This window comes from Periplaneta americana, chromosome 12 (assembly GCF_040183065.1).
Source record: "Periplaneta americana isolate PAMFEO1 chromosome 12, P.americana_PAMFEO1_priV1, whole genome shotgun sequence".
Lineage (NCBI taxonomy): Eukaryota > Metazoa > Arthropoda > Insecta > Blattodea > Blattidae > Periplaneta > Periplaneta americana.
Window position 1 is genome coordinate 22768394 of NC_091128.1, and position 144179 is coordinate 22912572.

A 144179-nucleotide genomic window follows, 5' to 3' on the forward strand; every position below is an offset into this window, starting at 1 on the left:
TATTTTTCTTTGCATCTTCCTCTGGCATGTTTGTATACTTGAGCGTTGTCTCTCGGACAAAGTCGAAGTTTGGCAGCCGTATAGCAAAACTGGGATTACAAATGTCTCTAGTGCCTCGAACTTGAGATTGCGGTTGATTGTCTTGTCCGTCCATATGAACTTCAGGCTCCAGAACGCCTTCCATGCCGATGAAATTCTTCTGTCGATCTCTTTGTGGTTTCTTTGTGAGAAGGTAACTATTTGACCCAAATACACATATTCAGAGACATATTGCAATTCTGTTTCGCCTACTCTGATTGGGATCTCCTGTGCGTTTTTCATCACTTTGGTTTTCGTGTTGTTCATGGTCAGTCCAATGTAAGTACTTTTGATATTCAGTTCCTCAATCATGTTTTGCAGTTCTGCTCCTGAGTCAGCGAATAAGACGATGACTTCTGCGAATCTCAGGTTAGATAGATGGATTTATTGAGCAATATTACACATACAGATGTAATATATTAACAGAATTTTCTCTTAAATCCCATGCATGGGTCTTCTAACCATACGTGCTGCGTAAAACAAGTCCTCAAAAAAAGTTTAGTTCCTTACTTTAAAGACGTTCAAAGTGTCCCCTCTTAGTAACACGGCATGCGTCAAGCCTATAGTCAAGTTTCATGTAGGTATGAGGATTTTCTCACCTCCAGATTCTGACCTTATGTCTGTTCACCTTACCAGAAAGATGAAAAGTGGCTTAGTCGGAAAACACCACGGAACGAATATATTTTTCATCGTCTTCAATTAAAGTCTGCATACTTATGCACAAATTTCTTTGTAGCACTTAGTCCTCTGGTTTTAGGGCTTGCAGCAACTGTAGTTGGTACGGATGAAATCGCAATCGCTTGCGAAGAAACTTTCCTTAAAATCGGTGTACCATTTATGGATTGTAGGCGCACTAGGTGGATCTGCACAAAACTTTGTTCGGTAATGCCGTTGCACATTAATAACCGACTGGTTCATATGAAAATCTAGCTTTTTTTATCCTCTACAGCAGCCATTTCTTCTCAACAAAGAACAAATTAGTTTATATGCGCTACTATGAACTAGGTAAACAATGCTGCCACAACTAAACTTTTTTGAGTTTCTCTTTCTATTGGTGCTATTTTCATGCACTTCAGATTTACAGAACGTAAATTACATGTGTTCGAAACCGGAAAGGTCATTTAGGGTCTAAAGGAAATAAAGAAACGTGTTAATCTTTTATTCAATTTGCAAGACAATCCTCCATTTTATTGGAAACCTGCAAAGGCTTGAATCATTCCTTATCAGCAGTTAATAGGATTCGAGACAACATAAGAATGAAGTGAAGTTACAGTGCAAAGGAGTACAGATGGAATGAGGTGGCGCTTGAGTTTTGTTTACCTGTGCGTTGGTGTACAATCCGGTTCGCGATCAGAGGTGCAGTGTTCTTCCGTCTCTCCCTACGAAACTAATTCAGGCCATCATAGTGCATTTTCAATTCATAGTGAACAGTTTTTCGAATCTGCAACTATGTACAGTCACGGAAGAAAAATCTGGCCGATGAGCAGCAAAACTCATAATGTTACTTATGCCGGTTTTGTTGTGATTATCACAGTACAGAGTGTCTAAGAGGGATAGTGTTTACTTCCTTCGAAGTTCCTGGGCTAGGAAGGAGAGGCTTTCGGACTGTTTCTGTTCACAGTGTCTGATAGGGACACTGTTACGCTACGAGAGACTGACTTTCGGAATGGTTTTGTTTAAAGTCTACAATATAGGCCTATTGTATTTGTATAATGGCAACGTTTGTTGTGTTTTAGTCCACATATAGAAAGTTGTTTTGCTATTGCGGATATGAAGAATGTTGTTAATGTAATTTTCATCCCCTATGTTCGTCTGTCTTCACTCTACAGGCATACTACGTTTATGATTTATGACCACTGTATAGCCTACTTCGTGTTTTTTCTAGAGTCCTAGACATGTGACCCTGTCCATCTTTACCAACAGATTTTGTCTATAAATAGCCACAACCACTTCGAAAATCATCATTACTATTTCAGTTCGATAGCTATGGACGTCAAACCCAAAGTAATTGCATTGATCGAGGAAGGCGGATTTAGCGCGGCGCAAGCTGGAGAACGCTATGGAGTTGCACTAGAACAGCGTCCAGGAGGTGAGCGCAGTAACAAGAACGAAGATACGTAACTCGTAAACCTTGTAGCGGAAGACCCAAGGCATCAACATCACAACAAGATCTTATGTTAATAGAACGTTCGAGGCACTTTCCATTTCACACTTCTAAAATGCTTGTTGCCGACATGGCTTTTCCTGCTGCCAACAGAACGGCTCGTAGAAGCCTCAATAGTGCCAATATTGTGCCGAGAAGAGTGGCGGTAAAGTTCTGACTGAAGACCATCGAATTGATCGTGTCGCATTTTGCCAAATGCATTACAACTATCCATGGCAAGAGGTCATCTTTTCGAATGAGAAAGTGTTTATGAACCACAGCACAGGGCCAGTGTAAGTATATCGACCGAAACAATCCAAGAGATTTGACCCTGAATATGTGGTCCAGAGGCAACGCATTGGTCGTTTGTCCATGTCGGTGTGGGGATGGATTTCTGGTTGTGGTGGCGGCGCGCTATGGAGGATTCATGGGCATATGAATGGGCATCAGCACACCGATTTACTGGAAAATGTGATGCTACCTAGTGTGCGTGTGTTTGTGCCCGAAAACAAAATAAAATTCCAACACGACTTTTCTTCTGTACACACATGTGTTGCCGTGCAGCGGTGGTTCAACATTCACAGGGATGATGTCGTAGAGGTTCCATGGGTGCCAAAAAGTCCTGACTTAAATCCCATAGAAAATGTGGGGCGGAAGTGCAACGTGGTGTTAATGAACAACTACAGGGTCGGCGTCCTAGGAATGCAGACGAATTGTGGAATCTCGTTTCAGATGCTTGGGATGATGTTGCATTGTCAGATAGATATATCCATAACCTTGTTAATTCTGTAAGTAGAAGAATGGATACAGTGAACAATGCCAATGGTTTCTGGACAGATTATTAAGTCCAGAAGGAAACTATTGTATATCACTAGAGCTACATAGGAAGAAGAACATTTTAATTTGTGTAAAAAGAACATTCAATATTAATTATTTTACTTCAGGAATGTATATTTTCCCTTATTTTCAGAACTAAAGTAAATACTGTAGGTTTAAAAATAGAATAAATAAATAAGTTATAGTAAACCGCTTATATAATCAAATGTTTCCTTAAATCGCACAAAAATTATTTCTAATTAACAAATCTATTTATGTTCCTCTTTCGTCACTATTATTAATTGTTTGCCTAAATTAATTTATATATATATATATATATATTTACTTAAATTTATTTTAATGTTCACTTATACCATTTGTATTGGATTACCTCAATCAATTTATATTTATTCTACTTTATCTGACTGTTCACTTCTCTATCGTCTTAAAACGAAGTTCCTGTGTATTGTATCTTTCTCAATTTTGTTTACTCTTTGTCATAGTGGCAGACTGTTTTGCCAGGAAGATATTAAAATAAGAATAAACCATAAATAAACGTAGTATGTCTATAGCAGCTGTGCCCGATACTAAAGTTTCAACCTTAAAATTTAAAAAAATATTTGAACAGACCTGTATTATTAATTAATATAAATTACAGTAATCACTAATTAGCAAGACATTTATGTAAATAATTTATTATTGGACGATGTCTGTGGCCCTCCAATAATATATATATATTTTTAATATTGGCCCGCAGTATTCATAAGGTTGAGCACCCCTGGTCTACAGACTAAAGAGAGACGAACAGAGGAGATGATAATGAAATCAGTAACATTCCTCATACCCGCAATGGTAAAAACAATGAAATAACAAATTTCTGTAGAATATAATATAACATAAATATTTATTTGTTATTCAGTCTAAATGACTTATCAGTGTTTTAAAGAAGATCAATAAAATTTATAAAATATATATTCATTGAAGTTGAGGTTAAAATAATGCTAACGTTTTGCGCCTATTGGCATCTTCAGGCACTTGAGCCAACAATATCATGTGATAGCCTACATTAATTCACAGTAAAAGGCATGGCTGTTGAATATATACATTAATCAATCTTGAAACTAACATATTAAAATCATTTGTGCAAATTAAATGATAAACTATAGTTGGAGTTAATTATTGTTTTGATATGTGTGATAGTTGAATTAATTATCCTCATCTCTTCTTAAATTTACGACAATAATTAAAACAACTATAGGACACAAAGATTAAATTCTAGATTTAAAATGGATTCAAATTAAATAAAATATTACCTTGTAATAAAAATTTATTACTTCTATAATGTCTTATTAATGTATATATTTGGTCGTATATTTTTACCAATTACTGGTTTGTGCCGTTGTTATTGATGTAATTATAGTATCACAATGATAGAATCTTATGGTTCTTATTGATTCCAATATTAAACTTCATATTGAGCGGACGTCGAAATAATTTCAGATGGTTCAAACGTAGAATACAGGTATGACTTTCAACAGGAATTTGAGCTGTTCATGATGCAATTCGTTCTATAATATATACGTATTGTACGTAACTAATATAAAATATTGCTCAAATGCCTAAAGATGTTAATAGGCGAAAACGTTAGCATTATTTTAACCTTTAACTTCAATGAATATTTATATTTATAAATTTTATTGACCTTTTTTTAAAACACTGACAAGTCATTTAGACTGAATAACAAATAAATACTTATGTTATATTGTATTGTATATTGACTTATCTGAAAATTACTACTTCAATGCTTACTAAGAAAATTTTTGTAGGCCTATGTCGACAAGAACACAAGAGTTTCAACCTTAAGGAATGTGAACAGAAACAGTCCGAAAGCCTCTCCTTCCGAGACCAGCAACGTCAGGGGGAGTAAACAGTATCCCTCTTAGATACTCTGTACTGTGATAATTACAACAAAACCGGCGTAAGTAACATTACTAGTTTTGCTGCTCATCGGCCAGATTTTTCTTCCGTGACTGTACTACATGGTTGTTCAATGTAACGCTAACGACTTCAGTGTCGCCGAGAGACATGAAAACTTGTGAGGTATGTATCCTACCTCATTTTCCACCGTCACTAGATTGTACTATTAAAAATAGAATATAATGCAGCATATTGACGTCGTTGTTTACATTCACGGTGTGTCTGTCTACTACGTTCAAGGAACTCTATATGCAAGTTGTGCGTTCATTGGTTGCTAAAGTATCCGGCATCTAAGCCTGCTTATCAGTTTGCTTAATGATAAGAGTAAAAATCGGAATTGTACGGATAATAGTTGTTTAATAAAACAGTGTTAACATTTACGGGAAATTGACATTTTATTATTATTTTTGGACTAGTATGTTATTAGAATTTTTTATGCTCTATCCAAAGAATAAACTGTCAAAATCTGTGTAGTTACATAAAACACTTCCACCCTGCATATAGAGTGAACCGTAAATAATATCATTAATTTCAGAGAGATATTCTTTAACATATTTGAAACAAAGGTAGAGTCTGTGTGATGTATCTTGTCTCACTGTGAAAAGAGAGAGAAAGGAGATATCTCTTACTTCGTCTGTATTGTTATGGCTATGGGGGAATGGAGCGATGCCGTCCATCCATCCAGTGGCGGAAGGGACCAGTTGATACATTTTGTAGCGCAAAATAAAATTACAAAATATCTCTCTTTGTACTGTGTAGTTCCGTCACTGAGCTTGTCTTTCAAGAAATTGAGTTCCGGTAGCCTGTACAATAACAAGGTTTTGAAAGGAACAATGAAAATTTACAACCTTCCTATAATCTCCACCCTCATTTGAAGGGACTTGGTTTTTTACCAGGGATAGTACAATTTTGCTCATTTTTGCTTCCTTTTGGAGATAAAACTAGTTTTATATAAAACACTTATTAGCGTGTTTTGGGAAAGCAATTGATTTAATTCCCAATATTCTAAGTCAATTTAAGAGATCACTGTATTATTATAATTATGATTTAAAGGATTTTAGTTTTGTGCTTTAGATATGCAGAAATTTGATCCGAACAAATGTAACTTTTCGTTCTGCAAAGGAATTTTACAATGTAACATTTGTTCGGATCGAATTTCGGAACATTTAAAGAACAATTAAAATCCTTTCAATCATTTATTATCTTGATACACTACTCTCTTTTATTGACTGAGAATACTGGAAATTAAATCAATAGCTTTCCCAGAATATACAATGAAATATGTCAGGGAAAAGAATTTTTTATCTCGAGAACGAAGCAAGAACAAGCAAAATTGTAATAAGCTATTTGTTTTAAAATATCTCAAAGAATAACCGCCTGAAATTAATGGTATTACTTACGGTTCACTCTGGTTATTATACATATAAGTACAGACAAGTGAGTTTAGTGAAAGGGTATGCTATTATGGATTGCAGGATAGGTAAGACAGTAGTTCGATAGGTAGCTAGATGTATTTTCTTATATGGTTCTTAAAATCGTGTAAATTGGGGGATGTATGGATGGATGGTTTGATTGGCAGGTGGATAAATGTGTAACTTTAGTGTATGTGGTCCTCAATGACTGAGATGCTTGTCATTTGGTATGACTCAGCGAAGCAGCGATTTGATTAGGCAACGCTAGATAGTCATGGCGCGAAATTGTTCTCAATCTCATCTTCGTGACCATACTTCATCGAATCAACTAGAGTTATCTGAACTGTTACTTGATGTTATCTAGTTGAATGAAACACTTTTTATTGTTGCTTAATCCGTGTAATTTGAATTGGAGCTGTGTATAGAATTACATACTGCCCCTTTCCTCCCCCGCTCTGCAATGAGAAGTCAACGCCCAAGCCCGCTTGGCTGGGTGAGTTGATGCAGAAAACTGCGTAACGCTTGATGGAAGTCCCTGAATCACGCAATTAAGGTTATTTCTACTTTCCTTATCTTAATCTTTGTCTTTTGTTGTAAAATACAAGAAGCGAGGTGTCTGCAAAGGAATAGAAACGTGAAGTAATTTGCTAGATAAGGAACGTGTCATTGATACCCCTCTGCAAATCTAGAAATTAATGTTGCCTTGGCAGGGTATTAGGCCATAGAGAGTCTGCGGGGGGTTTTAACTCCGTCACATTTTTATCTCCACGGGTGTCTACCAGGCCATGTCAGTCGCCATAGAGATCAAATATGTAGGAAATTACCTAAAAGAATATAATGGCAGACTATGTGGTTACAGTTATGTTGACATAAACTGAAATATGTGTGAGCTAGTGCTTGTTTTGCCAGCTACCAGACCTGGAGTTTTTATGTTCAACCCAATTGTGGAAGTTAGAAGTTTTTTTATATTGTTTTAGTAGCTTCACAACCTGTTCCAACCGCTTAACTTTAATTATCTTCTTCTAAGTCTTTAGGACTTCTTCTTCTTCTTCTTCTTCTTCTTCTTCTTCTTCTTCTTCTTCTCTAAAACACTGTGTCGTAAATAAATGTAATTAAATGAAAAAACGAATAAATAAATAAATAAATTAATTAATTAATTAATTAATTAAGAAGTGAATTAATAAAAAAGAAATTAATGAATAAAAATAATTAATAAAGAGAGCAGTGGGTTAATAAAGAAATACATGAATTAATAAAGGAAGAAATGTATCATTAAAGAGAGAAATTAAGTAATAAAGAGAGAAATTGATTAACAAAAATAATTAAAAAAGAAGAAATGAATTAATAAAGAGAGAAATTGATTACTAAAGAAACGAATTAATAAGGAAAAAATGATTTAATAAATAAAGAAATGAATTAATACCTAGAATTTATAAAGTTAGAATTTATAAAACAGTTATATTACCGGTTGTTCTGTATGGTTGTGAAACTTGGACTCTCACTCTGAGAGAGGAACATAGGTTAAGGGTGTTTGAGAATAAGGTGCTTAGGAAAATATTTGGGGCTAAGCGGGATGAAGTTACAGGAGAATGGAGAAAGTTACACAACACAGAACTGCACGCATTGTATTCTTTACCTGACATAATTAGGAACTTAAAATCCAGACGTTTGAGATGGGCAGGGCATGTAGCACGTATGGGCGAATCCAGAAATGCATATAGTGTGTTAGTTGGGAGACCGGAGGGAAAAAGACCTTTAGGGAGGCCGAGACGTAGATGGGAGGATAATATTAAAATGGATTTGAGGGAAGTGGGGTATGATAATAGAGACTGGATTAATCTTGCACAGAATAGGGACCGCTGGCGGGCTTATGTGAGGGCGGCAATGAACCTTCGGGTTCCTTAAAAGCCATTTGTAAGTAAGTAAGTATTAATGCCTAAACAAATGAATTTATAAAGAAAGATATGAATTTATAAAGAAGGAAGTGAATTAATAAAGGAAGAAGTAATTTAATAAAGAAAGTAATGAATAAATAAATTTATTTATAATTACTTCCCATAAAGACCCAAGGCCGGCAAACCCAGGTTTGGCCACTTAAACTGCATAAAACATATTTTACATAATTTACGCATAAAGAAACTCATTTTACACGATTTCCTACGAGGCGTAATAAAGTATTTTAATGGAATTGAATTAATAAGTTTCATGCTCTAGTATTTCCTTGAAGGCCTTGTGTTGATGTGTTTCTAATTATCGAGCCACAAAATGTACATTTTGATCAGTTTTACAGTATTTTCATTCTTCACATACAAAAGTATTTCTGCGTAGGGCAGTTTGTCTTTAAGGACCGTATTCATAGACATTCTTAGCGCGGGCTTCCGGTGGATGATCAGCGTTTTTCGTATTCATAAACCAGTGTTAGCGATAGGATATGATTTGAATTCTGTACAGGTAACCAGTGGATAGCCGGAGCTACTTTAGCACGCTCGTAGCGCGTCTGCGAAATGTCTATGAATAGGACCCTAAATGCTATTTTTAATACAGGATCTTACTAATCGAAATCATTGATTATTAACTCTTACTGAACACTTCGGAAATATGCTGTGAACTGATGTTAATTATGTCATTCCAACCTTCTAAAATTTCTAGACTATCAGATGACAATATGATTACGAACAATCTAGGAGAGTGTAGTTAAGTCTAAAGTGCCACCTCTGGAAAAGGATCAACAGTGTGTTCTGAAAAGAACAATAAATTTCTTGTTTTTTCTTTTAATATTGGCTTCTGTGAACAGGACTTCTTCCCTTATCGGATAAAGGAATGTAGATACCATAATGATTCGGCAAAAATAAAAACAGAAAAGATGCAGGAGGGAACCGTGGAAAAAACATGACAAAATGCGCATGATAAAAATGGTTCGGTAGCCTTTAATGATTAGTAAACACTGGGATCTTTATCATTGCGGCGAATAGCTAAGGAACACGAGGAAAACACTGTGTGGTGTCGGTATATTGCTTCAAATATGAAGAGTTCGAATGAATGACCGCAAGTAATGCATGCTTGTAGCCTGAAAACTCGAGTAACAATGTAACACTTTGTTTAATTGATTGCAGCAAGTTATATTTTGAATATACTAAATTGTTTGCACTAATTACATAAATTACGCAGCTTTATGCGTATTTTACGCGTCGTCTAGAAATTGTTTTTACGCGTAAATTCCCAGCCACGGAAAAACCGTTTGGTGACCTCAGTGCATATGCTTCACTAGAGATGAAAGAGCGTCCAACCATTGTTATGATAACGTGTGCTTAGGCCTGTGACCCCCTTCCGCAGCCGTTATAGCAGACTTTTGAAACCGGATTTCCCTGCTCCTGTAGATCCACAAATTCATAAGGTGGGCACCGGTCCCACCATCACCATCATCATTATTTTCATCTTCACTTCATGGTTAGAGCTTAAGGCAGTTTCCACATCACAAACTTTTTGACCACGCTATTTCCTGCCTATTGCGATGTGCAGGATAATTACGTATTTAGATCTTTGCAGTAACTCTGGAACGAAAGAATGAAGCTGTAACCTAAAGGTGTGTCCACACTTAGGCCGCTGTGCCATTTGGCATTGCCTCATGGCAAAAACCAATCGGCAAAAGCCAGAACCCAACTGTCTGTCCACAATGATGTCGAAAAGGCAAACAAAATGTGCGAGAAAAAGTGTTGTTTTGCTGCTGCTGCTGCTGCTGCTGCCGCTGCTGCTTTTGTGATAATAGTTGCAAAAACACCTCGCAACAGAAGATTTCTGGGTAAGTGTTACAGCTGGAATACAGATGCAATAATAATTCCAGAATTTTTTTCGATGTCAAGTACTGACTTTGAATCGTTTTTTAATCTAACTGGACCAAAATTTAATACAATCGATAATAATTACTGAAAAGCTGTTCTTACAAGAAAACATTTTTCTTATGGTTTTTTGCATTATTATTTATTTATTTATTTAACCTAGTAGAGATAAGGCCATCAGGCATATAAGACACTCGGGATTTTGTTAATATTCGTCTTGATGCCACGTCAAACCATATTTCAAGTATTCATCACTATATTTAGGAAACGCAGTACGTTTTTTGTGAACCCTGAAGGGAATTTTCGCTCACATTATTTGAATTAGTAGGGTGACTGCACCATTAGTCAGCCTGTTAACAGTACTGTAATACACTAGAGTAGTTTCTGATAAGAAAACCATTTAACATTATTTCCTTTATTAATCACCATTACAAACAAATAGTCTAGTTTTGAAATTTCACATAACATAACATTATAACTACACTTTTTGGATTAAAAATAATACATTTTTCCTAGTAGTAACAAATTCTCCAGTATTTGGCCACAAAAATCCAGTGTCCAGCCAGTTTGAAAACAGTACTCAGCCTCTAAACCAAATTTAGGTTAAATTCAATTTTACTGTTACAATATGATAAAATAAGCATTATACATGTTCTTTCATTATACAGTATTACAAAAAAAATTAGAAGAAATTACAGAAAGCATTTCTGAGGTAGACACTTTGAAACAATATTCCTTTAAAAAAAAAAAACAGCAAAATTGACAGTGAAGTTCTTTACCCGCTGCAATATCATATGGCAATGCATTAAGTTCAGTACATTTGAGATGAAACCAGTTGAACAATTATCACACCCAATATTTTTCAAATCTTCATCTTCAACGTCACTAATAAGTTCATCATTACAAGCAGCACACAGTTGTCTTAAATGAGCCGTTCAGAGCAGAAGTGGTGTAAGTCAAAATTGGATGATGAGGTTTAAAGTAAAACTTGTGTAAAATACAGCGCAAAGTATCACTTAATATTCAGTTTAGTTGAACTATTAGTAGTCAATGGATAGCACGAAGGAGTTATTAATTGCTACTTTGCTCTGTGTTTTACAGAATTTTTACTTTAAACCTCATTACCCAATTTTGACTTACGCCACTTCTGCTCTGAACAGCTCAAATAATTGTCCTCTTCCTGAATTCATCATCTGGATCAGCATTTGCATCTGAGATGAATGTAGATTTCCTTTTTTTGTCTTTGCTATTTTTCATAAGAGATTTTCGATTCTCCCTCTCCTCTTTTCTCTGCTGTTATCATTTTGTTTCCTCGATTATGGTCAAGTTCTTTTTATGGAAGAACTCACGCCATGCTGCTGATGAAATAGTACTTGGAACTCTCTCTTTAACAGGTCGTTGCTTTTTTGTATTTGATAAGGGACCTGGCCAGAACAGATTCCCTTCAAAATTTTGTCCCTCTTGGAATGTTCCTTACCAATGTTTAAATTATTTTGCCGAATCTCAAGCAAAGTTTCCACTAACGTCCTCTCTTCATATTGTTCAATCGGTCGTTTCACACTTTTAGTCGAAAACTTTTTTATTTTTAGGCCTATCGTAAAATGTATATTTAGGGAGCAAGTTGTAGGTAACTTCTCTTGAGTTCTACACTATTATTACTACATTACGGTATTTTATTTAGATTTTAATATTTGAGATGGTGGCTGATTTTAGGTTAATCAAGATACCAATGGTCAGCCTCTATCTGTCTTACTAGGCTGACTACTGGGTTTTATGTATTTAAACCAAAATATCATGGTCTGACATTAAAGGCCAGGCTTTAAGCTTGAAGATGACAGAAAATGGTCTTTAAACTCAGTGTGAGCCATAGTTCCAGTAGTCAGCCGCCTAGGCTGACTACTGGCTTCTCTATCTTACTGAAGTCTCTTATAGTCAGCTCCATTGAAATACTTAACTTAACACTTTTAAAACACAAATTCAGTGCTCATTTAACTATTCTAGAATATTTCAAGTCACTCAATCATTGTTTTAAGTGGCTATGGCTTATAATAACGAAATACTGACCTTGCAAATATGACACTGCACGTTGTTCAACGCACAAGAATATCACACAACAAAATGGTGCTCTCCACAACATGTTTAGAGGCTAACTATTGCTTTATATTTCTCACATTAGAGGTTACTAGAGGTTCGAGGGCAGGACAAAGAATGGCAGAGTACTGGTGATCCAACAGAATATGTACATACATATTCTTTGATGTACTTATTTTTTTCATAATTATGCCAAAATGGCTGACTAATGGGAGGTGGCTGATAACAGAGTGAACTACCCTACAACTGTCATCAAACTCAGAACTTGTTTCAGATTGTCTTTTCCGAGTTAAAAATTTGTCCATTATAAAATCTAAATAAAACACTTTTGATATAAAATAGTCGCACTATCACCTGCTCACAATATAGGGATTCTGAAACTGACCAATATGTTCTGACGACTCTAAACTCAAACTTAATATTATCTTATACACCATGTAAGATATGATTCCTTCCTTAAATACTTTATTTATAATCACTTATAATGTTTGCAATGTATGTTGACAACAATGTATATAATTTGGAAGGGATTATCTAATTGCCAAGGCTGTTTGAGTGCTCGTATTACATTTTTTTCACAAAATCACTGAATTATATGTATTGGTTTTCAGTAATAAAGTATCATAGTGTTTTTATTTTTTTTTCATATAGCACATTATGCCTCTCTTATTACTAATACTGAACAGGAAATCGAGGCCTCTGGATCGATAATGGGTACACAGTGACTGCCTCTTAACTCAATATTCACTTACACATTTAATAACACTTAAAGGCTAAAACGAAAACAGACTGATCTTAACCAAAATATAAAACTGGTAACATTAATATACTAGATCCTAGTACAAAGCCCTATTACAATTACCACATACAATAAATTACCACGTCTCAATAAATACTCTTACTACAATAAATATATACTTAACAATAGTTCCTAAAACCATTACAATATTAAGAATAATCCCCAAGTAACTGATCCCATAATACCATAAACCAAGAGTGCGGAGTAAAACCTAGCAAGCCAGAAGCCATTTCACAACGAAAGACTCGCTAAAAATAGCCGAGAATCGAATATCCTGTAATGAAAACCAACAGATAAAGTTCCTACCATATCAGGTATGCACACGCACACGTAACACTCTAATACTGGGATATCATTTTATTTTTACTAAAATTTTTAATATTAACCTGGCTATACCTTTGCATTAACAGTTGAGAACCGGAAACACCGTTTCCTACCCCTTCCACGACTGGAGTTCGATGATATTGGCCTAAAATACAAACAAATCACTTTACTAGGTATAGGAGGGAGGAAAAGTAGTTCATCCATTTACGTAAACTAGGAAATATCGCAATTTTGAGTTTTATAATTTTTATTAGGTTTTTGTTTAATCAAAATACAGTACGGTACAGTATTAACAATAAGTGTTTTTACTTACGAACTGAGTTATACAAGCGAACATATTCATTATGCAGTGTATATTATACTGTCTACAGCACATTAGCGTGCAATATAGAGAATGAAGTTAAATTGTAAAATAATCGTATTATGGATATTTAAACACATTTTTAAAAATGGTAGGCGTTCATTTCGATACAGGCTTCAGTTCTTTTGTGCATATTATCGCACTATAGACTAGTGCATCTTATTGCAATTACCAGTTTCGTCCTTGGTACTAGTAACTCATGTTGAAATAATTCTGTACCTAATCTATAAAAGAGTACTTTGCGTACTGTAAATTCAATCTTCACTTCTGCCCGACCTGCACAGATAAAATTACTCAGACATGCTAGCTACTGTCCGTCCAATAGGTTATGTCGCAGGATCGTAGAAAGGGGGGGAAATCACGTGACAGTTAATTACTTAAGGAGGCCCTTTTATTTAAGTTATTTTAAACAGTTGTATAATATTACGTACACGTCCAATTCCTAACAGAAATTAATGTTTTCAGAAAAGAGTTAAGACAACCCAGCCACTAGACTTTACAGAGGAGCGAGCAGAAGCAGGTAGGGAAAATCGGGATGCGACGTAGGGAAACGGACGACAGTACCTGTGCGAAAATATAATTCAATATTGAAAGCTCTTTCGCCACTGGAAAACGCAAACATATTTCTGGAACGTATTATACTTACTAACTCAGGACTGTTTATTATATGCGACCTTGGTTCTTGTGTGGAGGACAGTTGGAACTTCATTAGTAGAAGGGGTGGGAGTGAAGTACATTAAAAAACTCAGGTACAACAAAAATTGAAGTAAAAATGAAATGATGTCCTTGTATAAATCTGCTACGTACTGCTAAACCTCGTCGCAAACAGGAAGCTTCATTTTTATGTCGCCGCGGCGTAATATACCAAAGGAAAGTTCTGGTACACTAGTTCATATACGGCAGTCCGACTGTGATTCCGCCATACAGGCGCACAATAAGCCACACTGAAAAACCGGAAATGATCCGACATATCAATCGGTCTCAGAGACTCGTTCGTAGAACACTGGTCCATGTATCGCAATCCAGCTGCGATTCCGCCATACTGCTACACGTTGATCCACGTCGGACAACGGGAAATAATCCCGCACACCAACCACTCTTGTCGACTAGTTTTAGTAGAACTCCCATACCACGCCATTGATGAACGTCGAGAAATTTCCAAGTCTTACCAGCTTGGTTCTAGACGACAGAACCCAATCGACAGAGCGAACAACTCAGTCCGCTATTCTGTAGACATCAGGACGTTGAAAGCCCGAGACAGCCAACATCACTCGGGCGAATTTTCACTTCGCCTAGCCAATGCTACTGTAGATCCCAACGTTATTTATACTGAAGTCTGATGTGTCCAGGCTCAGCGCTCCCTGGCCGCTATGCATCACCAACTCGATTCGTCCTCAAAACCGATTCCAAACTGAGTCCATAACTCCAGGCTGATCACAACCCAGTCCTCCATCCGTGGCGACATCCAGCTGACTCACTCTCTGACTGACTCCAGCAATCCACAAGCCGGATCCCAGCCATTGGTCCTTCACCAGTCACGCCATCCCGGAGACTAACCGCCAGCCAAAGTCATTCTCCGACGATACACCCGATATTTGTGATCTCTGATACACTCGCCAGCAAGCAAGCCGTAAGTAAAAACCGTTATGATTTTATGAAACTGGCGAATCCCAAGGCAGCTCTCAACGAAAAAGAGAAAGATAGATAATGATTGGCAAAGAAACATAAACTAGTGCACTCTATTGGAAAAAAAGAAAAACAAAACAATCAAAATAGAATATCTCTCGTCAAATCCGAAGGAACTAATAGAGTTAATAATGAGTGTATATGAAGTAGGAAAGATGTCGGGGAGGGAAAAATGTATAATAGTGTTGTGAAACACCACAATATTATACATGAATGATTTATCGTATTTATTTTTATTTTTATTGTTATTTTTTAAATTAATTTAACGTCCATTTGCACAATTTTAATGTAGCCTATTTTTTTCTCCTGGTTATGAAAATTAAATGTGCAAACTTTGACGTATATCGGTCAAAGCGTGTAGATTTGTATACAGAACATACATACATACATACATACATACATACATACATACATACATACATACATACATACATACATACATACATACATACATGTATACACACACGTACGCACGTATACACGCACACGCACACACATAGGGGAGATGGAGGCAGGTTGGCTACAGAGGCAGGTTGGCACATCAGCTTTATTTCGGTAGTTAAGCGACGGATGGAGCACCACGCAGACAATATGATTCTTGCTTTATAAAGAACGTTTCACGGAAGCGTCTGAACTTTGTGGCAAGCGGTAGAAGAAGGAAGCGGTAAAGTTGTTTTTGCAGCAAGATAAGTAAATTTTCACCATCTCGTGTTTATTTTCTTACAGGGTACATGTGTAATATTAGGTTAACTTTAAATACATTGTTGGAAAGTACATTTAATTGCCTCTGTTTTGTGTTAATTTCATTTCTAAGATTCATTATTCTAATTCGTAATTTTAACCCAATCTAAATATCTAGACCAGAGGAAAGTTGCCACAGTTGTTAGGGGACAGATTGGCACGGTGTGTAACCTATGTAATCTACCCCGCTGTATTACTTTAAATGATTACGTGAATTATGAAATACATCATTTACGTATTCATACAATTTGCTATTATATAAGTTCAATTTAATTGATTGTAAATATTAAAAATATATGTTCATTGCAGTGAATGAGGAAAAAAACTGACAGAGCAACTACTCCTCGTCATATGATTCTATGAGCTGTCAGTGCTGTAAAGTTGGAAAACAGAAGTGCGGCCAAGGATTTTAATATCCCATTCCAGACTCTCACTCGGTATTGTAGGTAACCTAAGGATGAGGACGTAAGGGGAAAATTGTCTACTCTGATACGTACTGACTCTCCAGTTAAGAAAGCATTAGAGGAGAGAAAATCGAAAAAGAATAATGAATTTGTTCAACAAAAATACAAGAGGAGAAAGTAGTAGTGACAAAAGGAATCTTAAGACCAGTCGAAAGACAAAGAATAATTCAAGAAGGGAAAGTAACGAAGAAGACAGAGAGACATATTGCATGTATTGTGTTAAATGTTACTCAGAATGTGCACAGGTGAAGAGCGGATTCAGTGCCTGGAGTGTAAATTATGGCACGTAAAAATTTTACACAAGGAAACAGAAACTTTGTATGCAAAAACTCCTTCTCAGATATTTTAAATAAGACAATATGATACGTAGTCATTTACAAGTTCAAAATTAATTTTTCTACCTTATTTTTCTAGGATTCAGTTCTTCTTCTATCTGAATGTTAAACAGCATGGTTATATATTCATGTGCGTTCATCATATTGACTCATTTGCCTGTGTAAAGAAATAAATTCTAAATTAAAAAAAAAAATCTAGTCTTATATGCAGTTTGCTCTTATTTAACATGTAGGCAATTTACCCCATACCATGTGTCAATCTGCCTCCTGGGCGGGGTAAGTTGACTCAATCTGTACGTTTCAAATTAATACAAAATTTCAAATTTAAATCGTGGTGAAATCTAAATTCAAATATCTCTCCATATAGCCAAAGAACCACGTAAAAGGACCATCTTTGAGGATTTCATAAAATGCTATGCAAATTACAGAAAAAAATGAAACATATAATTTGAGACAACCTGCCTCCCTCTCCCCTACACATTACATTATTATACAAATATATTAAAAATTATGCAAAACTCGAACGCTTGTGTTCACATAAGGATCTACATAGAATACAGTCTGTTTCTTGCGTAATACAGGCTAGAGTATGCCTCGAAGACTGATAACGTGGTGACTTTCTTAGTAATGTCTCTTAATCTGTCAGTCGAGGTGTGAGATACGGGAACGCTTTCTCACTGAGTCAGAACATATGTATCGCCTGAAGGGGAGCGGAATTATGATAGAATGCGAGCTTACAGACGGACTGATAAACACTCTTGTTGTTACGTGCCACGAAATAGTTTACATAAATGCCAGACACTAATGGATTCTCTCACGTAATAAGAGACACCTGTACTGGATTAATTGCAGTACTTGCGATAAGACTGGGAATTAACTTGTTTGCAGTCACCTTGCGTACGGAAATTACCAGCACAAGTAGACTTAACCGATTTCGGCGCATAACGTTGAAAAGAAGATCGCGGAATGAAGTGGCAGTAGGGAAGTATGTTTTTTCAATAGGTTATTTTACGACGCTTTGTCACCTGCTATGGTTATCTAGCACTTCAGAAAAATGAAGATGATAATTCCGGCAAAACGAGTCCAACGCCGAAAGTTATCCAGTGTTTGCTCTTAATGGGTTGAGGGAAAACCTCAGGAAAAATCTCAACCAGTAATTATCCCAACCAGGGTTTCAACCCGGATCCGCTCGTTTCACGGTCAGGTATGCTAACCGATACTCCACAGCGATGAAGAGAAATTGTAAGTGATATGAATGTTTACATTACGTAACGCAATAACAAACTATGCATTAAAAATTATGCACATTTAATCAGTTTCTGATCATTGCTCTTGTGCTTAGGAAATGAGAAGTTAAGCTATTACTTACAATTCGTAATAGATTAAGCAATTTATTAATATATTTATTAAATAATTAGTGTCCTTTAATTTTCATACTACCTCAGATTGAGGTCTGGCTGATATGTAGGCAGTACATGTCACAATATGTGTCAGAGGAAAATAAAAATTGGTTGCATACATCTGAAATCATGCAGCTAATCGGTGATATATACAATAGAGGGGGAAAGGAACTGGTCACCCTACACCATTATCTCCTAGCCTAGTTGTCTCATAAGTGGTGCCTTGTTGGTATCACTTGTCAGGATCAGGCCTGTCATCGGACAGTTGATTAAACAACAAACAATTTTCATACGCTCATTATAACTAACAATCTGGATAATGGGATGCTTATCTGAGTGATGTGTATCATAATCAGCACCCACAATCAAGGTCACATTCCTTCCGTTAAGTCTTCTCATGAGTAACCCATAATAGAGTTGAATGAACTGCCCTTTCTTGTTCTCTATCAATGAGTTGTATGTATGTATTTATTTACACTGCAAGTGGGCAAGCACCCGGTGGCAGTGGTATACACAATAAAATTACTATATACAATACAATTATACAATACACAATAATTATATACACAATACAATAAGAATACACAATACAATTTAACACAATAATTACAATTAATAATAATACATAAAATAACCTAATTAAGAAGTGAACCTAATTTTACAATACAACCTACATATGTATAGGCCCTACATAATTTTCACATTGGTACTGATAATAATCTTTCACTTTAATCTCATCTCACTCACCGTAGTGGCACTATGACGCATTTCACTGACACTTTAGGACACATTTCACTGACACTATAGAACACATTTCATTGACACTATAAATTATCACTGATCGGAACTATTCACTGCACTGTAAAACCATAACTTCACTTACTCACCACGCTTCACTGATACAACAGTTCAAATAAGACAAATAATTACACCCTTAGGCATACTTATAAACAGAACTACATTTAAACTAAACATTTCTAGTCTAAGACCCTCTTACACGCTATTTTTAAATAATTTACAATGAATAATAATTTACAAATTGTAATAACACATTCTGGCATTGTTCATAAAATCACTAGGATAAGTATTCTGGCACAGGGCGTTCGGACGTAGGTTAGTTGTTCATAAACTATATTGATGTGACGTCATGTTTGGCGCGTGCGACACGTACTATTAGGGAACACTTCCATCTTGTTTGTGCTGCAGGTGACGTTAAATTCATGATTCAAAACTAGCTCCTCCCAGACTGTCCACAATGCATTCTACTGATAAATACTGATAGTCTACTTTGATGACCATTACTAAATTTTAAATTATTTTTTCATGTATTATATTAGTTATTTTACTGGCATACTTAAGGTGGTCATAAGGTCTTCTCTTCCACTCAACCAGTACAAAAATGCATTGCAAATAAAATAACAGCAATATAGAAACAATGGAATAATAATAATAATAATAATAATAATAATAATAATAATAATAATAATTAGCATCAGGATTCATATGCAAATTGCATATATTTAAAGGCTCTTTGAAAGTCAGTTTTATATACGTTTTGAATATCTGTCATTACGAATATGCAGAGTTAATATTGCATATTTTTTATATTTTTGGGTGTTTCTGCAAACAATATCCTATTTTGCATATTATATTGTACCATGTTTTCAGGTTTTTGTTGCATTAATCGCCATTTTTTCTTCCGTTTTTTTTTTCAGTATAATGTATGTATGTATGTATGTATGTATGTATGTATGTATGTATGTATGTATGTATGTATGTATGTATGTATGTATGTATGTATGTATGTATGTATGTGTGTATGTATGTATGTATGTATGTATGTTTGCATGTATGTATTTATTAAAGACTACAATTGGATATACACCCAGTGGCAATGATATATACCTATTATACAATAATAACATTACAATACATATTTTAATAAAATTTACAATAATTGCAGGAAAAAACGTAAATCTAATTCTAACTCTAATTAAATAGATGCAATAAACCTAGGACTATAAATAAAAACTATGCTATAATAACACCTAAATGAGCAAAAGTAAACCTAACTTATAAGTACTTCTATTAAACCCAACTATTAATCACTTAAGTAATTATTTTCTCTAAACAAAGGTCTATTGTAGCCTCATATGAAGTGTATTTGCTCTGCCGACAACAATCAACTATGATGTAGTTTTGTCTCAAAACGCTCGAAACGTAACACTAGACGTTTGTTTCCGGTTAATACAAATATTTTTACTTCAGAGAGAAAGCCTAACAGTATCAGTTCTGTGTGGTCTGTGTGAATTCGCGATGCCATCTACAAAATCATCGTTCCAGAGCACCCTGAAGCAATGAGTAACAAATAAAGAAGGCTTGAGGACAGACGGAACGACCATGTTCTACGATTTTTGTGAAAAACATGTAGATATTTATTTAAATATTATAATTTGTATTTTGATAGTTAAGAATGCAAAGGCTGTAATGCCAATCGGAAACAAAAAAGAAACTTGCACAAATGTGAAATTATTAAAATTGAATTTGTTAAAATTTATCTTCTTGGAACCGCTTTTTTTCTCTAACAATTCATTTCAAATGTATAATACTAGAAACAAACTATGGGCCGACTCTTGTAGTCGAGAATCGCCTTGTATACAGGGTGTTTAAAAAATACGGGGCATAATTGCAGGTATGTATTTCCCACATGTAGACAATCAAAATAGTTCATTACAACATGTGTCCGGAAATGCTTTATTTCCGAGTTATGGCATTCACAACATTGAAATTCACCGGAACGTTTTTCTTTCCGCAGGTCGTTGCCGTCAAAGGAGACATTAAGAGGGCACTCTGACAGTTCATTCCGAGGCGAACGTTACATTCAGTGTTGTGTAGGCGTTAGACTGTGCGACATGTATTCAAATCAAGAGCTGGCAGAGATACACTTCATGTACGGTAAGGCGGACGCCAATGCTGCGCTGGCTCGTCGTTTGTACCAGGAGAGGTACCCACAGCGACAATGTCCAGATCGGAAGACATTTGTACGTCTCCATTACCGTCTGTGCGAGTATGGAAAATTTAACTCTCCTGGTTTGGGAAGGGGACGACCAAGATCTACAACTCCAGAAGTCCAGGAGGAGATTCTGGAGGCTGTGGACATGACTCCTTCTATCAGCACACGAAGGGTAGCGTTGCAAGTCAATATTCCTCATACGACTGTCTGGAGACTGTTGAAAGAGTATCAATTGCATCCTTATCATTTGCAACGTGTACAGGCCCTGTCACCAGCAGATTACCCTGCACGAGTTAGGTTCTGTCAGTGGTTCTTGCAGCAGTGTGGTGTAAATCCGAACTTTCCTGCCTTAGTATTATTTACAGATGAAGCACAGTTCACACGAGATGGCATAACAAATTTCCACAATCAGCATGTATGGGCGTATGAAAACCCACGTGCAACTGTTCCATCTCATCACCAGGTGCGGTTCTCCCTCAACATGTGGGCCGGTATCATTGGTGATGGATTAGTTGGACCCCATGTACTTGTAAACAGACTTACGGGGCAGTCGTACACAAACTTCCTGGAAAACACCATACCTCATGTTTTAGAAGACACTCCACTCACCAATCGTCAACACATTCACTTCTTGCATGATGGCGCTCCTGCACACTTCAGTCGTACGGCTCGCCGGTACTTGGATCGAAGGTTTCCTGATCGATGGATAGGTAGAGGTGGCCCAATTGCTTGGCCTCCACGCTCACCTGATCTTAAGCCTCTCGATTTCTACTTGTGGGGCCATTTAAAATAATTGGTTTATTCGTCTCTGGTGCTTGATTTGGAATCCCTTCGGAATCGAATTGTGGAATGTTCTGAGGACATACGCAATATTCCTGGAGTTTGGGATCGTGTTCGCAGGTCAATGAGACATCGATGTGAGGTCTGTATTCAAGCAGGAGGTGGACATTTTGAACATCTTCTGTAATGACAACGACCTGCGGAAAGAAAAACGTTCCGGTAAATTTCAATGTTGTGAAGGCCATAACTCGGAAATGAAGCATTTCCGGACACATGTTGTAATGAACTATTTTGATTGTCTACATGTGGGAAATACATACCTGGAATTATGCCCCGTATTTTTTAAACATTCTGTATAGGCAAGAAAGTTTAAACAAATGTTCTCATATTGCTTAACTATAGGCGACTCAAAGCACTGTACATGCACGCAGTGTTGTATCTGGAACTTCGAAAATTCAGGTAGCCCAATCCTTGCAGACAATAAGCAGTCCATGACGGTAGAATATCTTGAGAAATTGTTCGTTGTATTTTGCAGTCAAAATAAATCTAAAAACAATGTATATACTATTATGTACAATTTTTAGTAAAGTCAATAAATCTGACATAACAACCATTTTTTGCTTTTATAGTTCTTTAAAAGGTTAGTAAATCCTTGAAAAGTAAAAATCTAGAAGTAGACCTACTTATGGATTAGCCTACCGATACTTGATATGTTAAATAAATTGAGTTTGTATATTTTTTGCACATTTCTGATTTGATTTTACATAGGCTATATAGATTTCATTTGTGAACTAGCCATACCCGTGCGCTTCGCTGCACTTCTTAGAATTAAATGTTGACAAATCTAAATACAGTTTTATAATTACTTAGTCAATAATAGCTTTTTGTATGTTGTAAGTCGTTTGCTCCTGAATCATTTTCAAAGTTGTTTTTAAAACTATGAATTTAACTGTTATTAGCATGCAACTCTACTTTTAAGATTGATATATCCCGATCGGGGCACGTCACCTAGTTGAGGTTTTTCCTGGGTTTTCCCTCAACCCAATATGCTGGATAACTATCGGTGCTGGAACCCGGACTCATTTCACCGGTATAATCACGTTCATCTCATTCAGACACTAAATAACCTAAGATATTGATACAACGTAGTAAAATAACCTACAAAAAAGTAAAAAATTGATACTATATTAAACCAATTAGATAATTGGTCAGCGTCTAGAATGAAATATACTTGTGAGAACTGAAGGCTCTTATCCTCAGCTGGAAGAAGATTTCCAATTAAATGATAAGCCTGTGCTTGAACTTTATATTTTGGCGTAGAATTGACTTTATGTATTTCTTTTGCACCAAACGATGCCGCTTTAAATAAGATGTCGTACTGTCTTATACTATACTATACTATATTATTTAAAAATTGTGTTGGTAACGGATGTAGGCCTACTCAGATACGTAAGTTTCTAATTTGTTGTGGAGGCTTACAATAGCGCAACATAATCTGCTTGGTTCATTACCCCATTTTTGCATTGCATTTATTGCATAGTTCATTCATTTCATCTATTTTAACACAATTCAGTTGAGCATAGTTAAAATTTGTATTATAAAGTAATGGAATGCTAAGCTAACGTACTATTACTGCATACTAAATGAATACACTCGCATTGTTCGTTAGTTCTCTGAGATCAAAATGTAGTACATAAAAATTATTTTAAGAAATACAAGAAATGAATATACAGAATAGCCTATCAGGTTTGCTGTGCATAAGAAGCTATTTTAATCTTACGTTCCTCGACTAACTCAGAAGTTACTGTAATAACATTTATAGCATTATGTCCATCTAGAGAAACTACACATTCCAATGGTGAAATAGTAATTGTACAAATCGGATAATTAGCTTCCGAGATTACTTCATACAAACAAACATTTTTTGTATGTTAATAGCTTCCGTTTGTTGTTGTCCAAGGCCCCTTATAGACGAAGTCATTTGTTTTTATTTCATTACAGCCCGTTATAGATGGCGAGAATAAACGCATAGTTATTTTAAAACTCATTTATCTCATTAAATATCAGTTCTATCAAAATTTTGCACAGAATAAAACTTATCGAAAATCATTCTTAAAAAACTTTTGTTATGTAATATTTTTCATGAAAATCAATAATTAGGGAGATATTCGATTTATTTCATTCAGGCCCCCTTATAACCCCCCTCTTAAATAAAGTATTTTGAATGCTAATAGCCTAAAATCTAAGTTACAACGAACTTAATTTATGTTCCAATTTTAATATAAATCGGTTCACCCATTATCGCGTGAAAAGGTAACAAACATCTAGACAGACAGACAAAATTTTCAAAAAAGCGATTTTCGGTTTCAGTATGGATAATTATACATGTTGACATCAATTATTTTTGGATAAGCGAAAATTACCAGAAACATTTCGGTTACAGATTTATTATTAGTAATAGATATAAATCTTGGCCCTATTAATAACACTGGCCAACACACTATTTGGTGCCTTAGAAGTTGAACCTATTCTTGGGAATATTTGTGTCGCTGAATCCAAAAATGTCATCAATTTTGTCCTATCAGCTCTAGTTTTTGAGATGGAACTAATTCACCCTACACGCTAATTCAACTATACTACATACACCTTGTGGACCTTTTATACATTTACATATTGTATAACTTGCGTAATATTGCATACTATTGAATAAAGGATAAGTTCTGTTACTAAATTTCAGTTGCACGCAAGGGAATTTAATTATTCTGCATCTAAGAAGGCTCTTTTGTAGGACTTCCTTAAGTGTATTATATTATGGGTAGTCTCTCTGAAGATTTCAGCAATAATCTGCCATCGTGTGAGTATTTCACCTTCCCTGATATCTCTCTTCCGTAGTTTTTATGTTCTGGTGAAAGCATTATCCTTGCTCTACATTGTGTCAAAATGATCTCAATGGCTATGTACAGTAACTAATAGACTTTTATGCTCATATTACAGTCAAGCTTATGAAAATTGGAAAGAAAATCCTTTTCTCTGTTGCTGTAAAATGTGTACCGTAGTTTCCCCTAACTATGGTCCACAGTTGTCACATTTTTCTTTGTATATTCAATACTATTCAATCCAGATTAAGTGAAATTTTGGCTTCGGACTCTTGTAAGTGTATATTAAATAAATATTTACATATGTGCTTGAAATTATTTAATTACAAGTGTTAAAAAAATAATAAGCATTGGCACATAGTTGTATTCTGAGTTGCCCAATTATGGTCCACTCATATATTCATGCTTGAAAGCATGAATGGACTATAGCTGGAGCTGTAATTATTCGTAAATCAATACATTGCGTTTCTAATTTAAGGGTACAAACATAATCTAGCACAGAAATATTAAAAATAAATTAAAAGTACATGGATTCTTTTTATTAGTACACATTGTATAAACACACAATAAACAAGTGAAATCTGAAAGTCATTTTCCTGCAATAATGAACAACTACACTCACCGGCAAAAATACCGGGAAACCTAAAGTTTCTCAATTTTTTTTTTATGACTTGAGAATCAGAAAACCCATTATGAAATGAAGAAAACATTGCTTCCCAGAAAAAAACTATTTTTTATTATCACTTGCGCTATTATTTTCAACGCCAAACAATGGATATAATTAAAAGGTGTAAAAACTTACAAATTGTTTCAATTTTATTCCAAATGTTCAACTGATTTTGTGGCCACCCAGATGTTACTAATAGCGGATATTGCCTCCCCGTGACTGCATGACTGTTACCATTCGCCGATTCAACCTTTCGATCAGGTTCTGGATATCAGTCTGGTCGATACTATTTCATTCTTTACTTAGAACATTTCGGAGCTGCTGTAAGTTGCTGTGAGGAGTTAGTCGACTTCTAACTCACTTCCCTAGCATTTGCCACACATGTTCAATAGGGTTTATATCAGGTCTTCTTGCTGGCCATACCATCCTATTCAATCCAACGTCGTGAAAAACTCACACATGTTCAATAGGGTTTATATCAGGACTTCTTCTGGCCATCCATCCTATTAATCCAACGTCGTGAAGGAACTCATCCACGATTCTTGTAGCATGAGGGCGAGCATTGTCATTCATTAACAGGAACTTTTCACCAATAAGTGGGGCATATGGTACCACATGTTAAATTAGACCTTCTTCAAAGTATCTTGGAGCAGTCAAAGCACCTCCTCTCTCAGTGGCGGCTCGTGAAAAATTCATCATATATGAGCTGCAACTTTTTAAATAATTAACCAAAGAGATAGTAAGTAAGCAAACAAATATACAGAAGATATTGTAATACAGTACTAAACTTGCTCAATGCCGAAAAATGAAATCCATACGTCCCTGCTTTCTGCTGCAGAATTTTTAAATAATTCTCGAGTTGAATCATTCTACTACATGTCTGACGGATCATTACCGGTGGCAGCGAAGGGAATCCCTCGATATGAATCATGTGACATATTCTGTTATCTCAGACATATCGGTACAGTGTAGTACTATTTTCACATCAGTGCAGTGAATCGTAGTGGCAATAGAACTGCATTATCAGCACTTCCATTTTCAGAACAAGCGATAAGACTGATACAGACGGGTATAATTTACAGCGATCTATTATACAAAGGTAAGGTGTTGCACATCACAAGTAAATGCCCTAGTGAGTAGTACAACTACAAGAGTTTCCGTTCTACAAAATACTGTACTTTTCTAAAATAGCATATTACTTTACCACTCCATACAGGGACGTCGCTAGGAGGGTGCGAAAGGGTGCGCAAGCACCCCATAAGAAATCGGAGCACCCCTTTCTGCACCCCAAAGGGAAATTTATTAACAAAATACTAGGCATAAATTATTTTGAAGAAAAAAAACAAACAAACAATTTCTTGGATGTGAAATAACAACTGAAGAGCTCTTTTTCAAAACTGAACATGTCCACTTGACTAAATTTTTCAGGAGAAGCAAAAAACTTGTACCTTCTGAAACAAAGAAATATTTTGATCTTCGTTTTTACATAATAAAGGTATACATAGAGCAAGATTTATGTTACATGAATTCAAGAGGACTGAGACCAACGATACTCCCGTAATTGCAAGAAAACATATGGACATGTTCAGCTTTGCTATGAAAATATGGACATGTTTAGTTTTGCTAGAAATAAAATTTGAACGTAATATAATTTCTTATTTATTCTTAATAGTAATTCGTATTAATTAATGATTTTACAAATTGAATACATTCTATTGACATTCTTTTACAATATTATGTAAGAGTTCGGTTACCAGGTTATCTTTTAAATAACATTGAACAACAAATTTTAGTATTTGTCTTGCTTCGAAATAAAAATAGATTAATATTACTAATATGTATGCCCTAAATCTGAATTTAAAATCCAAATTGCCCCATCACGTACCATTTTCCGGGGAAAATTATAGAATTTTTTATGACAAAACTCATTTGTTCTTAATTTTTGAATGCTACTGATAAAATTACAACACACTAGGGATTCAAAATTTCTCATAATACTTGAAAAATGTGTACTGATTACAAAAATGATGTTACATAATTTAAAACACAACAAAAATAAGAATATTTCATGCATATAATGAGAAAAATCTCGGAATTTGAACTTACATTTAAAACATTTTTCTGGAAGACTTCTATTTATAACTAGATCCGGTACTCTCTTTTGCAAGGAACTGAAAATAGTCTGCAAGCATGCTGGATGGTGATGTTTCTTTATATCGCCTTTCCATTTCAGATATTTCTTGATGAAATCTTTCCCCATGCTCGTCGCTTACCGCTCCAAAATTAGGAAGGTAGAAATCCAAATGAGAATGTAAAAAGTGTATTTTGAGAGACATATTACACTTCATTTTCTCATATGCACTTAACATTGTTTCTCGAACATTGAATCTGAGAGACTTACTGTTGTGCGAGCATGGTCTTGGTTTTTTGTTTTAACTGAACTAGTTGAGGATCAGGATTGCCGTACTTCTCATTTTTTCTCTTCTGTGCTGCCAAATATTTTGATCTTCCTTTCTTTCTTGATGCACTATGAGAGCAACACTTCACAATGCAGTGCAAGGTGACTGAAATTCGCAGAAACGCGATGCCGCAGACTGCTGAAATAACTAAATTTTTGTAGTCCATTGTTGGAAGGTTCAAATGCTCTACAATGACCTTGATCACTCATTGGCAACAGTTGAAAATAGCAGAAAATTTAGATAACTTTTAGAACTAAGTTGGACATGTGCAATTATGTTTTCAAAAAGTATATTAAACAATATAGAAATTACTGGAGTTGTTCAGTTTTGAGAAAAAATGTCTGGAAGAAATGAACTGGATGCACATGTTCAGCTTTGATGCAAAAATCAATATTCACAATGCTATTTCAATAGGATATATTCACTTTCTTCGAAAAATAAATTTACATCTAGTTAAATGTCAGACAGGTCTACCATAATCGATTCAAAACACGATTTCGTAATTTTTGGACATGTTCAGTTTTGAAAAAAAGCTCTTCAACTATGTACCATAGTGTATCGTAATGGATGTGATGAGCAATAATAATAATAATAATAATAATAATAATAATAATAATAAACAGATGTATAGTATGCGCGTAAGTGCATGAAAGAACATTTTGGATTTTTTATGTACCACATTTTTACAGCTCGCACCCCATTTCTAAATTTCGCACCCCATCCGCACCCCCCTTGCCCTGATCCTGGCAACGTCACTGACTCCATACTTACAAATTACCAATGAAGTTTCATGATTGTGTTCCACAAAAGTATATAGTATTTGTAACTTACTAGTGAATTATCAAGTATTCTCTATTAATGAAAGAAGACTAATACATACATGCACTAATGCGATTTAAATGTATTTAATTCAATATTAAGATGTATTTTGATAAATATTTGGTGTAAACAGTGCTTTTCTTCTGGCGGAACGTTGTTCAATCACATTTTTGTTTTATTTTTGATCACAGAACCTAGAAATGTGTTAATAATAATTGAATCGGTGAGTTGGAAAAGGGGTCAAGTCCATCATTTTTCAAAATGGCGTTTATTGGCGATACCTGACTGCTATGTCTGTACGCATCGTTTGGTATAACAAGGAGTCATCTCCCGTCCACAGAAGTGTGCGTTAGATTAGTATTGAGTTGGAGAAGGGGTCATGTCCAGAGTTTTTTGTCTCTCCTGAACAATTTACTTTTCAGGACATGACCCCTTTTCCAACTCAACGATTCAATTATTATGTTTTTAACGTAATTGTTCTTTGAACTCCGCTTGGATGTTGAAAATCTTAAAGTTTCACGAAAAGGATGTTAAAAACGACAAATTTCCCGAGCAATGGGTAGCAATCGTCTCTCCATACGCTGTATGGTTATTTTGATTATTGCGACTCCTTACTAATTAATGTAAGTTCACTCTTAGCTAAGAGACTACAACGTGTTCATAATGTGTGCATACGATTCATCTGCAATACTCGTAAATTTGACCATATAACACCTTCCCTCAAGTTACTTTCATGGGTGCGTCTGAAGGAACGAAGAGCAATACATTCACTGTCTCTTCTATTTAGAATCATGTATACTTCTACTCCGAATTATCTCTTATCGCTCTTTCAATTTCTTACAACTCTTCTATACCGGCATCAAGCACTTCTTTCTATCCCTCATCATAGAACGTCTTTATACTCATCCTCCTACACTGTATAAATACCTCGCCTCTGGAATTCGTTAGCTAATGACGTCAGGGACTGCCGGACTTTATCACAATTCAAAATTAAATTGTCTTATTTAATGATTTTTTGGTATTGCTAGAAGTGTTGATTTGTGTTTTTGTTTTTTTTTTACTCTAGACTAAAATTGCAAGTTTCCTGTTTATGTTAGCTAATTAGTTCATCATCATCATCATCATTGGCGCTACAGCCCTTGGTGGGCCTGGGCCTCCCTTAGTAATTGTCGCCATCCGTCTCTATCTTGTGTAGCAGCCTTCCAATTCTTGCACCCCAACTTTCTGGCATCCTCTTCCACTCCATCAATCCATCGCAAGTGCGGTCGACCTCGTCTTCTCTGACCTCCCGGATTTGTTATTACAATTTTTTTGCAAGGTTCACTTGGGTCCATGCGTATTACATGTCCTGCCCACCTCAATCTGCTAGTTTTAACTGTATTGATTTTATTTGGCTCTCCTAGAAGTCTATATAATTCATAGTTGCATCTCCTCCTCCAGAGACCTTCCTCAAATGTTGGGCCATAGATCCTTCGCAGAATCTTTCTTTCGAAAATCTCCAGTCTTTTTTCATCATTTTTGGAGATTGACCACGTTTCTGCCGCATATGTCAAAACTGGTCTCACTAATGTTTTGTAAAGAATAACTTTTACTTTCCTGGATAGAGCATGCGAACTAAAGTGATATTTCAAGCCGAAATATGCTCTGTTTGCTTTCATTAATCGATTAGAGATTTCTTTGGACATGTTATTATCGCTAGTGACCACTGATCCTAAATATGTAAAGTTGTCAACTTTCTCAAAATTATAATCTGATATCTGCAGGCTGTCTATTTTGTCAACTATCTTTCCATTATCTGCCAACATATATTTTGTTTTCCTCTCGTTGATAATGAGGCCTATTTCTTTTCCAGCCTGTTCCAAGGAAAGGAACACTTGCTTTACATATTTCACGGATCTGCCAATAATGACAATGTCATCCGCAAATGCCAATATTTGTGTGGATTTATAAAAAATGTTGCTCCGTGTTTGCACTTCAGACTTCCTGACGACACTTTCCAATGCAATATTGAATAGGAGGCATGCTAATGCATGTCCTTGACGAACTCCATTGTGTATTTGGAATGGTTTCGATGTTAGGTCCTGTATTTTAACTTGGTTGTATGTGTTACTCATTAGCAATTTAACCATTCTAATTAATTTAGTTGGAATATTCAATTCTTCCATTGCCACGTAGAGCCTTTCCCTGTTAATACTATCATAGGCACACTTAAAAAGCTAATTAGTTAGGATACAATTAATTATGATACTTAATCACTTATTTAAAGTATGTGTGACTGCAGCCTGTGTATATTTTTGTGTGGCTTTACTTTGTTTATAGTGATTTTTTTTTCCTTTTTGTTTCTATTATTGTATTTGTATTTCTGGTGGTGTGGAAGAGAAGGCCTAATGGCCTTAACTACACCAGAATAAATAAATAAATTATGTTACAGAGTTCCGCCATCTTTTTCTGCAGAAGAAAAGAACTTGATGTAGAATATTTTTTCTTGCTTCTATTTCCTTAAAAAAATAGACAGCAATTTCATCTCTAATATGGGGAACTATAACGGAGTATTATGCGGAGATCGCGGAAGAACATGATAATAATAAGGAAGTAAAATTTTCATTATCAAAGAAATAAACTAAAATAACTAACATTGCAGGGTTACGAAATTCATAGAAATATTACAGTACCTACTACCAATCTTTTCTGTATAACCTACCTTAACCCACATATGCCCGTAACTTTTATTTTTGAAAAAAAAGTCTTCATTTTCACAAATGTTGCTTCTTTTAGTCATAGTAAGAGAATGACAATGCAAAATCTCCGCTTACATAATCATTAGTGCCCATTTAACCGTGGGTCGAAAACGACCCTGTGGGCACATGAACAACCTTTTCATACATATTACAAAGTCATCATAACGATTATTTACTAAATCTGTTGGGCATAATTAATAAAAAATGACCCCTTTGCTTAATATAACTCAAAAATTTATTATTACACTTATATTTTGTGTATACAAATACAAAGGGACACATGTACAAAACTACTATGCATATAAACTATCTCTGTTACTCAGAAATTCCAGGTGGGTGCTATGTAATAGGACAGGCCTGCAGAACTCGCAAGTAGGGGAACTATGACGTCAGCCTCACTCCATTTCTATTCGGGATGATCGACTTCCGCCGCGAGAATGAGTGTTGATGCAGCCGAGCGTAACTAGAACGCCATGACCGCACAGGTAGAAAAGGTGGGTGGGGTAAGAAAGGTAAGGAATGAAGTCGCTCTCAAGAGCTACAGTTCTGAAGGTCTGTAATAGGGCATATGTACTAAGGTTGTTGGACATAATTTAGTCAACGTTTTACATGTTTGATATAATAGGATTTTTTTTATTACTGTTCAGCTGGAGCCTCAAGTTGGCGAGTGGTAAGACTCTTTTTGTGAGATTTGTCGTAATTATCTCTAAAATAAGGGAAAACAAACGTCTTACGCGAAAACATTCTGATGGATGCAGATAAAAAAAGTTTATTAATTTCTTTCACCAAGTTAGTAATCTCAAAAGAAGTGATTATACAAATTTTGGCCACTGAACCGCAATTACGAGGGCCGTAAAAAATAAGTTCGCCAGGGGAAGTTAACAGAAAAAAAACACGATTTCATTGGAAAAATTTATTGAAACAGACAAAGCAATTGCAGAGCTATTTTTCAACATATTCTCACCGAACTTGAGATATTTGTCATATCATGGAATCGACAGAGACTTGCGAATGGCTATCAAACGCTGGTTCCGATCCCAAGCGGCTGACTTCTACGACACAAAGATACAAAAATTTACCCCATGGTGTGACAGATGTCTCAATTCCAGTTAGGGATATGTTGACAAATAGCGCAACAATTGCTGTATCTGTTTCAATAAGTCTTTCCATGCAATTGTGCTTTTTTCTGTGAACGGCCCCTGGATAGCCTCGTAATTGCGGTCGAGTGGCCAAAATTTGTATAAGCACTTCTTTTGACATTATTAACATGGTGGAAGAAAAACAAATTAACTTTTTTATTTGCCCTCTTCAGAATGTTTGCTTGTTAGCTCTGTTAGGGGGATAGCAGTTTTCCTAAAAAATTACTTCACGTATTTATAAATCGTAAATGTTTCGTAAATTTTCATAGGGAATGTGACAGTAAAGAAAATCTGGTCACAACAATGATCAATAATAATATTATTAGAAAATTTAGCAATATGTACGAAAGGTTCCCTATGTGCCCATAGGGTCGAAAACGACCCACCCAAATTTCTTAAACTATTACGCCTCTACTGAATACAATTCATGTCTCCACCTTATGTTATCATATTGGTTACTTCTTGCCCTATGTAATAAAACAATAACAGAACTAAAATACTTAACATTGAAGTGTCTACTTACAATTCTTTGTTGACATGCATTATAACCAAACTAAGTGTTACACATTTTCAGTTAAAATGCATTGCAGAGAGTTACAACGGAACAATTGGACAAACTAAAGTGTTGCCAATATATTATCGAACACATAATGATGGTGTCCAACCGGAAATTTAAACAAATATTAAAGGAACCAATAAAAATATGACGTGGGTCGTTAACGACCCTGTGGGCATATATGGGTTAAAATACAACATTACGATTAAAGAGACAAGCATAACATAATTCGACAAATGAAATACAACGGTAAAATAATTTATATATATATATATATATATATATATATATATATATATATAAATTTAAATTATGGTCCATTTAACGACGCTCGCAACTCCAGAGGTTATATCAGCGTCGCCGGTGTACCGGAATTTTGTCCTGTAGGAGTTCTTTTACATGCCAGTAACTCTACTCACATGAGCCTGTCGCATTTAAACACAATTAAATGCCATCGATCTTGGCTGGGATCGAACCCGCAACTTCGAGCGTAGAAGTTCAGCGCTATACCAACTACGCTACTAAGGGCGACTATATATTATATACCTCTCTAAATTTCAACAATAATTCTGTATTATTTATAGATAAACTGTATTTATACAAGTAATTATTATAATATAAATAACTCTCTTTAATGTTATGACGTAGTATGTTTATCGATATGACGTCACTTGTAGCAATTCATTGGTAATGTAGATCACACTTTAATTCTTTCGTTGAACAGAAAGATAGAACTTCATACTTTATAACAACTTTCATCAGGAATTTGTAATGTTCAACACCATACCTTTGTGGAATAGGCTCCAGGAGTCAACTGCTTGAAGCAAGTCGACTTTCCCTAAAATTTCCCCCTCTGATATGGTCGAAACAGTCGAGTTGTAATTTTTCGGTCAAGCAAAATTTGATTGCTGACTCGTCAACTTTTGTGTCCATTTTCTCTTCACGTAATCAACTCTACTCTACCTACTACTTCCGAGTCTGAATACTAACTTGTAGCAACTTGCAAGCAAGTAGCGTATGTCGCGTGTGCATGATTTATTGTATAATTAAATTATAAATCTTCATCACACACATTTAACACTTTATATAATTTAGGAACATAAGTATATTGAACAATTTCATGTGAAAAAGTAAAAACTAATTCGTAAATTAACTAGTCGACTATTTCAACTTTGTGTCGGCCATTATCGGAACCAGTCAGACTACAGACTATACTGATACTTGGTCTGTTACCGTAAGCACAATTGCTGCCTGGCTATGATAGCTATGATGCACTTTCTCGTTATCAGTATTCATCAACATTCATTTTTTACTCATTCGACAATACAAATTTGAAATTATAAACACAAAGGATTTATTATACAATGAATATAACGTACCTACAGAGCAATAGATAAGAACTAATCACAATTAGCTAATATAACACATTACATGAATGATTTTACAATAAATGTTACTGTGTTATAAAATGAAATAAACTGACATAGTATAATTGACAATTTAAAATATAATTATTAGTTGCTGTTATTCAGTCAACTGTCCAAAGACAGGTATGAACCACACAAGTGATACAAACAAGGCAGCATTTATGAGTCAGGAGATGATAAGGTGGGGTGGCCAGTTCCTTTCCCCCTCCTTTGCATACATCTTTGACTAACTACATATTACACTAATCAGGGTTCAGATTTATACAAACAATTAATCTTCCTCTGACACATATCGTCAACTGAGATGAATTGCCTGATAATAATAGAAGTATATATCAGCCAGAATCTCAATCAGAGGTAAATAAAATAAAATAATTAGTAATAGGAAATGAAAGGGAGCGTTGGTATAGATATAATAATTTATTTTTCTTGTGCCAGCAACAGGATAGTATTTGATCTGTGTGCTAATTTTTTATGCGTGCTAATAAACTTTATGATACCCGCAACGTATTCACGAAATAACGGTTTCGGCTGTGTCGAACTGTAGTCTACCCCAATTATTATTTATTTATTTATTTATTTATTTATTTACTTAATGTTTTTAGAATATGGATAACAACTTTAACAAAAGATTTTGGGAATGTGTGCATCAGACGAACACTGCTTTGAATATCACAGGTTAGGGGAGAGTTGGGTAGTATCGGACATCGGGTAATATCGGACAGTGCGTTTCTTTCATCGACCAACAGATTGTAGTACCTGAATGACATGGTTACGTTTCTGTATGCGTCATCGCAGAAACGAAACCATGTCATTCAGGTACTATCAACTGGTGGAAGATGAAAGAAACTTACTGTTCGATATCACCCGATGTCCGATACTACCCAACTCTCCCCTAACACTAATTACGAAATAAATATATGTTATCCATTCAATGATAATCAAAGTTATATGGGTAAAAATAAGAGGAAATTACACTGATCATATTAGCATGTCTGATTTCATTTCATTTATTGAATTTCACAGATCTTACATAAGAATTGAAGCTCTAAAATGTGGAACAAGTCACAATTTCACAATATTACAATTTTTTTCGAGATGAAGTGAGGTGAGGCCGAAGACTCGCCATAGACCAACCGGCATCCTCCCCACGGCTAGGGAAAACCTCGAAATATAAAAAAAAAACAGGCTATCAGACCAAACGGGGATCCAAGCAGGGAGTCTGTCGACTGAGCTACGGTGGCGACTCTACAAATAATATACAGTACACAGCAATCAGATTATTAAATTTACAAACCTAAACGATTATTCATCAGTTGAGCTATAAATATAATACATACCAAATAAGTTAATTGAATTTAAAAGCACAAACAATTAAATCAGTTGAGACATACAGCAATTGATCATGCATATCGTGCAAATTACTCAAAATTATAAGAATAAACAATTCACTATTTGAACTATACCGATTATTAATCAATTTAGAGCATATACAATTCATCAGCGAAGCTATACAAAATATACAATACATAGTAAACAGATTAATTCTATTTACAAGCATACTTGCGTTAAACTATACAAAATTGTACAATTCATATCAAGCACATTAATTATATTTATATCATTTGAGATATACAAACTACTATTCAATTTACAGCATATACAATTCATCAGTTAAGCTATACAAAAATATATAATACATAGTGAACACATTAATTCAATTTACAAACATATTTTATTTCAACTAGGCCTATACAAAATTGTACATTTCATAGCAAGTAGAATAATTCAATTTACAATCATAACAATTCATCAGTTGTGTAGAAGGTATGAGTATGTTGAAATTTGGTTAATTCTGTTCTAAACATTTTGTTATAGTCCTTCAAAGCTGAAAATTAGGCTGATTGTAATACATATAGTGAACATGATGCGCGTGTTTCCGGTCGGGAGTCCAGCTGAACATTCTGTACTGCTCGTGATCATCTCAATTTTATTATTATCATATTCATAGCTTCAACTTCATCACAAAATCATCAATATCACGTCCTTTTTCGTCACAATCATAATTTCCATAAACTCTTCTTCACACTGGTGCAGTAGACCTATTTCTGACAGCTAGTGCATTGTGATTCGAGATTACAGTTTCACATACGTAACAGTGAAAAGGAAAATTCTAGTACAAGTTTTCTCGGGTGACCACTATTTCTCCTGCCAGAATTCTATAATTTGTTAATTCACTATTATATAGTGATGTTCACGTAACATAAGTTCCTAATAGGTAATCTGTCCGAATATTGCCAATTATAACCAGAAATCACGAAAACAGAAAAATCACAATGCTGAAACTACAATGCTTACTTACTGGCTTTTAAGGAACCCAGGGGTTCATTGCCGCCCTAACATAAGTCCGCCATTGGTCCCTATCCTGAGCAAGATTAATCCAGTCTCTATCATCATATCCCACCTCCCTCAAATACATTTTAATAATTATCTTCCCATCTACGTCTCGGCCTCCCCAAAGGTTTTTTTCCCTTCGGTCTCCCAACTAACACTCTATATGCATTTCTAGATTCGCCCATACGTGCTACATGCCCTGCCCATCTCAAACGTCTGGATTTAATGTTCCTAATTATGTCAGATGAAGAACACAATGCGTGCAATTCTGTTTTGTGTAACTTTCTTCATTCTCCTGTAACTTCATCCCTCTTAGCCCCAAATATTTTCCTAAGCATCTTACTCTCAAACACTCTTAACCTATGTTCCTCTCTCAAAGTGAGAGTCCAAGTTTCACAACTATAAAAAGCAACCGGTAATATAACTGTTTTATAGATTCTAACTTTCAGATTTTTTTGACAGCAGACTGGAAGATAAAAGCTTCTCAACCGAATAATAACAGGCATTTCCTATATTTATTCTCTGTTTAATTTCCTCCCGAGTATAATTTGTTTAATATTATTTATTTATTTACGATTTATTTAATATCATTAAAATGTATTGTTCCTGGAAATATGGAATTCATTGGTTTGACTAAACAGTTTATGACTCATACATGTAACATAAAAATATATTTTGTTTGGCCACATAAAATAATTAGTACGAATTCCGAAACCCGAATACCATTTTAAAGTGTATGTTGTTTATTTATTAATTATTAATGTATTATTTGCGAATATTAATATTATTAATTACCGGTATTACGTTCAAATTCAAATAACGCACCCTAGTAACTTTCGTTTCTTCGCTATTAGGCCTAACATAACAGTTAGAAATTCAAAACAAAGTTTGCAAAAGACAATTCAACATGACAACAACGAAATCAATATAACCCACTAGCATACTTAGTAAGTAACAGGAGAAAATTGTTAAGTTTCAACCTTAGGGCATAATATAAAACAATCCTGATTATACAGCACTTGAAAGAAATAGACGAAGTTGTACTGCTACTGTGACGTGTCATGAATCTGATCTAACTGCACTTGAAATTATCTATCCATTATAGATTAGAGGCAATAGCGGACTTCGTACAATGGCTGAAACTACAACTGCTACCTAATGATATCTTATTAGTCCAAAAAGAAATAATTGCATTTACCACTTTACTGCTACTACCATTACAGTACTACTACTGATTCTACTACTACGACTATTAATACTAATACCGGTCATAATGGCATACGGAGATAAATTAAAAGCTTATAAATAAATGTGTGCATAAATAACATCAGTAAGCATTCATTTATAGATTTAAATATATAAGTGCAAATATAATAAATGTCAAGTAACGTAGGAATAATTTAAAGAAATAATACGTGAAAATGAAGCGTAAATAAAGGAGGAAATAAAACTTTATACAAAAACTAATAAGAATACAACAAAAACTAAAACACAAAACGAATAAACAGTACAATCATAACTGTACTAAGTAAGGAAATAAATGAGTTAAATATTTATGGAATATACCAATTCACACACCTTGCGGTGGATAATGATTTTTTATCATACCGGTGCAAGTTTATAGAGCAGAACACAGATTAATAGGGTTTAGTCGAATGTACTCATCTAAAAAAATGTGAAGATACTGAAAATTCCAGCGTTGAAAAAGAACCACTAACACACAAACTACTTTCTGAGGAAGACGTTACTATTGTCCTCAAAGGTCCAACTTCTCAATGTCATAATTTACTTCGTCAAAGAAAATGAAGAAGCCAATGAGGAATTAACGATTAAAAAGAGGAAACAAAAACGAAAAAGGACGATATTTTAAGGCGGTAATATATATGACTCTTTTGTTCTCTTTCAATAAAATAAAAAAGACACCCCTATGGAAATCTCTGGTGTATGACCTTTTGGCACCCCCTTTGTTAAAGGGCTGGAGGGGGGGAGAGTATACTCACCATGTGCCCAGCGTTGTCAAGTTGCCAGACAGGCAATTCTTGTACGTGATTGGTGAGAGCAACCACCCTCTTTGGAAGCTTGCCACGGCCTCCGGATCGACCGTCACGCGGCCAGCTCCACTCCTAATGAGTCCAACTCTTCTACCCCTCTATTTTTTATTTATTTTTCACTTTATCGTACTTGATAGGGAGAAATATAAAAAACTCTACGCCACCCTGTGTTGGTACCGAAAGGTCAGTGAACATTTTAATCAGCTATCTTAACTCTTTCCCGCACGACCCTGATACCATGCCTCCCCCTACATCGATAAACAATCCACATATGCCAACGATGGTCGGTTTTATTCCCAATTATAGGCTTGTAGATCTTGCAGCAGTAAGCGAGAGCTATAAAATTTTGAACAAGATTGTTTGTACTTGGGAGCTGATAAAATCAACTCCCAGTGTTCATATTTGTCTCTATAAAACAACGGTTAATTTCACAGGAAAGTCACGTAGCTGATATTAAATGAATAAAGATACAGTACCATCTGAAGTGACACATAGGCCTACAATCTAACAATTTTAATATAAGTTATTCATTCATTCATTCATTCATTCATTCATTCATTCATTCATTCATTCATTCATTCATTCATTCATTCATTCATTCATTCATTTTATTCCATAGATCTTACATGAGCAATGATGCTTTAAGATGTGCTACAAGTCAAAATTTTACAATATTACAATTACAATTTTTACAAATTTTTATAGTTTTACAATTTAGTAATTTTCTATAATTTTTACAATTTTTTTGCAATTTTTACAATATTTTGGCGAGATGTATTGAGATGAGGTGAGGTCCGAGGATTCGCCAAAATATTACCCAGCGTTTGCCTTTTGGTTGGGGAAAACCTCGGAAAAACCCAACCAGGTAATCAAATCAAAGGGGGTAATCAAATCAAAGGGGTTGATGCCAAGGACTCGCCATAGACTGGCCATAGACCATCCGGCTTCAGTCCCACGGCTGTTAAATATAGTTTATCCACGGGTAGTTTTATATACAAACCTCTCTGTTTAGTACATAGACTGACTAATTTATTATTATTGAAATAAATTAACATTTTATGTAATCCATTATACGATATGAATAAGATGGATCTCTCACGATGCAAGCTGTATCCTCATAGAAGTTTTTTTGTTTGCCGCATTGGGCCTGGAGAGTTGCTAGATGTGTTCCGATGAGAATGATGGGAAAGAAACTAGTTATGACTGTTGCCAATCTCACAATTTTAAACAGATATTAATACTTATTATTTACAGGATTTTGAAGTTTTAGAACATTGATATTATTATTATTATTATTATTATTATTATTATTATTATTATTATTATTATTATTATTATTTAACGATGATATTATCTTTTTATATAGGCCTATCCGATTTTAAATTTCTGTCAGATACAAAGGAGTAGCAATATTAGCCACTTTTGTTCAGTCGACGAGTGATTAGATGTTGGCGCTCCTGATATAAGCCGTTGTTATGAAAAGACCAGATATGAGAGGAAGGTGTTGTCTGTGGTTTTCAGTCTAATGTTCAACCATTATATTTGTTTGTATAGCCTATGTTACATTAAAAAGCATATTTGGCATGTATACTGTGGTTAAACATTTAATTTAAACTGACTAATTGTTACGCTCTCCTTTGGGGAATAACACGAATAATATTTATAGGCCTACTAAGATTTATAATAATGATAATCATTATCTTCAGGAATTCGTCTTCTTCGATTCTTCTGTCTTCGAGGCTTTAAAAACTGATCTTTCCAGCGTGCATCCTATGTCTCGTTTCCCTGCAATTCTGTATTCTTATAGGCTTAGTCGTTTTGGAAATCTGTCATTGTCTATTCGTCTCACATGCTGCATTCGTTTCTGTTCATATATTTTATTTCTTCCAGAAGACTGTAAATATTCAGCCTTTCTCTTCATTTTTTATTCGATCAGCCCTTGCGTGATCGATCTAAAAATCTCATCACTGCTGTCCGTATCTCTATTTTTGTTCTTGTATCATGGTCCGACACATAAATTTCCATAGAGATTAGAAGATTGTGGGAACTGCCATCACTTCATAAAACCTTAAAATTCTTTCAACATAGGCTTTGCCGTATAATGTTTTCTTAAATTGCAGGACTGCCACACGAACACTGGAATGTTCGGATTTTAAAATCAGTCTCTTTACAAAATTGCTCAGACATAAGATAAAAGAAATGTAAATCGCTAACTTGCTGTACAGCAGGAGCGGCAAAGTCTCTCGCGGATACGAGCGACCTCTCGAAGCATGCTACCCTTAAGGACTGTTTACATATCTCGTACCGAGAACGATGGACTGCCGCTGCCGCTGCTGTTTTGCTGCAACTATATCAATTTTGCTGTCATAGTAGAACCTTGGTTAACCGAAACTCCAGTTAAGAGAAAACAAATTCCATTTTTTTTTTTCGTACAATATGTTCTCATTCTGTACTGCGTCCGCTGTGGCTTTCACAGATCGTGAAAAATTGTAGCTTTTTTAGCATGCTTCCTGTAATAAATACTTAACAATAATAATAGTTTGGGATAAATCATAACGGCTCACTCCACCTCACTTTCTCTGTGATTTTTAAAATTGGTGTGAGAGAAGGATTGCCATTTGGCCACTGATATTTACAGCGAGCGTTAGGACTCATGACACCAATTTATTTGTAATGTTGAGGAAAAGTGTCCGATAATTTAACATTACTGGCATAAGTTACTAATGGTTTATTCAGTTGTTATACATTTTGGGATTTAACATTTCTGAAATCACGTAATAATGATTTGTCTTAGTCTTACTTGAGAGATACCATACTTGGGTGTTTTAAATTATGTTTTTGGCCGATCGTGTTTTTAACAACCTTACCGATGTAGCTGGTAGACCTTATAAGTTAAACTTACAACACACATGCGGTAAGTAAATAAATCAAATCAACTTTTATTTATTTACTAAAAAGTAACGAACTACCAGTGTCGCGCACCACTATGTGATACGAGGAAATAAGTAGATGTCTTATTATACTTGTACTCTTTCTAAATTAATTTACTGAAGTATAGATTTGTAAGGAAACGGGAATTAATGTAGATAAGACGCAAGCGTGAAAATCATTTCCGATGACTTCCGCTTGTTGCTCTGAGCGCCACGCGTTGGTCGTGGCTGAACGCGAAAACATCCATGGAGTAAAATATGTATTCAAGCATTAACCTACATCGGTATGCAATTTATTTACACTGATGTACTATAATTACTGTCTCACCTACAAATATTTTCTATATGCTATTTATTCATGGTGATATTATAATTAATGTGTCACCTACCTACTTCTTTGAAGACAAAACTAAACTTTGTACAATTTATTTTATTACAACATTTTCAAAATCGCCGGATCCTTATTGCAAATGATTGCTAGTCTTTTGTCTTTCGCACATTCATTTATAGAATTTAACATATGTGTTCACCTGATTCACCTGAACCGAAAAACTTCATTTGCAGTAAATATGGCAACCCCCTCCATCCATGGCGAAAACATCCATGGAGTAAAATACGTATTCAAGCATTAACCTACATCGGTATGCAATTTATTTACACTGATGTACTATAATTACTGTCTTGCCTACAAATATTTCCTATATGCTATTTATTCATGTTGATATTATAATTAATGTGTCACCTACCTACTTCTTTGAAGACAAAACTAAACTTCCTACAATTTATTTCATTACAGCTTTTCAAAATCGCCGGACCCTTATTGCAAATGATTGCTAGTTTTTTGTTTTTCGCACATTCATTTATAGAATTTAACATATGTGTTCACCTGATTCACCTGAACCGAAAAACTTCATTTGTAGTAAATATGACAACCCCCTTTACCCGAACACCATCGAAATAGTAAGCAAAAATCCGTTGGAATGTTTTGTGAAAAGTAGTATTATGTAATTCTGTTGCGTTGGTCGTGGGTTTCAGAAACGGAATTTTAATTTTAAAAAATCAGATATCTTGGAGCAACACTAACAAATATAAATGACAATCGGGAGGATATTAAACGCAGAATAAGTGTGGGAAGTGCCTGCTATTATTCGGTTGAGATGTTTTGTCATTTAGTCTGCTCTCAAAAAAACTGAAAATTAGTATTGATAAAACACAAGTTGTTCTGTATGGCTGTAAAACTTTGACTCTCACTTTGAGAGAGGAACAGAGGTTAAGGGTGTTTGAGAATAAGGTGCTTAGGAAAACATGGGCTAAGAGGGATGAAGTTACAGGAGAGTAGAGAAAGTTACACAGCGCAGAAATGGACGCATTGTATTCTTCACCTTACATAATTAGGAACATTAAATTCAGACGTTTGAAATGGCCAGAGAATGTAGCACGTATGGATGAATCCAGAAATGCATATAGAGTGTTAATTGGGAGGCGGAGGGAAAAAGACCTTTGGGAGGCCGAGACGTAGATGGGAGGATAATATTAAAATGGATTTGAGGAACATGGGATATGATGGTAGGGACTGGATTAATCTTGTTCAGGATAGGAACCGATGGCGGGCTTATGGGAGGGCGGCAATGAACCTTCGGATTCTCTAAAGCCACTTGTAAGTAATGATAACAAACAAAACAGAAGCTATAATCTAGTTCTTCATATCTCAGGGATTTTCGTTTTCATCTCAAGTGACTGGTCCTGACTATTCTCTGTAGGAAATGTTACAGTATGATAGAATATTTCCTTGAAGGGTAGTAATAATGAAGATGATATAGCCTATAAATGATTTGTGAACTGTAACAAGAGAGCTAGAGTGACGCGGAAGGGACTTTCCCAGTTTTGTCTGATCACAAATTTGATTTGAATCACTATCTCCAATGTAGAAAACCGATATTGGCATTTTCACTCACGTTTCTTCTTGCATAAGGCCGTATTTACTTGTTTCTGTCACTTAAGCTGTGATTAGCGTCTTTCAGTAGAATATTAAAGATATTTTATTTTTCTTCTCAAATATTAATTGTCAATATTACAGATAATATTCTGTAGGACAAATTTATAAAATATTTTTAATATTCTCATAGCTAGTAGTGCATATTTCTGTACAGATTACTGTGTACTTAACTGCGGAATCCGGCCAAACAAGTCACTCAACTGAGTGCGCTCCTAATTTAATGGCAGTTGACATTGGACATATACGTCAACATATATGCCTAACTCGGAGTCAGGCCAAAAAGGGTAACATTCAAGGAGGAAGGTTGGGTCCGGTGCTGTGGATTGAATTCGGCGTAGCTCAGTGGTCAGAGCGCTTGGTACGTAGAACCAAGGACCCCGGTTCGATCCCCGGCGCCGGAGCGAATTTTTCTCCTCAAACAAAAAATTGTCAAATATTAATTGCCTTTCAGTAGGTCTATGGCTCAAGTGCTAGGTTATGAAACTACAAATCCAGCGGTCCTATATTCGCCTATACAGGACATAAGTTAAAATTTTATTTACCGATTAACTTTGTTACTTGTCTTACATTTTTCAGTGTAACTTGTCATGATGATTATAGTCAAGAAGTATCGCTGCTTGTGACTTTATAGCATTGGATCATAAGAGTTAGGACTGAAATGAGTACAGGGATCTGCCTTGAGGGCAGGTGATGTCGAAGATGATGAATTGCGATTGGAAGCACATGTTTTGTGACAAAAGAATTAAATTGTCCTTAGGTAAGAATTTTGAGGGCGTTCTTGTTTTCCTCGTTGATTCCGAATGCAAATAAGGCAGTGCGCTTCTATAAACACTTTGAGGTCGCACATATGGCAAAGAGGGACGTGGAGGCGTGAAATCAGGCAAACAAGGCCTTGTGTTCCAAATTCTGTTCTCCCTTCCGAGACATCCTTCCTGCAGCACATATCAAAGCGTTGTTTAATCGCAGTCTGCCATTTTATGCGACTCTGTACCGGCCACAGAGGAACACGGTAAAAGCACAGTTTTAACGGTAAATAAATTCTCTCGCGTAAATTGGAATCTCATCAAACACAGGTGTTATTCGATTCCAATGTAATTCCCTCTCTTGTTTTGCTTCGACGCCGTAGTGATTCCATTTCACTCGAAGTCCTACCATGACTTAAGTACTGGAGAAATTCAGTTATGGACATGGGCCAAAACTTTCTAGAAAAGAAAACGAAGATACAGAGTGTTCAACTGACCAACAAGAAGGGGAGTGATCATATGCAAGTCTTTCTTCAATAGGAGCAGACCCTGTATCTCTTGCACTATTGCCTTATTCTGTATTATGGGTTATTCTCTGAATAAGGTAAAATTTGTTGTCACCATCTAATAAGAATTACATAAAATATATAATGTTGACTTTTTAAAATAATCACTAATTTCAGACAATAAGAAGAAAGTGGATTATAGAAACGTTTACTGAAAAAGTATTTATTTACATTAAGTTTAGACTATCCAAACAGTATTAAAGTCCTCTCGGTGGACTGCCCCTACACCCGATTTGTGAGAATTTCGGCATTGTTATTTGTCAAATTTAGGTTAAGAATTACTTTTCAATGAATAATAATAATAATAATAATAATAATAATAATAATAATAATAATAATAATAATAATATAAAGTATCTAAAATCCATATCCAAGAAAGTTGTGTACCTTCCAAGAAATAGACTGAGATATTGAATTTAAAAGTTTGTCCCTAGGGAATGAATCTCCTTCCATGGACAACAGTGCAAGTGCGGAAAATGTCCATAGAATACAGTAGTTCTCAGTTAATGTCTATGGAATTAATGGGAAAGTAAGCCATATTTTTTAGCAATCAAAGCTTGTACTCACCTGTGCATCTCGTGTTGTGGATTTTGAAAATCAATTATCATTTTGAGTTTCGCAAAGTTCTTCCTGTATGCTCCGTAGTCAGAATAATTAAGGTAGGAACTACTCATTAACTGTTTTACAATATGTTCAAAGAAAATTAATTTGGAAAAATATCTATAAACATTTCTTTGTGTAATTATTGTACATAGCATCTACCAGCTGTGAAAATAGGTGAAAATGAGAAGTATATTTCTCTCAAATATCACGAATATCTACAGAATTATGAATCTCAATGAAAACATAATCAGACAATAGTAAATTTGTGCTTATTACAGCATTCTCAAAAATAATCTTTCGGGCTTCGAACATATGTAACTTAAGTATACTGAACCTCAGACACATAAAATTGGTACCAATAGAGGGTCCACACCTGTGGAGTAACGGTCAGCGCGTCTGGCAGCGAAACCAGGTGGCCCGGGTTCGAATCCCAGTCGGGGCAAGTTACGTGGTTGAGGTTTTTTCCGGGGTTTTCCCTCAACCCAATACGAGCAAATGCTGGGTAACTTTCGGTGCTGGACCCCGGACTTATTTCACCGTCATTATCACCTTCATTTCATTCAGACGCTAAATAACCTAGATGTTGATACAGCGTCGTAAAATAACCCAATAAAATAAATAAAATAAAGTAAAAAAGTACCAATAGAAAGAAAAACTCTCAAAGTTATAGCAGCTTGTCTCACGAGTTCTCCTGGTATTTCGGTACACTTCAAATCAGCAGAGAAATTCTTCCGAGGCACGTTATAGTAATTCATATAACATTGTAGAGCGGTGTATGATGAAATGATTTCATGTAATATTATGAGCCAGATATACAACAATAAATTTTAGACACATTTGAAGAGATATTCAATAAAAACTGTATAACGTTTGTAATTTTTTGTTAAATTTTTTTAAACACATATGTAAATCAACTTCAGTCTAAGCTACTGTGATATTTGTTGCTTATCAAAGCTTTTCTCAAAAGGTATTTTAAGAAAAAAATATATTGTGTAAGTAATTTGGAAAAGAGCTAAGTCTAAACTGTGATTTCATATCTAGAAGAGCTATTTTCTTTTATTCAGAGTGAGGTTTTGAAAAAATGAGAAGTTAAAGACTGTTATTATATACTCTTCAAAATTTTTATTACAATCTTGCTGAAAGGACTGAATAATTGTATTAATTTGCCTTAAACACAAAACAAAATGTCAACAAAATCCTGAGTGTCATTAATTTTTTTAAGTTGGGTTACTTAACGATGCTGTATCAACTACTAGGTTATTTAGCTTGATGGAATTGGCGATAGCGAGATGGTATTTGATATGTGGCCGAGAATTCACCATAGAGTAAGTGACATTCGCCTTAAGGTTGGGGAAAACCTCGGAAAAAATCTCAACCAGGTAATGAGCAAAAGCCGGAATCGAAACCACTTTCGAGCGCAACTCCGAATCGGCAGGCCAGCGCCTCAACCAACTGAGCTATGGTAGTGACGAGTGTTCTTAATATTCCTTATGATGTAGCCTAATATAAAGAAGTTTATTATGAAAATACAGGAAAGAAGGAAATCATAGTCACTATAAGGCCAGAAAAACAGGACCACTTTTCACTCCTTACTTACTAATACCTTCTTAGAACTTTTTGTGCCTATTATCCACAATTCAATCTACACCTTAGAAGTGAAACCCAAATTTTTAGTGCTACCCAGTGCACACTTAAAATAGACCAGAATTAAAAAAAGTAATCACATGTATGTCTTTTTTAGTCTATGTTCATAAGACTAAAATGTATAGTTGTAACCAGAAAGTGGTGGATCCTTAGATTGCATTTGTTTCCCTTGCCGATAAGGTTTGCTTTCCCACTGATATTGCTTCCTTTTCAAAGTTGTCATGCTTAAAAGAAACTCTTGAAGATGAAAAGATCACTTAAATCATCATACATTATTGTGCAATGCAATACTGCAATAAAATCAACACAGCCATGCACAGATGTTTATAGAAGCACAGTATATAATAGCTACAGTCAAGCTCTTGGCTACAAAGCACATAGCTCTTTTAGGAATCTCAAAGGATCTACTCATACAACCATTGCCATTTTGTGACGTCCGCCGAAAAGAATAGGAAAGAGGTGGAAGCATAGCTCATTTAGCACTGCATTGGTGCAGCTGTATAAATTCTTTAGATATGAAAATCACAATTTTTCTGATTTTGGCGCTTAGCTCCTTTAGCTTTCCCACTCTTCATTTATTATTCTGCAAGGAATCACATACGATTAAAGAAGTGGTTACTTAATACACATATAGAGGTGTCTAAGGAACATATTAATTATTAATAATTATAGAAAAAATCTAATTTTACACAACATTACATCAAGCCTTGAATACAAAGTTAACGAATACATAAAATGACAATTTTCTGATCTACCACCATTAATTCTCATTATTAATTGGATAATAACTAGGCTACGGATTTTTAGGTCGTTAAAATGTAATTTTAGGTGCTTAAAATAGGCTTAAAAGTACAGAAAATAGTGTCTAAAGAATTGAAAATAGGCTCTAACAAAAAATAATGTTTTCTTTAAAAACATGTTCCAAATCATCAGGAATTCACTTCTAGAATTTGATAACTTTAAATGCGTATACACTGTTACTACCACTATTATTAAATGTACAAGAACAACAAATATCTAACTGGTTGTAATAAACTAAACAATTAAATGTGAAAAATAAGTTATAGACATAAATTCAGTACACAAACAAGTCAAATATAATCAATTTTTACTAAGCCTTGTCCGTTAATGTCCATAATTAGCTTCACAATAAATTACTAATACTTTTTCTAAATTTTCAACTAAAAAGCAATGCCGTCTGTCACTCAACATACATTTGTATCATCGTTGTTCCTGCAATAACTCCTATGTGACATATTTATCGATTTTCAGATTTTTGCTCTATTAAATAACTTAAATATTCATACAGCAAATAATAAAGTCTCCTGTATGTAATTATATTTCTTTGTTTCGAAAATGTAAGAATTCACAAAATATAGGTACTGTAGGTTAATGGAAATAATAGACCTACTTATCTTGGTGTGATGTTAAATACTCTTAAAGCATAAAAGAAGTTAATATTACCAGCAAATACATTAGTGAATAAGTTAGTGATGGAACAAAATAAAGTAATAATAATAATAATAATATAATTAATTAATTACCGCCAATTCATTCATTAATTTAAAATCTGTGTAATTCTAATTTCATGTGAGCAGAAGCATAACATCCATTTTCACCCCTAGAAATGGGTCTATGGCTGAGGGTTCTCATTCTCTTGCTGTGGTATATAATTGGGGTTTTTATGATACGCTTCACGGTATAACTCTCTGCCGCAGGATCAATTAACATTCCCTCTTTATCGTGAGGTTATTTACATGCATATTTGAAGAGCCCTCGGGTTTTCTCTCTCTTCATCTTATCCACTTTTCGCTGATATTAAGAGCTCTATCTGTGTATCCTCATTGTTTTTCAAGCATCATACTCGTAAAATGTGTGCTTCCAACAACTCCTTCTCTTCAATATAAACGTCTAGACAACAACGAGGGACGTGAAGGGGACTCAGAGAATATTTACGATTTGCATTTTTTACATGTGAATAGGCAGAGAGTTCAAAGCGACACTCAGGCTCGTGTTCGGAGCTTTTAAGTCCATCCACTTCGTTTTGTTGTGCAATTCATACCAAAGCAGTGGCTCATGCCGTCGGCGTGTGATTGAACTCATGTGGGTATAGCTGCACGGTATATTGGTCAAATCGCGCGGGCACCGCTTATAATTATCCACACAACTTCAAAAGGTGGAAAATATAAACATTTCCTCATGCGTGTAAGAACGTGTCTCTTTCTTTAAAATTGTAGATCCATGTAACATTAACGACAGTTCATATTTGTGCCTGCTGCACAGATAGTTTACAGATTGTGCTGCAGTTTTCATATCTATTTCTCCTAAAGCATTTAATTCCCATTCTTGATATCACTGATGTTCATTTCTATTACCACAACCTGCAGATAATCTCTATAATTTCAGTACACCCCTGCGATATCTGAGTGCCTGTCACGCCTGCGTACCGGCGCTAGACATCAACATCATCCCGACTAATCTCCATATTGCAGCATTTCCCGAAACCCAACTGGCAACTTACAAAGAGTACTGGTTTGGAGAGGAGTGGGGTTGCCTGCTCGGAAACTCGATAGGTACGCAGCGAATCCGTATTAGTGTAGCCCATACATTACATACGTACATACATACATACATACATACATACATACATACATACATACATACATACATACATACATACATACATACATACATACATACATACATACATACATACATACATACATACATACATACGAGGGCTGGACTCCGTACGGATCCGAACAGTTACGCACGCTTTGGACAAAAATAAATTAATGTCCTTAAGTTGTTACTTCGTTTGTGTAGGCCTATTCAGAATATGTCAGTGTTCATGTGAGATAAAGCGAGCTCGGTGTTCTATCTAGCCAGCAAAACATTAGGGGTAACCCTTTGAAGTTCAAACATTCGGACGGATGCTCGTCCTTGTCGGATGTTTTCTGACAGGTCGAATATAAACCTGTTCTTCAGGTCTCTATTGTCCATCACGACCTGTTTAGGAATTGAACCCAGGCCGCTGGATGGAAAAGCTGTGCGCTAGCATTTGAGCCACAAACTCGACAACTTAAAGATGTGTTAGCGCGTCTAATCGCAAATCCAGCGTACTGGAATTCGATCTATCACATAGAATGGAGATTTATCTCCCTCTCACGAAAGATCGACGTGTCTCCTCTCTCTATGTTGTCTTCAGTGGTTGCCTTCACCGTGCTATTAAATAATAATTATTAACTTGTATTTGGATAGCAATATTGTTTCCGAAATTAAAGCAAGTCCAGTCAGGTGAAATAGCCATGTTACAAGAGCTCCAGGAGAAAGAAAATTCAAGTGTTCCAACAATCTCCAAACGGCTGGCGACATTAAAATATATCCAACTATTATACATTAGTAAATAGAAAATATATTTTAATAGCATTGAAATTATTCAAATGGAAATTAGTGTTCCAAAACTTTATGCCTTAATATGATTTACTGAACTCAGGAATCAAGTTATGTAACAATATTGCAATAAGATATAAATTAGTAGTAGTGGTAATAATAACAATAATAATAATAATAATAATAATAATAATAATACATATTCATCATCATCATCATCATCATTACAAGGTGTGAAATCCTGGTTGGGACAAGTTACCTGATTGAAGTTTTATCCGGGGTTCTCCCCCAACTCATTACGAGCATTTAACTTTCGGCGCTGGACCCTGGACTCATCTCATTATCGCCTTTATCTCACTCAGAAGCTAGATAAGCGTAGAAGTTGATAAAGCGTGATAAAATAACCAACCTAAAAAAAAGTAGCTTTGTGTTTTTTTCTTACAATCCTGCACACATTTTCAAGAGGTAATCTAAGATTCTGTGCTTAATTAAATAGCCCTATTTCGAGAAACCTATTATTACATTTTATACGGGTAACTATATAGCCTATGTACCCGTATATGTTACACGGTCATAGAAACAAGAACTCAACTATAGTAAAAAACGGTCTACTGACAGCCTGTACTCAAAGATCCTAACACGCGATATGGCCACAGATGTTAAGGCGTCTATAAATAAGTTAAAAATAATTTATCACTATAAGAAGTAGGCCTACCGTAACATCACTGTAAACATCCTCTGGACCTATTTAGCACTGTCAAACCTAACCAGAATAGACACGCCTACAGACAACGCAGTGGCTTGTTGGAGAATATGAACAGTCGCGCAAGGTCACATGGTCTTTATCTACCCTTGTGGTTGGCCCGTAGTGGAAGGGAAGAGGCTGCGGATGATTACATTCACCAACATCCACTGCCCTGGCTACAGTCTGTACTATCAGCTCAGGGTTGCCATGCATACGACTATAGTAGTACGCATACGACTATTTTGACTAATTGTACGAGGTACGATCGAACTCTACGTCGTACCCTATTTTGTACGATTATTTTAATGATGGAACAAAATTATTTTGGAAATTATATTCATCTATAATTAATATAAAATCAAAGGTTAATTCGTCTCTTTTTAGACAAGTTTTCTTCAGTTAGTACGTCGTTGACTAATACGAAAAAAAAAATGCTTTAATGATATGAAAGATATTTTGAAAATCGATATGACGGCTACGCTTGCTATGCAAGTCATAACTGGTCATCTTCAGTTCTAGGTTTCATTGTACTGCGCGGTTATGTCAAAGTAATACGAGTTCAGAGATCTGCTGTCTTCCATATGAGTCATTCCATGTCAAATCGCACCAAATTATACAAATTTTCACCTTCATATTTCTGATTGCGTTTATATTTTTTTGCCAACTCTATGGGTCTAATAAACCAACAAGTGTATTTTTATTTTCTCCTAAGTCCACATGTTTTTAAAATATTGCATGTTAAAATTCGTTAAAAATGTCGCACAATGCAACATTTAAAGCGTCATATTTCTGACGATATTGATGTTAAATTTAAAAAAAAAAATGCATTTAAAAGCTTAAAGTACTGTCTTTTATTAAATATTTACTAACTAATTTTAATATAATTATTACAAATATTTTTTTATAATTAAATTTTTAAAAGTTATATATCAATGTGAAATAGCCCTATTAAAAATCTAAAAAAAAAATCTTACTAGGTGCACTGAAGTGTTCTTAATTATTCCATAAAAATCAGAATGGGATCTCCAATAGTTTAATGTAAATTTAATTACTTACGACACAATGTGTAGCGGTCGGTGCAGCAGCAGTGGACGGGAAGCGTTGAAGAGCGCTGGGAGGTTTATCGGCGCTGGATGATTGACTGAACGTTGCAACGTTACACCCAGTACGGATCAAGTCACTCGAGGAAACGCTGCTAATCTACTAATTATGATATCTTCAAATATTTGTACATTATGCTTGTTAAATGTTTCTTTTTATTCACACTTTAAATTTTCATTCGCCTACCTTCTTTCTTGAAAGAAAATTGTTTTACTAAATCTTCAGTTTTTGACAACGGGATGAAAGAATGTAAATTTAATATACCAGTTATTGAATTTAGATTATGGTATCTGGCCTACAAATTTTCAGTGTGGTTTTGTGCTTATTCAATGGATAAAATATAAATGACACGTTAGAAATGTTTTTTGTGACCAATCAAACTTTTTTTTTTTTTTTTTTTTTTTTTTGTTATAGGATCTTGTATAGGCTGGCTCTCGTGGCAAGTCTTTTAACAGTTTCTCCAATGCCATCACATGGACCTTTACCATGCGATGTTGCAAAGAAGTGTCATTCAGCACTAATTCCATAATCGTCTTCATGTAAGAAATTATTTTAATTTTTTTTTTTTGATCCATTGGAAAAGTAAACGATTTTTTTTCATATCGTTGAATTCTTGCTTTAAGAAATTGATTGCTTCGGATTGAAAAAAGTGAAAGGGATTGGTGTCATGTTTCATGGTTTCTGAGATGACAATACTTTTGTGACGAATTTCTGTATCTCCTTTGAAATATACTACGAAAGGATGTATTGTGGCTTGGCATATGTTCCAATACACACCTTGTATTGAATCTTGTATTACAAATGAATAATTTTCAGAAAAGTCTGCAATAACTATGTAATTTTCAGGTTGTACATTTCTTTGCATTCCGTCAAAAATAAAATATGGCTGAATTTTGAAGGGATGACGATGCATCTTCTACATGAAAAACTTTACATGCTAGGAAGCCTTTTACTTTTTGAAACTTTTCACGGGGGTATCGTTTTTGTTGTAGCTTTCTTTTCTTGATAGGGGATTCTATTGACATCAAACTCTTGTTTAATTCCTCAATATTAGTTATTTCTAGCACCGTATCCATAGAACTGCTAGAAGAAGAGCTGGGATAATCACTTTCTCTGTCCGCACTTTCATTTCATTCATGTTTATTAATATCACAAGAACTACCGGCTTCACATATAATTTCACCTGACCTATCCGGAAATTGATTGATTTTTACGGAACGAATCATATATTTGCACATTCAAAGACTCCTTTAAATTGAGCTTTATCAATTAGTCGCGACTTACGCGTCTTAGTGTACTTTTCTTTTTAAAAGCGTGATTAGGAAGGTAAATGGATTTAAACACTTGTTACATATTATGCGATCTTTACCATCACTCATGTTGTATAGAAGTCACGTCAGTCCTTGAAATTCAAACCCAATCTGATTATTTTTCTCTTCTATAATTTGTCCCCTGCCATCTGTTTACTGCAATGAAGTTTACTGCCTTACCCAGCCTTACTATCATCAAACATTTGTATATATTACAATATAAACATAGAGCACTGTGAAGGGCTTCCCCTCTTAGCTGAGCTGACAATAATAAAATAACTTTATATAAGATATTAACTGTTTCTTAAGGTATTAATCATTTGATGATTAGTATGGTGACATCAGATGCAACGGGGGATTTCGTAAAACTGCCCCCGGGCAGCCTTCTAGCCTATGGCTGCAAGCAGTTCATTAGCTGGGCATCGCGAGCGCGTGCATGCCTCCGGAAAATAAATTGTTACAAATGTATGGGTGCCGGTCCCATATTTACAAATGCAGTAGTTTACAGATAATACATCAGCGAACAAGTCTATATATACAGGGTGTTTAAAAATACGGGGCATAATTTCAGGTATGTATTTCCCACAAGTAGACAATCAAAATAGTTCATTACAACATGTGTCCGGAAATGCTTTATTTCCGAGTTATGGCCTTCACAACATTGAAATTCACCGGAACGTTTTTCTTTCCGCAGGTCGTTGCCGTCAAAGGAGTCATTAAGAGGGCACTCTGACAGTTCATTCCGAAGCGAAGGTTACATCAGTGTTGTGTAGGCGTTGGACTGTGCGACATGTATTCAAATCAAGAGCTGGCAGAGATACACTTCATGTACGGTAAGGCGGACGGCAATGCTGCGCTGGCTCGTCGTTTGTACCAGGAGAGGTACCCACAGCGACAATGTCCAGATCGGAAGACATTTGTACGTCTCCGTTACCGTCTGTGCGAGTATGGAAAATTTAACTCTCCTGGTTTGGGAAGGGGACGACCAAGATCTACAACTCCAGAAGTACAGGAGGAGATTCTGGAGGCTGTGAATATGACTCCTTCTATCAGCACACGAAGGGTAGCGTTGCAAGTCAATGTTCCTCATACGACTGACTGTCTGGAGACTGTTGAAAGAATACCGGTATCAATTGTATCCTTATCATTTGCAACGTGTACAGGCCCTGTCACCAGCAGATTACCCTGCACGAGTTAGGTTCTGTCAGTGGTTCTTGCAGCAGTGTGGTGTAAATCCGAACTTTCCTGCCTTAGTATTATTTACAGATGAAGCACAGTTCACACGAGATGGCATAACAAATTTCCACAATCAGCATGTATGGGCGTATGAAAACCCACGTGCAACTGTTCCATCTCATCACCAGGTGCGGTTCTCTCTCAACATGTGGGCCGGTATCATTGGTGATCGATTATTTGGACCCCATGTACTTGTAAACAGACTTACGGGACAGGCGTACACAAACTTCCTGGAAAACACCATACCTCATGTTTTAGAAGACACTCCACTGATCAATCGTCAACACATTCACTTCTTACATGATGGCGCTCCTGCACACTTCAGTCGTACGGCTCGCCGGTACTTGAATCGAAGGTTTCCTGATCGATCGATGGATAGGTAGAGGTGGCCCAATTGCTTGGCCTCCACGCTCACCTGATCTGAACCCTCTCGATTTCTACTTGTGGGGCCATTTAAAATAATTGGTTTATTCGTCTCCGGTGCCTGATTTGGAATCCCTTCGTAATCGAATTGTGGCATGCCTGAGGACATACGCAATACTCCTGGAGTTTGGGATCGTGTTCGCAGGTCAATGAGACATCGATGTGAGGTCTGTATTCAAGCAGGAGGTGGACATTTTGAACATCTTCTGTAATGACAACGACCTGCGGAAAGAAAAACGTTCCGGTGAATTTCAATGTTGTGAAGACCATAACTCGGAAATGAAGCATTTCCGGACACATGTTGTAATGAACTATTTTGATTGTCTACATGTGGGAAATACATACCTGAAATTATGCCCCGTATTTCTGAAACACCCTATATATATATATATATTTCAGATTTTTAACTTGGCTATTTAATATAGTAATTTTGCTTTGAAAAAGAAATTATTAAAAAAATAGGCCAAATTTTAAATTTATTTGTGATAGGCCTAAAGTAATAAAAAGTGTTGTATTTAGTCTTTCAAATGCGCCAAACCCCAAATCTCAATTATATATAGACACAGAGTTCCAAGTGAGTTTAAGTAACAGTGCGCGCATAATTTGCGTAACTTCAAATAGTCATAACTACACAAATAATTAATAATTGTGAAAATAAAACGATACGGGTCTCCTTATTTGATGTCTGGAATTCATGAAAAAAAAAATTCGACCATTTCCGAGAAGATCGTGTTTTATTGCTGTGCGATTTGACGTGGAATGACTCATATGTATTCTGCAATGGAAGTCTTTTATCAATTAAATAGTACCGCAGTAGGATTAAGAAGTCTAAACGCGCCGATATTATAGCGGTGTCAGATTTAAGTAGACTGCAGGTGAATTAATTTGATGTAATTATCAAATGAAGCATTGATTAATATTAGCCTAAATATCTCCGTCACGCTGGCCAAAGACAAGTTTCTGCTGACTTTCAGTATAATAATGTTGTTTCTGACCAACCGTCATCGTGCGTACTTTACAGAGTTGACAGTATTGATGAAGAAATGATGATGTGTTTGAATGTTAAATATCATTGTGATTGTGAAAAATAATTAGTAATATTGTTCATTTGAACAAAAATTTGCTAATATAATTATAAATAGGCCTATGAATCATTTTTAGTGTATTGTGAAATATATTTGTACACTCTATCTATAAAAATAGTAAGGTGAGAAATGTACGACAATTTTATGCTGAAATACGACATTTTTCATAAGTTGGTACGACGGTTGTGTTTCCTTTATCTGGCAACCCTGTATCAGTTCAAAGGCCCGCGTATCTTCAGAGGTCATCTATTGAAGATATGTGATTTACATGCGTGCAGCCAGATGCGTGAAATTGTGAAGTGAAATTTTAATAAATGTGCTGTAAATATCGTTTCCTGTAAGTAAATGTAAACATGGTCTACCATATTATATTAAGTACTTATTACCTTTGTGCTATGTGAAATAAAGTAATCGAAAACCTTATTCAGACTGTAAAACTTGAAATTGATATTTATCTACAAGGAAAAGGATTGCAGTATTAAGCTGGCCTATAGTTAAGTTGATTTTGTAAGTTTATGAAATAGTACTTCTGCAGATGTTTATCTTATTTTGGTTTCATAGTTCACAGACTTATTACATCGTCTCCTATTTTTTTTTGTAGTATAGTATATAGTCTATTGAGAATCGCACCCCTGCTAACAAGGACAATAAATTTTACTCTAAATATCTCCAAGAGTAAGCTCAGATACATAGAATATTTTTGTAAACACAACTTTTTTTATTAACAGTTAACACGTCTTTTGATATTAATAAATTTTATCTCTAAGTTGTGTGTAAATTTAATTTTTCATGCTTCCCGCTACATTCCTTAGTTTATTTTAGAAGTTCATCCTCACCACGTTTGTTTTCTTTTTTTGAGAGCTTTCATAAATTCATGTAACAACTTCTATATTCGTTAAACTTGAAAGTATTATAAAGAAATTACTCTTTTCCTTTTTTAACTTTTCAATTATTAACCCCACATAGATTACTGTGGAAGTTTACACAAACAATTGAACATTTAATTGCTTAAATATTATCGTAAGCTCATAAAAAAAGAATTGACCGCAAGCTAGATAACTTTAGTAATTTTAAGTCTGTTTCTTTATTAATCTCAGATATGAGTTTTGTGGTTTTGTTCCTTCAGATCAATTTACTATGAAGAAATTTGTAATTAAGATAGAATAGACAAACCGTTGAATTACAATACCAAAGCATGAAATCTTTAACACCACAAGAAGAGAATAGAAAATGGTCACATATTGTGACAAACTACGTCGTTGTGAACGAGGGCCGCACTTTACTGAATATAATATAAGGACTTCTGTTCGCTGTGAGAGTGCTCGAGGACTAGAATGATAGTGTGAGGTTTTGGCGCCGAAATAGGTTTCCTAAACGCCAGCTCTCGGAGGCTACTTAACCTACTTCCACAAGTTACGCACTTGGAATAAAATGTTCTTTAAGTTCGCTGCTGTATTTGCAGTAGTAACGAGAGTGTTTCTCATTTTCGGATCCCCTTTCTCTTTCCTTGACTTACGACAACATTTGAACAATTTTCAACTTACAGAGAAACTTGGCATCTATGCTTTTCATTGCACTTAATTGATTTTCTTATTAAGAGAACAATTATTAATAATTGTTTATTCCGTTATTTCACTAGTCACAATGTACTGCTACAGCAGTATTCGTATTTAAATTTTTTACATACCGTAGTTTCCCCTAACTATGGTCCACATTTGTCACATTTTTCTTTGTATATTCAATTCTATTCATCCAGATTAAGTGAAATTTTGGCTTCGGACTCTTGTAAGTGTATATTAAATAAATATTGACATATGTGTTTGAAATGATTTAATTACAAGTGTTAAAAAATAATAAGCATTGGTACATAGTTGTATTCTGAGTTGCCCAACTATGGTCCACTCATATATTCATGCTTGAAAGGATGAATGGACTATAGCTGGATCTGTAATTATTCGTAAATCAATAAATTGAGTTTCTAATTTGAGGGTAGAAATATAATCTAGCACAGAAATATTAAATGAAAAGTACATGGATTCTTTTTATTAGTACATATTGCATAAACACACAATAAACAAGTGAAATCTGAAAGTCATTTTCCTGCAATAACGAACAACTAGGCTCACCGGCAAAAATACCGGCCCACCTAAAGTTTCTCAATTTTTTTTTCATGAGGTGAGAATCAGAAAACCCATTATGAAATGAAGAAAACATTGCTTCCCAGAAAAAAAAAAAAAAACTTTTTTTTCATTATCATTTGCGCTATTATTTTCAACGCCAAACAATGTTTCTTTTTCCTTCCTTCCTTTCCTTTTTTCTTTCTTTCTTTCTCACTTCCTTTCTTCTTTCTTTCTTCCTTTATTTTTCTTTCTTTCCTTTCTCTCTTCTCTCTTTTATTTCTTCCTACCTTTTTTCCTTCCTTTCTTTTTTTTTCTTTCTTCCTTTCTTTCTTTTTTCTTCCTTCCTTTCCTTTGTTTTCTTGCTTTTTCACTTCCTTTCTTCTTTGTTTCTTCCTTTATTTTTCTTTCTTTCCTTTCTCTCTTCTCTCCTTTCTTTCTTCCTACCTTTTTCTTTCTTCCTTCCTTTTTTATTTATTTCCTCTTTCCTTTTTTTCTTTCTTGATCTGGCCCGCCTGTCAGCATTGGATGTAATTCAGACCACTTGTCGTGTAGGAGCCATCATTGCATATAGCGCGCAAAATGGTTAATGTATGTTCAAGTGCGTGCATGAATGCTGGTCGCTCTCTTGGATAGCTAGCCAGCTTATCAGTATACGCCCAACAATATTTAGCCTATGTAATGTTCGTTTTTTAAACTCACCTTTAAAAACGCTTTTGTATAAAATTGGGTCCAGACTTCTTTATGGTTGCAGACGGGAGGGATGTGGTGCGGATCACTCTTCCTTGAAAGTCGCCTTTACAACTATCGATCACGGAATTGTTTATATTGTAAGCTGGGATGCGAATTACCGGTGTTATCGGAGCGAAAGTAAACGCAGCCGACGCACTCATAATTTTGTTTGAGTTCGCAGCCGATCGCAAAGTATAGTCATTTCCGAAAATGTGTAATCACTGTCAATATGTTGCTTAATCGTGTAAATTTAAATTTTGTAAAATTATATTGAAAGTAATATAAAATTAGTAACTCCTCGGTTCATCCACTCCATTCCACATGTCTTCACTTTTACAATTTAGATGTAAATGTAATGAAAGTAAAATTATTCCAAGAGCCACAATGTCCTCGTGAGCCGCATGGGCCCGCGGGCCGCGTAATTAGTCCTGCTGTTCTAGAGCAAAATTAAAAAGTAATGGTGGCAGTGCATCTCCTTCTTTTAGCCCGCAGTGAATTGGGAAAGAATCCGATAGAAACTGGCTTGTACGGATTGTTATTATTATTATTATTATTATTATTATTATTATTATTATTATTATTATTATTATTATTATTATTATTATTATTATTATTATTTGTTTTTTATGTTTACTTTAACACTTATGATGAAACATAAAACTTTCTTAAAAGTTAAAACTTTGAAAGTGTTAAAACTAATTTAAAAGATAACATACCTTACTGACAGACGGAACCGTTTCAACACTGGTGTAATGTCTCGTCAGTGTTTCTTGAACTTGAAATCCGTCTGTTATTAAGGTATATTATTTTTCTAAAATAATTTTAACACTTTTAAAGTTTTAATTTTTAAGAAAGTTATTATTATTATTATTATTATTATTATTATTATTATTATTATTATTATTATTATTATTATTATTATTATTATATTATGAGAGTTATATATTAACACTGCCATCGGGTGTTTACCAATTTGCAGTGTGAATAAAGACATACATGCATAGATCATAAATTGAGTGAATGTTCTTTGTGCAGAATTTTCCAATGTTCATTTCTTCCTTCAGAGATCACTCCAGAACCAAACATATAGGCCTACTTGCAAATTCAGAGTATGCACAGCATGTTGTATGTTTAGACACTTGATCCAGTGGACCATAACAACAGTACGATGGCTTGCAAGTATCGTCGCATGCATTAGTTCCTGGATAGAGCCTGTTGTTTAGAAGCGTAAATAATTTATCACTTCCATCATCCATTATATGAGTTTAGGTCTGTTGGCCAGTTCCCAGAGAATTCATCTCCCAGTATTAAATTAATTGCAGTTAATTTTACGACCCGATGCATTTACATACTGCTACAAGGCCAGTCATATGTAGAGGCTATGCTTAATGATACGCTCTACCCCCTTTTTGTGTAATGCAATAGGTTACATCCTTATTACCTACGGTTCTATTTGTCGGTTATTTAACGACGTTATATTAACTGCTAGGTTATCTATTATCGGCGAAATTCTTGATAATGAGATGATATTTGACAAGATTGGTACAAAGATTTCTTATATGATTACCTAATATTCTAATTACAATTGGGAGAAACCCAACCAGATACTCAGCCCAAGTGGGATTGAAACTCACTTCGAGCACAAAGTGGTACAAGTGCACTACTTGCTTGGGCCCCACATAATCCACCCAATCGCTAACATTATTCTTTACAGAAAGCCGGCAATCGCTCACAAAGTGCTATTCAATTTTTTTTCCAATTTTTTTTTTCAGTGATTTATACGGGGGTCAATCGAAAATTAGTAGCAACATTTAATTAAGAATAAGCACTTATTTATAAACAATCGACATACACACAGGTTACATTTCTTAAAAGTAATCTCCTCCAGTATCATGAATCGTCGCCACACCTCAGGAAGGCGACGGTTGTCATCCACAGCGTCACTTTGCTCTCAGTTTCTAATTGATTGCTTTACAGCTTTTATAATTCTTTCTTACTTACTGCTTTTAAGGAACCCGGAGGTTCATTGCCGCCCTCACATAAGCCCGCCATTGGTCCTTATCCTAAGCAATAATAATCCAGTCTCTACCATCATATCCCACCTCCCTCAAATCCATTTTAATATTATCTTCCCATGTACGTCTCAGCCTCCCCAAAGATCTTTTGCCCTCCGGCCTCTCAACTAACATTCTACACGCATTTCTGGATTCGCCCATACGTGCTACATGCCTGCCCATCTCAAACGTCTGGATTTAATGTTCCTAATTAAGTCAGGTGAAGAATACAATGCGTGCAGTTCTGTGTTGTGTAACTTTCTCCTTTCTCCTGTAACCTCATCCCTCTTAGCCTCAAATATTTTCCTAAGAACCTTATTCTCAAACACCCTTAATCTCTGTTCCTCTCTCAAAGTGAGAGTCCAAGTTTGCACAGCCATACAGAACAACCGGTAATAAAACTGGTTTATAAATTCTAACTTTTAGATTTTTTGACAGCAGACTAGAAGACAAAAGCTTCTCAACCGAATAATAACACGCATTTCCCATATTTATTCTGCGTTTAATTTCCTCCCGACAGTCATTTATATTTGTTACTGTTGCTCCAAGATATTTGAAATTTTCCACCTCTTCGAAGGATAAATCTCCAATTTTTATATTTCCATTTCGTACAATATTCTGGTCACGAGACATAATCATATACTTCGTCTTTTCGGGATTTACTTCCAACACTATCGCTTAACTTCCTTCAAGTAGAATTTCCGCATTTTCCCTAATCGTTTTTCGATTTTCTCCTAACATATTCACGTCATCAGCATAGACAAGAAGCCGATGTAACCCGTTCAATTCCAAACCCTCTGTGTTATCCTGAACTTTCCTAGTGGCATATTCTAGAGCGAAGTTAAAAAGTAAAGGTGATAATGCATCTCCCTGCTTTAGCCCGCAGTGAATTGGAAAAACACAGATAGAAACTGGCCTGTACGGACTCTGCTGTAAGTTTCACTAAGACACATTTTAATTAATCGAACTAGTTTCTTGGGAATACCAAATTCAACAAGAATATTATATAAAACCTCTCTCTTAACCGAGTCATACGCCTTTTTGAAATCTATGAATAACTGATGTACTGGATGTACTCTTATACTTCCATTTTTTCTCCAATATCTGTCGAATACAAAAAATATGATCAATAGTCGATCTATTACGCCTAAAATCACATGATGATACCCAATAATTTCATCTACATATGGGGTTAATCTTCTCAAAAGGATATTCAACAAAATGTTGTACGACGTCAACAAGAGTGATATTCCTCGAAAGTTACTACAGTTAGTCTTGTCCCCCTTCTTAAAAATAGGTACGATTATGGACTCCTTCCATTGTTCTGGTACAATTTCCTTTTCCCAAATAGCAAGTACAAGTTTATAAATTTCGCTCGATAATGTCCTTCCACCCTCTTGTATTAATTCTGCTGGAATTTGATCAATACCTGGAGACTTGTACTTTTTCAGATTTTCTATCGCAATTCCGACTTCAGAAATTGTGGGTCCGGTATAAATGGCTCAGCAGTTTGTATATGAATTTCGTCCCGATCATTTCTACTTGGCCTATGTATATTTAGTAGTTGCCCAAAATATTTTTCCATCTGTTCAGGATTGAATGAGAGTCTGCAAGCAAGTCACCATTCTCATCCTTAATCACGTTTACCCTTGCCTCATATCCATTTTTAAATTCCTTTATACCTTATATAAATCCCGAATGTTTTTATTCTTACTATTTGTTTCTACCTCATTTAGTTTTTCCTTCAAGTGATCTCTCTTTTTATTCCTAAGTGTACGACTTGCTTCCCGTCTTTCATTGAAATAATTATTATCTGTATTCTCCTCAATTGGATCCTGTAAGAATTTAAATAATCCCTGTTTCCTTCTATCTACTACAATCTTCATCAAACCATGGTTTTCTTTTCTTAGTTTCATGATAACCTATGCTCTGCTCAGCTGCAAATTTGATATTATCCAGATATTGTCCCACACGCTATTAACATCTAACTCTTGCTCAGCTTTGAGAGAAATGTATTTTAAATTTAGCATTAAAACCGCGTCACCGGTTGATCACACTTGTAAGTCAGTGATAATATTGTAGTTTTTGTATTTTATTACTCGTTGAACTTTAAAACGCTTCATGTCAAAAAATTCTACAATGCACGCCACTGATACGGCGATCTTGAGTCCGAGAGTAGAACAGTGGACTCACTTTCCCAGCGAGACAAGAACACGTTCGTACGGGCAAAACGTGCACGGGACTGGTCTAAACTGAGAGGCGTTTCATACTACAATCATCCATAAAACATGTGACCGTAAAATACGTAACATAATTGTGGAAAAATTATTAGAGCAAGGGAAAAAGTAAATAGGACTTGTGCTCAATACATTTTACTTATATATCAAAATTCTTGCACTTGTACTCCTATTATCTGTATGTTACATATATCGTTCCTACATCACCTGAAAGAGAGGATGTTCGACATGGAAACGTGACTTATCTCACTCCGTTCTGTTGAGAAGACTTTACCTAGACTAGCTGAACTACGACTGGCCGCTCCGACGGATGTCACAACAGCCAGATGGACTGAGAGCTCGTGCTGTATGATTGGTGACAGGAGTTTCTATAGGTCACTGTGCCACCGTGTGGGAGGGAATCGATATCCTCCTCATATTCTCGTGGTCGATGTAAATCTATTCAGGGAATAAGATCGCGGACTTTTCTCATCGTGGTCTCGTCTGCTGCCTCATGAAATATGTATGCAAGCCGTCCCTGACTGACAGACGAGTGACTCGCGTCCACAATTCTCAAATTGTATATCTGGAAAGGGATCTCAACATACATAACATGTATGTTATTGTAACTCTTCCGGTGACTGTGTGATCAGATTTTTGTCCCATCACGCTGGCGGTTCGGGTTCGAGTCTCGGCCAGGTCTACAATTTTTCTTTGAAAAATCTGTAGTGACGATTGTGATGGACAAGGTCACAGTTGAGATTTGCTGTATAACAAAGTCTTTCTGTTCAGTAGGTATGGAGGCTAACTTAGGAATTAACTGTCACATAAAAATGCAACCGTCCCTCGTCACTACAAGGATAACAGGGGGACGACAAACAGAAAATGGGGACAAAAGGGGTTTAACATAAAAATGCAACTCCCTCTCACCGATAGAAGAGGAATACAATGACAACAAGGGAACGATATGGAGAAGAGAGCAAGAGGAATATAAGGTGAACGAGGAACGGACAAGGAGAACAGGGAGACGACAAACCGAAGCAAGCCAAGGTCTCTGGGATTCGAAAGATACCAGACAAGACATTGGCTGAGCCAGCGACCGTGAGCTGGCACTCAATGAGTGCATAAAGTATTTCCTCTCCGTTTTCCCCCCTGCTGCTCTTTCAAACTCACTCCGCTACACGCACTGTTTACGTAACATTACATACTGTCGGTGACTCAGGAGAAGACGAGAGCGGACTGAGGAGGAAGGGATGTGAATAGATAACGTACGACAACACCTGCAATATTTGTACTGCAGTAAGCGGAAACATTAGGTCTCCTTCTGTTCAACTTAGCTTTAATTTCCATATGCATTGTTACTCTTGTTTCCTGTACGAGTAATAACCTGGCTACTAAGATGCTTATCTGAGCGATGTTTATAATAATCAGCAGCGTTAGTCAAGAAGGTCACATTCTTTCCAGACAGTAGCTTTGAAACAATCAGTTATGTACTACGTTACCTAAGGAGTATGGCACAGCTAAAGAGAAAATATTCTTTCCGTAAGGAATTGGAATTAGATTATTTTTGTTTTGAACAAAATGAAAAAGCGTTTTGTTTGCTATGTTGTGTACCAATTCGCTTTATTGCACATTTTAGATCAAACAACACTTCAATACGAAGCATATCAAGAAGTACCGGTATGGAAAAAGTATAATTTCAGGTATTATATATGGAATGCCATTTCTGTGGAATTATTGTAACTCTAATTAAATAAAAATGTAATAAATTACGGAATGAACTTATCAGTTAATAATTTAGCTACGTCAAATGATTGTTTACTAATAAATTTAAAGATTAGATTAATATAATTCTATATGACTTTGTATCTACATAAGAATTTCTTATCTATTACAGAGGACGAGAGAAAGTCTAAAAAAGGCAAAACACTGAAAAAATCGCACAAGATAGTGAACAAACCACAGCACAAAAACTGGTTCATGACAGCTACGTCATTTCAAAATGTATTGCGGATAGAATGAAACCATTCGCAATGGGGGAGAATGTTAAAGACTGTTTAGTTTTAGCTGCAGAAGATGTTTGCCCTAACATAGTCGAACAATTCAGTGCATCAGTCTGTCACCTCACACAGTTGCGGGAAGAATAGTGGTATTTAGTTCTGATTTAGAGGCACAATTAATGAAATGGTACTCCTTGGCACTAGATGAAAGTAGAGATAATAAAGATATTGCACAATTAGCCTTATTTAATGTCATTAATTTTTCAGATAATAATGCTGCGCCACTAATGCCAACTGTGACTGTACTGAAGTCGAGCGGCCGTTCATTGACTTAGTGCTGTGTACACGATCAAAAACTGGAGTGAGGTTGCCACTGTCTTTCCCTTTCAGTATAAGTTCCCGACCCCTTAGCTGAGCGAAAGTGTGAGCAGGTTGTCTGGGAGAATAATTCGGCGCGGAAGGCTGCAAAATGGACTCGTGATCATTGCATTAGTTGTTTCCTTCGCAGTCCAATACGGTAAGAGATTGATATTAGAATGCGAGTTTCGCCAAATCTTGCGCGACACGTTTTGTTTGACAATTGTGCCTACGACACTCGGCAGCTCGTGCAAGAAACTTGGACTGTTTGCGAAGAAGTCACCACATACCATACTTCTCATATCATCGCTCTGATTTCGTCCTGTGTGATCCATTGAGTACTTTTATACGTCGCCCAATAAATGATTGCATACACAACTTCGTTTCATTTCTCAGAGTTTTACATAAAGATGTGCAACATAGAAAAACTACTCGCTTGTCGACAGGTGATCGCATCCACACACAGTTCTACATAACGATATTAATTCATTCACAGTGTTCTGACCAAGAGCAGGTATTTCATTATAAACCCAACATTCCTGTCTTTCCCATTTTCTGCCTCTTAAGTTAGTCTCCACATAATACAGGGACATCATTTTACTTTTACTTCAATATTTATTGTACCTGAGTTTTGAACGTACTTCACTCCTACCCCTTCTACTAGTGAACTTCCACCCAAGACCGCATATGCAAAGTCGTCTTACGGTCACAGTATATAGTATTGAGTGAGTGAGTATAGTACGTTCCAGAAATACAGTCGTATTTTCCAGTGAATGAAGTGCATTCTTATTGAATCATATTTTCGCACAGGTACGTACTGTGTCCGTTTGGTTACGTCGCTTCCCGGTTTCCCCCACACGTTTCTGCTGGCCCCTCTGTAAAGGCTAGTGACTGGGCAGTCAGCTCTTTTCTGAAAATATTTGCTGTCAGGAATTGAACGTCTACGTAACATTATACAACTGTCTAAAATAATTTAAATAAAAGGGCCTCGTTAAGAAACTGTGACGTGATTTCCCCCCTTTCTACGACCCTGCGATATAACTACTTGGAAGGATAGTGGACAGCAATCTGAGTAAATTTATCTGTGCGAATCGGGCAGAAGTGAAGTGATTTATAATACCTAAGTAAGGTACTCTGTTACAGAGTATTTCCCGCTCCCACAGGTAGTCTATCCGAATTGTAGCCTATAAAATTTATGTTAGGTGAATAAAATTGAACAATAGCCTAATATTAATGGAAACGCAGCTCTTAAAATTGATGTAATTTTATTTCTATCATCTCATACCAAACTGTCTTTCGTACGGCGTAATAATATTCGTGTTTTAATTACCTATACAAAGATGGTTCCACTTTGTAGCAACATATTTTCCACTGTAGTGTGACGACATAATCATTGTTAGCTGTTTCAACGCATTTCACATACTAGTCATAGTTCTCAGCGTAGTATGTTAAGGGCCTTATCCTTGGTTCACCATGATAGACGCAGGCTACAACACATCAGGATAATGTCGATGTTGATATTTCTTGGGGAAATGACGAAATACTCGCAAAGAAACTTGGAATGATGTCCTCATGGAAATGCGACGCTTTAAACTTTCGGCTAACAGTTTGTAAAAACGTTTCAGTTAATCTGGCGACTTGTCTATAGGCTAGTGCAGACGGGATTTTGAAGGCCTTTCTGAATTTAATTGAGATATTGTTGTGCAGTCCTGTCGCCTACCAACTCTAATAGGCTTATATGGCATTCGTCCTAATCCTGTTTTATATAAACGCAATTCCTTTTAGGACCGCTCTCTAATGCGGATTTGTACGCATGCGTTACGCAGTGTCCGTGTTTTTATTTGTACTTCTGATCTGATATTCATTTCATTGCACTATGCCAGCAACAATTGTGGAATGAAACAAGTACTTTCAAATCTCACTGTGTCACTTTTTTATTTCTATAGAGATGTTTTGTATCTGACTAACTAAATAACAGGGTCACAAATCCCATTCTAGCTCCAAAGAGTTGAAATGGAAAACATGTCGCGCAATGCGCTGTATGTTTGGGTCCACTACTTACATACACGACTGAATTTAGATGTAATTTCTGGGTACAGGTACGGAAGAAGGAATGGCTTTTAAGATAGACCGAAATTCTTAACATTTATTTTTTTTTTACTTACAAGGAGAGGACACGCTCTGTACTGTATATCACCGAATTAAATAAGATTATGTGAGATGAAAGTACAAGACGTACTGTTTAAAGTCATACCTGGTATGGGTGGCCAATGACCCCTCGTTTTGAAAATATTGGCTATTGTTTTTGATATACTTCCGTTAGGTGCTTAATAGGGAAGCATTGGACTTTATAATAGCGTAGCCCATATGGTTGGATGCTGAGTTGTTATCCAGACAACCTCAGTTCGAATTTTAATTAGTCCTATATATTTTTCTTTTAATAATGATTAATATTGTGATCACAGTTATCTATTTACATATATCTTATTTCTCAACGTATTGAACGCTTGATCATGTTTTAAACAAATTACTAATTAACTAGCATTGTATTGTAAAGGATAAACAGTGAAATATTGCTCATGTAGGCAAGTAAGATACGTCACTGGTGTCTGTTCTGTTTCTGTAGCAGTTATTCCACTTCATTTTGTACCTGATTCATTATGATAAATGTCATAAAAACACACAAAACATATATATTTCCTGCACCATTCACAGCAAATGAAAGAAGGTTGTCCACAGATACACATTTTTCCGCATTTCTGCTACGAAACAGATATCATTCACATTCACAAACACTTCTCATTCCTTTATTAATTTTGATGCATACCACGCATATTTCAACATGGCTTTGAATATAGGAGTTGACAACTGAAAGTGAATTAAAAAAATAAGTAATAATAATAATAATAATAATAATAATAATAATAATAATAATAATAATAATAATAATAGCAATATCAAGCTTTAAAAAATGAGAAGACATTAGGATTCGAACTTAGGTTGCCTGGATGGCAACTCAGCATCCAACTATACGCCGTTAAACAGTCTAATGCTTTCCTATTAGCACGTAACGAAAGTATGTCACAAACAATAGCCAATATTTTCAAAACGAGGGGTCATTGGCCACCCATACCCGGTATGACTTTAAACACTACGTCTTGTACTTTCATGTCACGAAATTTTATTTAATTCGGTTATATAGAGAGCGTGTCCTCTCCTTGTTAGAGGAAAGGTAAGCTGAGATTTCGTGTCGCAGATTTATTTTCTTTATATAGGGTGTAACAGGATCTCACCGACAAACTGATAGAGATGATAGGGTATGTAGAGAGAATCATTTTTTGTTAAGGAACATATACTCCCAAACACGTCGTTTATGGGTTATGCGCATTTATCAAAGTGCGCACGCCACGCACCGTAACCAACCCGTATGTTGTTCATCTGCGTCGTACGCCCTCACTCTGTCGTAGCAGTACGTATTTATGCGTGTTGGATACTTCAATAGTAGGAATAGTCACATCAAGGATTACAATAACCCATATGCAATTGCGGTTCGCAATCACCATCACAGGTTTTCTGTCAACATCTGGACTGAAATTGTTGGTACTCATCTGCTGGGATCTGTAATTCTGTAATTCTGCCAGCAAGGTTAACTGGGGCGGCTTATCTACAGTTCCTGCAGACCACACTTCCGGACCTGCTGGACTGTGCACCGCTTACTGTGCACCGCAATCTCCGGTTCCAGCATGATGGAGCCCCAGCACATTTCAGTGTCCACACAAGAGCACAACTAACCATCGACTGTGGACAACATTCGATTGGACGAACAGGACCTGTTGCGTGGCCAGCGCGTTCGCCCGATTTAACGGCCCTTGATTTTTTCTTTGCTAGTGTTTTTGCTTTGCTAGGTTTACGTAACTCCAGTTGGCACCAGAGCTCAGCTGATTGGCCGAATAAATGCTGCGTTTCACAACATCAAACAGAGTCCTGCCACGCTCGACGGTATGAAGCACGTAATGAGATATAGGGCCGACTGTTTGAACATCTACTCTGAGAACATACCTTTCAATAAAATGGTAATTCTGTACAATTGTTTGTATTCAATTCCGAACCTTACTAGCGAGCACCTTTATCTACGCATAACTTATGTTCCTTAATAAAAAATGATCCTCTCTGCATGGACTATCATCCCTATCAGTTTGTCGGTGAGGTCCTGTTACACCCTGTATATTCCGTATGTTGCCATAGCCTTCTGAGTCCTGAAACGTGTTTTATTTTTAAAGTTCAGTATAATTCTACACTTTAAAGAAAAAATCACTCACATGAGGCAATTGCTGAAAAATTCTGCAGGCTACAGTTAGGATAGAAATGCAGGTATATTATACTATACTTCAGATCTCTGCACATAAATCTTATATTATAATCTCGTATGAAGTATAGTATAGTACACTATACTCTCAGGACTCAGGAGAATATTCGAACAACAATGCGTAGACATAACTGTCACGATTTCCCCGTGATTACCTTTTTTGTCGGTTATTGAACGATATTGTATCAACTAGTAGATTGTCTAGCGCCAGTGTGATAGATGGTATTTGGCGATGAGTCCTAATATTCGCCATGAGATTACCAGACACTTGACTTACTTTGGAAAAATTCTACCAAGCAATCAGCTGTAGTGGTTATCGAACTCACGCCTGAATGCAGTTCAGAATTAGTACATAAACTCGCCTACATCCTGAACTACGCCGGTGGTTAGTTACATGTTCCCTATAATAATCGCCATATGGACACCACAGGTTTCATCCTGAGAAACATGTCAAGATTCAGTACGTTCAGCCAGTCAGTTGTATATCATTTATAACCTTTTGGTAGTAGATATAATAATAATAATAATAATAATAATAATAATAATAATAATAATAATAATAATAATAATAATAATAATAATAATAAGTGCTTTTTTCAGCCGGAACGGTCCGGAACGCTTTCCGGTAAACTTTTCGCCATTACAAATTCCAACGAGATATATTTTATAAGCGAAATTAAAAATTAAAATTGCCGCCACTGCCGAGTCCAAGAGTTTACATTTTCTCATTATTATCGTTGGTGCAAAAGTAACTCATGCAATCTAGTGCTGCTATCTTCCGTTATTGATCCTGAAACTATAGCTCGAAATCGCAAAATTTCCGTCCTGCTTAAAATCGATGAGCTCCTTTTGGAAGTTATTGTAATATAAGCATCGAGTTAGTATCTAACTCGAATATAAGGTATGTAGGCCTAATATTTTTAAACCTACATTTTTGTTGTATAATGTGATCGAGTGATAGAGTTCCGGTAAACTTTTTTCCAGAAAAAGAGCACTGATGATGATAATAATAATAATAATAATAATAATAATAATAATAATAATAATAATAATAATAATAATAATAATAATAATAATAATAATATTGCTTCATTTTTCCTAGTAGAGTTAAGGCCATGAGGCCTTCTCGTCCACTAAACCAGACGATAAAAAGGAAATACATTAAAAAAGGAAATGAGAGTACCCCGAAATTATATCATTCAATATCGCCTTTACCCACCAGTTTCCACTTCAACTAGTCAGAGGTGTCCAGCGCATAAAGCTCCCAGTATATCAATTCTGTTAACGGTGCTGTCGAGAATATAACATCCATAAGAGAATCTGACCCTGAATGAAAGTTTTCCAGGTAAACTTTAATGACCTTGTCTGGATCACGCTATAATAAAATTATTAAGTTTCTCACTTATCTTCTTAGCATAAAACTTGAAGGCAATATAAGAAGAACTATGTGCGCTAAATGAGTTATTAGTGCGGAGGGATATCGTATGCATGCAAATAGAAAGTCATGCTTCATTACCGTTAATTTGGGAAGAGATGATTTACCACTTAAAATAAGGTGGCTGAACATTCAGCACTGATACCGTAACAGGTCATAGGACCTTATCCTGAATGGAAGATGATGATGATGATGATGATGATGATGATGATGATGATGATGATGATGATGATGATGATGATGATGAGTAGACTTAAAGAAAAGTATTTATATCTGTTCAAAATGCAACGTAGTATATTTGCTGGACGGGGGATGAGGTTGAACAAGTATAGACTGTCTGATGCTGACAGTTGTACAGTTGATTCAGAAGAATTAACTCAGATTATTAAGTACATTTATTTTGTGTTGATTAGCCATACAAATTTGAGTTTTATTTCTAAACTAGTGATCAATCAATAATCATTGCAAATTTACCTATTATTTATTTATATAATGGTGAAACCATTTTTGTTTCTGTACCTGTGCGCTTTTCAACTATTTCTTCCCTAGCACGATTCAGATTATGAACAATATTTATAATCAGTGATGAGTAGCGAGCTCTGCACCAGATGTTTATAGGACTACAACAGCATCGGGCAAAAACCCAAAATTGGATCAAATAATTTACTCTTTAATTGGTTGTTTTATGACGCTTTATCAACTGCTATGGGACCATTCCTTTGTCACGCTTAGTATATTTGCATTGCATTTTTTCTGGTCATATGACAAATATTTAATTCAATAGGAACACTCTTCACATTAAAATCTTTCATCATTTGTGAATTTTGTAAAAATCTTTCCCTCAGTTTTAATACTATTCAGTTTTGAAACTCTGTCCTGGTGGGACCAAAACTGGACATCAAGCATGACACTGTGTGAAGTTTTATTAAAGTTCTGTGAAGTTCTTGGTAACATAAATTCAAAAGACGTCCAGACTGATAGAAAAGGAGTTGTACTTCACCATAATCTGCATAAAATAAGAATAAATATATTTACATGCAAAATGTAAATTATTAATTATTATCACGGATGGAACAGTAAAATGTAATAGGTTGGTGTAAATAATTCAATTTATCTTCTCTCATACATAGAGGCCTATGTCTAGAGGTACACTGAAATCATAGAAAATACAATTTATCACACAGCTATTTCATTACTGGTTGTGGAAGCACACACACAATTTGTTCCTGTCTATATGTGACACATCAGATTCGTCAGTTCTGAAAACTTTCCCTGATTCACCAGCAGTTCGTATGCACATTATTTTCAGACCATCATCCTCATCTACATTTTTTGCAGATGGTTGTATACTTATAATTTGATATAAAGTTGCTCTAGTCTTACTAATAAATTTCACTAGAACAAATAATTCTGGGTTAATTTCATGAGTTGCTTGTACTGTTGTTCCTGTACTATGTTCTTCCAGTTTTCTGCAATCATCATTCACTGTGTCTATCAGAGTCAGTATATAGCTTAAATACTCTGTATTGCACTAGTTCTGATAATGCTTTCACTGCAGTCAGATCAGTTATGCACTGTTCATTTTCTAAATCATAGCAATTGATCTCTAAAAGTTCTATATACTATTAGAAGCAAAATGCGGGACTTACTTGTAGATGGCAACTACAAAGAAGCTAAAATTTGTGTGAAATTTACACAATGTGTGACATTTTAATTGACATAAGAATATCCTTTGGTCGAAGTCCATAGAATTTTTATAAATTTATTGTGGCTGATGGGTGTCTGTTTTCAACACATTGTATGCGTATTTAACAGTAACAATCATGTGACGATTCTGTAATAAACTATCCTCCTGCCAGTTTTTCAATGTTCACATACATCTTTGATATCAGGACTTGTCGAATAATATGATCTTGAGCATAAATCTCCTGAATTTTAGTAACTATATCATATTATAATGAGCGAATATACTTTTTTCACTCTCTTTTGCCAGGTATACATTCCAATATATGCTTGTTTACAACAGCAAAGTTTTCCCTCATAACGTGAGAAAGAACTATCTTAAATCTAGCTTACAAGTGCCTCGGGAGTCCCATTTGGTTCTAATTTAAAACAACAACGGACTTGTTTTTGTTTGTTTTCAATATTATCCTTTATCTTTTACCGGTGTTTTCTTTTCTTTTTATATCCTTTATATCTGTTTCTTTTTAATGCACTGCTCAATTTTCTTATATTTTTCCTGTCGTCTTTTGCACTTTTTTATTTCCCTTTCTTTATGACTTCCTTGTATCTTCTGTAAGCAAGATCTGCATCCTGTCAGCTGATGTCGTTTCACCCATGAGTGCAAAGAGACGTCTTCATAAAATCTGTCACAGGTGGGACAAACAATAATTACAATTTAATCTCGAAAGCCTCTTTGTGTACCAATCTCAAACACTGGATCCATAATGTTAATGAGAACAAGTTTACTTATACATAACTTCAACTTTCACATCCAGCTTTGTTTTTTCTAGAAACAAATTTTCCAGTTATTTTGTCACGGGAAGGTTATTGAGACAAGCACTAAAATATGCACCAATTTTAGGGAATATGCCTATCTTTCAGAGCAAAATATTATTGAGGCTGTAACAGTGTACTATCTTCTTTCATTCAGCACAATAAAATTGCTAACAAATGGAATGGGGAGCTTTATACAGTAACACTAACTTATAGTACAAAATCCAGTTCAGGCTTGCAAATTTCCACTACTCTCTTTAAACAGTCATTTCTTGATAAATGGTGAACTGATATCCATATTTCTACATTCACAGATAACTTCAGTGTTTCCTCTTCCACCATCTTCAAAATCCGATGTGATATAAGATGTTTGAAAATTTTGGGGTCAGGCTCAATTTGTCATGGAATGGCCCTATAATTATCTAGCATCTGAGTGAGGTGGAAGTGATATCACTGGCGCAATGAATCCACGGTCCAGCGCCGAAAGTTACCCAGCATTTATTCTTCAAGGGTTGAGACAAAACCCGAGAAGGGACTTTAACCAGATAACTTGTCTCAACCAGGATTTGAACCTGAATTCGCTCCTTTCACGGTCAGACATGCGAACCGTTACTCCACAGCGGTGGATTATAATTTATTTTATATTCAATGACTGCATCATCAAATAGTTCTTGAGATAATTTCCCACGGAATCATTGTAATCAAATTACTGAATCATTTTCTTTACTGGTTGAAAATTGTCTGTAGTAATGTCACGAGAGGTCTGATATTTGCCGATAAATCCACGAGCGAAGTGAGTGGATTTATCTGGGAAATCTCAGACCTCGAGTGGCATTTATTATGACTATTTCGTGAATAAAATAAAAATGTAAATAATATATCCTTAAAATTCGATCACAAAATGTTAATAATTGTATATTTACGAATACTTAACCTATTCAGACATTGTGAAGTTGAAATACTCGAAGATGAATATCGATTACTGGAATAAAGAAATTCGACGTTATTATTCGTAATGCCAATTGCGAAAAGCGAAATACAGGTTTAACAATGTTAATTACATGTACTGCACTTTTCTCATATTATTATAACATAAATACAATTTCATTATCTGCTGAAATCATAATTTAATTTAACAGTAACAGTGGGGACAGCTATATACAAATGCTTATGTATTCACAGCGAGACATGTTGCTACACAGTGAAGCCATCTCTGTATAGATAGGCCTAATTAAAACACGAATTTTATTACCCCATATGGAAGGCAGTTTGATGAAAAGACCTTATTATTACTATGCAAGGTCATTGAATTTGATGTGTGATGATGTTACATAAATTTGAACATCTGACTTTCTATTAAATGTTTCATTTCATTCACAAGATATAATTTTACAGACTACTTATTGGTTATGTTACCTGTGGGAGCAGAACCAATATCAACTGTGTCTTATTTCGACCGTTACAATCAGTGCTACACGAAAGCATTTTTTATAGCTCGACAAACGCATTCTCGCTGTAGTGTGTAACGGAACTAAAGCTGCATCTACACCGCAGGCAGTGATCTACACAGTTCAATATTCCAATCGCGTATGCGTGCAATCTGGGAAGAATGTTGAAAGAATCAAGTTTGAAAGGTACGTTCACTTAAGATGCATGAAGATTTTGTGTCTACATTGTGCGCTGTTTTGAACGTCGTCTTCACTGTGTAAATCGTTGCTTACGAGATTATACAACCTGGCGCATAGGACGATCGAGAGTAGATCTCTGAGAGTCATGACAATTTCTGCCGCTAAGTTCGCCTCGCTGCACTAAGAAATGATGAATAGTTCCATTACTAAGCATTGTGTATCGTGAAAATAGTTTGATTAATTGTGCATTATTGATCGAGTACGAAAATTATAAATATGCCAAGCATATTACAGTCTTATTTGAGATTTATTGATGATTTGTTAAATATCAGTATGCAGATTTTCAGCATCATTTAATGGAATTTACAATTTTGTTTCCCGAAAGTCTGAATTTGTTGAATTAAAATTTTGCTTCAAAACTACATTGTTCATATGGTTCATTTACGTTCGCAAGTTGATTGTTTTCAGTTCCGTGTTTTTCCTTCAGATTTCGTTCCCTCTAATTTGTTATAATTGCTGAAAGTGAACTACCGGTTTCTGCTACTTTAAGACATCATCATCATCATCATCATCATCATCATCATCATCATCATCATCATCATCATCATCATCAAAATCAAATTAATATAGTTCTTAGCTTGTCTTGTCTCACGACAATCAATAGCGTTATTCGAGGAAAAGAGTATGATTTACCATCAACATTGATAGTGGCGAAATATTCCATGACAATGGTTAATTATTACTGCGAATATGGACACATATACGATTTGCATTATTTAGGATACAACATACCGAGCAATGCAGTTTCAATGTTGAGAATGCAGAGTTTAGTGTAACGTACTCCCCTCATCCTCCAAGCCAAATCAAATATTATTACGACATTACGAGTAATAAATAAATAAATAAATAAATAAATAAATAAATAAATAAATAAATAAATAAATAAATAAATAAATAAATAAGTAAATAAATAAATAAGTAAATAAGTAAATAATTAAATAAGTAAATAATTAAATAAATAATTAATTAATTAAATAATTAAATAAAAATTACTACAATTATTCGTTGTGATAAAGTACAATTATCACTGCATGGTATACCGAAAATTTTACTTTATGTTTTCATTAAATTGATATGTCATGAGCGACGACAGAAAACAGCTCAGGGGAGCGAGATTCATGCATTACTAAAAATGAAATGGGGATCGTAGAGAGCAGATGCGCATGTGCCTATGATCGGCAAATTCTAAAAAAATATTGTCCCTGAAATATTTGTTTATGTTTTGGGAAATGGTCAAATTCGAAAACCATTTCTAATCACATATATTGCAGTCTAACTTCCTACTTAATTTATTTTCCTAATTTAAAAACTGTTTACACACACTAAAGGTCCCGCGCCGTGGCGTCGTGGTCTAAGGCATCCTGCCTAGGACTCGCGTTACGGAATCCGCGCTGGTTCGAGTCCTCATGGGGGAAGAAATTTTCTCATGAAATTTCGGCCAGTGTATGGGACCGGTGCCAACCCAGCATCGTGATGAACTTGGGGAGCTACGATAGGTAGCGAAATCCGGTTGCGAATGCCACCTATAACGGCTGGGAGGATCATCGTGCTAACCACACGATACCACCATTCTGGTTGGATGATCGTCCACCTCTGCTTCGTCATGTGGGCGTGAGGCCAGCAGCCGGCTGGTCGGTCTAGGCCCTCCACGGGCTGTAGCGCCACTGATTATTATTATTATTATTATTATTATTATTATTATTATTATTATTATTACACACACTAAAGTATCATAGCATTTGCTATTACTACCCACTCCTGGATTAATCTTGCACAGGATAGGGACCGATGGTGGCGGGCTTATGTGAGGGCGGCAATGAACCTGCGGGTTCCTTAAAAGCCATTTGTAAGTAACAGGTTAATCAGCAGGCCTATTAGATATTTATTTCACCGCTGCAAGTTGTGCAAGAAAAATCGCACATTTGTACTAATCATGTATTGTGACTGCTGGTTGCTTTAGTAAAAATCATAACATTTCAACATCAGTATATTAAAAAAAAAAAAAAAGAAAGGGATAAGTTAGGTCTACTTACAAATGATTAAATTATGGAGTCGGGGAAATGGAAAATAATACAGTACCTTAATTCATTGGAATAATAATAATTATAATAATAACAATATTATTAATAATAATAACAATATTATTAATAATAATAATAACAATATTAATAATAATAATAATAATAATAATAATAATAATAATAATAATAATAAATGGATATGTGAAAAAGGTAGACTACTGTGTTCATGTAAAATATATTAAGTTTCTTTCATTATTTCCGAAAAGGTACGGTGTGTGAATTGAACAACAGAAAGGTAGTACCTTAGTAATATGTAATATCTTTTAATATCAAGACTGACAGCCTTTTATTGTAATATAATTGAGACGTAGAAGTTTGGAAATTACGTCTATTGTCCATAAAATATTGTACGAAGCATTTAATAAGCAATGATGAGTCCTTTAAATGCCCCAAATATCAATGTCATTTAAGTGTTCTGCTATGAATATTTAGTCTAGAACAGCGCTCCGAGCGGCGGAATTGGCATTACGAGGGAACCACTTCAGACTCGTATTTCAAGACCTATGCGCCAGCTTGTATAATCTCGTAAGCAACGGTGTAAATATACTAATTAATATTAAATATCAATCTTGAATTCATTGCTTTAAAATTGAAAGAAAAGTTTAACCGTGTAGTTGCATCTTAATGTATTCATGATCATCAATTTACGGGGAAACAGTTGGCGACAACGACTAAACAAAAGAACGACCATGCGATAAATTGATAGCGATAAATCTAGCTGCAAAAATTATCGCAAAGTCTGACATTGATTGGTTACAATTCAAATTTTCATTACACTTCATTGGTCGAAAGTAGAATGACGTCATATAAACGAAATAGTCACAGTAATATTATTGCATTCGATCAACGTCGTTTGCCCTCGGATAATAATTGGAAATGGAGGAATAGATATTCTGCTACACTGTATTTTACTTCGGAATATGTATGATAAGAACTTTCTTGTGTTAAATTTTAAACTGTTTTTTAATTCAGAAGCATGGTACGATACCTTAACAAACATATCTTGTAACATTAGCAATTAGCCTCTCTACGTTAGGAAATTGCGTTCTCACCTCTTCTGCAAGTCTGTGATAAGTTATGTGATATGACATGTCTCGTGTATCATATTCCAATAATGTTGTTACAGAAACTTTGCCGATCTGTTCATGGATGTAGCAGGATCTGTCACAAAAGAAGGACATTTACAAACAGTACATATGATGGCCACAGCACACTGATAGAACTATTTAAAAGTTCACGTATGTTAGAATAATCTTGTCTAGTACGTCAGTGGATAGAATTTATTATTTTTTTTTTTTATTTTTTTTATTTATTTCAAATATACAGAATAAAGAAATATAATTACAAAACAAACAAAGAGAAATACAAATAAAATAATACAAGCAATATAAAAAGAAGATACAGTAGTATTAACAAAATTTGAGACCGAATGAGCAGCGCTCGTGCTCGGTCGCAGTTCAGATATAATATTAAAATAAATAATAATAATAATATAAATATATAAGTAAAATAAAATAGGAACTAAAATATAATTACAGCGGCAATGGAATTATATAATATAATATTAACACTATAGAAGAATAATATCGTACGTGAAAAGTAGGACTAATATATATTTCAAAATTATAGAATACAAATATAATATAGGTTGATTAATTCATACACATAGGCTATAAATTTATGTAATCAAAATTGAAGATATTAACACGTTTCTAATTTTCTTGTTATATGTTAGTGGGTTACATGTTAGAAGTTCTGGGTGTAATTTAGTTAAAGCATTGTACAACCGAGGGCCAAAATTTATGCTATGCTTTAGACCAGCAGATGTGAGACATTTAGGTTCTACTAATGTTGAATTAATATTTCGTCTTGTGTCATAATTGTGTGTCTGTAATACAAACTTATTACGATTTTTATGATAAAATTTTAACAGCGTATATTTATAAATTTGTTCAATATTAAATACATTAAATTCAGAATAAATTAATTTAGTTGGATAATCGAAACGTTTCTTCAAACAAATTTTAATTATTCGTTTTTGTAGTAAATTTAACGGACTAAGATTAATTTTTGTACTTCCACCCCAAACAATTATACCATATTGAATGATAGACTGAATAATGGCCAAATAAACATTTCGTAGAACTCTAATAGGTAAGTAGCATCGAAGATTAACGAATTTATAAATTGTTTTACGAAGCCTCTTACAAAGATAAGTAATGTGATGAGGCCATTTTAAGTTCTGATCAATAATGATACCCAGATATTTGACATACGTGGCTTCTTTCAAAGGTGGACATTTACAACTTTTGGGATCTAAACAATTTTCACTGTGTATTATTAGTCTATATTTATCGCTAAATTTTAAATTTTGAACACTGGCAGCTGTTAACGAAAAAGGAACTAAAGTTGATTTAGATATATTTAAAGAAAGGAAGTTGGAATTAAGCCATGTTTTAACAATGTTAGCACCTATATTAGCATTTCTATATGCTTCCTGCCAAGAAAAACCACTGAAAATAACTACTGTATCATCCGCATATGAATATATAGATCCATTAAATTTTTCTAAATTTATATTTAGCAGACTATTAACATATATTAGAAATAAAATAGGTCCCAAAATTGTTCCTTGCGGTACACCTATATCAATATATTTGTATTCACTAAATTGATCTTCAATTTTGGTCATTTGCCTTCTGTTACTAAAATATGATTGGAATAATTTTAAAACTATACCTCTAACTCCAATAGTATGTAGTTTGTCCAAAAGTAAATTATGATTGATAGTGTCAAAAGCTTTCCGTAGATCCAAGAAAATACCCAAACATTTGTTTCCAGTATCTAGTTCATTGATAATTTTTCCAGTAACATTAATAAGAGCATCATCAGTAGAAAAATTATTGCGGAAACCAAACTGATTTTTAGAGAGGATTTTATGTTTTTCTAAATAATTTATTAATCTATTCTTTAAACATTTTTCAAGCAATTTGGAAAATGTTGGAAGTAAAGATATAGGTCTATAGTTATTTAAATTATTTTTATCTCCAGATTTGTATATTGGAATTACTATGGCACATTTCAAAACATCTGGGAATATACCTTGCACAAAACATAAGTTAAAAATATGAACCATGGGTTTTAATATATATTTGATAATAATTTTGAAAGTATTATTCTTAATTCCATCTATACCAGGAGCAACATTATTTTTTAACTTCTTAACCAAAATAATAATTTCATCTTCAGTTACAGGGAAAAGAAACATGGAGGAAGCTAAATGTTCATCTTGTGTCTCATTTTGTAGAGAAGAGTTAAAATTTGACTTATTAATGTTAGAAGTAACTTTGTGTCCTATCTCTGAAAAATAATTATTAAATTCGTTTGCAATCTCTTTTCTGCAATTTAATATTTCACCCTTATCGTTTTTTAACTCCTTGATTGGCTGTTTATTTTGTACATTTACATCTGTAGCTTCATTTATAACTTGCCAGAATTTTTTAGGTTCATTTTTGTATCTATCAAATTTGGATTCATAATATTTAATTTTCGTTTTTCGAATGATAAGAGTTAACATATTTCTATATGCTCTGTAGTAATTTTTTAGTTGTACGTTACTTGGATTCTTTTTAACTTTTAAAGCAAGTTTGTCTCTTGTACGAATAGAATTAATAATGCCGGCCGTGATCCAGGGTTTTATTTTCTTGGATTTATTAGAAATTTTCTGATTACTGTTTATAATAGTATGTTTATCTATATACTTTATGATTAAATTGTAGAAAATTTGAAAACAGGCATTGGCATCATTACAATTATAGACAGATTCCCAGGTTTCTTTTAGCAAATCTGTAATCAAATCAGGATAATTAATTTGTTGCATATTTTGTGATGAGAGAGTAAAAGACGGCCTGGAATTATATTCATTGTTAGACATTTTTAATAAACTAAAAACAATATAATGATCGGTAATAGCGCTAGATAGAACGCCAGGTATGAAACTATAATTATTTTGAGTTTTTAGAAATATATGATCGATGCATGTGCCAGAAAATATTGAAGGCCTAGTGATGGCATTTAAATAATTTACAAAACCATATTCATGGAGAACATTCATATATTTACTGCCAATTAAATCTATACTATTTTCTAATATGTCTATGTTTATGTCTCCAACAATAATATGGTTGCGACAACCTTCTAAATTGGATAAATACTGCTCTAAATTGTCTATGAAATCATTTTTATTGTTTTTAGGGGATCTATAAATGGCGGTGAAAAAAATTTCACTCTTATCAAGCTTAATCTTAAAATGAAGTGAATTACAGTGCTCAATTTCAGCTTCTATTACACTAATATCAATGCTATTTTTAAAGTATATTACTATTCCATCACATTTATTGTATTTATTAGCTTTTACCAATTTATTGTATCCATTAATATCATATCCAAAATCGTGACATAACCAAGTTTCCGTTAAAATGATAATGTCAAAATCATGAGTGAAGCTTTGTAATAATGCACATAATTCCAGGAAATTTCTGTTTATGCTACGTATGTTTAAATGAATAAATTTGAAATCATGAAACGAGTTACAAATGTAATTGTTGCAAGAGGTGATATCGTTAAAGACAGCTGTTTTTAAATCATTATTGTCACAGTATAAATTAAGTTGTTCTAAATGACCGTTTACTTCCATTATTGCAAGTAATATTATAAAGCATTTCTACAATTAGCATGACAGTTTTTTTTTTAATTATTTGTGAACTGTAATTATTATTGGGTACTGAATTCACAGTCTTTCTAAGTCAGAGACTGAATTTATTTTACTTACAGAACTGCTTTCATTTTCACGTACAAAGATATTACAATCCTTGGTCCATACAAACTTGTATCCCTTCATCTTGGCGACGTCCCTGGTTTTACGCAGCATATCTCTGGTAGCCACGGTCAAATGGTCTGCTGCAGTGAATCTCCCTAGTCCCGCATGGTTTGGAAGCCGTTGTAGAGGGATTCCCGGACCATCACCTTCCTTCTTCGACTCCACCTTGTAGCACTGAAGCCAGGCATCCCGGCTGCACCTTTTGGAGAATAAGGTAGAATATATTGTCTATTTCTTTATTTAATGTATCTACAACTACATGAACAATGTGGCGTCGACTGAGTCCGTGTCATCAATTGACACTCAGATTTTCTTATCCATAAATTAATTTTCACTTCAGTTATACGTTTCTCTGAAAAATGTTATACATTAATTGTTCCACAGTGTTGATTCCATGGGAATTATCCTCCGTGTGTACTTTCCCAAAAAGTCACGCAGTTTTACATTCTGCTATTTGTTTAACGCAGCTTTTTTTTTACCCTTTTCAACATGTGGCACACTAAATGTGTAATTTAAAATCCCGGGACACATTCATACAATCTAAATCAGTGGTTACCAACCAGCTGGAATTTTGATTGTTTTAGAAGGGAATGAGGACTATAAAATACAAATACTTTAGATAAGTGTATATTTTATAAACATTATTTCTGAGTCTACATAAGGGTATTAGTATTAGTATTAGTATTTATTTATTTAACCTGATAGAGATAATGCCGTCAGGCCTTCTCTGCCCCTCTACCAGAGGATTACAACTATAACATGAACAATAAAATTACAATTAATATTAAATTTACAATTACAATTACAATAAAAATTAAAGTACGACAAGATTACCTGATTAATGAAAGCTAGACATTTTACCATAGAAATTAAGAACAAAGAATATTTTTGTATTTACTGAATTACAAATTAAACCTACAATAACAAAATGAAATTTCCGGATATTGAAATATTTTGTGATAGATTAAGAGAACTATTTACAAGAAACCATGTCTGAACGAGTCTCAATTACTGACCAAGTGCCTAGTACGTTTGCGTTTGAATTGAATTTTATTTCGACAGTCCCTGATGCTAGCAGGTAACGAATTCCAGAGTCTTGGCAGGGCTATTGTGAAAGAGGATGAGTATGAGGAGGTGCGATGGGATGGTATTGTTAGTACTGTTTCATGGCGAGAGCGTGTGTTCAGATTGTGGTGGGAAGAAAGGTAAGAGAAGCGAGACGACAGGTACGAAGGAATAGAAGAGTTCAAGATTTCGAAGAGAAGGAGAAGTGAATGTAAATTTCTTTTCTTATCTAGTTTAAGCCAACCTATTGCTTCCAGGGATGGGGTAATGTGATCATATTTACGAATATTGCTTACAAAACGTACACACAAATTATGAGCACGTTGATGTTTCGTTTTGTTGTCGCTGGAAAGGTCAGTCAGTAAAATGTCAGCATAGTTAAATAGGGAAATACAAGCGTCTGCACAAGGGACATTTTTAAGCAAGAGGGAAGATGAACATTTATCCTTTTTAGCACATGGATAATAGAATATACTTTTCTGCAGGTTTCTGTGATTTGCATGTCCCAGTTGAGATTATTATCCATGTGAATGCAAGATTTTTTACCGAAGAACTGAAAGGGATATGCACTGTACTTACTTTAACGGGGGAAATGTCGAGGTGCTTTACAGCGTCGGTTTGCCGTTTGTGTCCTAATATGATTGCTTGTGTCTTTCCAGGATTGATATTAAGATGGAATTTCTTTGTCCATGTCACAATCGAGTCAATGTCTTCGTTCAATTTATCTATAGCGTCATTTATTCGTTCTAAGCGGGAAGAGATGTAGCATTAAAGGTCGTCAGCATACAAGTGATAGTTACAATGCCTTACATGAGATGTAATATCATTGACATATATTGTGAACAACAATGGTCCGAGTACCGAACCCTGTGGTATACCTGATGTTAAGGGTGAATGGCAGTGTAATGAATGGTGAAAGAGCGCATGAGAAGAAAGGATGAAAAGCGCCGAAACGTCTGATATATTTAATTTCATCACACGTTTGGAAACCCAGATTATTCTTCTGAACAAATCCAGCAAGAAACTCTAAAATATAGTTTATTATAGCTTTGTTTTAATCTACTTATCTGTAGAAAATTACATTGTTTTAATTTTAGACAATTTTACATAAAAATCTTTGGTTATAACTATATGTGAATCCATTACAGAAAAACCGCGCATTTTCCTCCTAACAGATTGCTAGCAGTAGCACAGATAACGAAATAATTGGCGAAATATTGACGAATGTAGATATAAGTGAAAATTCGCTATCAATGGAACAGATACCTTCTCGCTTGGAACAAGAGCCGCCAGCCGTAAAATTAAATAGGTTAGTCCATTGCTGTAAAAATGTCTGTTGAAATTGAGTTTCATAGTCGTATTATAAAGTGTGCTTGTATTTTTCCCCCCATCGAGACTCTAATTTGAGTAGAGTGTCGTAACTTCATTTTGAATATGCATCAGAGCTTGAAAGGTGGGAAATGGGGGATTTCTATCCATTTCTATTCTTGCACGGAACATCCGGTGAAACAGTTGTTTCTGTCATTGACTGTAAACTATTTTATAGATTATCTAAATCAGACGTTTAGCAATGTTATACGTGTTTAGAATTTTATTGATAAAAGTTTTATGTATTACTGTTACCGAAACACCTGGTGTGACGTCATTTATCAGATGAGGCAGGTAGTCCAATCCCGATGATTCAAAGTAATTTTTTTTTGTGGTCAAAAAGTATTTACACTAATTTTCTTAAGATTCTATCGCTTTTACTGGTTGACGGACATCCTATCCTGAAGATCAGATTCAAATCCCGGGAAGTGGAATTTGTAGCCTACTACAAAAAGACAGTACGCCTATCTAATTTTTTTGTCCAAGGTAATCTTATTTCCTTTCCAACCTATAGGCCTACTTCCCACTAGGAGATTGTGAAGAACAAATATAGCATTTTGTCAGGTTTCCTGAGTGTAGCTACTCCATTTCATTCTACCTTCAATCCAGAAAGTTTCAGTTACTTTCATCAATGAATTGCTAGGATAGTACTACAGCTCTATTGCATGTTCATAGATCGGATGATAGTAGATGTAATAACATCAATTATTATTATTATTATTATTATTATTATTATTATTATTATTATTATTATTTTATTATTATTATTATTATTATTATTATTATTATTATTATTATTATTATTATTATTATTGGATTATTTTACGATATTGTATGAACATCTCAGGTTATTTAGCATCTGAATGAAATTAAGGTAATTGTGCTGGTGAAATGAGTCCGGGGTCCAGCACCAAAAATTACTCAGCATTTGCTCGTATGGTTGAGGGGGAAAATACTCAACCAGGTAACTTGTCCGACCGGGATTCGAACCTGAGCCACCAGGTTTCGCAGTAAGACGCGCTAACCGCCATTCCACAGGACTGTGTGGACTAATCATCAATCCACGAAGTTATTAATAATTTAGTGGATTGGACTACCATTATTATAAAACTAGAAAGCTATTCTTGCAACGTGTGAAAAGCTCAGTTTCTCGTAATTTCTGCTGAATTACACAGGTATACCGTACTAATATTCAGTTTCCCTGCCAGCCCAGTAGCATTTATCAGTGAAAAAAAAATCGGGGTAGGCTACATTGGAGACCCAGCCGCAAGTTTTATGCGTGAATACGTCGCTGATAGAATTGCTGTTACGATAAACGTCAGCAGTGTCAATCAACAGCTCTTCTTTCCAGACACCCAGAAATTTCGGTAGTATATCTTCACTGTGCTGGGACTCCTGGAAGTAGCCATCTTGTATTGATCTTATCGGTTGGTATGGTAACCATTGTGCTCTATCAATCAGCGTATTCCGAATCTCACCGGACCGGTGGACAACAATGACGTCACGCTGCAGCGAAATAGGAACAAAACTGCTGGAAGGATCGATGGTTGTCATGGCGACTGTATAAGTTGTTGTCTGTGCTACGTTAGCAAAATTTTGCGAAATTGCCGTACCGCCATCTCGTTCAAAGAAAAGAGAGCATAAACAATTTATTTCTTGAACCGGTAGTAATAACTGGTCCGTTGACATGTTCGCTCATAAGTCATTAACATATTGCTTTTACGTTGTGCCCATTACAAACAATAAAGCAGAACTAAAGCAGAACACACCGCCATGACACAATAGTGCACGATGTCATTCGTCTGCTAATTCCCGCCCTGTACAGGAAGCAATCAGATTCAATGATGGCGGCTGATGGAGACTGCCACCACGTCTGCAAGATGATGGCACCGGTGCGATATCGGTGGAGCATCAGTGAAGCCATCGGTGAAATTCGGAACACCGTGATGCCATTAGATTGCTCAGTGCTGAGAGATTCGGAATACGCTCGTTTGCTATCCGTAACTTATACGCCCGCTTCCATTAAGCTGCATATGTCTCGACAATTAGAATTTTTCTCTTCACTCAATTTGCGAATGTTTCCAACTTAAATTGTCGATGCTGATTGTTGCTCAATGGAGATTATAACCTGATTCATTACGAATGATTTTACACCATCGCGAACGTTCTATCGCTTCGCATTCTCGAGTTACACCGCCTCAGTTAATGCGCGACTCGCCATTTCGTGCCTCAAAATCACCCCTCTCACATATCGGTAGATGACGTCACTCTCTCAACTCCATATCACGTTGGATAGAGTGATCCTTCGTCTGTCGATCGCTCTTTATTTCATTGGAATATGTCTTGTAGTTTAGACATTATACACATGCGTGACAAAACTCGCCTGAAAATGTGTCGGTCGACTTTGTAGTGTGGCACCCTAGTACTGGACTGAACTTACAGACGTATTCACGTCAATACCGTGTTGCAGAAACAAAACTAAGGAATCATATGCTCAAATTCTGTGAAGAAAAATAAAACCTCACTTCTAAGCTAAGAATCTTATCCAGAGTCCTTAGATTAGTAAGTGAATATATCTACACACGGAATAGAATTTAGTGACACAGAGTTATGTAGATTTCGGTTTAGGTTCTGTAGGGGCTACCGATTAGGGCCTATATAGATCACAAATTCTCAGCCTTTTTATGTTCAATACATATCTAGGCATCTGCGAATATATGTTTAACTTTTATTCAGTTTTATTCCTTAATATTTATTTTTCATTCAGTCTCGTTTATTATTTTAAATTTTGAAGCTGTATTTCAACTATTTTCAAAGCATAACATGATATACTCTCTTGTATAGTGTTGCATATAGAAAGAAGCCTGAGGCTTTTACGTTTTGCATGATAGGCCTATGATTATTTTTACTTTTGTAGTATCTGGGTCTTACAGCACGGAAACCAATTCTGGTCTATTGTAGTCTACTATTTCCATGCACATGTGCACACCCAATTCACGCTAACTCACTACGCTAAGGTTTGCTTTGTATTTAGGTTGCGACTAGGCAATCTCACTACTGCCCGAACCAGCCTCTTCTGCGCCTCAACAGACGGCGATCGGGGAATGCTATGCTTTGGTAATGAAACGGAATGATGTGGATGCCGAATATGGGGTAGTGGGAGAATCCCGGGAAAGTCCCATTGTGGACACGGTAGCCGCAATGTAAAATACCAGTCCAGATCAGGACTCGAACCCGGTTCGTCTACGTCAGTGGTCGTCAGCACTCGCTGAAATGGGTAAAGGTTAAGGAGTTTATCGGAATATGCACAGTCGTGCAGAAGAGAGAGGGAGAAAGCATACCCACCAGCAGCCGCACGGTAATGCAGCTCTTATCCGCGGGTAAGAGACGCTAGCCCGAAGGTACAATGTGCTGATGACCGATGGTCTACGTGATAAGCCGAAGATCTTACCGTTCACAAGTGATTGTAATTATATTATTCGTACATCTGAAAGACGTGAAAAAAAGTAAACGCTTTTTTTTTCTACAATTATTATTATTAGCCTTCAAATTCCGCTTAACTGAAACTTGTTTTGTACCATTGCCTGACAATGAATTACGCTACACACACGCATACAAATGTTAAGGCAAATGTCTTCCTAAATCAATGACCTTAGTCTTTTTTTTTATTATTTCAACTTCAGAGAGTCGGCCTCGGTAGCGTAGTCGGTATAGCGCTCGAGGTTGCGGTTTCGATTCCGGCCCAGGTCGAGGGCATTTAAGTCTATTTAAATGCGACATGCTCATGTCAGTAGATTTACTGGCATGTAAAAGAACTCTTGCGGGACAAAATTCTGGCACACCGGCGACACTGATGTAACCGCTGCAGTTGCGAGCGTCGTTAAATAAACTGTAATTTAAATTTTAACTTGAGCGATAGGAAGGAATTCTGGGTCACGGTGTAGCTCGGACGGTAGCGCATTTGGCGGCTGATTCGTAGTTCTGTTTGAGCGTGGGTTCGATTCCACTTGGGCTGATTAGCTGGTTGGTTAATCCCAGGTGTTCCAAAACTGTATGGCGAAGGTCAGGTAATCTAAAGCGAATCCTCGGCCTTATCTCGCTAAATACCATCATTAATATCGTCAATCCCATCGACGCTTAATAACCGAGTAGTTAATACAGCATCCTTAAAAACAAACTAAAATAATAATAATAATGATAATAGAAATAATAATATAACAATAATAACAATAGTAACAGTTATAATTAGGCTCCGTATTCCAGCTACCTGTAAACTGGAATGAAATTGCCTGATTCAAAGTATATGTGACGTCACAGCGCAGATACAAGTAGGCTACGTTCGTATACAAAATAGTTACGCATCCTCTACCCTCTTCCCTCTAGAAAGTGTAAATCGGGACGCAGCCATAGCACAGTCTACTATATACAGTCACGAAGCTTGAGTTTTGAGGGTGCTAGAAACAATACACTGTGCCGGTACTATTTTGCATTGCCTGTAATGAGCCTATGTTAGCGATCCTAGTGGTGAGCAACTACCTAATGTTTGGATATTTACTACGTATTGAGCTTCGTGACTGTATATACTAGACTGTGACCATAGTGAGTAACTTATCGATCATTGCCCTTACTAGTATTGGGTGCTATTCATAGACATTTCGCTAGCCCGCGCTACGAGCGTGCTAAACTAGTCCCGGCTATCGACTGGTTACTTGTGCATGAGTCATATATCACACCATATCGCTAGGGAATACGTTACGTCGCTGATCATCCACTGGAAGCCCGCGCTAAGAATGTCTATGAATATGACCAATTAGGACTATAAAAATTATGAAGATATTAACTCGAAAGCATGGATTTGTGTAGCCTACCATGATGTTCAATGCCAACATCCCAATTAATGAATTAAATAATCTCCATTTCAGGGAATTTCTAGAAAAGTACATAGAAAGTTAGTGAGTTTTCAGTGACTATTGAGATGCAATATCCTAATGAAAAACGAAAAAATATCACAAAATAGCAATATTTTGTACTACATCATGCACCATTAAGGTCATGTGCTATTGAAAGAATTTCCTGCAATATAAAATCATTTCAAGTGACATACGCATATGTTCAAGTTCCGTAACTTACGAATGCACGTTGTTAGGCCTATTTACTGCAAAGATCACGACGAAAATGAACATCACGGCTCAAGCAAGTCTTTCCGAGTATAACTTCAGAATGTCGGGAGTTGATTGTACCCCACGAACACGGAACGACGATGTGTTTGTTTATATCCTCATCCGTTGCATCATCTGTGTTCGGCGTACTATATACCCAAGGTGTCTTTAACTTCAGTCTTTAGGTAGCTGGAATACGAAGCCTAGTTATAATTATATTTTTTGAAGCAACAGAATAATTTCAAACTACTTGCTAAATAAATTCATTCATAGTGTTCTGCCAAACCCAGCATCTCCAGTCTTTCCTGTTTTCTGCCTTCCTCTTAGTCTCCGCATATGATCCATGTATCTTAATGTCGCCTATCATCTGGTAACTTCTTCTGCCCTGATTTTTTTTTTTCCGTTCACCATTCCTTCCAGTGCATCCTTCAGTAGACAGTTTCTTCTTAAATAATGACCCCACCAATTTCTTTTCCTCTTCCTGATCAGTTTCAGCATCATTCTTTCTTCACCCACTCTTTCCGACACAGCTTCATTTCTTATTCTGTCTCTCCATTTCACACGCTCTATTCTCCTCATATGCACATTTAAAATGTTTCTATTCGCTTCTCTTCCCTTCGTCGTAATGTCCATGTTTCTTCCACATACAATACCACACTCCACACAAAACACTTAACTAGTCTCTTTCTTAGTTCTTTTTCCAGATGTCCGCAGATGATCAGAAAAAAAGGATAACGAGGAAGACATCGCAAGAAGTATTTTCGATGGTTGAGACAAAAATGACGAGATGGATATGACAATGAAAAGGGAATTGTGGAATGTGTTGCTATAACGATGAGGGAAAACCCGAAGAACCCCGAGACAACCTTCAGCTTCGACCAAAAAAAGAAAACCTTTGCTATTGCCGAGATTTTAACTGGGAACCGAAGTCTTAAGCCAAACCTCTGTTAACTGAGCTGCCAAGACGTCGTAATAAGCCGTGTGAGTGCATAGTAAGAGATTTTGGATTGTATTTAGGCCTACATAATACAATACCTTAATCATTTACATCGTTAGTACTTACTTGTGGCTTTCAAGAAACCCGGGGGTTCATTGTCGCCCTCACATAAGCACGCCATCGGTCCCCATACTGTGCAATATTAATCCATCCTCTACCTTCATATCCCACCTCCTTCAAATCCATTTTAATATTATCCTCAAATCTACGTCTCGGCCTCCCCAAAGACCTTTTCCCCTCCGTCCTTCCAACTAACACTCTATATGCGTTTCTGGATTCCTCCTTACGTGCTACATGTCCTGCCCAGCTCAAACGACTGGATTTAATATTCCAAATTTTGTCAGGTGAAGAATGCAATGCGTGAAGTTCTGCGTTGTGTAACTTTCTCCATTCTCCTGTAACTTCATCCCAAATATTTTCCTAAGAAGAAACTTATTCTCAAACACCCCTAATCTCTGTTCCTCTCTGAAAGTGAGAGTCTAAGTTTCACAATCATACAGAACAACCGACACAGATAATATAACTGTTTTATAAATTGTAACTTTCAGCTTTTTTGAGAGGAGACTGGTTGACAAAAGCTTCTCAATCGAATAATAACAGGTATCGTTAGTAACAATATTAATTAGTTGTAACACAAGAAACGGATGTTGTGAAAGTATGCCATCTACGCCACACTCACATTTAATGTGTCTGAGTTTCATTTAGATATTACTTCTTACATTTTGTTTCCATAAAAACATAATTCTAAAACTCTCCAATTTCACATAACTTAATTATTTAATTAATTTCCGCTTTTTACTTTCTCAATATTATTATTATTTTGGATTTGGATAAAACTTGAAGGTAATAAACGATTAGGTTATAGTTTAACTTTTCTTGTTTTATAAATGTTGCATTCATCTGAGTACTATTTCATTACCTCTAATTTTTCAAACCATATCGTATAATATTAAGAAACATTCATATATATATATATATATATATATATATATATATATATATATATATACATATATATATACATATATATCGATAACTATATTGTTTGTAATACATTTTCTGTGGGATATCAAACAATTTACGAAACACTCTGTACTTGTAAGATGATATCATTGCAGTAAAAACGTCCGCGCATCGGACTCGAGATATATCGATTGGCCGGGGTTGAAGAGAAGATAGTTCGTGCAGAAAAGAATGATTCGCTCTCATGACAAAATGGAAAGATTTTTGTCAGAAAGTTTCTCTTTCCTTCCTTCTTTTTTTCCTGATACTGCTGAAAGAAAATGCGAGGAAGTTTGGATGAAAAGCGACAAACATGGCAAGGACAAAACACCGCTCCTCTATGTTGCAGGAGGCCGAGAACGAGACCGCAAACAAAAGTGCATCGGACTGAATTGTACTCTCGACTAATTGTCGAATGCGTAACTACCACTGGAGTACAATTCCTGGCACAACAAGAGCTTTTTGAGAACTTCCGCCTCTTTTTGTCTGCTATCTGAAAGGAACGCTAACTTTCAATAGTCATATACGAACCTTTCGTCTCTAACAAGGATCTTAGTCTAAGTTTTTTCTTCTGACACCTGAAAGAAACAGTAATGGCTAGAAAGTTATATTGTCTATTTCATTAGCATATTCATAAATTCCGTCTTAAGGCCTGCTCCCACTTAGCGGAATCGAATCGAAATGAAACAAAATGTCCGCTGCTGCTTACATCTAGTAGAATCAAACCGAAGCGTGTTGCAGTGTAATATGTGTCGCACAATAGCTTTAGCACAGCTGTTATGTAAAGGGGTGGAAAAACAATAATTAAAATTTAATTTAATATCCAAAAGAATAAAGGAAATACTAGCTTCATTATAATATTTATATTTTTCCAATACAATATCGAATAACTCTAAACAAGATTTATTCACTTTTCTTTGTTTATATTATTAAATTGTAATTTTCTGTATAATTATGTAGTATATCAGCATATAACTTTCAATGAACAAATGAAGCGTGAAAATGGATATGGCTCATTTGTTTGTTTTTTTAGGAAAGCTTCACTAGAACATACGATCATATCCGAAACAAAAAGTTCTGTAACGGCAGAAGAATAAGTAAATATTCTAGAATGAATTCTATTTTATTCGATTCGGTTCGCTTCGACGAGTGGCTTTCTGCCTCTTTCATTTAAATACATTGTGAAGTCTCTTCGATTCGATTGCGCTAAATGGAAGTGGCCTTTAACCTCTTGAGTCCTGGGAGTATACATAGTATACTATATAATACTTCATACACGATAATGATACAAGATGTATGTGTAGAGACCCGAAGTATATTATAATATACCTGCATTTGTGGCCTTAGTGTAACCTGCGGAATTTTTCAGAATTTTTCCTCATATCAGTGATGTTTTAAAGTGTAGAATTATATTGAACTTTTTATAAATAAAACAACAAATATCTCAGGCCTCAGGAGGTTAAGCTTTTGTCAATGCTTAATCTTATTTTTCCACTGGACATTAATATTGCGAGACTTATGCGACGTGGGATCAATACGACTAAGACGGTATAAAACATACCATTAAAAGCAAACAAATATTCATGTCCTGGCTGAAATTCGAACTGTATCTGTGTTTTTAAGAAAGAATTCGTGCAACTGAAAAAAAATACAAACATTTCAAATTTTCAATTCCAATTTGAGCGGCACATTAATAAAATAATTTTTTTTTTCTTGAGTTGCATTACCTCTGTGAGATTGTAGGTATTTTTCTACAGAAAATATTAACTTTACGTACCGTACTTACAGGCATATGAGAAAACGAAACGTCGGATATGAACAATTCAGAAATTCGCTTAAAACAATTTATGACAATATGTTGGCATGATCCAACCATCACTCTCCAAACAGAGATCGTACTCACAACTGCGTCTGCCACTGAGCAATAAAATTGTAAATAATGATTTCGATTTTCAAACTAAATTTGATACAAAATTCCCGACATCTCGGAACTATTTACAGACCATTCGAGATGTAAGAGTCCTGAATCTGGTGGGTCAGTTATTTCCTGTTAGCCCAAAGCTTTTCTTCAAGAAAGATTTCAGGGAATCAAATTTGTATACATCATGTGAATACCCAGATGTTCCTGAACTATTTCTTAAGCCCAGCATTCCGTCCTTCTGGAAGGAGGTCAGCATAATCTCGGTTTTAACACATACACAAGCCTAGTTAAGCTATAGCTATTGTTAATACCTGAGTAACAAAGACAAAAATTAATCTTATGTAACTTATGTTTTATTTATTGTATAGTTGCCAGAAATTAATATTTTTTGTTATCCATTATTTAACCTTACACACTAAACAGTTTGTGGTGACACTCCCGGGATACGAAGTCATTTCGGCACCAAATTTAGACTTGGAAACAACAAGCAATCGAAAACACTACAGTGTTCTTCAAATTAACTTCACAGGTGTGTTTTAAATAATAATACTTAGGCTACTTACTGGCTTTTAAGGAACCCGGAGGTTCATTGCCGCCCTCACATAAGCCCGCCATTGGTCCCTATCCTGAACAAGATTAATCCATTCTCTATCATAATATCCCACCTCCCTCAAATCCATTTTAATATTATCTTCCCATCTATGTCTCGGCCTCTCTAAAGGTCTTTTTCCCTCCGGCCTCCCAACTAACACTCTATATGCATTTCTGGATTCTCCCATACGTGCTACATGCCCTGCCCATCTCAAGCGTCTGGATTTAACGTTCCTAATTATGTCAGGTGAAGAATACAAGGCGTGCAGTTCTGTGTTGTGTAACTTTCTCCATTCTCCTGTAACTTCATCCCTCTTAGCCCCAAATATTTTATTAAGAACCTTATTCTCAAACACCCTTAATCTCTGTTCCTCTCTCAAAGTGAGAATCCAAGTTTCACAACCATAAAGAACAACCGGTAATATAACTGTTTTATAAATTCTAACTTTCAGATTTGTTGACAGCAGACTGGATGATAAAAGCTTCTCAACCGAATAATAACAGGCATTTCTCATATTTATTCTGTGTTTAATTTCCTCCTGAGTATAATTTATATTTGTTACTGTTGCTCCAAGATATTTGAACTTCTCCACCTCTTCGAAGGGTAAATCTCCAACTTTTATAGTTCCATTTCGTACAATATTCTGATCACGAGACATAATCATATACAGTACTTAGTCTTTTCGGGATTTACTTCCAACCCTATCTCTTTACTTGCTTCATGTAGAATTTCCGCGTTTTCCCTAATCGTTTGTGGATTTTCTCCTAACATATTCACGTCATCTGCATAGACAAGAAGCTGATGTAACCCGTTCAATTCCAAACCCTCACTGTTACAATAATAATAATAATAATAATAATAATAATAATAATAATAATAATAATAATAATAATAATAGGCCTAATAATAATAATAATAATAATAATAATAATAATAATAGTAATAATGTTAGTATTAATTATATTATTATTATTATTAATTGTATTTTTAATTAATAAGTTTATTATTGTCATTATTGAGTGTAATTAGTTACCACTGCCACCGGGTATATACACACTGCAGTGTGAATAAATACATACATACATAATAATACTTTTTTGCTAGAACAAATATACATATTGGTATTTTATATAATAATCGCTCTAGGACCAGAGGCGGCGCTACATAAAGGCGAAATAGGCTGCCGACTGGGGCCTCACGCCTGTAAAGGCCGCGCGACTAAGAGTATTTAAAATTTGATTTTTCATTCAGATACCTAGGGTTCTCTTTATTTACTTGTAATATTTTCCTCCGTTTTCACATTATTATTTATTGTCATTCTTAATGGAATATAATAATAATGAGACCGGAGTCTAGCTTTGAAAGTGCAGTCAACAATGCATTGATTCATTCCTTTGTTCTCACTGGCTGAGCTTTTTTGGAACCGCATTTCCGTTCCTCCCGTTCCGCACGCACATTCGATCAACAATGAGGAAATATTATAAATAATGATAAAAATGAAATAATTATTACAAATTGTTAAATTAAATTTGAAATGTTCAAAACATGTTAGCCACCGGCGTGGCTCAGTCGGTTAAGGCGCTTGTCTGCAGGTCTGAAGTTGCGCTCGGGCGCGGGTCCGATGCCCGCTTAGGCTGATTATCTGGTTGGGTTTTTTCCGAGGTTTTCCCCAACCGTAAGGTGAATGCCAGGTAGTCTATGCCGAATCCTCGGCCTCATCTCGCCAAATACCATCTCGCTATCACAAATCTCATCGACGCTAAATAACGTAGTAGTTGATACAGCGTCGTTAAATAACCAACTAAAAAAGAAACATGTTATACAACATACAGTATATTACGATGTACTGAACTACATATGATATTTCAGTGCAGAAATTCTACGTCATCATATGATGATGGAAGATGGGAACAGAGAAAAATTCTCTCCGACACCGGGATTTGAACCTGGGATTTCAGCTCAAAAACCCGGGTTTAAATCCCGGTGGCGGAGAGAATTTTTCTCTGTTCCACTCTCTCATCATCATATGTTATACAACGCGAATAAATGTGTATTTTCTTGAATTCTACATTATGTAAATATTCCATTACCTAATAATGAATATAAAATTGCCTCACATTGTCACTCAATATACATAGAAACGTAGATAAATTCTAATGAGTCATATTTATGATAAAACAGTATCACACTTAACATCTGAGCGACAAGTAAGGTTCGTTCTTGTTACGGTACGATGAAGTTCTAATAATGGCGCTACAGTCCATGAAGGGCCCAGACAGAGCAACCGGCTGCTGGTGTCATGTCCACATGCCGAAGCAGATGTGAACGATCATCCAACCAGAATGGAGGTATCGTGTGGTTAGCACGATGATACCTCCAGCCGTTATGGCTGGCTTTCGCAACCGGATTTCGGTACCTATCGCAGCTCCCCAAGTGCATCACGATGCTGGGTGGGCACCGGTCCCATACACTGGCGATATTTCATGAGAAAATTTCTTTCCCCGTGAGGTCTCGAACCAGCGCGCATTCCGTAACGCGAGGGCTAGGCAGGATGTTTTGGACCACGACGCCACGGCGCGGGAGACGGTGAAGTTCTAGTGTTGTTTATTCAGTTATACTTTCCCAAGAGAGTTTTCATTTTTTTTTTTTTTTTAATTACCGTGTTATGTTTTCCTTGTAATGTCTGGAAGAGAACGCGACAGAGGTTAAAAAATTCGAATCGGACTATTCAAAAGGGCAAAAACGGGCGGCGACAGGGCAATTTGAAGAAGCAGTTATGCGGTTCAATGTTGAAATATATTAAGATCGGTGAAATAGTGCCCGTAACTGAGTATTCTGCGAGTAGTGATGATTTGATTCTACAAGAATCCTCCACTTCTACAAATAAATATGAGTATAATCAATGTAATGAAAGTAGTATTAAATTGTAGCACTGGTATTGCGTCTTCTAATTGAAACGTAAATGCAGCAGGTTCAGTTAGTGAAATATGTACTTTTGGTAGCGCTGACCCCGGCAATTGGTCACATCCAATTCAGAACAAGGAAAGGCTGCAAATCGTCGAAAGAGAACTCGTTGGAGGAGAAAATGCTGCGTTTCCATTGGACGTCAATAAGAGACACTTTTCACCTATCTACTATTTCAGGATTTTAAGCTATAAAGAAAAACAGAATCGACATTGGGTTTTATATTCTAAAAATCGAGATAGGGTTTGTTTTTCTTTCCGACTTTTTTCGACCTCAATGACAGAATTATCTTCTCAGGGGTGTAACGACTGGAAATACATTTGTACTCGTATAAAATCCCATAAAAATTGCCCAGAATATTGAGATATACTCGTAATTCAAGATTTGAGTTCAGGGAAAAGTAGAAAAATGAAATGGGTTTTGATTTCGTGTGCAACATTTTAGTTAATTAAGAAAATATTAACCTAATACATTACTGTGATTTATTGTCAGTGTGTAAGAAGAACTTTTGTAAGACTAAAAATGAAGGCATGGTCAGAATTCAGCTACATATAGTGAGTAGTTTAATATACCACTACTTTTGTTATTATTATTATTATTATTATTATTATTATTACTATTACTATTACTATTATTATTATTATTACTATTATTATTATTACTATTACTATTATTATTATTATTATTATTACTATTACTATTATTATTATTACTATTATTATTATTATTATTATTATTATCATCATCATATCATCATCATCATTATTATATTGATATAGGGCCCCGCAAATCCTAGCGCCGCACCCCCAGAAGGAGTAAGTTAATGTCCTGCGGGAATTCGAATGGAGTCTCAGGCTTGGAGAAGTCGATGCTCTATCTGCTCAGCTAACATCGCTACTTTGCAATAAATGTTTTTATTATGGGTGTATCGCTTTAAGATCTCATCTTTCTGGTAATTTTCCCATCAAACTACACATATTGGTGCTGAAAATAGTCCACAAGCATCACTGTACACACTCTAAAGCTTTAACATCTTTTGAGATAAAATGTTATTATATTGCCTTATAAAACAATGCATTATTTTTAAGTACTTATAACCCAAAGTGCCTATCCACTAAATGGCTTTTTATAGACACTAACATAGAAAGTCTTTTTACAATATCTGAGAGTAAAAATGTTTCTCAAAGAAGGAAGGATTGAGTAGAGCAGACTGATCCTTTATTACGGCCTACATGTGGCGCCAATTTGCGGTCTCTTCGAATCATGGGGTGTGAAGGGGAGGGGAGACTCGCAATTGTCACCCTCTGTTGCAAGCAAACTATTAAGAGCCTGAAGGAATTTCAGCCCCTTGGCTTCTTTCGTTGTTGAAAGCAGTCAGCTCCGTTATATTGTGCCGGTAAGAAGGTAGTAACACCAGATGGTTCCACTTTAATGGCAGTAATAATGACGCCGGGACCCCACAGCAATCTGTTGGACCAGAACCACGGCGGGCTCTCTAACATGTCTACCGTCTTACAACGATAAAAATATTTTTTTAAGTTTCGGACATAATGTTTCAATTCAGTAACACCTACGATTTTATTTTCATGTTTATAAAAACGTATTAGCTTCTAAATTTTGTTGGGAAGGAATACTTTACCATCCATCTACAGTTCTGAAGTAAGACTTCTGCCTCAAGTATAGGCGAATTAGTCTGAACTACTTTAAATAATACAGTTAAAATGAATTTGATTGGTTTACTGGCACATTTGGCGTGAAAGGTGACAAGATACGCAGAAGTAATTCATAATATAAAATTTGGTGGCACTGAGAAGGAGAATGGTCTGCAAAAGAGGGAATTAATTTGCGTAGCATAAATAACTGTTGGAGTTCTCAATTCGTCCATAAGAGCATCATGAAGCGAGAAAGTTTTGCTTACCCGGTTGAGAATTTGTCACTGCCATCTGACACACGATCATCTCCTATGTGGCGAACCTCGACCAGAGTATGATGTATGACATATGCCACTTATAATGGAACATATTTTGTTACAGTATGGAAAGTACGATCGTGTTCGGCGTCTATATACATTTCGTCCAAGGTTCTTGGAAATAATCTTGTGTAACTGCAGTTCTGAAGTTTTTATCAAGTACAGAAATTGACAAGGTGATTAAAATGTTTATTGCCCTGTTGTTGCTTGTGCTCGAGAACCTTTACATCTGTAGGGTAATTTAGTTGCTTGTTGTTTTACCTAAACCTTACATTTTGGACCTTTTATATCCGAAAATTTCATAAAATGTTATATATTATATTGTCAGACGGTGGTCATCACAGTATTTTATTATTGTATGGTTACTTTTTAAACATATTTTTGGGTCTAACAATTATCCATTTGCACGATGTATAATGAATCACCTTGTTATTAAGTTAATGAATTTGTGTGTTTTATTTTTCTTTAACCTTTTTAGATTGTGTTCGTATTTTACTAAACGCATGCTATTCTTTAAGTTTGTTTTTATTGAGAGCTTTAGATAAGGGCACAAATAGCCAGAGATGCTGAGGGGACCCTATAACATCAATATCAAAATGAATTGAAATAAAGACTAAATATATATTTAAACATTGAAGGAAGGAAATAAGTAGTGACCAATTCGAATTAATATTTATAGGAAGCCCCAAGGTTTACAAATTCCAATGAGTGCCATCAAGAGTCTCTTGTAGATCATCATTGTCGCGTAACGAAGAATAAAGCAATTGAGGCCGACATATGGAACTAAATTGTCAGTGCGTATGAAGTCAGTCAATCTGTTTCTATTTTTGCACGGTCAGCTGTCTAGTGCAGACGAGTGGTTTCCATTTTGTTTCTGATGGTCGGGCTTTGTGCATCGAAAACTCTGCCCGTTAACAACGCTCCACATGTTCTGTTATGAATGCAGAAAGCACTCACAGGCTGACTGACGGGTGTGAGCTCTTGTTAATTACGTTCCAGGATTACATTAAATTTGGGGTTATGTTCGAGTTCACCTGCAGAAATTGTAACCACTGTTTAAACAAAACAAATTGTTTCACAACAATTGCAGTGCTTTTTAAATTCTTTGAATTTTTCTTTATTTTCTTTCCATTCTTTCCCCGTTTCCTTTCTCTCATATTATGTCAGTAGTTCTTTATTGTGTCTTTTTTACTATTTTTCTTTCTTGTTTCTCTCGTCCTATCCATTTTCTTTCAATCTTCCTTCCTTTCTCTCTTTTCTACGTATCTTTCCTTTATTTCATTTTACCTTCCGTTATTTATTCTTCCCTTCACAATTTTTGCCCTACAGTATAATTTAAAGGTTTTTCGTAGTGGTGCGAAATTTTTTGCGTTTCTGCACATTACATAGGTCTATTGCCCAGTTCTGAAGGTTACTATTGTAGGGCCGCGATAAGTAGCGTCTTCTGAGAGCGGGGAAGTGGGGAAAAGAGATGACAACCTCGTCACCTCTGTGTGCATTCTGCGGACCTCAGATAACACTGAGTATCACCAGTACGAAAACATTACCTCCTCACAGTTTGTATTTAGCAATGGAGCAACTAAGATCAACTCGACGGCGTGGCCAAATAATAGACAGTAGAGAAAGGAAGATTATAAAGAATATAATAGAATTTTGTGACGAAGAGGCTCGAAACAAGAGGCTAATCGCTCCCCTAAGGCAGGCCACGTCCAGAGCTGCTAAATACGCCAGCGTTAGTAATGCAAGTGTCATAAGAATCCGGAAAATGGCTAGCGAGCGACCAGATGACATTGAAACAACTCCTGGTAAAAAGAGTTAAGACTTTATGCCTACTGTCATTACAGCTCATTGGTGTTTCACCAATAATACGCATTATTTAAAAATAAATTTTAAGTCGATTATTTACTTTTTCCTGTAAGGAAATTTTACAATGATAGTACGCCTAATTACCCGTACTTCAGAAATTTCAGAGTTGATTTACAAGCTAACTTTCATTGAAATAATTTGGTAAATTAGCTATATACTGAACACTGTAGATGGTTTTAAAAACAAATAACACCTGTCAAATTATCTGGAAAAGTGAACCATCCAACTGCAGATTTATATTTGAAGACTTCGAATAAATAATGAAGTCATCATCATCATCATCATCATCATCATCAATAACAACAACAACGTCGCCCTCGGTAGCGCAGTTGGTATAGCGCTGGCCTTCTATGCTCGAGGTTGCGGGTTCGATCGCGGCCGAGGTCGATGGCATTTAAGTGTGTTTAAATGTGACAGGCTCATGTCAGTAGATTTACTGGCATGTAAAAGAATTCCTGCGGGGCAAAAATTCCGGGACACCGGCGACGCTGATATAGCCTCTGCAGTTGCGAGCGTCGTTAAATAAACCATAAATTAAATCAACAACAACAACATATAGCGCTGGCCTTCTATGCTCGAGGTTGCGGGTTCGATCCCGGACGAGGTCGATGGCATTTAAGTGTGTTTAAATGCGACAGGCTCATCTCAGTAGATTTACTGGCATGTAAAAGAACTCCTGCTGGACAAAATTCCGGCACACCGGCGACGCTGATATAATCCCTGCAGTTGCGAGCGTCGTTAAATAAACCATAATTATAACAACAACTCTGGTATCACAGCCTATTGCAGACCTTGACCGCCCCTACAGTGCTCCAACATTTGTTTCTATCTTTCGCATTCCTTTTCCACCCTTGTACTTTCAGTAAGAAAGTGCCATTTTAAAATATTCTATGGCCAGTCTATGTAATTATATGTTTGTATTTTACTTACTTATTGCTTAATGTTTAATAACGTCATAAGGAATTTGTGCAGTACACACTAGTTTCAGTAATGAGCTTATGGGCATAAATAAAAGTTTGCCACTATAGCCATAGAGAGTTGTTATCATTTGCGGAAATTCACTTCATCTGTAGAGCGAATGTTTTTTGAACGGTAGTGCTATTGTAGAACGCTGTCAAGGCGTCTCTGTTATCGCGATTATGTCATACATATGTGATCAGGGGTCATTCTCAGACTAGGGAGCTCAGCTCGCTACTTATCGCGGCCCTACAATACTCTGTAACCAATTCAACAGAAACAGGCGAGGTTTCCTTCCTCTTATCCTACCAGATCGTAGCTTCGAAATCATGGATGACTTTACAGCAGAAACACGCTGCGAAAACCTAAATATTTTGCACCATACCTGCTTTCCAATCATTTTTTATAATTTTACTTGGTTATTTAACGGCGCTGCATCAATGGCGAGGTTATTTAGCGTCAATGGAATTGATGATACCGAGATTATATTTGGCGAGATGAGGCCGAGAATTCGCTATAGATTACCTGACATTTTCCTTATAGTTGAGGAAAATCTCGTAAGAAATCCAACCAGGTAGTCAGTCCAAGCTGGAATCGAACCCGCGCCCGAGCGCAACTCCGGATTAACAGGCAAGCTCCTTAGCCGCCTAAGCTACGCCGGTGGCTCCTTCCAATAATATTCACTTTTTTTTGCTCTATTCTTTCTGTAATTCTTCCTTCCTTCGTATATGTTTTGTTTTCTTACTGTTTTTCTTTCTAGATTTCTTCCTCTCACTCTATCTCTCTTCTGTCCATGGCTTTCTTTATATTCTTCCTACTTGACTTCATTTTTATTATTTCTTTATTTCTTCCTGTCCTTTCGTTTCCTTAATTCGGAGACGGCCAGCAGGAGAATCTGTAGCGTGGTGGGTATTGGGGCCTGCACACCATTTCATTCAGGTAGTCCAGTACAATGGGTCCACTCAAGCGGCCCATGTGCGTAAGCAGTCCCCAGTCCGTGCCCCTCTCCTCAAGGGGGGTTAAATAGATAAGATAGATGGATCCGTCTAGAGCGCCGCCTTCGAATAGTCAAACCAAGCAAAGCCAAGACTGCCTGACTCACCAACGGACTTGCCTCAGTTGATCCATTGACTTGCTAACAAACCATGCAGATTTGAAGTTGTTAGTCATTCCTCAGAAAGACCAATCGACGCAGTCCACACATCGTACTCGCACTAATAAGTAATAACCAGGGAACGGATTTATATGGACTAAAAATATATGAAATATGTAAATATATATGTAGTTATTTTTACCAAAATATGGAATTAAATATGGATTTTTACCAAAATATGGAATTAAATATGGACTTAAAATTATAAAAAAATGACTATGTACGTTAAATATTGGTACATTTTAATCAAACTAAACAAAAAATATAATGGACGTACCTTATCTTCCAATGTAGTTTCAACAAAACACAATTTTTATTGTCTGTTACCATAACAATAGGTTACAAACATTTCTTTCAAGTGCTGAAAAGTGAATCTTCTTCTATTGTCTCTGAGGATAGATTTATTCTGACTAAAAGAGCGTTCGACGTCACAAGAAGTAACTGGTACATAATTCAATTTCACAATGTCTGCTGGGGATAAGTCCAAGTTAATCTTCACTGTTGATTCACCACTCATCACAGCAACAACCTTTTGTAGTTCTTCATATCCAGGGTTTTTTGAAAGTACAGTGTCCACCTTAGCTCTTACTGCATCTGCAACTTTACCTCTACCACGATTCAGTTGTTCCACAGTACTATTTATAATTTCAAAACTTTCAGATAGTGAAAGGTGCCTATTTTGGAGACTTTTGAGCGTTTTTATGATGCATGAAAATGTATGCTGAATGTGAGCTAAGTCATTCTTCACACTTATGTCACAGGTAACTGTTTTCGCAGTATCAATTGAGACTGCATCTTCAGAGTCCAATGCAAGGAGAACATTGTTAATAGAGTCTATATGTTCGGCATAATATTCAACTGCTTCTAGCCATGTACCCCATCTAGTTAAAATTGGCTTTGGTGGCAATGGAATTTCAGGGTACATTTCTTTCAACACGTTAACTCTACTGGGAGCTTTGAGAAATACTTTTTTCACTGATGAAATCAACAAATCTACTTTAGGGAAATTGTCTCTGACCACTTCTGCCACACGATGAAATGCATGCGCCACACAAGTAAAATGAGTCAATTTAGGATATACAACAGATAATGCTTGTCCAGCTTTGACCATATAAGGGGCAGCATCGCTAATAAAGAATAACACATTATCGTACATAATACCCTTTGGCCACAGGATACCCATAGCTTCGTTGAACAGTTTAACTATAGTTTTGTTATTGCACTTTTCTAGAACATCACAATGTAAAAGAATTCGTTCAGAATATTGTTCACTTAACAAACCGATAACTACATTACCAACAAGTCTACCTTCTTTGTCGGGAGTCTCATCAATGGAAACCCAAATTGAACTATCTTTAATTTCATCTCTTATCTTCTGTATTGTCTCATCGTAGATGGATGGAGCATACGTCTTCCTAAGTGTTGACTCATCCGGGATTGTATGTTGAGTATATTTTTCAAGGAATTCCCTGAAGACCTTATTCTTTAGTTTGTAGAGAGGAATATCAGCAGAGATGAGAGAACGGCACAGGTCGATGTTAAACTCAGATCTTACATTCGATGTTGTTGGTTGTGTTAAAAACAATTGTCTCTGCTTGGAATTTAGTTGTTTGTTGGCCTGATGTTTACTAGTTGTAATGTGTTGTTGCACCAGGAACTTTTGTGTAGATGATACTGCACACTGACACAAATTACAAAATAATATTTTATTGTCAGTTGATAAACCATCTTCTTTAAATTCTGAAATGTAACTTGTTAGTTTTGATTTTAAATTGACTGAATGACGTACTTTTGGCATATTTACCGTCTTTATAGTATGATTTACAAAACTGAACCTATGTGTACTCTGACTGGCATTTAACTGTTGAGCTGCACAACTGAAGTCTGTTAAAAATTTTAAATTAAATTAATACAGTTTTGTAACTTACTTTCCCATTGTTGATAGGACTGCTAATTTTCAAATAACTCTGATGTTAAAGGGATTACTGAACATGTGTTTAAATCTCTATTGTTGAAATGTATTTTTAAAAGTTAATGGAATTTTGTTTTGTTTTATTGTTAAACCTAATATAATATGGACTGTTTTATATGAAATATGGAAAATATATGGAAATTAACGAAAATATGTACTAAACTCTAAAATATGGAAAAATATGGAAAATAAAAGTAGGATTTTTCAACCCTACACATTGTGAAACATAAAGATAATGCAAAATATAAATTATATTAGCTTTATAAGTAAATATGTATTTACATATAAATCCTTTCCCTGGTAATAACTAAGGAGCGCATTTTCGTTCCCTAATGTATAGCGGATCGAGTACTGTGCGAGACTCTAATCTTGGAACTTTCGGTGTGAGGAAGTGGGGCTAAGCGGGGAATCAAAAACAACATACTGTATAACGTACTGAAGCTTGTGTATCATCACTGCACGTGTTCAATATTACAAGACGTTCTGAAAATAATTTCACTCATCGTAGATTGGAGATCGATATATATGGTGCAAATAAATGAATTCCGGAGGAAGAGACATTAAGTTTATATATATATATATATATATATATATATATATAGACGAGATCTGGGTGAATAACAATATGACATTTCGAAAATGCTAGCAAAATGAGAGTGTAAATGTCCACACGAATGTAAACTCTGAACAAAGATTGATCGTGGTACATGTAGGAAGAATTAATTGGCTTCCTTCCTAATGCAGAACTTATATATAAAGCCGGAAGCGCAACAGGAGATTACCACGGTCAGATGAACGCCGAAAATTTTGAAAGATGGGTAATACAAAAAGTTGATATCCAATCTTCTTCCTCAATCAGTTATTGTTCTCAACAACGCTCCGTATCACTGTCTCCAGATCGACAAACCGCCATCTGCACATGCAGTAATTATTAAAGACAGACACGCTCTCTTGGCTTCGCAAGGAAGAAATGAACTGTGATGAAAGTATGGGAAAGAACGATCTCTATAACCTTATTCTATCTCTGAAGCCAAAGCAAAAAAATTATAGAATTGATAACATTTTTTAACAACATAACCACAAAGTTCTTAGATTCCCGCCTTACATGTGCGAGTTGAGTCCAATTGAATTGGCTTGAACTAAAGTGAAACGTATTGTCAGGGACAATAATGTCATGGATGATTTAAATTTACAGAAATTAATGCAAATGACAAAAACTGCACTTTATCTTGTTACAAATGAAGACTGAGAAGGATTCTATTGTTACAGTGAAAATATAGAAAAAGAATACTGGGCAAAAGATGAACTATCATATGTGATTAATGGAATTATTATTAGGCTTGCAATATTGGGGACCGATTATACAAGTTGACTGCAGCATGGTACGTACTGTAGGGCGGGGATGTGAGCTAGTACGAGGGCATTGGCTTTGTTCTGCGATCAATTACACAAATAACAAGGCGCATATAAACAAATATGGACAACTCTGAAAGTAAATGTACGCTACACAGCATTACAAAGATATATTTTTACGCATCTTTCGTTATGTGCAGAAGAACTAGCATACTGTAGAATTATTCGTGTGTTTGAGTTTCCTCCTTGATTTTCATGTGCTACAATATCTCTGTATATAATATCGCTTGTAACCTCGTATATTTGTATTACATAATTAACATATAATATTCCCGTCATTCACATAAAAAAAACTCACCCAATTCCCCTGCAAATATATGCACCTGAAAACCTTCAACCTTGGGCATTGTTATTCAGCAGGTACACTGTTTATGCATGCTAGAGTACTGACTGGTGAACGGATAGCTAACTTGAAACCATCGTAACGCATCCTATCGGTCCCCAACATTACAATCCTAATTATTATAAATTTAAGGGGGTTTGCGGCAGTGGTAGTGATAGTGATAACATTACTAATACTGATGACGGTGATGGCAGTAGGGGTAGTAAGAACAGTGACACCGCATATGAATGTGACACTGACATGGGTCTTGCTCAACAGCTTCCGCTATGAGGTAGGTAACACAATTTTTAGACATCTGCTAGCAGGCTAGCATTACTAATAGGGGTCAGTATCGCGAACTGCAGGGTCGCGTCGCATTCCTGTCAGGTTCCAAGATTAGAGTCTTCAACAGTAGTTTCTTCTGGTAGCTACATCTGTTACGTCACGTGGATACGTAAGCAAGGTCGAATTGCAAGCCGGTACGCATGGGGTCATTAAATAATAATGATATAATGTATTATAAATACGCCCCTGTAACGTCATATGACGTAGAAACAACATTATCTTAGTGTAAACAAATTTTATGTGATGTTCGTAAAAGATTTGCATTTCATAACCTCAGAATATATGTTTTCGTTCACTGCAAAGGGGCTATGTTTTGATAAACGAATTATTTGTATATACTGTGTAAAATATAAATACCGATAATTTGTATATTGATTTTTGTTATTATTATTTTGTCCATGTAACGTCATGTGACGTAGGAAGAACATTTTCTTAGCTTGAACAAATTTTTAGTAGCAGTTATAGTAAAAGATATGAATTTTATAATCTCAGAATATATTATATTGTTTTTGTTCACCGTAACGGAGTTGATTTCGTGAAATGAATCAATTGAATATATATATATATATATATATATATATATATATATATATCGTATATCGTATTTACAGTTAATGTGTATCATGTGTGTACTATTATGTTCTATAATATATATTGGAATTGTGAATTTACAAAATTTTCATTTGGCGATTTCTAGTAAACTGATATACAAAAATTATTTCCAAGACATTTTAATAATTTTATATATATATATATATATATATATATATATATATATATATATACACTTAACTTACAAATTACTGGCTGGTAGACTATTATGTTTGCCTGGGAGGACATTTTAATGCATAACTTCCTCAATTTTATACATATTTTAAATTTTCTTTAACAGATATATGCTAAAGCGACAGTTTACTTCTAAAATTACAGTTCTGAAACTGTCGCACTTTACACTCATTTACTGAATAACAACGTAAATAAGTATGACTATGTGTTTAAAAACTTGTAGGAGCTATAGTGCTTAAAAAATGGGTTTCATGTTCGGCATCTTTACCCTACACCTCTTATTTATTGTACACGATAAGCTTAATTGACGTCCTTTGTCGAACTCCTCAATTCAATATATTAAATGCACTGAATCCCGTTCTGATCTATTTAGTCTTGAGGAAACAATATTGGGCTTCCATTTGTAGGAGACTGAAAAGGTCTTAGAACCGTTATTTAAGTTATGGAAAAGAGAAATATATCTTCCATCTTCCTTATTGTCATGCCAGGAACAGTACAAGCAACGTAAATACAGACTATATTTATATATAAGAACGGAGTAGGTATATTGTCCCTTAATTGCGTCTCTATGACGACCATGAGAGTGCTGTACCGTTGACTATTTTGGGTCATTAACTAGCATATGAAGGTAGTTGAGCTTGATTGTGGGGGACGATAAATCTGGTTTACGGGAGCCCTCGTACCGTAAGATGCTGCTCGCTTATCTTGGCAGTAATGAAGATGCTACAGCCGTAAACATAGGTCAGGAGTCACCTTAATGCCGTAATAAATATGCTTATAAATGTTAAGAGATCAGTTACGCACATAATAAACAAGTCCAGTTCATTGGAACAACGGAGTAAGTTCGTTTAGTATACTCAAATTTTGAATCTTGAAATCCCATGCTCATGTAATATTTTACATAGGCCTAAGCTTTTTTGTGTCCTTACGTAGCTCAAGCTTCTCGCTCCGTGTACTCGGTTAATATCCTCTTTTGGTTCGAGTGATACTGATGGTGGACAATGGGGTAAGGGTTTTTTGTGCGGAGTTTTTTTTCGTTTGCCTGATCTTTAAAATTTGATTCCACCAACAAACAATATACTTATACAATATGCTTTTCCTTTCTTTTCAAACTTATCATCTCATTGTAAATAATTTTGAAACATATTGACGTCGTAACTTAATTATTAATTAATTAATTGTCTTTCCTCGAGTGCACTTACCTCGAATGCATTTTGCCGGTCCTGAATGAATGATTCGTGTAGGTAGTGGAGTCTCTGATGCAATTCTGTTTTGTCTGTCATTCATCTGATAATCGTGTTACAAGTTTATAGGAAATTTTTTTTTGTTGTTTAGTCAACTGTTCGCAGACAGGTCTGAACCTCACAAGTGTTACCAAGAAGGCACCACTTATGAGGCAACTAGGCCAGGAGATAATGGGGTAGGGTGGCCAATTCCTTTCTACCTCCATTGCATACATCGTCGACTACCTACATATTACACTAGTCAGACTTTTAGAGGAATAACATTGATTATTTTTCCTATATATTCATTCACCAATTGAATGTAAGAATTCGTTGTAAATCAACCAATCAAATGCAGTGACTTATAAAAGAAAAGTTCCTGACCGATCGTGAGAGAGTAGAGAAATCAATTAGAAGCTCAAAGCCCTGTGAGCAGCCTATAAATTATTATTTGTTGCATATTCTGACCTATTTTAAATATTTTGTTCTATATTTATGAATAATCCTCCTGCAGTTGTGCTTCAGTAGCTTCCTTATAGGCCTCTTAAGTTCATAATTTGAATGTATTCCTATTACATAATATAAATCAAGTATTGATTTTTCTATCTGTATGTAAGATAGATCAGTTAAAGCCAAAGTCTCAAAGTCAGTTGCAGTTTTTAAGCCGACATCGTGCCAAATCAATCGCATCGTGAGTGGAATGACATGTTATACTTTTCAAATCATGATTTAATGTGTAAAAACTTTGGACATTACATTTTACCGTTTCGATACGACACAATAGTGATCTAGGTTATTCAATCTGTTTACATCTGGCGGTGTACGTTGTAAATACACACGAATAAACCCGAAGTTTGACGATGCAGTTGCATTGAAAAGAATCAATAGTTTGTTATAGCATGTAATGAATAAATTGTTTTAAACGACTTATTTTTATACCTAACTTATTAATATTGTATACCATATTCACCATATTCGTGAAATAGTCTAATACATTCCATTCTTGCTGTTCATTTAATTTATATAAAATCGAGAGCAGATCGCTATTTTCATTTGCGAGAACTAGGTCACCTGCATTGTCATTCCATAGGTCTATTAGTCCCCCATAACCTTTGTACCCTGTTTCCTCCAGAATTACGCAAACCCTGTTTGGAATCGTTTATGATCCCAACATAATTATGCATTTCTATGAATATCATACATGCAAATAATAAATTAAATATAAAAATATATTTATTATTAATTTTTTATATTTTCTAGTCTTTCATTTTCTTATATTATTTACTAGCCATATCTGCGCGCTTCGCTGCACTTGTTACAAATAAATATAACGTAATTACGTAATTAAAATAGGACATTTGGTCCAGGGAACATCCATTTTTGAAAGAAAGATAAATCGGTTAATATGTTACTTAATTGAAAATGTATCTAAATAATTAATATACCATCATTTCGGTCCAGAGAGCACTCATTTCTAGCAAGGATAATTCCTTCAACAAGTTTATTAATTGTTATTATATGTCAATAACTAAATTGGATCATTTGGTTCAGAAAACAACTGTTTTTGGTGCAAGGATAATTCGTTTAACATTTCTCTGAATTAGTGTTCAAGCATCCACATGCACTCCACATTAATGTCAATCTGTGCATCTTTTTTTTTTTCTTCGTTAAGTTTATTTATGCACGCTTTAACATCTGTGGTCATGCCGCGTGTTTAGAATGTGTGGGTATATCAGTAAGCCTTTTTACTCTTGTTGAGTTCCTGTTTCTGTTGTGTTCATGTACTAACTGATTATAGATTTTGATTGATGTTTATCGTATTGGTAATTGAACCGGTGATGAATCACGGCATGTAAATTTTCAATGCGACATTTGCCCTTATGACTAAAGAGAAACCATGAAAAACCCCAGTCAGATTGTTTGGTCACAGAGTTGGAACCCGTGACCTCCCGAATTCGAGTCTGAAATTCTACCGTCTGAGCCAATTGGCTCGGTTGTCCATCATTGTTTATGTAAATAATGAAATAAAAATAAATGTGATAGATAAAAATTAATTTAAGAAAAACAGGAAACGAATATGGGTTAAATTATGAGCGCACGAGCGCCATTTCGTGACACTTTGTAAAATAACTCAGCTCCGGTGAGCTCAATGGTAAATACTTATTTTCACTCTATACAATGTGTGCTGTATTTTTGCTCCAGTAAAAATACTCATCTTTATGACAAAACCCTTAAATATAACATTATGTTCTGTAGACAAAAATAAACTGAAGTGTATAAAATTAGAGTATTGTATGTGGACCAAATAAAGTTTAAATAATCAAGTTATACAATACTTTTACAGAAGATCAAGTTTTCTGTGCGTAAAGATATATTTTAATCTTACCTCAGTCCTCAGAGAGTGTTAAATTCATCTGGATAAAGTACAATTTTGTTACAAATAGTGAAGCAGTCATCCAAATCCGTTAATCAGCTTCTGAAATTACTTCATACAAGCACAAAAACATTCTCTGTATATTAATATTGATAACATTTATATATTCCCATCATAGAATAGAAATATATCCATATAAAAATAGTATCAAATGAATAACATTCTCCGTTTGTTGTGTGCAAGGCCGCCTTAAATAGACGGAGTCATTTGTTTTATTTTCATTACAGCTCATTAGTCTAAGGTGGTGCTGATAAAAAGTATTGTTATTTTAAAACTCGTACAACTCGTTAAATATCAGTACTATCAAAATTTTGCTCAGAATAAAACTTATAGGAAATCATGTATAAATAAACTGTAATGTAACAATTTTCATGAAAATCGATAATAAGCGGGATATTTGGAGGTATTTAATTCAGACTTCCTTATAACCCCCTTTAAAATAAAGTATTTTGAATGCCGTATAGCCTAAAATCCAAGTTAGAACGAACTTAATATTTTATATTCCAATTTTCATAGAAATACGTTCAGCCATTATCGCGTGAAAAGGTAACAAACATCCAGACTGACAGACAGACAGACATACTCGTACAAACAAAAATTTCAAAAATACGATTTTCGGGCTCAGGGTGATTAATTATACATGTTAACACCAATTATTTCTGGAAAAGCGAAAATTACCAGAAAAATTTCGGTTACAGATGTATTATTACTAGTATAGATTTATTTACTTACATATTTTCAGGAAGCAAAGTTCATTAGCACAAATATTAGACGAACAAGGATAGTTTTTGTCGTCTTAGCATTTCTTGTTTCTTTTGATCACCGTCTTATCTCACTGAAGAATCAATTAACAATTTATTGCATAGCTTTTTTGTCGTGACATTACATGTAAAATTACTATAGTATTCACAAGTTATGAAAAAAAGTAAATAACTGATATAGTCTGATATATATATATATATATATATATATATATATATATATATATATATATATATATATATATATACCTACATATGCATATATATTACGGGGTATGTGAACAATACTAATTATTGTCACTCAGTATTCTTCGTTTCACAGCTCAGAAATTACAGGAATGTGACAACAAACGAACTCACACTTCAGGAAACAAAATTAACTATTATGAATAGCACAGGAGACATGGATAATAATATTATTTACTCTACTGTTCGTCATAGTCTTGTTCCACTGGATAATTACTTAACACATGTATTCTTTTGTTTATATAATAATCACTTCCATCGCTCTCTTTAAATTGTACATAACCATTTACTAATTTTTTTAGAAACTGTGTTTCACTATAGCCTGTGCCACATAAAACATCCATTTCTGTAACAAAAATAATGCAACGATGTTGTCTCTACTTTTGATAATGTAAACAAAACATTGTTACCAGCTGGAGACTCATATTAACAGCTAAACCTGTAACACGATAGAACCTGACATGGAAGTTACATAAATCCTTAAAGGGGTCTTTTCTAACCCCATGAATTTCTGCAATGATTACCCATATATCTCTATTTAAAATGAGTTTACTTATTTATGGGTTATAAAAAGGGTTCAGAAAGGCATATCTATAAGTTGAAAGTTCTAGAATAAAAATTGTGCCTGCTAATTAATTTTATATTACCATTAGGGTGAGAAAATTTCCAAATAGGGTACAAGAGTTAGGGGGAGAGGCAGGGCACGGGCTGGGACTGCCCGCGTAGGTGGGCCCATTGTGCTACCCGGGATGGAATGATGTGCATTTCCTAAGGCCCGCGGTCCGCAGCTGACTCTGCATCAGTCGCAAGGTAATAAGGTGATGATGAAATAGGGAAAGTGTAGTTGAAGATAGATGACTGGAGAGTATTGTAGAATGATAGAAGGAAATGGACGTACATCCATCACGATTTGGCCGGAGGTCGAACCTGGGCCACCTGGATGACAGCTCAGCAGACACAGACTCTCCCCATGCGATGTGATGCAAAAACACAAAGATTGATTTAGCTTACGTTTATTTTATTCTTCAGTTGCAAGGAAGATACAATGAAAGCTGATTGCATTTGAGGTTATTTTTTTCAGTTGGTTATTTGACGACGCTGTATTAACTACTACTGTAGGCTACTCCAATCACGAGAAAGTCTCTGCGGAATCAAACGGAGCGGGGTAATGCTGTGAATGAATGTTGATGTCATAAGATGTCATAAGGTCACACACGCAGGTACTCGTATCTCTATTGGCTATCTCTCACAGCACAAACCATAACATTCATACACACATATTTATACTACCCTAGTTACAAAATTAGATCACTGTTAATATCCTTGTCTTTTAATCCCTCCATATAGGAAATAACATATGCAGGAGAGCGCATGGTTTTTAAACTTACGTTATAACAATAATATTATCTATATACTTCGCTCCAATAGATGCCGCAATAGTAAGCACATTCCTTTCATGGTTGATGTCCTGGTTGGAGAACAGTAGGTTATTTAGTGTCGATGAGAATGGTGATAGCGAGATGGTATTTGACGAGTTGAGGCTAAGGATTTGCCATAGATTACCTGGCATTCACCTTACGGTTGGGGAAAACCTCGGGAAAAACCCAACCAGGTAATCGGCCCAAGCGGGGATCGAACCCGCTCCCGAGCGCAACTTCAGACCGGCAGACAAGCTCCTTAACTGCCCGAACCGCGTCGATGGCTGCATTTGAGGTATAAAATATGCTATACTGACAGATGGCATGATCCATATGATTATAGCTCTCTGTTCGTGCCGCTCATACTGTAGGACCGAGCAACTATCGATGCTATTTCGCGATGCCTATTTGCTTATCCATTAGCATACGATGTTGGTTTTCTGTGGGGTGAATGTTAGCAAACTCAGAGCCTATCTTCATGTTGTTTCCAAGCTGTGAGCCCACCCTTAGGGTTGTCTCATCTAATTTCACCCTTTTCTTGCCTGGGGCTCAGTACGCATAAAAAATAGAACTGTGGTTTTAGTGCAGAAAGGACTTCTGTCGTCCCTTCGTAGCACACCAAAATACTTTTTCTCCTCTTTATCGTATTAAAGATTGAGATTATAAAATCTCTCAACTCCCTATTTAGATATTAAACTATTCCAGGGGTGAAAAGAACTCTCTATGTGGATTAGGCTACATTTATGTGATATAACGACAATATACAGGACAAGGGGTAACAAGAAATTGTACCTTGTACTGCTCTAGGTTTTGAGTTAAAGTAGTGTAGTCCTTGTTCGTGTACCGGTATGTTTTAATACCGAAGCCTGACATAATCGCTTACAGCAGGCATACCAAAACCCTGCACATTGTGCAGTCGCGCACATTGTGCACTTGTCTCTATGCGATGTGCAGTTCCTATTCCCCTACCTGGGGGGAGTGAATCGGCTTGGAGGGAACGCGACAGGGCTGTACATTACCTGTAGTAGAATAACAGCATTGGTCTCAGTAACACAGATCACTACGGGTGCTCATTGAACTGTTGTGAATGCGTTATGAAAAATAAAGTGAGGATTCCACAGATATAACGAAGAAGAGAATTCACGAATCATATAACATAATTGTTATAATGTTTTCCTCAGCCAACAGTAATTATTTTTAAATGAAAGGCTTTCATCATCTCATGTGGACCTAATAGTGATGTGAGAATTTAAATCAGATTAGTTAAGTTCTCAAAATATGATATTCGCCAGCTCTTATTTCTTAATCAGTACTCTCACGGCAAGACAAACGTGACAATAGCGTTGTTTTGGAGTATGTACTAACACAGCCATCAAAGGTTAACGACTTACAGCTTTTATTTAATAAGCTGATAAGTGATGAGAATATTGAGTGGAGAATACATGTGAGGGTCTTGAGGTTGTAAGGGAAGGAAGAAAGCAACTATTTGTAAGGCGGAAAAATTTTCTGGAAAAATATATAATGGCGAATTTTCCATCTCGCGCTATTACATTATATTAATATACTTACGTTAATAAATCTTCAAACTGACACAAAGAAAATGCCCTCTCTTCAATGCTTGTGAACTACTCTTTTAACTCATTTCAGTAACGTTACCTCCTTGCTGATACTTGCTCTCAACGTTTTACAAATAAACTATATATAAATTTACATTCAAACTTAATTTATTCAATTTATTAATAATAATGTAAATTTATATTAACATATGGCAAGGAAATGATTCCAGTGTAAAAGCCTCACAATGTCCTTACTGCATGTAATTGGGAGTAGAATATTTTCTTTAACATTTGTACACCAATGGTCCCAATAATGCTTGACGAAGAATGAAATAGTCTCTTTGAAATAATCAGTACCTACTACGTAAAATGAAATACTGTGTTCGTTTTTTGTTGTTTCGAAATTACTACAATACATTATTTATATTTTCTTCAAATACTGTAGCCTATATAAATCATGTAAATAAATTATTCTTTACAAACGACTGATTTGTGAATTATAATTGAGTAAGTCTATTGTTTCTTGTGTTACAATTACTTTCAAACATAGACGCTGACAATAATTGTGTTCTTTCCTTCTGCTAAGTGTGTTTATATTGTCCAAATGTCAATTTAATTGAATACTAGAAGCGCAGAATAGATTCTTGTACATCCCTCCGGCTAAGAACTGGTAAGAGCAACACGTGAATGACGCAATCTGCACAGATCGGCGTTCCGCGCACATACACTGCACATTCAGTGTCTGATTTGTCATGCTTGGCTTACAGTTAAATTCTATTGGGTTGTGTCTGGTGCGGTATGTCGTCAGTCAGTATTTCTACTGGGTCACCGGCGCAGTGATTTTTGGTGATTACTGGAGGAATACAGTATCATCTCCTAGCAGTGTTGTAATCTCGCGTTGGAACATCGGGGTTTGCTGTTGGCGGATTATTCGGTGATATCACATCACCATGCGTAGAGATTGACTGTAAGATAAACGAATACGAAAGGAAATGTTGTTTATGTCAGTAAGGATTTTTTTTATTTATATAATTAGTAACTACATTTGATTTACTTTCCATAAAATTTCCCTTATTGTTTATGTAATTTTTTCAATATAGCTAAGAGACTGTCGGACATTGTCTAGTTTCAAAAATTAAAATTGCACTTTTTGAATTAGATTCCTTTCATTTATAAGCCCTTTTCTCTGCCATAATTTTGTAAAAATATAGGCTATATATTTCTTTCTCCTTCCTTTCCGCTTCTTGTTCTCTTTATCATCCGATGAATTTATTATCATAGCCTTTCTATTGTGAATTTTATTTAATTTTCGTATTTCTTTTCTTTTTTATTATTATTTGTTACATTCCATTTTGTTATATTCTTTCTTACGTTTTTCCATATTAACGATTTGTACTAAATGAGTTGCTTTCACTATATTCCAATGTATTTTACTTTCTTTTTTTTTCTATTATGGTATTATTTTCATGTTGTTTAGTGTCGATTTTATTATGCTACTACTATTATTATTATTATTATTATTATTATTATTATTATTATTATTATTATTATTATCATTATTTATTTATTTATTTTTTTTTGTAATATTAACTGCTTGTATACTTTGTGACCTGGTAGAGTGTAAGAGAAGGCCCTATGGCCTTAACTCTGCCAGTATAAATAAAGAATTATTATTATTATTATTATTATTATTATTATTATTATTATTATTATTATTATTAAGAATGGAATAGATCGGCATTTCGGGAGGGGAGTATACACGACCCAGCACAGCGACCTTTCACGATCTATTGCGCTAACCCTCATGCTAGACGCATTCTCAAATCCACACAGGCTGACTACACTAAAGTTCGCTGCGTACCCAGGTTTCGAGCAGGCATCCCCTCAGTGCGTCGCCAGCCGGCGTTCGGGGAATGATATTGAATAATGAAGAAATAGAGAAATGTTGACGGAACGATGTAATATACATAAGAACTCAGAATTTTTTTTACTAATGACGGGTACTTGTCTCCACCCATATGAAGCCGGTTATATAGATCAGTTTACGGACAGAGTCGTTGCCCAGGATGCGCCATAGGAGGCTATCTACATTAGATTATCGATTAGATGAGATGATGATGAAGATTTATTGGGATGCCACAGAGGAACGGAGCTTCCGGACAACTCTCCTGTATTATCAGGGCCACGGACTTGCCCAACACAAGTTATAAATCGGGGATTCGCCGGAGATCGAAACCGAGTCCACAGGGTTTGAAGTCCAGCGCTGTAATTACTAGGCTGGAGAACTCGGATCATTGTTTTACTTCTAATTGAGCAACCAAAATCGGGGATAAGTCGGGGATCGAACCCGGGTCCACAAGGCTTAAGTCCAGCGCTGTAGATATTAGACCATGGAGAACTCGGAATATACGTACGTACTTACTTACTTACTTACTTATTTACTTACTGGCTTTTAAGGAACCCGGAGGTTCATTGCCGCCCTCACATAAGTCCGCCATTGGTCCCTATCCTGAGCAAGATTAATCCTGTCTCTACCACCATATCCCACCTGCCTCGAATCCATTTTAATATTATCTTCCCATCTACGTCTCAGCCTCCCCAAAGGTCTTTTTCCCTCTGGCCTCCAAACTAACACTCTATATGCATTTCTGGATTCTCCCATATGTGCTACATGCCTTGCCCATCTCAAATGTCTGGATTTAATGTTCCTAATTATGTCAGGTGAAGGATACAATGCGTGCAGCTCTGCGTTGTGTAACTTTCTCCATTCTCCTGTAACTTCATCCCTCTTAGCCCAAATATTTTCCGAAGAACCTTATTCTCAAAAACCCTCAATCTCTGTTTCTCTCTCAAAGTGAGAGTCCAAGTTTCACAACCATACAGAACAGCCGGTAATATAACTGTTTCATAAATTCTAACTTTCAGATTTTTGACAGCAGACTAGATGACAAAAGCTTCTCAACCGAATAATAAAGGCATTTCCCATATTTATTCTGCGTTTAATTTCCTCCCGCCAGGCTATAATTTTTTAAATTTTTAATTGAACAGCCAGTTACCAGGATCTTGTCCGTTCATATTATATCCAACTTCAATTTATTTGCAGTTCGTAAGTAGGCCTACATAGTCTGTTAATTATTGATTTTTGAAGAGTGAACATTTACTTATTTTCGGAGCGTTTAATCTGTTTTGCAGTAAAGTGAAATATCGACTTTCCCAGTATACTGAAATGTTATTTTCGAGGAGCCTTCATTAATATTATCAAGTAGCGCAAACGTCTTGAATAGTGATAAAAATCTCTCTATAACATTTTCCTTCCAAAGACTTGTTAGCAGTACAAAACATCTATCCATGTGGTATTATTGCCCTCTTGAAGACGTCAATAATAAGATCGTTATGTGGTCTGATACATTAGTAAGGAATATAAAAATTAAAACTCCTCACATTTTCTCCACATTGTAAGTTTACATGAAATATTCAATAGCTTTGAACTGGACATTTTGAATGCCATGCAGTCGATTGGTCTGTACTGCCTATTGCATTTTGCTGTAGACTGAACGTGTATCTTGCATTATACAAAACTTTCTAAAGGGCATGAGTCGAGACTAGTGAATAACATAAGCTTATTTATAGTGTTTTACAGTGGTACAGAAAACGAACGTCGTAAACGACGCGGAAATACGATAACATTTATCAAAATTTGTATAAAATCGTAACCGAAACTCTGAAATGATGCAGCATATCTGTAGTAAAGACCATTTACCAGTGATTTATTGTATTCTCCCACAAACACACAGCGTTATCAGAGAGGATGTAAATTCTTAGGAAAAAAAAAATTAACCGGGTGACATACGCTAAGTCCCCTTCGGTTGATTCCGTGGGAGCTTAGGTTTACACATGAATGAATTTCTTATGAATAATCCGCTCTGTTTTCCTGTGCTTTTCTTGTTTGTTGCTTTTTCTGTCCGTTTATAAGTCAAGTGTTATGAATAATCTATAACGAAGATACAGTATATTCAAGAAGTATTTAATGTGCAAAATAAACACCCTCTCCCTAGTCGTGTGAACCAAGCGCTGCACGAAGTAGACAAATTGACGTTGCAGGAAAGCGGTCATTTTTTGTGGCTAAGGCTGTACAACACTTCAGGAAAATGTTGCTTTGGTTATAGCACAGAGATTTAACCCAGTATATGAGTAGACTATCCGAAGTCGAACGGTTGTAGAGATATTGATGTGAGAGATTTTTACTACCGAAAATAAAAACTTTAAGGGCCGTATTCATAGACATTTTTAGCGCGGGCTTCCGGTGGATGATCAGCGTTTTTCGTATTCATAAACCAGTGTTAGCGATAGGATATGATTTGAATTCTGTACTAGTAGCCAGTGGATAGCCAAGGCTAGCTTAGTACGCTCGTAGCGCGTGCTGCGAAATGTCTATGAATAGCACCCTGAGAGTTTCTTATACGAATCACAGGTTAGCACCAAGTTATTGTATCATTAATGTACACTTGCTCAGGCCCTAATAACAATCATATAAAATTTAATTTAATCTAATTTAATTTAATTAATTTATTTAATACTTTACACTTGAGCTGTATTAGGCATTGCAGCCCGAAAGAGCAGAAGCTCGTGCTCGGGCGCAGTTCAGATCAGTTATACAAAATATATCACAAAATTAAGAGAGAGTTCATTGAGCACAATAACATTAATAAATGGTAAAATACATACAGCATGTAATAATAGGGTCTATATGCAAATAGAAAATACAAAAGTACATAAGTATTAGAGTATTAATTTTTATCTCAATTAGCTTAAACAATTAAATAATTAATCTGATTTTTTTCTTAAATCTATGTGTGTTAAGTGTACTTAGCTCAGGGTAAGCTCTAATTAATGCATTATATATTCTGGATCCAAAATTTCTGCTGTGTAATTGTTACCGTAATTTTGAAATACGGTGTACTTTGTAATGTGTGTTGAAAAGAAAAGCATTATTTTCTAATTTGGGCCTCCTGGTTTTGTCACGTCATGGGTATGCAGTAATTTGTCTTCAAACGTTATTTTCAAGGTTATCGTGTTTGTGTTCAGATCTACATGCGGACTAAATCTAGACCTTATTACCACAGACGGACCTTTTTGTGACGGTTATACTAAATTAAAAATGTGTCTTCTTTATTATCATTCAAATTTACCCGTAACTTAACTTGCTATACTTCAAGCGAGTGAGTGAGTGTCATGTTATCGAGGAAGGACGAACCATAGCGCACCAAGACCACTTCCCAACCACACTAAGGTTCGCTAAGATGTTTTCAGATTTTGAGCAGGTAACCTCACTGGTTAGATCACCCTCTACGTACATTAGTGCTGCTTATGATGAGGTTTTTCTCATGAGCGGTTGTTTGCACGCTTTCAATCGGAGACCTCCGGTTACCTCCGATTGATGTCGCGCAGGTTGTATATGTGCTGCGGCGCAGACATACACTTCCCGCTGAGCATTCCTTTAATCGGATCAGTTAGTGATTGGAGTCCGCTAACGTCCGCGTATCTTTTAGAATAAGTGTGTAATTTTTTATGGTTTATTTTCTCTTTTTTATTTATCTCTCTCTCTCTCTCTTTCTTTGGCTCTTCTTTTTTTTTTGTTTTGCTTGAAGTACCTATGTACTATGTTAGCTGACAGTTTTTTTTCTAGTTTTGAAATTCATAGTGTATGTGGAAAGGCATATTAGTTTTATGTCATTGATCAAATTAATAACATCAAAATTAACTGAAAACTAACGCAGAAGTAAAGCTTTTTAGTAGCTAATGTAAACATTTATAATTTTCCTGGAAACACTCGTTTATTCACAAACAATTTTTGTCAATTATTATTCTAATCGGTTTAGATTAACGTAAAATATATTAACGGAGCTTCAGAATGGAACAAATGAAACGTATGGTATCAATGGGTTAAAGTTTACTGTCCAAAATAATTTATTAAGATTCTTCACCAGACAGGATTGTGATCATTGTGTTAAAAGGTGTCAGTATTTGAACTGCCTCGTCTAAAACACGTCACTCTTCCTCTGTAATAAAAAATATAAGCGGATATCAACTTAAGGATAATTGTAATTATGTTATTACCACACGTTTCTTCAGTTTAAGAATGAAACTCAATATTTTAATCCAATAACTCAAGTTGCCTTTTAAATATTCCATATAAGTTATGTATGATTTTTATTGCCTCGAAAGTTACGCTTCATAGAAATTTCAAGACTTTTTTTCTAGACTGTGGACCTTTGGAACAATAACACTAAAGCAGTTTAAAAAATCGTATCAAATGTTTTCCGTAATTTTAAAACTACGAAAACGATGATATCACTAATTAACCGTCAATGTGTATCTGAATGGTAATAATTTATTTTTGACAGCAAGTACGAGTACCACAACCGCGACTCTTAATGTTAGCCTAAACACTTACATGCTTACATTTTAAAATTTAGACCTACTCAGAGAATCTATCTAACCTGGTCCACGCCATAGAGATTTCCAAATACGGACCTGTTAGCGTCCTAGGAGCGTTTGGCATTTCTGGCAACACAATCACCAACTCATATTTCATTTCAAGTAAGCGGCTCATCACTGAAGTTTGGAGTTTCATCTCGTAACAATATGCTGGATCAATCTTAGAGGGTCCTTTTTGCTGAAATTCTTCTGCTTTTCAGTTTTTCATTCGCAATGTTACTCTGTCTGCACACAAAACCACGAAATTATTTATTAGAACTTTTTATATATAAATCAAAGTAAACACGCTTTTTAAAAGAGTTCAAAAATGTTTTGAACAGTTAAATTTACTTACTTACTTACTTACTTTCTTTAAGTTCGCGATTGTGCGAGCGCTTCAAATGGTCTAACAAATTCGAAGTACCTCCACCTTTAGAATAAATTCGCCCACAAAGTTCACAGCGTGCGACTTTATTATTATCTTCAACTAAATTAAAGAATTTTCATGCGACGGATATACGATTTGGTGTCATTTAATTCCACTCACAACTACCATCAGTCCGTACGCGCCGGTCGTCGTTGAGCTCTACGTCCTCCAACTTCGCTTCGCTCCGAACCACCGCATACCTCCTTTGTTCCCTGTTCCACCTACGATAGTACCGGAGATCACCGGCGGAGAGCATTATTCGTAATCTCCGACTTCTCCGCGGTAGTAGTCACTCCGATGAGCAGCACTAACGTACATTGCCAATCAGCGGCCAGGGAATGCTATGTAATGACTAGGGACCGGATTTTTAGTTTTTAAGAAGTCCATTTTAAGTTATTGGAATAGGTGAAATAGGTTTTTTGTCCAAACTGTAAAAGGAATCGTAAAAATTGCCTGCTTATTAAAAATGTACGCTTACAATCAATTTTAAATAACATAACTCTTCCCTCGGTGCTAAAAATGGAATCAATTCCAATCCATTGTCGTAATAAATGTGATTTCACTTGATTTAGCATAACTTAACTAAACACAAACTATAAAAATTCAATGTAAATACCAGAAGCATCACAAAAAGACAGACTGCACAGAGATCTCAGTAAAGTTCGCAGTGCATACCCGCACATGCTAGATCACATCCTTCTATGAGCGGACATCCCCGAAAACTTCACGAATTTAAAAAAAACACGACTTTTTGTAGTTCATTCATCTCAAGAGAACGTTCAGTCATTTCATACCCTTTTACTGGCATGTCATAACTGCGATAAGTGGAAATTTCAAAATACATATAGTCCCATTCATTGTCCTTGAGAGGGTGAAGCCTCTGAAGGACGGCCCGGTATATACAAAGAAAAACGGAATTCCCTGTTAACCATTTTATCGAAAACAACAAAAGACTGAAGGGATAACTACCGCAGATTGGGTCGCTTTCTCCAGTGCAGAAGAGAATACAAATTATAAGATGTACTGAAATGTCTAAATATGTTTATATAAAAACGCAGTAGCCTAAATATAGAAAAATAAATATAATTACGATTTAGAGATTCTTACTTCTCAAGGCCCAATTTAGATCTTTTCAAGTTCAACAGAATTTATTTATATGACTTTTATGACCATGATTCGGGAGGTATTAAATTAAGCAATATTCGAAATATAAAATATGACATTTATATAAGGACTGTCGGTAGAAAGAAACCTGAACACATGTTTCAATGTCAGATTGTCGACATGTAATGCCATCAGTTAGGACAACAAGAAAACACTAATAGATGCTAGAGAGTTAACAGCGAATTAAAAATGAAATAACATTCCTTGTTCGAAGAAGTCAATTCGGGTATCCTTTTACGTCACGTAAAGAATCTCACTACTTCTTGATAATGCTCGAGGCAAAGAGTACCAGAAATCCGTTGTGTAAACTTTCATCTACGGACAAAGAGGAAACAAAATAGAAAATGTAGGATAAGACGCAATAAGCTGCAGAGTACATTATTCCTGGATGACTAGGATATTAATTCTTGAAATTACAGCGATGTATTACTATCACTTGAATTGTTACTTGTTCTTCGCCCCAGTAGCGAGTACCTCATCGCCAGGGCGATAGTACAGGCTGCTTAACTAGAGCTTGAATTTGAGTACAGACAGAAAATTTAATTTAGCATATAACTGTAAAAGCGTTTTGGTGCTTGTGCCGTTATTACACACAGTAAAAGCTATGAGTCGTTTCTCAGGATATTGGGTGCTCTAGTGATAAACATCTTGCCGTCACCCGACCCATTTTCCTTGCAGAAATCTGAACCACATAAACTCCTTTTACATCTCATATGTTATTTAACCAGAAGCGTATTATATAATGTAGAGACGCCCATAATTCCAGTAGTAACACCTCTCTCTCTCTCTCTCTCTCTCTCTCTCTCTCTCTCTCTCTCAGATATTCCAAGATCCCAGGCCATTACACCCATCCTTCTAGTCAGATTCTCTTCATGGCTGTAGAACAGAGAGGGTCCATAACTTCAACTTCCTGAGACGGTAATAAGCTCCTATCAAGTCTGCAGTAAGCCGGAGGCGTGGAAGGGGAATATTCTTGTACGTACATGACACAGTGTTGGAAGCTTTACCTCGGATAACCGCTAAAGTGACCAACAGCATGTGGTGGTTTCATGGGAGGTCAAAGTGCACCATTGTTGGTCACTGGAATTCAGTTGATTACTACAGAAACAAACGCCGGAGACTCCTCTCGTGATGCTGGCAGGAATGCAAGTTTTCCGGAATCTGTAACTCTTGTACATGAGAGGGGATTTTACGTCAGCATGCCACAAATATGATCCTTGATGAGCACGGTACAAGTACTTGCTCTTGTAGCTGGCAGGGAATGCAGACCTGGAGCATAGCCGCAGGTCAGTTGACTGATGCCATCCTATCAAAGGGATTGGGCTTCAAGCCCTGGCAGTTTTAGTGGACACAACATTTGTGGAACAGTTTTTATCCGGAAATTTCGGTTATTGTACTTGTTTTTGTTTTAATTGGTTATTTTACAAAGTTGTTCAACTCCTATGGTTGTAGCGTCTGAGTGAGATGAAGATGATGTCAGCGAAATGAGTCCAGGGTCCAGCGCCGAAAATTACTCAGCATGTCTTATACAGTGTAAATGTCCGATTATTAAAGAGTCCTCTGAAGTTAAGTATTTAGACATAATTTTCGATAATCATTTAAAATGGAACCAACACATTAATTATCTTTGTAATAAATTACGTAAAATAGTATATTATTTTGTTTTATTGAGGAATTACTTGTCAATAAGTTTATTACGCACAATATATTTAACTTTATTTCAATCGGTAATTATGTATGGAATTATAGGATGGGGTAGCTCATTTAAATCCAATTTTAATCCACTTTATTTATTACAGAAGAAAATAATTAAAATATGTCTTCATAAACCTATTGATTTTCCATCTAAAAATTGTTTTTAGACTTTAATGTACTTAACATAAGACAAATTTATTATATTGTATTAATAAAATTCATACATAAAAATCGAAAAATTTTTGAATTGTATTCTCATAGTTATGAAACAAAAGGTATGAATTCTTTAAAATTGTTTGAACCAAAATGCAACACTGTTACAGTATTTAATCATAGTAGTAATTTAGGCCCAAGAATATATAACAAATTTATATTCAAATATCCTAATCTTGTCAATTCTAATAGTTCTAGTATTAAATTTAAAAATTTATGTATGGATTTTATAAAAATTAAAAAATTGTAAATTTAAATTTATATATTATTATTGCATAGTAGATATAAGACAAATTGTATTGTATACTTATTAATTTCAATTCAGGAATCCGCCCTTGAGCACGAGTTCTACTCTTTCAGGGGCGATATAGAGTTTTTCTGTATATATATTATATTTTATGTTACAATTAAATAAATAAATTTGCTCTTAATGGGTTGTAGGAAAACATCAGGAAAAAGCATCAACTAGGTAACTTGTCCCAACCAGGATTTAAAACCCGGGCCCGCTAGTTTCATTGTGAGGAATGCTAACCGTTACTTCACAGCGGTGGACTATTGTAGTTGTTTCTCACTATATCATAAATTACTATCGTCACATTATTATATTATAATCTCTTAATAGGGATTGTTGTAAATCCTGATAGTATAACATACTATACCAAACTTCATACATAATTTTGATATAAGAAGTATGTGCATATATCCGAAGTATAGCATAATATACCTGCATTAGTGCCCTAACTGCAACCTGCAGAATTTCTTCGGCATTTTTCTCATGACAGTGACATTTTTTTGAAGTGCAGAATTATATTGAACTTTAAATATAAAACAACAAATGTCTCAGAACTCAGGAGGTTAAGATAAATCCAAGTCCACTGCTGTTGAGTAGCGATAAGCATATCTAACCGCGAAACAAGCGGGACAGGTTTCAAATCCTGGTTGGGATAAGTTACCTGGTTGCGGTTTTTCCAAGGTTTTCCCTCAATGAATTGATGCAGAATTTCTGGGTAACAATTAACGTTGAAACTCGGGCTCATTTCATTATTAAGTATAGTTATACTTCCCCTCTTTCATCAACATCTTCATTTCATTGCAATGGTCTGCCTGGGTGGCGCAGTTGGTAGATTGCTGCCTCCTGTGCCCAAGGTTACGGGTTCGATCCCGGTCCAGACCGATGGCATTTAAGAGAGTTTAAATGCGACAGGCGCATGTCAGTAGATTTACAGGCTTGTAAAAGAACTCTATGGGACAAAATTCCGCCATACCGGCGACGCTGATAATAACCTCTGCAGTTGCGAGCGTCGTTAAATAAAAACATAATTTACAATTTTTCATTTCAATGTTTGTACTTGTCCTATGTAGAATGGGCTGCGTACCTCCACCGAACTTTGACCTCGTGATGATTAGTTGCTGGCGGTAGTGCTAAGTGCCGTGGACTCTCCCCTGGGCTCATAGTAGCTCCTGGGACCAGGTTGTGGGATCAATGGTGAAAGTATTCTGTAGGTTGTATGGGAGTTCGGAGACGGCCCGCAGGGGAACCTATATCGCGGGCGGGGGGTCCTTAGGGAATGCACACCATTCCATTTCGGATAGTACAATGGGTCCATCCAAGCGGGTTGCGTACGAGGACAGTTCATTTCCCGTGTCTCTCCCCTTAAGGGAGACTAACAGATAGAAGATAATTCCAAGTTTCATAAGCATGTAATATTTACACAAAATTTTTCATTTCAGATTTCAGTCCGTCCGAGATGTCTCGATGCACAATAATGTGATATAACCATTTCTGTAAGAGGAGGATAAGGGCTGCTTAACGAGTATCAGGTTCAAGTATTTGAGATGCAAGTTGGCTTCCATGAGCTTTTAGGCCTTGATAGTACAAAATTATTGCGTAAACACAAAGAAGACCAATACGAAGCTCAAAAATCCCTGGGATGGTGAACTGATCAGTGATACACTCTGCTTTGTCAGTTCCTAGTCGCTGAAGTAAATACCTTTCCACTGATCCAGGTGTCAAAAAATGAATCTGAATGGAATTGAATTTACGAGAGGGGGACGCTATGGCCCAGCACTGCGACCTGTTACGGTCTATTGCGCTAACCCTCAAGCTAGGAGCATTCCTAAACCCACACCGGCTGACTACACTAAGGTTCGCTGCGTACCCAGGTGTCGAGCAGGCAATCCCCCCTCGTCCTTAGGCCTGTCCCCTCCGTGCGTCACCAGCCGGCGATCGGGGAATGCTATGGAATGATGACAAAATGGGGAAATGGTAACGGAATGATATAAATTCCTAATATGGGGAAACGCGGGAGAACCCCGAGAAAAACCCCAACTGAGATCTTGTCCGCCACAAGTGTCACTATAGATTTTTCAATGTCAAGTCAAAACATTATAGGCTACAATCATTCATCTCTTTTCTCTATTAAGAATAATATATTAAAATTACTTTTATTACAAAACAAAATTTATTATAAACTAGCCTTATCCGTGCGCTTCGTTACACGTTTTGTTATACATAAATATCATTCACTTAAATCTGTTATATATCCAAATAAGGCTTTGTTATTATTAATGTATAGACCTAACTAGTTTATTATGAGTTATAAGTCGGTTGCTCCTGAATTATTTTGAAAGTTGTGTTTAGAAGTATTAATGTAACTGTTATTACTATGCAATAAACTCTGGAGTTGTTCAATTTATTCTACGTTTAAGCTTGGTATTACGTTACAGCTAACAGTGTCTGAAGCTGAATATATTTGTAAGAACAGAGGATTGTTATCAGCTGGAAAAGGTTTTGTCACCAAACGGTACCACTTGGAATAAGAAATTGCACTGTCTTATATTATTTAAAGCGTGTGTTGATAACGGATGTGCTACTTACTTACTTACTTCTGGCTTTTAAAGAACCCCGAGGTTCATTGCCGCCATCAGATAAGCCCATCGATCCCTATCCAGAGCAAGATTAATCCAGAGTCTACCATCATAACCCACCTCCCTCAAATCCATTTTAATATTATTTTCTCATCTATGTATCGACATCCCCAAAGGTCTTTTTTTTTTTCTCCATCCTCCCAACTAACACTCTATAGCCTATACGTTTCTGGATTCGCCCATATGTGCTAAATGCCCTGTCCATCTGAAACGTCTAGATTTAATATTCCTAATTATGTCAGTTGAAGAAGAAAATGCATACAGTTTTGTGTTTTGTCACTTCATTCTCCTGCAACTTCATCGCTATTAGCCACAAATATTTTCCTAAGTACTTTATTCTCAAACACCCTTAACTTCTGCTTCTCTGTAAAAGTGAGAGACAAAGTTTCACAACCATACAGAAGAACGGGTAATATAATTGTTTTATAAATTCTAAATTTCATCTTCTTTGAGAGCAGACTGGATGATAAAGCTTCTGAACAGAATAAAAACACGCATTTCCCACATTTAATCTGCGTTTAATTTCCTCCCGAGTAACATTTACATTTGTTGCTGTTGCTCCAATATATTTGAATTTTTCCATCTCTTCAAAAGTTAAATTTAGAATTTTTATATTTTTATTTCATGCAATATTCTGGTCACGAGAAATAATCACATACTTTTTCTTTTCGGGATTTACTTCCAAATCTATCTCTTTATTTGCTTCAAGTAAAATTCGCGTGTTTTCCCCAATCGTTTTGTGGATTTTCTCCTAACATATTCACGTCATCCGCACAAACAAGGAGCTGATGTAACACGTTCAATTCCAAACCCTCTCAATTATCCTGAACTTTCCTCATGGCCTATTGTAGAGCAAAGATAAAAGTGAAGGTGATAGTGCATCTCCTTGCTTTAGCACGCAATGAATTGGAAAAGCATACGACAGAAAGTGGCCTATACGGACTCTGCTGTACGTTTCACTGAGACACATTTTAATTAATTGAAGTAGTTTCTTGGCAATATCAAATTCAATAAGAATTTTATATAAAACGTCTCTCTTAACCGAGTCATATGCTTTTTTGAAAACCTTGAATAACTTGTCTAGTTATAGCAATACACTCTCGTTGTTTGTTAATTCTCTGAGAACTTTCAGCGCTGTTTTCTCTTCTTCGATTCAGGTAAGTTCGAAATCTCTTATTGCCATGTCATTCAAAGCTTTAGATGCTAGTTTCTCTTGCTCGAACCACTGAAATGTTTGCATAGTTATTGTAAAAGCGATTTTCCCGTTCTTCCTCACTCTTATTAGGCTAAGTCTACGAGTTTTGTTTTGCCTTCAGGCAGAAGTGTTTCAGTGTAACTGAGACTTTTGTTTTGGGATTTTCAAGTACAGCACAGGCCTGCGTGCCTGACTGCACAACGTTAGCGTACAAAATCTTTTTGCACATGGCAGTATCCGAAATTACTAATTTCCAACTTACACTTATCTATTAAATGAACGAAACACAAATCGAATTCAAAACAACACATGCACTACTGCTCCTCTTGCAGGCAGCGTAGCTTGAGTGCTGTCTGCCATGATTCTTGGGCCTTCGTGCCGGTCGCGCGTCGCCTGGTCGATCTACATTATGTAAGTGAATGCTCTCTAGTATGTAGAACCTACGTGATGGGACACATTATTTATTAATGTCCAATGTACATAACAAAATAAGGTGAAACTTCGATATCTTATCACACCACAACGTATTTAAATCAATGAAAATAACCTCAGAATTAAAACACACTACTCTACAGACACGATGTGATCACTGAGAAGGTTATAAACTTAAAAGGTAAGAGTTTTGTGTAGTACACAACACTTCATATTGAATAATTAGCAAAGCAACATCTTTAGCACGATTTGTGGTTTGTAGGCCACCCCAAACCTCGAAATCCAACCATCTGAGCGCGAGATCTTATATACTCGGTCTGTTATGGCCTAATTTTATGAATAAAAACAATTAATAATGGATATCCCAGCCATAACGTCATACAATACCAGTTGGAACTATGAAGTAGCTGGAGTTAGTGGACTATACTGTCTGTGTTTGTGTCCTATCAAAATGTAAAACTTATGCCGGAAGCAATTTATTAAAGTTTCAGGTCTACGTGGATTTCAAGAAAATTTTTCTTTATACTTTCCAACTTAACATTTCTTGGCTACTATGGTGTGCAATCCTCCTCATATAAATTGCTTGTTCAGGAAATGTACAGAATGTCCTGAACCATTCAAAATAAGAGAGGGTTTAGAGAAAGTTTCGTATAAAACTGCAGTGAATCAGTGACCTACAAGCAGTGGATGACGACTGACCGATCAACGCTTGAGACTATAATGAAACCCACAGACAAATTTTTCGACTGTCTCTTGGAGAAACTTGGTGACTTACTGACTCACTCATTTATATCATCTGAACAAAGTAAGTTTCTACGTGATATGAAATCATTTCTTCAGCCATGCCTGCTTGTTGTGTTATGCGACATCGCTGAAAACTATTATTTCGTAATCCAAAATGAAATTCAGTCATATCACAGGACTAATGTGCAGACAACCATTCATACTTTCGTGATATATCATAACGAATCGTCATCCGATACAGTCTATTAAAAATCTGGTAATAATTTCACACTGCCCGAAATATGACACTACAGCTGTACATCTGTTTCAAAAATATCTAATGGAGTCATTAAAACAAACATCTGTAATTCACCACAAAAATTATGTATTTCTCCGATGGATTCTCTGCTCAGTATAAAAATAGAAAAAAAATTTCCTGAACCTCACATTACATGAAGAAGATTTTGGATTTCCAACAGAATTGCATTATTTTTGCATATCGCATGGCAAAAGAGCATGCGACGTTGTAAGTCGGACACTTAAAAGGTTTGCGGCTTGTGCTAGTTTGCAGAGATCATCCGATAAACAAATAACTACACCTAGGGAATTGTACGACTGGACAAGGCATCATCTCCCAAACATTAATACCGTTTATGTGACTGAAAAAAGCTATACTGAAGAGGAAAAAATGCTTGCTCTTCGATTGGCAAAATCCACCGCAGTGCCTGGAACACAAGTTTGATATAGTCCTGCTGTTTAGGATGGGTATTATACTTGCTAAGCTGTTTTAAAATGCAGCTGAAACAACGCAGCATCCTGTCTGGAAAGATGATCAGGCTATTTCATCTCAGCAATGAAAGGTAAGCATTTCTTACAAATCCATGTGACAATAATTTATTTGAGGTAATAATTTAAAAAATTCGAATTATGTACTACATGTTAAATTACATAGCGACATTCAAGAATATGATCAAATATAATTAAATACAACGAATGTGTGGGACATAATTATAGCGACTTATACGGTTAGCTTACGCTTGCAGTGACATAATAATTTTTATCTTTATAACCTATGAAGATTCCAAGTTTAAACTTATCAGTTCATTATATCACTAATTGAGGCGTACTATATATTTTTTAATTAAAATAGAACCCCCGCATTTTTAAATATGAATATATGAAAATTGTTTCACCATGTTTTTTTTAGTGTAATTGAATACATGCAGAAAACAATATAAGTAATAAAAACTATCACATATTAAGAATGTATCACCCAATTTTTGTAAATTTATCTGGAGACGTTGTTGAGATATATAATTTTAATTGAAGCGGCGTGCTTACAAAAATGTGAGCTTTCTTCATATTTGAAACGCCACTGACAGAAAACGAAAAGCACAGGACATATGAAACTCGGCAGTTTTAGTTAGCACGGCAGGTCAAACAAACCCTCAAATTTTGAAAGAAATCTGAGTCGGTCGGATTGAGTGCCTTGTTGATTTGATATGGAATGACCCGATATTGAGTCTTAAAGTTCCTGGCTCACGCTTAGCAACCTTCACCTTCCATAGGAAATGCTGCCCTCTGTGGAGTAACAAATGAGTTATGGACTTTGTTTGTTATGACAAAGAATAAATCTAAGTTTTCTTCATCCGAGATTGTATTAATCCACAAACTGATCACTGGTGGACTTGCTCCACTCTGGTTGTGAGCCTCTCATATATCAGTTCTGTCAAAATTTTGCATAGAGTAAAACTAAACTTATCGGAAATCGTGTTAAAAGAAACTTTTGTTATGTAACATTTTTCATGAAAATCAATAATAAGGGAGATATTTCGATTTAATTAATTCAGGCCCCTTTATAACTCCCCTTTGAAATAAAGTATTTTGAATGTCATACAGCCTAAAATGTAAGTTAGAACAAACTTAATTTATATTTAAATTTCCATAGAAATCGGTTCAGACATCGCGTGTAAAGGTACCAAACATCCAGACAGACAGACATCACATACAGTCAAAAAAATTAAGAAATGTGATTTATAGTCTTGGGATTGTTAATTATACATGTTAACAATAGGCCTAATTATTTTTAGAAAAGCGAAAGTTACCAGAAAAATTTCTGTAACAATTTTATTATGTGTACTAGCTATACCCGTGTGCTTCTCTGCATTTGTTAGAAATAAATATAAAGCAATAATTATTACATACAAGTAATTATTACATAATCAAAATACGATATTTGGTCCACGGAACGTCCGTGTATAATAGAAGGATACATTGTTTAATATGTCACTTAATTGAAATTGTAATAAAATAATTAAAATGCTATCTTTTGGTCCAGAGAGCACTGATTTGGTACAAGGATAGTTTCTTTAATATGTTTCTTAATTGTTAGTATCATTCGCAATAAAATAGGATCATTTGGTTCCGAGAACATTCGTTTATGGTACAAGGATAATTCGGTTAACATTTTTCTAAATCACTTTTGACTGCATCCTTTAATAAATCACTCCAAATAATTGTCAATATAGAGTGGATTGTGTACGAAGATAATTTTTTTTTTATATTAATCTTACTCTTCATATTTTTTTCTTTGTTAAGTTTATTTATAAACGCTTTAACATCTCTGGTCAAGTCGCGTGTTTAGAATGTGTGGGTATACCAGAAGGCCGTTTTTACTCTTTTGAGTTCTTGTTTCTATAGTATGTTGTAGATGGCTTGTGTTCATGTAACTGATTATACAATTATAGATTTTCATTAATGCATATCGTATTTGTAATTGAGGCGGTGATGAATCATGGCATGTAAATTTCCAATCTGGCATTTGCCTTTATAACTAAGGAAAACCATGAAGAACCCCAGTCAGATTAGTTGGCCACAGATTTTGAACCCGTGATCTCTCGTTTTAGAGCCTCAAACTCTACCGTCTGAGCGAACTCGCTCGGTTGTGCATAATTATTTATTTAAATAAACAAATGAAAATGAATGTGGTATATAAATATTATTTTAAGAAACAAAGGAAAGGAACATGGATCAACTATGAGCGCAGGAACACCATTTCGTAACATTTTTTTAAATAACTCAGGTCCAGTGAGCTCAATGGTTAAAATACTGTTTTTATTCCACATGTGCTGTATTTATGTCCAGTAAAAATACTGATCTTTATGACAAAACTCTTAAAAATATTATTACGTTCTATGGACAAAAAGAAATTGAAGTGAATAAAATTAGAGTATTTTATGTGGGCCGAATAAAGTGTAAGTAATAAAGTTATACAATATTTCGGCAATATCAAGTTGTCTGTGCGTAAGGGTTTGTTTTAACCTTACCTCAGCTTCATATATCATTACGTCCATTTAGAGAAACTACTCTTTCAAATAATGAAGGAATTATCCAATTCAGTTAAGTAGCTTCTGAGATTATTTCATACAAACACACAAACATTCTCTGCATATTAATATTCATAAACATTTATATATTTTTATATGTCCATCATATAACACATATATCCGTATAAAAATAGTGTTAAATGAATAATATTCTCCGTTTGTTGTGAGTCAATTATTTCCATTTCATTATAGCTTACATAGCGGTGCGGACAAAACGTATTGCTATTTTAAAACTCGTATATCTCGTTAAATATCAGCCCTATAAAAATGTTGCGTAGGATAAAACTTATCGGAAATCATTTTTAAAGAAACATTTGTTACGTAACATTTTTCATGAAAATCGATAATGAGCAAGATATTTCGATTTATTTAAGTCAGGCCCTCTTATAACCCCCTTTTAAATAAAGTATTTTGAATACCATATAGCCTAAAATCTAACTTAGAACGAACTTAATTTATATTCCATTTTCCATGGAAATCGATGGAGCCATTATCGCGTGAAAAGGTAACGAACATCCAGACAGACAGACATACATACAGACAGACATACATACAGACAGACTGACTTTACTTATTTACTTACTTACAAATGGATTTTAAGGAACCCGCAGGTTCATTGCAGCCCTCACATAAGCCCGCCATCAGTTCCTATCCTGAGCAAGATTAATCCAGTCTCTATCATCATATCCCACCTCCTTCAAATCCATTTTAATATTATTCTCCCATCTTTGTCTCGCTTCCCCAAAGGTCTTTTTCCTTCCGGCCTCGCAACTAACACTTTATATGCATATACAGACAGACATACAAACAAAAATTAAAAAAATGCGACTTTCGGTCTCAGTATGGTTAATTATACAATGTATGTCATGTTAACACCAATTATGTTTGGAAAAGCGAAAATTACCAGACAAATATTTGTTAAAGATTTATTATTAGTATGGATCAGGGGTGCTCAGCCTTATGAATATTGCGGGCCAATATTAAAAAAAAAAATGTTCTTTTGGAGGGCCTCAGACATCCTCCAAGAATAAATGCAATTTACATAAATGTCTTACTAATTAATTATTACTGTAATTCATCGTAATTAATAATACATGTTATTTACTTACAGGAACCTGACACTGTTAAATGATAACAATATGGCACACATTAATGAGAAATTGGGTAATGTTTAAATTTTGTTAACTTCTCAATGTCGAGTTCAATATCCGATGTTGCAATGCGAATACTTGCTTCCAAATGTTTGTCAGTAAGCCAGGATTGTCCTTTGGATTTCAATTGCTTCATCACTGAAAAAGTCTGTTTACACAGTTAGGTGCTGCCAAATAAAGTTGTCATATTCATTGTATGTTCGCTGAGATGGTTAATTTCTTTAGGTAAGTAGAGGCTGTAGAAATTAAAGAGTGATACATCGCCAAATTTCTCTTTCAACTCTGTGTTACTTTGCAGATCAATAATTAGTTCCATCTGCAAAATTATAGGCTCTGTCTCAATATCAACAGTCGACCAGGTTGGCAAGTTGGTATAGCGCTGGCCTTCTATGCCCAAGGTTGCGGGTTCGATCCCGGGCCAGGTCAATGGCTCATGTTAGTAGATTTACTGGCATGTAAAAGAACTCCTGCGGGACAAAATTCCGGCACATCCGGCGACGCTGATATAACCTCTGCAGTTGCGAGCGTCGTTAAATAAAACATAACATTTATAACAATATCAACATGAAAGGACAATGAATATGATTCAAACGAATTTTCGAACATGATATGTGTTGTTGAACTCATTTTTAAGATTTTCAATGCGGTCAACATATTTTCGAAAATCAGTGAATTGGGTAGATTCAGCCGTTTTGCTCATCATTGGGAAATTACCTAATATCCCAGCTCGTAATTGTGTCTGCCATGTTTCCTTTGAAAAGATTTAATAGGTTGTAAATCAGATTGTTCTTGCCTTTCATTTTGGTATTTAGCTCGTTAAGGTGCTATGTCATATGAACCAAAAGAGTCAAATCTATGATCCACTCACTATTATCAAAATTGTATATTTTAAAGTTACGATCTTTCAAGAACAGCCTAATTTTTTCACAAAGTTCGTACACTCGTTTCAACATATTACCTGTACTTAACGAACATGTGTGAAATAGATGACGTCATCATAATTTGCATCTAACTCAGCCTAGAACTCCTTGAATTGACGATGAGTCAGTCCTCTTAGCTGAATGTATTTCACTAAGTGAATCACTGGTTTCATAACATATTCCATTTTAATAGATTTTGTACAAAGATGTTCTTGTTAAGGTAAGCGTTCACCGTATAGCACTCATCAGACGAATCGCACGGATCGGAAAAAGACTATTTTTGCTGTAATTGTTATGTAACAGCGTTCACGAAATCGTATCACACGCATCGGCTCTCCGTAAATCCGTCCACGTTTATCCGATGAGCAACTTTTCCGATGCGTGCGATCATGGCCTTCTTTAATAAATCAATTTTAATTGGTCAACTGTTACTATTATGTTGTGCCATGTTCAGTGTCGCGCCAAAATGGCAGACGGAAAACTTATTTCGTTTGTAGAAAATTGCGAAAAATTATATAATTTGAGGCGTTCACATTACAGTAATCAAGTCATTCTTACATATAGCCTAATGTAACCAATATTTCTTTCGTTTCTTCCTCTTTAAGACGCATGAAGCAATTACAAATTCTTATTCGCTAACAGTCATAATTAATAGACCTAACCTCAACTCCTCTGTTTTCAGCGATGTCAATATCGTACGACGTCATGTTTTAAACAGCTGATAGGGGCATCCGATGAGGCGATGAGGTGAAGCCGTTACAGTGAACGCACTGCACTTAAAATATCCGTTGCGTGCGATTCGTACGAGGAGTGCGATACGATATAGTGAACGCTTACCTTTATAGTATACAGTGGCATGCAATGAGCAAATGATCGAAACCAGCATAGTCTTCCGTTGGTTTTTCCGATCATACAGGGCGCACCATCAGTTGACACGCCACACAACTTCTCTAAGCTCAATTGAAATTTGTTCAATACTTCCATGTGCTTATGATAAATATCCACTCCTTTAGTTTTATCTTTCATTTGTGATAGACACAAAATTTCTTCAGTTACATAGAAATTGTTGTAAACGCCACGCACAAATATGCAGAGATGGGTCGTGTCTGAAACATCCCCTTTCATTGAGAGCTAAAGAAAACCACTTAAATTCAGAACGTCTGTTCTTTCAAGTCTCTTCAACATCGGCTGCCATGTCTTCCTCTCTTCAGCTTACCGTCATACGATTAAGGATCACTTTAGAAAACAAGGATTTCTTGTCGGGAAATAATATGTCTCTAACACTGTCCAAACACTCCTTTGCCAATTCGCAATCTTTGAATGGCTTCAGTTTTCTAGTTAGTATCTTCGATACAACATAACTTGCTTTCACAACTACTTCTGAATCATTATCTACTTCGTAAAAAGGTCTTTTCCCATTCGTCCAATCAATTCTCGATATTTGTTTGCATGTTTTGTGTCGTAATGTCTTTTAATGTTATACTCTTTCAAAACATTAATGATTTCCTTACAAATTAAGCATGTCGCTTTACCTCGGAATTCATAACAAAAATATAGTTCAGTCCACTTCTCCTGAAAGCACCTGTGTTCCTCTGTAATCTTGCGTTTTTTGGTCGAAGCCATGACCACCATACTGTCACTTTCACTTCAAACACTTGTCATAATTCGAATACAAACAACAAACTGAACCAACACACTGCGGCATTACAAATGCAACGCTTGGCTATTGTGCATTGTCTCAGAGTGCCCTGCTGATTAGCACCACTGGCGGTTAAGTCTGAAAAGTCTGTTCAAAATTTTTTATATATATTTTAAGTTTGAAACAACTATAGAGCCGCAGCGAACATAGTGGTGGGCCAAATGAGGCCCGCGGGTCACGGGTTGTGCATCGCTGATGTAGATAGATAACATGATAACACAAGCATTACTGATTAAAACTGTTATTTAAATTGATAATGATGAGTAGTGCAACTTACTAGATTAGCGACTGCATCGCTCAGTAATGAATAAAGCTGATTGATATTGATACCATGTGGTAACAAAAGGCCAGAAACCTCTTACCAGCATCGCTTTGCTACTTGACGGTTTGTTTGCTATGTTTACACATTGCTTGTTTCACAGTGCATGGTACGAATGTATTATATTCGTCGTGTGTATTACGTGGGAGTAAAATATTAACAGAAACTGATTTATTTTCGTAGTTTAAAGAACACATTCGACCTGTAACAGAATGTGAAATCTTTCAGATCAGTATAATGGTGCGACTGGAGACACAGCCATGAACTCTTGATTTACGTTCTCCTATCACCAGATCTAGGATTGCATTTTTGTCAGATTTCTTGAACTGTAGGCCGGGAAAATCATGATTTAGAGCGCTTTTTGTGCTTGTGCTGGAGAGAATTTTGTCATCTGTAACATGTCTTAAGAGGATACTAAACTGCTCTTTTTTTATTTTTATTTCTGTAATCCACCATAAAAACCGCTAAACTGCCCTCTTAATCAAATTTATAGTTTGTATTTCTAACCAAAATTTAGAGGTTATCGGACTCTATTATGCGTTCATTTGTTGAAGCGGCAGTAATGTAATAATGGTATATGCCTACGTTTTGTTGTTTAGTGAACTGTCCGAAGACAGGTCTGAGCCTCACAAGTGATACCAACATTTCACCACTTCTCAGGCAACTGGGCCAGGAGATAATGGGATAGGGTGGCCAGTTTCTCGCCCCCAGTAAACGTTATCATGCATTGAAAATAATATTATGATTTACGTTTGATGTATATTTATGTTAATGCTTAATCATAATTCTGTAACAAAATTATTTGTGCTTATAACTATAGACTATGTATAGAACGCCACAAGTTGCCTGTCGTAAGCACATTTATTATGTCGTTGAAAATAGTGCTTGATGATAGGTTTTGGCTTTAGATTATGACACCCACGATTCCTAGATTGTATTATTTTCAACGATCTCATTATAAGAAATAGACAACTTTTACGGTTTATGGAGCTGAAACTTTCGGAAATTTGGGGAGATCTCTCAAGCTCGAAGCAAGAGAATTTTAGTTTCATGTCCTAAATCAGGGCTGGGCACATTACATGATTCTGAGAAATGAGCGCTGTTTACTTTAAAGAGCAATTCTCCCGAGCAGTGTGACGCTTGCATACTGTACGTCACTCACTGTCAGTGCAGTGGTTGACTCTGCAGTAGGTTGGCGAACTTTGAAGATGCACCCGCCTGAGAAGCTGTATGTCAGACGAAAACCTAAATTATATGTTGAGATTGAACATGACTAATTCATTTGTTCCAAACATTGAACGGATTCTGCAAATGAAATGACCTCATGAGTCTCGGAAAACAACCACAGACTTATTTTCATTATTGAGTTTGAGAAAGTTTTGTTTCAATAGCAAATATTTATTGATTTCAGGTTGATAGAAGTACGATTTTGTTACAATAGTTTATTCATACAAAAAAGTGTAAGAGAATATTTATTATTAATTTTGTTGTTGTGTTTCTTAATGTAATTCACTTTATTTCATTTATTTAACTAGCTAGCTAGCTAGCTAGTTAGTGAGTACAAATTAAATTTATAAAAAAAAAATGTTTCTAGCCATTACTGTAAGAGCCAGGCTCGTGTACGGTATGGTGTTAGCCAATAATATAACATAACATTTACAAGGACAGTAATTTTCTGATTTCAATCCTTTATTACATATGTTTATATTATTAATACCATTATGTAATTGTTAAAGCATTGTGTATATAGATTGTGTAAATAAGCCTAAAGATTTGTGTGTGTGTGTGTGCGTGCGTGTGTATATGTGTGTAGAGCGAAGTTTATTTCATTAAATTAATAAGAGTGTTATAAAGTCTGTACTGTACAATGGATTGATGTAATATCCTTATAAACATCATGTACTGACAGACCAAATGAATAGAACAACGTGGCTCTTGTTATATTAATGCAGGGAAGGTAGGCTAGTTGTAATGTAAGTCCGCCACTGCGTGAGCGTTCTGCTCCGGCTTTGAATTGAAGTGTCTTGAGGAGCGAGAGCAGCTCTGGCCGGCTACAAGGAGCCGCTCTCATGCCCGGCTCTGTCCTAAATAATGGTAAAATATATATTCTTGGGCACAAAAATAACAGTGGTCTCTATTTTCTTGAATCCTCGATGTAGCAATCTACAATACATCTATTTTTACTGAATTTAGGCTCGCACAAAAAGTCAACTGGAGTTCAGGAGAAGCATCGTTTAGATATCTGATCAGGTGCAGTTATTCCACAAAAGGCTTCATGAAGACCAGTGTCTCTTTCCACAGAAACTATCTGGAGGGTATTAAACAATATATATGACACGTTGGATCATCTGGTTGCCCCAAACAAATATAACAAAATACGCTGATGTGGATATGAAAGTTGTAAAAGCCAGACTAGGTACAAATGCCAGAAGTGTGTTGGTGAACTATGTATTGAGTGTTTTTTGAGCCCACTAAAAATTAATGCTGTAGCCTATTCATTTAACATGTTAATTTTTCTTCAATGCAATTGTCTTGTGCCATTTTAATTTACTGGAATAAATTATGTGTAGGCATATTTTGCTAACGTAAGAGTCTAGAAGTGCTGCATATCAAATGGTATTTATCACTAGATATGTCGTATTTTATATATATATATATATATATATATATATATATATATATATATATATATATATACTCTTTTATTAAATAGCAATTTAATTATTAAATATGGCACAGAATTTAAACAATTATAATAAAAAATCAGGGGTAGTTAAACTTAGCTACAACGTGTTCAGTTACTTGGAATGAAAATATTTTGAAATAAGAGGAAGTGTTCATATTTTTAATTACAGAGTTAAGACAAATATATTACTTAAAAAGACATTTAAGGAAATAAATGCGTAGTTAAAGCGCAAGTCATTTATGAATGTCATAATTTTACAAAGAAATTTAAACTCAATAGGTACATGAAAATATTGAATGCTATTTTTTAATCTAAACCAAATATTTACAATCTCGAACATCAACTTAAATAGAATAAAAAAACAACTCGTTTGAATGGTCCTGAAAAACCATTTGTTTGAAATATTAAACAAGCTCGTATAATGAATGTGATTTTCAACTCTATAGGTCAGACTATACCTACTTGAATAACAAAATACAAATTCAGAACAATGTGCTTGATTAACATATGTGTCGGTCTGTTGTGAGTCTATTATTATTCGTATTTCAATGCAGTATTTTATATATTTTAATAATGTAGATGAGTAGAAAGTTACATGCATAACAGTGGTATTTAATTTTTATTGTTTCGCAAGATACACGGCACCAGTCTTTCCCTGCTAAAGTCTGCTCCTGCCAAAAGTCTCCTCTTAGACAGAAAATATCTGGTTAACTTACTCGTAAATGTCAGAATTCTGCTTATATTTGACCTCCATTCTATTGGCAGAATGTTGTACAGCATTCACACAACAATACTAGCTAGAGACATGGCCAGGGATTTCACGAAGTTCATTGTTATGTGGAGAGTCACGGGAACATTATTTTGTAGTCCATCGCTGTGGAGTAAGGTTAGCATTCCTGACCGTAAAACGAGCAGGTTCGGGTTCAAAGGTTCAAAACCTGGTCGGGACAAGTTATCTGGTTGAGGTTTTTTTGGGGGTTTCCCTCAACCCATTAAGAGCAAATGCTGGATAACTTTCGGCGCTAGACCCTGGACTCATCTCGTCGGCATTATCACCTTCATCTTATTCAGACGCTATATAACATAGCAATTTAAAAACATCGTAAAATAACCAATTAAAAAATTGTAAATTACAAAAATATTTACTATACTCATGTCATGAATAGTAAGTAAAATATGTAACGTAGTTCACATACGATGAATATTTCAACGTTTTTAGCGAATACTACGTCAATTCCCAGTTTCAGGATTAGATAGCCCGAATAGCTGCAAATTTGTGTTTGTAGCATTCGAAGAGTTTCCTAGTTTACTTTTTCTGTATTCTTTAAATCAGCTCATAGAATGGTTTAACAAACTTTATATCATGTGGCTTTTAAATCGGGCATAGGCTATAGAAGGTGATGTCACAGCATGTGACGCCACATTCATTGGATAACAGCCAAACATAAGTTACGCATTCCCGATCTTACTAAATTCACGAACTAATTTGTTAACTTAGCTATTATGTGATCTACAGCGAATCTCAAAACGGATTATGAAACTCGATACCATCCTACGTATTTCGCATTTTATAGCAAATATGTTTCGATCTATCTTCTACACTGTAGGAGAAGTGAGCGCTTAAACGAATTCATTGTAGTAAGTGTTTACACATTATTTGCAATAAAAAACTTAGAGTGGTCACAGAGAAAGATTCC